This window comes from Prunus avium, chromosome 6 (assembly GCF_965620075.1).
Source record: "Prunus avium chromosome 6, drPruAviu1.hap1.1, whole genome shotgun sequence".
Classification (NCBI taxonomy): domain Eukaryota; kingdom Viridiplantae; phylum Streptophyta; class Magnoliopsida; order Rosales; family Rosaceae; genus Prunus; species Prunus avium.
Window position 1 is genome coordinate 22,406,635 of NC_142289.1, and position 120,647 is coordinate 22,527,281.

At 37.8% G+C, this 120,647-nt stretch overlaps 6 protein-coding genes, 3 long non-coding RNA genes and 2 pseudogenes across 18 annotated transcripts; 4 read left to right on the top strand and 7 right to left on the bottom strand.

Moving 5' to 3' along the window:
• Positions 1–12,794: 12,794 nt before the first annotated feature.
• On the top strand, positions 12,795–14,103 carry LOC148293838 (uncharacterized). The gene is made up of 5 exons (XM_088254618.1): positions 12,795–12,875; positions 12,958–13,176; positions 13,291–13,389; positions 13,486–13,566; positions 13,663–14,103. The coding sequence occupies exons 1-5, from the start codon at positions 12,810–12,812 to the stop codon at positions 14,101–14,103; spliced, it is 906 nt and encodes a 301-aa protein (XP_088110744.1). The 5' UTR covers positions 12,795–12,809.
• Positions 14,104–21,361: 7,258 nt separating this feature from the next.
• Positions 21,362–22,264, bottom strand: LOC110773912 (RING-H2 finger protein ATL78-like). Its single transcript, XM_021978421.2, has one exon. The coding sequence runs from the start codon at positions 22,230–22,232 to the stop codon at positions 21,573–21,575; it is 660 nt and encodes a 219-aa protein (XP_021834113.1). The 5' UTR covers positions 22,233–22,264; the 3' UTR covers positions 21,362–21,572.
• A 5,903-nt stretch (positions 22,265–28,167) lies between these two features.
• LOC110773913 (uncharacterized) lies at positions 28,168–34,881 on the bottom strand. Of its 10 annotated transcripts, none has more exons than XR_015836523.1 (5): positions 33,517–34,880; positions 32,628–32,847; positions 30,951–31,809; positions 30,755–30,852; positions 28,168–29,754 (listed from the first exon to the last, which is right to left on the bottom strand). It is a non-coding gene; the product is annotated as an uncharacterized LOC110773913 (long non-coding RNA). The 10 variants fall into 10 exon arrangements; XR_015836524.1 differs by having other exon boundaries at positions 31,707–31,809; positions 33,517–34,879; XR_015836521.1 differs by having other exon boundaries at positions 30,755–31,809; positions 33,517–34,881.
• A 5,653-nt stretch (positions 34,882–40,534) lies between these two features.
• On the top strand, positions 40,535–42,562 carry LOC148293839 (uncharacterized; annotated as a pseudogene).
• Positions 42,563–46,742: 4,180 nt separating this feature from the next.
• LOC148293840 (uncharacterized) lies at positions 46,743–47,549 on the top strand. The gene is made up of 2 exons (XR_015836446.1): positions 46,743–46,863; positions 47,153–47,549. It is a non-coding gene; the product is annotated as an uncharacterized LOC148293840 (long non-coding RNA).
• Positions 47,550–59,223: 11,674 nt separating this feature from the next.
• On the bottom strand, positions 59,224–75,295 carry LOC148293841 (uncharacterized; annotated as a pseudogene).
• A 313-nt stretch (positions 75,296–75,608) lies between these two features.
• ACT7 (actin 7) lies at positions 75,609–78,700 on the top strand. Its single transcript, XM_021976059.2, has 5 exons — positions 75,609–75,765; positions 76,746–76,816; positions 76,916–77,309; positions 77,393–78,006; positions 78,134–78,700. Exons 2-5 carry the CDS (start codon positions 76,757–76,759, stop codon positions 78,197–78,199), a joined length of 1,134 nt encoding a protein of 377 aa, XP_021831751.1. The 5' UTR covers positions 75,609–75,765; positions 76,746–76,756; the 3' UTR covers positions 78,200–78,700.
• A 606-nt stretch (positions 78,701–79,306) lies between these two features.
• On the bottom strand, positions 79,307–80,463 carry LOC148293842 (uncharacterized). The gene is made up of 2 exons (XR_015836442.1): positions 79,903–80,463; positions 79,307–79,613 (listed from the first exon to the last, which is right to left on the bottom strand). It is a non-coding gene; the product is annotated as an uncharacterized LOC148293842 (long non-coding RNA).
• A 3,246-nt stretch (positions 80,464–83,709) lies between these two features.
• On the bottom strand, positions 83,710–88,666 carry LOC110771713 (carbamoyl phosphate synthase small chain, chloroplastic). Its single transcript, XM_088255250.1, has 10 exons — positions 88,300–88,666; positions 87,599–87,731; positions 85,980–86,068; positions 85,840–85,900; positions 85,684–85,751; positions 85,445–85,573; positions 85,254–85,363; positions 84,795–85,142; positions 84,383–84,548; positions 83,710–84,094 (listed from the first exon to the last, which is right to left on the bottom strand). The coding sequence occupies exons 1-10, from the start codon at positions 88,427–88,429 to the stop codon at positions 84,045–84,047; spliced, it is 1,284 nt and encodes a 427-aa protein (XP_088111376.1). The 5' UTR covers positions 88,430–88,666; the 3' UTR covers positions 83,710–84,044.
• A 198-nt stretch (positions 88,667–88,864) lies between these two features.
• On the bottom strand, positions 88,865–89,425 carry LOC148293843 (uncharacterized). The gene has a single exon (XM_088254619.1). The coding sequence runs from the start codon at positions 89,423–89,425 to the stop codon at positions 88,865–88,867; it is 561 nt and encodes a 186-aa protein (XP_088110745.1).
• Positions 89,426–104,501: 15,076 nt separating this feature from the next.
• LOC148293844 (uncharacterized) lies at positions 104,502–105,836 on the bottom strand. The gene has a single exon (XM_088254620.1). It carries the CDS (start codon positions 105,834–105,836, stop codon positions 104,502–104,504), a length of 1,335 nt encoding a protein of 444 aa, XP_088110746.1.
• Between the last annotated feature and the right edge of the window lie 14,811 nt (positions 105,837–120,647).

Sequence of the window (120,647 nt, forward strand, 5' to 3'; positions counted from 1 at the left end):
TCAAACTCCTCAAATCTCATGCTCTATAAAAGAGTCATGCCTACGATAAAAAAAAGGGGGGAAAAGAAAAAGAAAACAGAGACGGAAGCAACAAAGAGGAGAACAGCCGCAGTAGGAAAAGAAAGGCAGCAAGCATACTAGAGAAAGCAAGAGCCATCTCAAGGTAAAATCTTAGTCCCATGGCCTAGTTTTCTTGTTTGCTCACATCTCCAGGTTTCGATGCTCTTGGCTGTGATGATTTCTATCATCATAAAAGGTCAGAGATCTCTCAAGGCATGGCTCACGCTCAAGTATACAATCTACACCCATCTTTTGATCAGTCCAAAGAGAGATTCTTGGCTATGATGATTTCAATCATCATAAACCAAGTCAAGAGTCTCTCCAAGGCTCGGCTCCGCTCAAGATCAGTCCAAAGAGAGATTCTTGGCTATGATGATTTGAATCATCATAAACCAAGTCAAGAATCTCTCCAAGGCTCGACTCGGCTCAAACGATTCCAACGATGTTTTCAAAGCGTCCAGTCCACAACCGACAGGAAAGATTGTCCTCTATGATGATTTCAATCATCATATATCAGGGGATAATCTATTCTAACGGGCAGCTCCGCTGCCAAATATCAAAATAAAAGGAAGAAAAAATGGGCTATGTCGCACAGCTAACTCATCTTTTGGCAGTTTGTCTTGGTTTACTTTGAAAGATGAAAAGAAAAGGGTACAGCAATAGCAAATAAAAAAAGAGTTGGCAAAGCAAGTACCACAAGTTTTCTCTTTGGTTTCTGAAGCAAAGGGACAGATGGTTTTCTCCAACAAATAAAGAAATCTCCAAAGCCTTCAATCTGGCAGCACAGTCTCTACATACAAATGAGAAGACAGGAGGTCAGAAGCATGGAAACAGACAAAAGAAAAAAAAAGCAAAAGAAAAAGGAGTTTATGGGGTGGGTTACCACGTGAAAGGCAGGAGGATCTCTTTTTCCTTTGTCTTGGGTTATTGACCTTGGGAAAGCTACAGCACACAAGGGACAATAAGAGAATTTGTCTCTTTTGGTTCCAAGTCACTTGTGAGATTGAAGCCCAGAAGCATCCAATTGATTGGAGGGTCTTCTATTGCTACTGTTGTTGTTGTCCATGCAAAAAAAATCTTAGTTAGTTCAATCGATAAATATGAAAAAAAAAAAAAAAAGGAACTAAAGAATGGCATGTGGGTTACCACGTGAAATCCCAGAGGAGAGGAAACAATTCGTTTCTTCTTTTTGATGATGCAACAGGTGGCTGGAGCAAAGCTATGTGCTGGTCTGGAGAAGCAAACGAAGAATAATATTAAGTCTTTCGTTTTGTTGCTGTTTGCTGGTGCTCATGTGTTTTTATAAGAAAAACACATATAGCCTAATCCTATATGGACAAGAAGTTTACTCTACAGGATGATCCAGGAGTTCCAAATCAACAAGGAGCTTAATTCAGGCTCTACTTGGACAAGGATTCTTATCCTGGGGTGTCTTAATCAAATTAAAAGACACTTGTTAATGGCACCAATCTGTGAGGTGTCCAGCTGGAGCAAAGCAAAGCCTTTGGTTTACTATGTTTTGCTGAATGTAAACAGAAGAAAATAGAAGCCCGTGGAGATGCCAAACGGGAGCCTTGATAACCGGTTGTACTCTCAAAATATTCTTTGAATATTTTACAGAGGCTGAACGTAGTGCAATACTAATTGTGCATGGTGGCATGAAGCCCAGCCATACATTACCAATCTCGCTGGTGGGCCATTATGGGAAATGACAAGTGATTGGCACACCTGTCTTCCTCTACCAAAAGGGTAATATGGCATTGTTTAGAGCCTCTCATCACGCTTTGTGTTCCCATGTGAAGAAAATATCCGCCATTCAATTAATTTCAAGATAGCCACATTATTTTGTTGTGGGAAGGTGATGGAACTTAGAGAGGCCCAATACGAGATTATAAGATTTGGTGGCCCAAGACTTAATGGTCTCATACGCACCAAGCTTGTCTCACATCTCAAGATCAGTCAATCTCAAGTCGACATTCCAAGACCCGACGGTCTCGAATACAATGGGCTCGTTCAGAACAAGTCTCAAGCCCAACGGATTGGCCCATTAAGCAAATCCAGTTGGTGAATAATTGGTACAAAGTCTCAAATTCACAAATTATGGATTAATGGGCTCAAATAAAAAGGGTCCCATTAATTCCCAAATCGCCAAGTGAAGACCCAAGTGGTACAAAACCACACCAAATCCCAAATGCAAACGTCAATTTTATGAAAAATCAATGGGATAATTAAAATTACTCATTATTTTTCTTGGATATTGACAATAAGAAAAATGGTACAAAACCATCAAATTTCCCTCATGGGTCATCTACTCATGAAAACTTTAATGAGATTAAATTCAAATCTCTCAAACAGAAATCCTCAATTAGTGGGTCAAACTTACCCATTAATTTCCAATTTTTCTCATGGGTCATCTACTCATGAAAATTCCAACGAGATCAAATTTAAATCTCTAAAACAGAAACTCTCAATTAGTGGGCCATACTTACCCATTAATTTCCAATTCTGTTCATAGGTCATCTATTTATGAAAATCTTCATATTGTCTCAAAGACACAAATTCTTAATTAGTGGGCCACACTTACCCATTAATTTCCAAATCATTTTGGAACTACGCCGGTTTGATCCCACCAAGGGTACGTAGGCAGTCTAGCATACCAATAGACGCAACCGCATCCACACCAAATCCCAAGTGGTACAAAACCACGCCAAATCCCAAGTGGTACAAAACCACGCCAAAATCCCAAGTGGTACAAAACCACGCAAATTAAACAATCTTTTTCGAACTACGTGTGGCTTGATTCCCGTGAGGGATACGTAGGCACCCTGAGGTTGGACTTGGGAGCAGCCGCAAAACCAAACACACACGTTCTGTTTCGTTATGGTGGAATCAAAGGGTTTTCCCTTGAAGCAAGGGATTGTAATTAAGAGACTTGTGTCTCGAATGGGTCGAACCTAAAATAATAAAATCCCATTATTTAATTAGTGGTGGTGAAATTGTGTTGGGAGGTTCACATTTATCCTCAACAAGTATATATCGTCGCGCAAAGATATTTTGAGCAACAATTGAAAGCATTCGTCGCTCAAAAAAAACGCGCGGAAAACGAACCACTGTCGGTAGTATTTGGCGCCAAAAAATTGCGCGACGGCATATTGCGCGACGACACTTCCGTCGCGCCTAGTTCATGGTGGCGAAGTCGTGGCATCGCGTAAGAAAAAAGTGCACAAAGATTTGCGCGACGATATTTCTCATCTTGCGCGACGGATACTACATTGGCGTCACGCAAAAAATCGATGTCGACAACACCTTGCGCGACCGGGAAATAACTTTTGTGCGACGATAATGTGGTATGCGCGACAGAATATTTACGACGGAACAAATTGTATTCGTCGCGCAAAGGGAGAAATCTTGCGCGACGAAAGAATATATTCGTCGCTCAAAAGCGTCGTTCTATACAAAGATCAAGCCGGCCATGGCAAAGGCAAACTGCAAAAAAAATTGCAGTTTGCCTCTGCCTGTTTCTCCGTCTGTCTCGAGCGGTATCGGCCCACAAAACTCGCCATTTTCATTTCGTTTATGAGTTGAGCTACTTCTGCCTCTGGTACGGTCTTTGGGTATGCATTTTTTGTCGTTAGTGTAAAAATTTTATTGTAAATTCATACTAACGCCATTAATTTCCTTGTATATAGGAATATTATATGTGATTAGCGATTGGTGGAGAACGATTTAGAAGGTATTTTCGTTGTTTTATAATATAAAATTTATTACATTATGTTTATATTGATTTATGAAATTATGTTTATAATATGTTGTTAAATTATGCATGTACGTTAATGTACGAAGTTAATTGAAATTAACTTCGTACATTTTTTTTTTTGTAAAACTTAGTTCCCGTTCGAGGTTAGTTGGACCGCGCATGGGTGGGTAAACCACAACTACGATCCAATTAATTCTTGAATTGTCCCATATTTTGGATAGTCTGGAAATGCATAGTCATGTCACGTAGTTTACAGCTACAGGATTAGGTTTCGATTGTGGAGATTTCGGGGTCATCTTGATACGTTCTTCGGGTGGTACGTAGGTATTTTATATCTACGATACACCTCAAGAACTGCACCGAGATGCTGCCGAAATTCATCCACGTCAAAATCTAATCTCATGTAGCTGTAAATTACATGACATGACTATGCATTTCCTAATGGGATAGGGCCGTTACCGGAGGCATAAGGAAAGATTTTGTACGAATACAACATGATTGTTGTATTGTGATTGTGGTTCCAGGAAAGATGAACAGGAGGTGGATACAGAACCCGAATAGGTGCGCAGACGAATACTTGGATGGAATCGAGGATTTTATTGACTTTGCACGGACACACAACCCGGGTGCAACTAGAATCCGGTGTCCTTGCAAGAGGTGTAACAACATGTTGTGGGAGACAATTGAACATGTTCGATTTCATTTAGTAAGGAATGGAATGATTGAGACATACAGCACTTGGAACCATCACGAAGAACAATTAGACACAGCTTCGTCTTCAAGGGCCACAAGAGTGAATATTGTTGAACCCATTGTGGATCCTAATGAACAAGTCAGGGATATTATAAATGATGCTTTTCCATTTGCATCGATCAGCAGCAATCAGGAAGGAGAAGATGACGTGCCTACACCAATGGATAGTGCAGAGTTCGAACAGTATGAAAACATGTTAAGAAATGCCAACCAAGAGTTATACTCGGGGTGCGAGAGCTTTTCCGTTCTAACGGCGATTGTGGAGCTAATGCACGGAAAAATAAAGTATCGTATGTCGAACCTGTGTTTCGATTACTTTTTGGGGGTTTTCAAGAAAATGCTTCCAACGGACAATTGTTTGCCGAAAGATCACAGACAGGCGCAGAAGATGTTGAGTGGTCTTGGATTGGGTTATGAAAAGATCCACGCTTGCAAAAATAATTGCATGTTATTCTACAAAGAGTATGAAACGTTGGATACATGCCCTATATACAATGAGTCGAGGTTCAAACAGATCTCTCAGAACAGAATGAGTAAGATTCCCCAAAAAGTCATGCGTTATCTGCCCCTGAAACCAAGGTTGCAGCGATTGTATATGTCGACGCATACTGCCACAGACATGAGATGACATAAGAAAAAACGGGTAGACGACGATGTGATGCGGCATCCTGCAGATGGGGAGGCATGGAAAGAGTTCGATCGAACGTTCCCCGAGTTTGCTGCTGATCCCCGAAATGTGAGGTTGGGACTTGCCACTGACGGATTCAATCCGTATGGGGTTCTAAACCAACACCACAGCACTTGGCCGATTTTCGTATTCCCATATAATTTGCCGCCTTGGAAATGCATGAGAAAAGAGTACATGATGATGACTATTTTGATAACTGAGGATCCTGGCAGGTCAATCGATGTGTACTTAAGGCCGTTGGTTGATGAGCTCAAATATTTATGGACAAAAGGGGTGCGCACGTACGATAAATCCACTGGGAAGATGTTCACTTTGCGGGCGGCAGTTATGTAGACTGTGAATGATTTTCCCGCATATGCAATGGTTTCGAGGTGGAGCACAAAAGGTTATATGGCATGCCCTGTATGCAAGGAAGATGTAACTTCTGGTTGGCACGCTGGAAAAGTGTGTTACCTTGGGCATCGAAGATGGTTGCCATGGGACCACGAGTGGCGGGAGAAGGATATAGAGTTCGATGGGAACAAAGAGCATCGCGCAAAACCTAGAGAATGGTCCGGTGATCAAATCTTGGAACAGCTTAACCGTTTGGATTTTGCTCAGTTCGGGAAAACAGTTAGTCGGACCAAACCTGCTACACATAGGAACTGGACGCACAAGTCAATGTTTTTTGAGCTCCCATATTGGTCGAAACTAAAATTGAGGCACAATCTCGACGTTATGCATGTTGAGAAAAATGTGTTTGACACATTGATGGGAACGATTCTAGATATCAAGGGCAAGACAAAGGACACGATAAAAGCTCGTCTTGATTTGGAAAGAATGGGCATACGAAAGTGTTTATGGCTGAAAAGGGGCAATGATAAAGCTATACGGGATCTTGCATTTTTTTCCATGAAACCGAATGACAACAAAGAGTTTCTACAGTTCGTATCGTCTGTAAAGTTTCCTGACGGGTATGCTTCTAATATCGCACGTTGCGTGAGGGTTGACGGGGGTAAATTTACTGGACTAAAGAGTTACGACTGCCATGTGTTTATGCAATGCCTACTGCCTGTTGGGATTCGACACCTATTGCCGAAAGATGTAGTCAAGTCAATCATATTGTTGTCCAGATTTTTTTCCCAACTGACGGCAAAAACATTGCGAAAGACAGACATTGATCAGTTGCGCCATGACATTGTCCAAGTCTTATGCAAGTTTGAGATGATATTCCCTCCGGCTTTCTTCACGAGTATGATTCACGTGATGGTTCACTTGCCAGAAGAGGCATTGCTTGCTGGTCCAGTCAACTATCGCTGGATGTATCCAATAGAAAGGTATATAATCATCATCATTTGTGTATGCATCATTATCTCAAGCTTCCTACTTGCTAATTTGCATCTTTTCGTTTTATTTTGGCAGGCTACTCGGAGAGCTGAAAAAAAGCGTACGCAACAGAGCGAAGCCCGAAGGATCAATTGTAGAGGCTTGGGTTCAATATGAGGCGTTTACTTTCTGTGGAATGTATTTAAAGGATGTGGACACGGCTTTCAATCGACCTCAGCGCAATAATGACGAAGGTTTGAGAAATGAGCAACTTTTTGTTTTTGCCCAAAGCGCATGACCCTTTGGAGATCCTGTACGAGGAGAATCGTTTTCCAGAAATGACATGGAGATAGCTCATTGGTTCGTATTGAACAATTTTGATGAGATATTGGCATACTTAGATGAGCATGAAGAGATGATGAAGCGAGAACATCCATCACATTTGTATTCCAAGAAACACCGTGAATTGTTTCCACAATGGTTTTTGGAATATGTAAGTTATAAGTGTTTTGTAATTGATATGTATATTGTTCTATTACATTTTTCCAAACTAACATATGAATTTTTTTTATATAATATTAGGTGAATAAGTTGAAATCAGAGAATTCCCCCACTTACAGTGAAGAGTTATATAACTGTTTGTGCCTAATAAATCACGGCCATGAGCTGGCCGAAGGAGCCCTTTCTCTCGGCCCTGGCACTTGTTCGCAGAGGCTGAAACGCAGCGTTTCGCCAGGGTTTTTCGCCTTCCTAAAAATAAAAGAAGAAATGCTAAGGCATGATCGTCTCGGCCTCAAGCGTAGGCCGAGGCCGAGGCCGAACAAAATTGCGGCCAAGGCATTAAAGGCAAATCATCACGTGACAGCAGGGTCCCAGGCTTCATTTAATGAAGTAGTGCCTGTTTAATGCAGCAAACCCATTGGCCACAAAGAAGCATTTAATGCATGAGGGAAGGTGGGAAGTGACTGAAGTCAGGATTTGGTGATGAAGATCAGAGTGATTAGACGTGGACATTCTCACAAGAATTCTGACAGCCTGAGATGTTGGTTCACCAGCTATCCAGGCCATAAATGCGTCTCCACGGCCAGAGGCTCAGAACCCACGATCAAGAGCGGCGGCCGAGATTTACCGGGATTTCTGGGGTCTTACCACCATACTTCACGATCCCAAATGTCGATTAGACTGCCCACTTGCGCTAATCAGACTCCACTACGCGTAAATTCAGCCTCGATTACTCATCCGGGGACTCTTCCTATAAATACAAGACTCAAGCTACATTCAAAGGGTTTAACACCAAAACAAGCCTCCCACGCAGCAACTTATTTTTTCCTGTAATGCACTTTCAATATCTTTACTTGCTTTCCTAGGAGTAGTGGTAGATTGTAAGCAAAATCCATTCATCAATATATCATACAACCCTTGATTTTCAAGGCGCCGGAGCACCATCCTTGTTGTTCGTTCACTCACCCCATATATCACACGACCGTCGCTCCCTGAGCAGTGCGCCGGAGCACCGCCCAAAACCCACCACCAACACCATCACTCAACGGTCTTGTAGTTCAGGCCGTGAACCTAACAGCCGAGACCAGTTCCGCTCTCGGCTACAATCGTTTGACTAGGAAGACAGATCAAACAGGCGCACCACTTATCCATCCAACACTCATCAACATATCAACGCACGGTAAACCGTGCTGGCACGCCCGCGCACAACCGCACCGCACCCAAAAGCAGGAAACCCCGTGTTAACGCACATCCCCTCGGCCTGGAACTCCAGGCCGTGAGATTTGCGCGGCATACAATAACTTGGCATTCGGCCCACTCCGAGCAGAATTGTTCTCAGGTTGCCATGTTAACGGCGTCAAGTTTTTAGGGACTGCACGAGATGACAAGTTGTGTATGTAAAACAGCGGTGCCCATGTTCCAGGTGGAGGCGAAAGTAAGGACATTGATTTCTATGGCAAACTCACAACTGTCGTGCAATTGCTTTACAAAGACCGATACCAAGTGATCATGTTTAAGTGTCGATGGTTTGATACGAACCCAAATAGGCAGGGAAGTATTAAAATCGATCATGGGTTACTATCTGTGAACATGAGCAGAACTTGGTATGATGACGACCCTTACATTTTGGCAAACATGGCAAAACAAGTTGTGTATCTAAATGACCCTAAAGCGGGGAACGATTGGAAAGTTGTTCAGCATATGGATCAGAGGAACGTGTATGCTATACCAGAACTAGACCCATCTGACAACGACGTCGACGTCGTTGACCAACGTTTAGACTCTTCCATGCAAAATGACGCACATACACTTCTAGATACAAATGTTGTTCAAGAACCATTTCAGCTTGACGGAGTGTCTTCAAGAGAAATACCGATTCAGTCAATTACAATTGACCTCGGTCATCTTCCGCGATACGATCCAACCATGGGCCCGAACAACGACGATGATGTACTTATGGAGGAGGAGGAGGAAGAGGATTGGGAGACGGATAATGATGATAGTGATGATAACGAAGGTTATTATAGTTCATCTGATGAATAATGTAATTTATTTGTAATTTAATAGGGTTAATGTAAAGATCTGAAATGTACTTGTTATATCAAAACCTTATAAATATATGTTGAAATGAAATGTACATGTTTCTCTTTGTGTGAGTGACTTCCCCTAATTAACGTCACATATATGCATGTAGTTTACTATAAAAAGACGAATGAAAGGTATGAAAAAATACAAATATAGTATGAAAAAATATAAATATAGTATGAAAAAATGACAATAATATGCTTTATCATATAAATATATGATATCCAAACCATATAAATATATGCTTTATCACGTCCCCTAAAACAAGTTGTGATCATCTTTTGCTTGTACACTAAATACAAATATAGTATGCAAAAATATTTACACTAAATATCAATGTGGTTTGAAAAAATAGAAACAACGCCTTGCGCGACGAATATATAGCTAGGCGTCGCCACAGGCCCATTTGCGCGACGATAGACTTCGTCTCGCAAGGTTAATTTTCCAAAAAATATACAAGTGGCCGGAAATAGTTTCGAAGTGCCCCTTGCGCGACGAAACAATGAACGCGTTGTCAAATTAACCCTTGCGCGACGATATCCTTCGTCTCGCAAGGTTAATTTTCCAAAAAATATACAAGTGTCCGGAAATAGTTTCGAAGTGCGCCTTGCGCGACGAAACATTGACGTCGTCGTCAAATGAAGCTTTGCGCGACGATATCTATCGTCTCGCAAGGTTAATTTTCCAAAAAAATATACAAGTGTCCGGAAATAGTTTCGAAGTGCCCCTTGCGCGACAAAGGAATGAAGACGTCGTCAAATTAACCTTTGCGCGACGATAGGTTTCGTCTCGCAAGGTTAATTTTCCAAAAAAATATACAAGTCTCCGAAAATAGTTTAGAAGTGCCCTTTGCGCGACGAAACATCGAAGACTCGACACATCAACTTTCGCGCGAACGAAGAGTATTTGTCGTGCAACCTATATACAGACGAAAAATTACCCTTCGTCGCTTAAACCAATTTAATTTTTTTTTAAATATTTCTATACATAACACTTAAGAATTTAAACTGAGTATTCACTAGTATAAATAGTTTGAAATGAAGATCAAATTCTGTCATTGGATTCATATAGGGTGAAGGAGTGTATCCGTAAAAAATCATTGAAATCGGAGTCAAATTGACCGTTAAATCATGATTTTTCCTTTATAACCGTTGAAAACTTTTGTCCCGTTACCTGATCTATATACGTTTTTTTTTTCGATTTTCGGCGTATACGATCTCTAAGTAGAAACAAATAAGTTTGATGGTTGGATCGATGAAAAACGTTTTGTAGAATGCGTATGTCATCCACACAATATAGTCACTAGCTATTAAGAGTTTATATATAATCTTGTTAAGTATAACATAAGATTTTGTGATATCCACTAGTGTAAATAGTTTGAAATGAAGATCAAATACTGTCATTGGATTCATATAGGGTGAAGGAGTGTATTCGTAAAAAATCATCGAAATCAGAGTAAAATTGACCATTAAATCGTGATTTTTCCTTTATAACCGTCGAAAACTTTTGTCCCGTTACTTGATCTCTATACGTTTTTTTTTCCCCATTTTTGGTGTATACGATCTCTAAGTATAAACAAATAAGTTTGACGGTTGGATCGTTGAAACTAGTTTCGTAGAATGTGTATGCCATCAAAACAATTTATTCAATATTATATACAACCAATTGCGCGACGAGTAACTGACGTCGCGCAAAACAACTTTTTGCAACGAACCGATCGTTGTTTTGTCGCGCAATGTGATGATGGGGTTCAGGGTTTTCGTGCTCAGGGTTTAGAGTTTAGGGTTTAGGGTTTAGGGTATAGTTTTAATGCGCAAGATCGTGAAATTTTGGCGGTTCAATTGCCGCTACTGCAACGTCTTTGCGCGACGATCCTTTATTTCTTTCGTGGCGCAAAGTTAATATTTTCAGCTTTGCGCAACAGTTAATATTTTCCGTCGCGCAAGTTCACGAAAATTTTAATCCAAAACGCGTCGTTTTTCCTTTTACTGCTTTGCGCGACGAAATAGTATTATTCATCGCGCAAAGGTATGATAATAACTCGATAGTTTCAGACCTTCTGGTTCATTCGCGCCGCCGCTCTCTCTCTCTCTCTCTCTCTCTCTCTCTCTCTCTCTCTCTCTCTCTCTCTCCTCCGGCCATCACCTCAACTCTCCACGTTAAAGAACGACCGGGCGGCCACTGCCAACGAACCCAGCCCTTTCCGAGCCGCCGCCATGACGATTGGCTTCGAAAAACCGGCGGGAATTTATCCGGTTTTGAGCGAAATTCTCCGGCTTCGTTCTCCCTCCTCCGGCCTCCAAATCTGACGAGTGAGGTATGCTTTTCCCCCTATTTTTCATTATCTAGCTGATGGTTGGGTAGGATTTGTTAAATTTGTAGCGTACGTTGTCTAATTTTGTAACTCAAATTTTGGCTGGATTTCGTGATGAAATTCCGGCCACTTCCGGCCATTTTTTGGCCTATGTCCAAGAACAAAAGTGCCTCTATTTGATGTCTTGAACCCAGGGTAGGAAGATTGGCCCTTGATTTTGAGATTTTTCCGGCGATCGTTATCGCTTTTTCACATCCATGCGCTGCTGCCGCGTGTGGTGGCGCGTGGGAACTCACGTATTTCGCTTTTTCACATCCATGCGATCCCCTAGTTGTCATGAACGCGTAGGTGTGTTCGGATTCCAATTTGGATACCGTTTCAGCCCCGAACGGATTTCGCCTATTTGCGATTTAACGGTTTGATATGTTCGGACCATTGGATCAAACTCAAACTCACGTATGATGTACCTTGTATGTCTAGGATCGTATAGGATTCAACGGATTGTGGATCGGAGTCCCGGATACTCCGAAATCGCAAACCGTACGCCAACATATATGCTTTAATTAATTTTTTAATATTGTTAAAATATGCTTAGTTTATATATTGGTAAATTTGATTTATTTTTATGTTTGTTAGCTTAGTTTATATAATGACCCTAAATTGGAATAATGTTTATGTTTTATAATTAATGAAGAATGTTTTATATTTTTGTTATATTTTATTTGTTTTATTTGTTTTATTTGTTATTAGACGTTGGCCCTATTTTAAATGAAATGAAATAAATGTTAGAAAATTAGCAAGATTGTTGTATTACAGTAACTATTTTTTTAAAACTTTGGTGCTTGTTTTTATTGCAAGATGTCAAACCTAATCAGCAGAAGTCATAAGACGGTGACGCCTTCACGTAGTTTGCCTTCCCCGATTATGACGTCACCTCCCTCTGCCCCACCACAGTTGCCCGACATGCCAGTGGGTCCCAGCGTCTCCCATGCACCGGCGTCATCAGAGTCATCAGTGGCGCAACCTATTAGCGCCAGGCAGCGTCATCGCCCTTCCAGCACCACCGACACCTCTTCGAGTGGACCAGGTAAAGATTTCCTTCAACTACAGATGTTTCGTACCAAGATTCTAGTCCAATTTGTTATTTAACATTAATTTCATATTTCTTTGTAGCCAAGAAGAACACCCGGGGACCGTGTCGCCAGTTGAACACGTCAAAGGTCACTCGGGTGACCAACTCTCGTATCAGCATCAGATACGACGATCGTCATCGGGCTGCCCCAACGGTGGACCAACATAGCTCATTGGCGCACGATGTTGGTTCAGTCGTTCGGACCCAATGTCCGATGAAATGGAAGTCTTGGAAGGCCATTCCTGATGAGGTGCAGATGGAGGTGCGCGGACACCTGTCGGTATGTATCCTACCTTTTAATTGTTTTCCCTTCAAATTTTATATATTTCTAATACTTAATGTATGTAATTACTTTATGGTAGATGAACTACAATTTAGAGAACATCGACGAAGAGTTGTTGATGTACATCAACAGACTCTTTGCTGACAAGTACAAGCAGTGGAAGAGCGACCTGCACCACCATTTTCAGGCATTTGATGATCCACAGGTCGCTCTTCAGGAGGGTTGCCCGAGGGAGCTTGAGGGGCGGGAGGATAGTTGGGAGTGGCTCTGCGGTCATTTTCAGGAGGCTGATTATGTGGTATTTTTTTATACTAAGTTTAAAATTATTACACGTTTCTTACTAATGTTTATTTAATTTTTTTATATGTATTATTTGAATTTCAAATAATACGTTTTATTTTTTGTATAACAGAAGATGGCCAAAGCAAATAAGGGCAATAGGGAGAAGAAGACTCTTCTCCACCATTCAGGTTCCAGGCCCTTCTCCTATAGGATGGAGGCGCGACGGTGGGTAATAATAAAGTCGTTTTTATTTAATATTTAATATGTCATTAATATTAATTTGTTTTTTTTCGTACTAACATTTTTCTTCTCTTGTTCAATTTAGGAGGGGTCCAAATTCCCTGAGATTGATGTCTTCGGCGACGTTTATGTTCGACCTGGGAATGAGTTGGCGGAGTCCCTTCATGTAAGTAGTCTTTAATTTTAATTATTATCTTACGTGTTCAGGTTTCATGGTTATTATATGAATGTTTTAATTAACATTTTATGTTATGTTAAACAGACGACCATGATGGAGAAGAGTCAGTTTGTTCTTCAGGAGTCCACCTCCCAGCTTCCTCCCGATACGCCGCTCGAGTCCGTGGCTCCTCCACAGGATGCGGGGTTTCAGATCTTGACGGACACCTTGGATCAGACTCTCGAGAGGCGGCCAGGGACATACTGTCGAGGGATGGGGAATGCCCGGCGGCGGGAACCTAGACCTCGTTCATCGTCGCAGTCAAATAGTTTTTTGACAGCAAAGGTGGCCCAGCTTGACACCCAAATGGCCCAGATGACTCAGATTATACAGTCCATGGCCCAGTCCGGCGTTCCCGTACCGTCTTTTATTCCCCCGTCCACCTCTGCGCATGGCCACCAAACCTTTGCCCCTGCCCACAATGTCCAGACCTCCGAGCCGCATTTGCCAGACGAGGAAGTAGATTTAGCTACATTGTTTAATTAGTTTTTTACTTTCTTAATTACATTTTAAATATTTCTCTTGTATTATACATTTATATTATGTTTTAAAAAAACTATTTCTCTTCATTACATTTTTTAATTGTAATTTGATTTAATTATAAAAATAAAATAAACCAAAATTATTTTTTTCACATAAAAAAATAAAAAAAATTAATTACTAATTTTTGCGCGACGAATAACATACCCGTTGCGCATAATCATGTTTTACAAAATAAAAAACTATAAAAATAAATTTTAAATGAATATATTTTAGGTTTGCGCGACGGAATATTTGTCCCCTAAAGAAAATGCGACTAATCAATCGTCGTCGCTCCAGAGTTTGCGCCACGATCAATTCATATTTGCGCGACGAACAAAAATCGTCGCACAAAGTTGTTGCAACGACGGATTCTTCGCCGCGCAAAAACTTTTGCGCGACGAGAATAAGTCGTCGCACTATGTTCTTGCAACGTCTGGTTGTTTGTCGCGCAAAATATTTGAGCGACGGATAATGGTCGTCACGCGAAGTTCTTGCAACGCCTGTATCCTCGTCGCGCAAAATATTGAGGGACGGAAGATTTGTCATCCCTGAACTGTTGGTGCAACTAAGGGTTTTGCGCGGCGATATTTATTAATTCTGTCGCGCAAAGTCTTTCTTGACGATTATTGCGCGACTGATTTTGCGTGACGATATGTCTGTCGCGCTGTTATTGGCGCGACACCTTTGTGATTTGCGCGACCATTTTGGGTTCGTCGCGCAAACTGTAAAATGTAGTAGTGGGCCCATGACCTCCGATTTTCGATCCGAAAATTCGTATGGCTTCAACAAATCCTACTCAACATGTCCTGTAAGTTCGATCTCAATCGAGCGATCCGATCTAAGCAAATCGCACAATCGGACGGCGATCGCTTCGCCTAATCCTGGAATCATTGATTTGGAGTGTATGGGACTTTGATTCTCGATCCGCGAGTTCCTACACAACCCTAGAGGTATAGAGAACGACATATTTGAAATTAGGATCAATCGAACGGTCCGAACCTATCAAAACCGGATATCACATATTATGTGCAATATCCGTTCGATTGTCAAACGGTAACCAAATACAAATCCGAGCATACCGTCGTGCTTAGAACAACAAAGGAAACATTTTAGAACATAATTGCAAATAGGGGAGTAACTTTTGGTCTTCAGAAATTTTCAGCGACGAAAAATTCTCGAACAGCCTACAAAAGTTATACCAAAATGTCAAGGGCAACTAGGGGAGTATGTCGTTGGAATCGCCGGAAATTGGCTGTGTTTAGAACACACTGAGAAGATGAAGATTCATACCTTGGTAGGTGGAGAATGTCGCTGGAATCGCCGGAAATGACGACGAAAAAATCTCGATATTTCTCCTCGTTCCAATCGCTAAACTGTGAGAAATCAATCGAAGAAAGCTAGTGGGCTAGGTAGAGGAGGAGGAGAAGAAGATTTTGGAGGTGATTTCGTCTAAAACGGTGGTTAGATGGCAACAGACTCGCCGTCTAAAAATCCGACGTTGCACAGAGAGAGTGAGAGAGAGAGAGACGCGCAGGGGAGAAGGAGAAGATAAAGAGAATTGGCCCGGTTATTGTAGCAACGGTACTGTAGCGGTACTGTTTGCTACAGTAACACATTTCAAAATTCCCCTTTTGTCCTTTTTGTTTCTAGACTTTTACACGGTCATTACAATTCAAAATTGAGCGTGCTGCATGTCCACGAACTTGTATCGGCAAGCTCTACACAACGGTGCCACTCATTTCCCCAAAATCATTCCAAAACAAAAAGTGACTAAAGTGCCCCTACCACCCAAGGGCAAAATTGTAATTTTACAAATAGATAAATTGAATAAAATGATTAAATTGGGTCGAGGGTGTTACAATTATGATAGTTTTGGGATCTATCTGGGTTTTGAAAACTAATGGTTCTTTGGTTTTTTTTGTCAAGAACAATTGAAGTTGAGGAAAAAACTGATGGTGTGTTTACTGATCAGGAATTGAATTCCACATATGGAGGATTCCTACACTTACTTCACATCAAGGAATTGAAAAGTAAGTGGGGCCTACACAAAATTAGGAATTGAATTCCTGATTTTGGAGGAATTCAATTCTTGGGTGGGAGGTGGTATTGTAATTCCTGGAGAATTAACCCATTAGGAATTCATCTTTTTTACCCATTATATCCTCACACAATTTTTAAAATTCCAAATATGCAATCTACTTTAACCCAACAATGAGGACATTTTAGTAATTAATACTACTCCTACCCCAATTCCATATGGTTTAGTAAATAACTTCAATACGAATCCGAAATCTAACTCTCTTGGTATTGATTTGGTGATTGGCATTCCCTAGATAACAAATAGACTAAGTATAGATGTTAAATTAGTTGTGATAGAAGAGCAATGGTGGTTGTCTAAATTCCAAGACATGCTCTGAAGGCTCATATGTCAACCGACGACGATCACTAAGGTAAATTCTTCATTCAATCATGCATCTTGGTTGTGGTATTTCAAGCATTATTTCAAAATCACAATCTGATCAATATTATGATTAAGAAGACTTTTTATTTTAAGAAAGATTGATTTATTTTATAAATTGCTTTCTAGTTTTGAACATTAAAAGTCCTCTTAGATTGGAAATCAATTAGTCTGATGTTGGAAAATTAATTAGTTGATTAGGAACTAATTGATCTTGTTTCCAGTTTTGAAAACCATTATAAAAAAGTAAGGCTTGGTTTCATTCGTTCAACAACTTTCTACTACTAAGAGTTTTTCTTAAGTCTTCATATACACAAAAGAAAGTTGTTGTGCTTTGTTGTTCATAAGGGTAAATAATCAAGAGTAAGATTATCTTGGTGATTTGACCTTGCACTCATTTGCATTCATTTGCATTCATTTGCATAAGTTACAAGGTTCTCGTACCTCCAGTGAGCTTGGATTGATCGCGTCAAGAATCGGATTCAACATAAGGAGAGAAGGAGAAATCCAGCGAGAAGTTGAGTTACGAAGTTGGTACGTTGTCTAGAGTGTCTAGGACAAGTTTGTATACTTCTTGTAATCATCGTTCTGTAGTGGATTTTCCTTGGACTATCAAGTCTCGTGGATTTTCCCCAGAGGTGGGGTTTTACCACGTAAAATACTTTTTGTGTTTTTCTCTGCCTTTACGTTCTGAACTGTATAGCATTGATACATCGTATCAATCCCCTTGGCGTGTTTTATTTGTATTATCGTAATATCTTAACTACTCAAAACATAGACTTTACGCTTTTGGGGTTTTAAGCCATCCTATAGGTATTTTCAAACTCTCCTCAATCCATATGGTTTAGTAAACAACTTTTTTAGGAATTCGGAATCTAATTCTCGTCAATCCAACTCCTCCTTAATTCAATTCATCCTCAAATCAATTCCTCCTAATCCAATTACAGATTAGTAAACATGCCATGAATTTGAAAGAAAGGTGGAACTCTATTCCCAACACCTGTGCTTTACTTGTCAGATTTTGTGATTTGTGTGTGTCTTGAAACTTTCTCTTCGTTGCTTATCTTTGTTTTTGGGCTTTCACTTATGGCTATTTTGGCTATTTTTTTTAAACTTTAAAGAGCTTAAACTCTAATGATCTGCCAAAAGAACAGAAATTTATCTTCGTTGCTGATTATTTTTTGGGCTTTCCGTTTTGGTTTTTTTATTTTTTATTTTTTATTTTTTATTTTTTTGCTTTAAAGGGCTTAAACTAAAGGGATTGGTTATGCAGCATATTCCAAGGGATTTTGTTTATAATTATCATATTGTATGTCATACGTCCTTTATACATCACTATTACTAGTCATAGTATATATTCTGTTGATTGAATAGCATTAATTGGATTAATAAGTCTGTGTTGATGTAATGCTTTCCAGAAAAAGAATAACATGTTTCACATGTTCAGGAAAACGCCAGATTCCATGGCACTAGTTAATGGACTTTTATTCATTTCCAGTTCCTGGTATATTGTTCTTCTTCAGATTGGTAATATTTTATGAGTCTCACTGTTTTGGTTTTGATTGTCAGTTTGTGATTTATTTGTGAAATATTGACTTATCAATCTATACTGAAGTCTGAAATATTGGTTCCGGAAGTATGCAAGGGAGGCCAAAGAGGAAATCGTTTTGATGAACTCAACTTATTGAGGCGGGTGGTTTTACTAATGTGTTATCCCTTGTTTTTTTTGTTCGTTCTTATTATTATGTTCTTTTTTGATTCATTTGAAGTCCTGTTTTGTGTTTGTTGAGTGATATAGAGTATGATTTCTTCATTCACTTAGCAAATGACCAATCGCATGCCACTGTTTAATAGAGAGAATTATGACTATTTGGAACTTAACCTGTAGTTTTTGTAAGCCTTTTGTTTTTTCCTTATCTTTTAGTTTTTTTTAAATATAATGCAGATCCTTATTATCAAAACTGTGTTGTATACACTTAATATTTGCAGATGGCATAACTTTTGTATCGGGAAAAATTTAATTGGTTGCCTGCTATGTTTGTAAGTTACGGGTGTAATTTACACTTGATATTTTTGCAGCTCAATCGCAAGTGGGAGAAACTGAACTAAATGATAAAAGCTCAATATCTCATCAGATAATCAGGGTAGTGCTCAATTTGAGTACTTGTTACAGGCATGTAGATAGCTTTATCACTTTTGCCCATTGTTCATATTGTTTAGTTTTTCCCCTTGTTCATAATATTGTTTCTATCATGTTCTTTACAGAAAATACCTTTTGTTTACAATACATTTGACTATATAATGAGGTGGTGAATATTTCTGGTGTTATTTGGTGGAGCAGGATATTAATAAGGTGGATGGTGATGTTGATTTGCCACAAGTGTGCTTTCTGTAGAACGAGAGGAGTGTATGGCTTGTGGAAGTTAAGTCCCCTATCTCCATGTCATCTCTTATTCTTCAATGTCTGAATCATGTCCTTCTTGACGAGAAGAGAGACGAATGGAGTTATGTACTTAGTTCATTTTAAAGCCAAGTTACTTTCATTAAACTTTTCATGATGTACTAGAACCATTTTGAGTAATAGAAATATAATTTGAACTATTCATTAACCTCTGTCTTCAATTTTGCACAATATTAATTGATGTATATATATATATATATTGATTTCTTCTTGCATAATTAAAATGATGGGCTATATATACAAATTAGTATTATTTTTTTTTTTAAGATTGAATGTCGTGTGAAGCACGTCATGAAAACTAATGACACTTAGTAAAAGTCGTGAAATTCAATGGCGCCCAGTTTGCGTCATGGAAAGTGCTAACGACAATGTACAATCAAACGTCATACAATTAATGATGGGCATTGTGCGTCATTGAAAACCTTTCCATGATGCATTTAAGATGTCATGGAAACTCCAATATAATGGCACACAACCCTTGTCATCGAGAGTCGTTTCCATGACGCATATCAGGTGTCATTATTTAGAAAAACTTTCCATGACCTCTGATCCGCATCATTAAAAGTCATTCATGATGCAGATCGCGTGTCATAGAATGGTTTTTGTGTCGTAGTGCAACAAAGTCCAGGTCCAGGCCTAGCACCCAATGACGTAAGCCCTTGAGTTCATCCATCACCTTCGACTGTTTTGTAGGTCACTCTTAGCCACTTTGCATATTGCTCTCAAGAGCAGGCTACGTGAAGGAATTCGCATCCACACATGTGTGTTGAAGATAAAACCTTGATGTCTTAGTGTTTTTATTATTGAATTTTAATCTGAATTTAATCTTGTTTAATTCTTGCTTTTACTACGGTTACTATTTAGAATTTTGTGCATATTTACACCGCTCTATGTGAACACGATACTCAACTTCTGAGTTATACTATTATGCGACACCCATAGTCTAAAATATCGATAATATCGATGAAATATCGAGGATATTATCGTTTTTTCGAGTCACGGATATTTTGGAACATATCCATACACATATCCATACATAGAGATTATGAAGATACTGAAATTTTTTGAACCTCATAGTCACTCATGTATCTTACCATGCAATGTATAAAGTGTAAAATATTGCAGTAAATCATTATATATAAATTATTATGGTGTGTTTAATCTTCTTTCATTAATTACTACATATTTTCTACACTCACAGTGTTTGTCAGCTCGCTATATAATCAACTTAAATCAGTTAAACCCATCATGCAATGAATTTCCTTCCAATTTTTTGTGATAAACTAATAGACAATTGACTAAATAAACATCCTCCAAAGTTTCAATAAAAATTTCCAAGTTTTTCTTACAATTTTCATAGTTTTTATTCAATTTTTATCGATATTGATAATATCCCGATATTTCCATCGAAATTTCTATATTTTTGGACTATCGATATTTCCGATATCATCGATATTTAAGACCTCGGCAACACCTACATATGGGTTTAGCAAGCAATAATATTTCTTCTTTTTTTTCTTTTCCAATATTTAATTAATATGTTGAAAACATATATAACACATTCTCAAGAGCCTTTTGGCAAATCAAATCTTAGCCGCCTGGCTAGCTAGTAGCGTTAGTTGTGAGTGCCTAGCTAGTGCCTATTAGAAAACACATCACGTGAGTACTATGATACAAAATCTCCCTTTTGGTACACTTGATTTGATTTGAAAGCACCTAGTGGTTTCACCCTCAGCTTCCAATATGGGCTCCATTAATATTTGTTCAAATTCTTGTTTATATATTTTGCATTTTGTTTTTGTCTCTATTTCAACGTAGGGCGCATTTGAATATGTCTCATAGCAATTAGTTTACTCCATTCTTTTTGGCATGGACTTTGAAGTTATTGTCCAATTTATTGGTTCTCGGATTTTGGAGATTATATTGATTTAGTTGTACCGCCTTGACCATGCTATAGGCTATAGGATTTTAATATGGCATTGGCAATGCCATTGTATTGTACACTAGCATATTATTGGTTCAAATTAAAATAATTGATTTTAAAATTTGGAAGTAAATAAATTTAAAAAAGAAAAGAAAAGAGAAATAGGTTAGTTGTCCCAGCTGATTGGGGGAATTTCCCTTCAAGACTTCAAGTCATGCTGGGTCTTGAGTGATTTTCCTCATCAGATATCCTATGTAGGCAGCCACTTTGGAGAAAGCTTCTTGCTATGTTGAGTCAGCACAAAGGTCTTGTACATGAAATAATTGAGTTTTTAAGTTCCAAAATTCTCTGATTTTCAAAAGTGTGCACTCAAATTCCACACAACTTTTGCACAATTATTAGGTGGAGAAAAAAAAAATTTTGAACAAATCAGAATTGGAAACGCTACACAATTTCACAACTAGAAGTAATTACACTTTGTATTGGGTGGCTAGTGGGGTTGGCTATAACCAGTGTGCTCAACCCCAGGAAAGCTAAGCATATAATTAACTAAATATTATACAATTAACAAAAGAATTATAAAAACTTAGCTAGCTAATTCCCCTATAATTGCGTACCAAACCTTCAGGCTCAAGTGGCACAATGCTTACAATGGTTTCTTGCACTGGTGGGACTGAGGAGCTAGCTTGGGTGAAACCCACAATTTTTTGACATGTCTCGATCAAGTTGTGCCTGCATTTAGGGCAAGATGAGTGTGAGCTCAGCCACTTATCAATGCAGCGGACATGGAAGCCATGGTTGCACTTGGGAAGAAGCCGAACACGCTCACCGGCTGTAAACTCCGAAAGACAGATCACACACTCTGTGTCCAGCCCAGGCAGATTTAGGTCAGCTGAGTAACTCACTGTTGGGAAAGTTTTTAGGGCTTTTTTCTTCACTCCTGTGTTGGCTAACCTAGCGGAGGTGTTGCTGCTGCTGCTGCCTCTGGACTCTACAAAGCTTGAGCATCTCAAAGCACACTTGATGATGGAGTTTAAGCCAAGTGAGCAAATTAGGGCACACAAGAGGACTGAGAGGACCATAACAACATTTGCATCAAAGCTGTTGTCACCAGGGTATTGATCTGTTGGGTCATGTGTGTTTGTGGAGGAGATTGGGGAGGAGGCTGCGTTTGGTGGTTGGTAAAGTGGGTTGTGTAAGAGAAGTCTTCTAGAGTAGAAGTTCACAAAGAAAGTAGTAGAAGCAGACATGTTTTGTTATGACAATGTTTTGAGTGAATTTGGATCCAAAGGATTGTGTATATATAATTAAAAGGTAAAGGCTTAAAGAGCCTAAATTTGCTTTTCTAGGGTTTTTTCTTTTTTTAATTGTATAATTGATCACTGTATCTTTCTTTGAGAATATTCCAAAGGCTTACAGGCCGCATTAGGATTTATATTTAACTTGGAGATAATAGATTTCAATCGTATGGATCCTCCACTCAGCCTCTTGTAGTTTAATGGGGCTTTCTAATCAAGGTGGGCCCCATCCCACTTTCTGCGCATTTGAGAATCCCACGTGGCACTTGGCCCTTGATGAATCATATCTTCCAAATTATTTTTTGGGACCCACTAGACCATGGATGGAAAAGGGATCACGAAGCTTCCTACTAAACTAAACTAGTTAATTAATCAACAATTCAGCTATATACTAAGAGAGGTTACCAGTTGTGAACTCATCCTAGTTCAAATTCTTATCATGCTAATCCTAAATTAGAAGAAAGTTATTGCAAACCAACTTCATTAAAGCTCATTAATGTCACAAGTCAAATATATCTTAATTGACGCGGCTAGATAGCCAAAGCTTTTTAGAGAGAAAGAGAGAGATTCATATTTGGGGGGTTTTTCTCCGGATTCTCGGTGTTCTTCGATTTTTGGCAAATCTATACTCATATGGTCTTCCTTTAGCATATCTATTATCTCTGCCACGAATCTTGATTTGCTTTGGATACGTGCCTCATCTTGCAAAGCTACTCTTTGAGGTGTTGCTGCTTGGTCATGGTAGATCTACTATCGCCCTTTTATCCTAGGCAAATGAGTAAGCAAACTATATGTTTGACATTTTCCTCTTACATAGACATACTCTCCCTAATGAGGCAATGCTACTTACTTCAAAATGGATAGGTATATTGGATCCCACATGTTTTTTGTGATAAAAAAAAAAATTCTCCTTTTGTTTTTATGTGGTAATAAAAGATAAAAGGTAAAAGATGAAAGTAAACAATATAATTATAGTTGGTACAATTGCATTGCTTAGTCCATTGAACTTTTTTCATCACAAAGGCAAATGAGTAGGCAACATACCACGTAGGTTCGTATAGTACATATTTGCCTATTTCTTCCGCATACTCTCTTGAAGATACTCAAGGAGGTATGTACATGCATTTTCTCGGTTTTCTTTTTGCCTTGAGCCTGATGAGTGTAAGAGTCCTAATTAACATTTAAGAGATCTTCGTACTTTAGATGAATATGTTCAAAATCTAAATGACTCCGTACTGATCTTATAGCATGAATACTTTTGGTTTCTTAATTGGAAAAATCACGGAAATGTAGAAATAGTCAATGACTACTTTATTAGCACCTTACTTTGGTTAATATTATTTTTATCACTTTGTCTTGCTGAGTCACTCATCATCAACAAACTCTATGAAATGAAATGCTGAGTTTTTTTTTGTTTTTTGTTCGCGTAGTTTGACTCATTTGCAACTTCGCTCTCTGATCATTTCGATTTGAGCATTTCTATTCCTATAGTTTAATTTAACTTGGAATCAAGTTCAAATCGTAAACTCCATCATATTAAAATTCGATGTGGTCATATACAACTACCAGATGTAACGCTATTTTAATTTCTTCAATTGTTAAAATTGAAACGACAAGAATTAAAATGAAAAATATGTCAAATTAGGACTAAAAAGTATAATTTGGAGCCAGCAGATTCCCACCACAGTAATGGTGGTCCCCAGTTCAAACCCTAGGATCGAGCTCTAATGTAACAAAAAGAAATTAATAATTTGGAAGGGAATGAATTCATTAGTTTAATAATCACAATAGAGAAAAGTGCACAAAAATTAAACACCCACTTGTGAGGAAAACGTGGTAGTCACTTGAAGCCCAAATCCCCCCAAAATCCATGATACTTATCACAAATCCCCCCAAATGCCGTGGTAGTCCTACGTGTCATTCATATTACTATATGTATTAACTGTAATCTATAATATTAACTATATGTTAATGCAATTCAGTGTTTGTCTGCGCCTGTCCATTTTTCGTTTACGGCTGTCCTTAATTAAGTATCAAGAGGCAGGTGAGTGCAATTAGATATTCAAAAGATGGTCCCCTCCAGATCAAGAATGATATTTTGGCCATGCAAGTAGCCGGATTGTAAATTAAAGGGACTGTCCTCACGTGGTGGCTCCAAACTAAAGCATCAGTTAAGAAAATTATCTGTCAAAATAATGTAAAAAATTAATCAATTTGCTGGGAGTTTAAAATTGTGATTAAGGTTATCTGGGAGCAGAAATCCTCTCGGCGATTCGGAGACAAAACATTTTTTAAGTTGAAAGTACAAGATAAGGGTACTATGATCGCAATCAAAGATTCTCTCACGCTTAATTTGAAGGAGATTTTTGTAAACAAGAAAAGAAAGGGTTTTGAGAATTAGGGTTTTACTCAATTGAGAAGACATAGGGTAGATGAGTGTCTGGTTTTGGCAATTAAGAGGTTAGCTTGAGCTATAGCTAGCCCTAATTGACCATGTTCAACCTGTAATTTTGTAGGGTAGATCTTTAGCTAAAGAACTTGTTATCAACTTCGGATTTATTTTTTTGAGGGATCGGTTATGAGCTTTTGAACGTCATGTACACAATTAATTTAATCTAGAATCTTCATGTAATCTAACATGAAAATACAAACAACAAAAAAACCATGAATTGATGCCATAAAACAGTTTTTATTTAGTCATCATCAATTAATATGCAAACGCGATCACAAATCAAATTCAAGGACGCCAATTGCGTTGATATATGATGAAGTTCATGAATTTCGACAACAACAACCAAAAAAAAAAAGATGAAGTTCATGGATGGTATGTTGTTGATGTGAAGGGAAACAGAGATCGTCGACAGATCATATCCAATACAGCTGCCCGATACAAGTAGGGGATACTTGCTGCTTTTAAATTATACTTAGAGTGGCAAGAGATCAAGGATAGGCTAAGCTTACAAGGAATGCTTTATGGTTTTGTTTGCTTCTACTACAAGTACCTCCACTTGGATCTATATCTTGGTGGGTTGGATTTCACGAGGTTGTTGTTGCTGCTGCTGCTCTTTGGGTGCCACGTTTTAAAGATTTGTATTTATCTCCTTGGTTTTAGATTTGTATTAAACAAATGCGATGCCACGTGGCGATTCACCATTGGGACGGTTCACAATTGAAGGTTATTGCTTTAAATGGAAAACATATTAGTACAAGTGAAGTTAATTATCAGAGAAATGTCACCCCACGATTTGGTGGTGCTCATAAACTAATTTAGCTACCACTCCTCTGCAATTTGTGGTTAACTAACCAACAAACTCTCATTGTCTCTTTCCAAGAAGCAAAGTTTCCTTAATTATGAGTGCTATTTAACTTTCTCTTATAAAATTAAATGATATTTTGTCATTTAGTTTGTATTTATTTTTTTATCAATTCAACATTACATAAGTAATTACCATAATTAGTATGTGTCCTAGTTTGTTCTGCACTCAATTTTATCATGAAATGGTCCTTCAATTTGTTGAAAATCTTCATTTCAGTCCCCAAACTTTGAAATCAATCAATATGGTCCTAAATCTTTAAATGGTAGTGCTAGCTGCTAGGAATCAAGCCTGGTGTATTTTGCCCCTCTTGGAAGAAATTCGGAGTTTCAGCCAAAACTTTCATGACGTCCGATGGAAATGGGTGTCTAGGTATGCAAATTGTGCTGCCCGCATGGTAGCGTCGATAGGATTTGGGTTTGTGGAACTGGAAAGTTGGGCCTACCGGCCACCGTAATCTCTGGTGCACGTTTTGGTCTCTGATGCCCTGTCGTGCCCTCCTAGTAACTCTTTGTAAGGTCGCAGCCTGAGTGGGGAAAAGCTTCATGCTCGTCTCTGTCGAGTCTTGTTTTACTTTTCTTTTTTCAGTCTATTCTTTGAGGCTTTGCCTCCTTTTGTGTGGTGGTCTGTAATTGGATTTCTGTTTCAATGAACAATCACCTTTGGCCAAAAAAATCTTTTGGTCCACACATCAATCTGCTCCTTGTCATTACAATCCATCAAAATCTTCAGTGAAATTGATCACACAACCAACTTTAAAGGGATAATATTTGTCAAAATACAAAATATACACCTATGAGACAAAATGAAGCTCATGTCTTATACTCAACAAGGTCATTTGCTTTCCTTGTTGGAACCCCAATGTGAAATCATAAATAAAAAGTAGATAGCCATATCCATATGTTGAGCAAAGGGTGTAAATCTATTTGTTGGGCGAATGAGCTATATTTTGATGGAAATACCCTTTAAAACTTGTCATGTGATGAGCTTGTAAATAAAGAGTAGATAACCATGTTCAGCAAAGGCCGTGAATATCTATATGTTGGGCAAATGAACTATATTTTAATGAAAATACTCTTTTAAATCTTGTTACGTCGTGACATGTAACCAATTTGAATGAAACTTTTTATTGAATGCCATTATAGGGACCAAATTGATTTATGAACTAAAAGTTCAAAGACTATATTGATTAAATTGAAAATTTGAGAATTAAAATTAGCACTAAATGAGTACATTTTATTTATGATTCTCTTGGCTAGAGTCTCACTCTAAAGTGGTTAATGTTTCAAAGCACACCTTGGTGCCAGAGTTATACCCGTTAGTTTTCACTCGTGAATTATTCCCAAGATATGGTAATTCGCGCATTGTTGTAGTGCTTTGGGGAGTTTCATCAACTTTGATTCCTTGTCATAGAGAAGAAGAAACTCATTCAAAACGAGTTAAATCTCTTCGATTAGGTTGAGGATAAAATCATTTTTCCTTGGATTAAAAGAGAGAAAAAAAATCAAAGGGATCTAGTTCAGTGAAAAATAGCCTTAATTTGCAGACCAACGGTCTCAGATTTGAGCTCACATGGCAACATGGTAGTGTGTGTGTGAAAAACTATCGCTTTTATTCAAAAAGAGGGAGAGAAAAAAAAAACATTTTCCGTAGCCACAAATCTTCTCGGGCTTTCACCATTTCCTTCACAAAAATATTTAACACATAATTTTTTTTTTTTTTTGGCAAATAAAGGAAAATGACCAAGCGATTAGCACTTTTTGCAATATACTCGAATAAATAAATGACGTTGATGAATTTACCTTGCCAAAAAGTTGAGGCATTTTGGGACCCCGTGGCCTTTCGGGTCCATTTTGTACCAATACTCACCCAAGTTTTTAATTCTGACTCTGCATAAAAATCCTGTGGCCATACTTTAATTGAAATTCTTTTATTGATCATTGGACATTCCAACGGCGTTGAACGGCGTCGTACGATTATTACATTGTGATTTTTATGATTGGATTCATAGGCATGATTGAGTTGACGAATCCAATTTTATTTTAGTGCTCCTGCTAAATTAGGTTTTTGGTGTAATTGAGTTTTAATTTAGAGGGCATTTTGGTCAATTTAAGTGAGTTTTTGGTTATATTTGAACATGTTTTTAAAAATTGATATTTATGAATTTGGGGGTTAAATTTTGGCTAAATTTGATCAAAACTCCTCACCATATAAGATTTCAATTTTAACAGATGGATCTTTTCCAAGTTTTGAATCTGTGATTTGTATTTCCCAAGTCTGATTTTTCAAGATTTCAACTGCTTGAGACTTTCAATAATAGCATTAAAAAGATGAAGTCGGATCAGATGAAGTTAAGGCCCTCATAGGTGATTTCATATGTGAAGTGATTTCATATCAATATTGCAGAACCACGTAGCGACGTGCCACGTAGCGATTTCATCACTTGAGGACGAAGAAACACAAACTGATTTAAACTTCACCTGGTTGTTAAGGCCCAAGCAGAAGTATTGCAGGTTCTGGCTTTTCCAAGCGGAAATATGCAGTCGGCCTTACAAATGGAAAAGTATAATCTCTTCTCAAGTCAAAAAGTGAATAAAGTTGCACTATTTTTTCAAACAATTGCATCCTTTTGTCATTCTTACAACAGACATGTATAGTTTTTCTAAGATCAAAATACATACGTTGCATGCATAACATACTAAGAAACATACAAGATTTATCATAACATGCTTATCTGGATAGCAAATCAACTTTCACAGAGTCATGTAGAAATTTAGTACTTCCTGGAACAAACCTTTGATGGTGTGCTTAACTAAGCCCATTCTGCAGTAATGCAGCCTCCAAAGGAAACGCAAGGCTGAATGAAGATCCTACGCAAGGCTTACACCGTTACACATAAGCTGCATGTACAGAGTACACACCTATTTACAACTCTCATATGCACACCAAGCATCCAATAGCTCCCAGCTCCACCTCCCGGTTTCCTTTACCAGTCTCTGTGTGAGATGCCCTGCAAACAAATAAAATTAAGAGGTGGTTAAGCGCACCTCTCTATTTATCTCACAAGAAGAAGAGCTAGTGAAATGGACCCTTTCTTCATGCCAGCGGGGGAAAGAAAAGGGGCCCGCTACGAGAGGAGAGAGTGATTCAGCTGCTAAGCCCTCTTTCTGCAATCTAATAAACTGATCAAGATCCACTACAGAAAGATCTGATTTAATGATGTCCTGCTGATCTGATTTCGCTGGATGCACTTCAGGACAATCAATAACCATTTTGAAGAGAATCAACCACCAGGATCCCCGAGGTGGAAACCATATCTCAGCCTCTGTCCCCACCATACAGCTGGGAAAGCGTTGGATCAAATGTGAGAAGCTACAAAATCAATGGTCGAAATAAAGGCAACAGCCTACCTGGTAGCCATCAATTCCATTTGCAGCTTAGACCCCTGGCCACGTCCTTAAATTCAACAAGTAGGGGAGTTGATCTTGTGCCAAATCAAACCTTGGATGAATAATACTTCACTTTGTCCCCTTAGTGCCCACAATAGGTTCAAAACACAAATCTGATTCCAGCGATCTCATACGCAGCATAAAGGGCAAAATTTTCAAAGGCAATTGGATGATATATCCTACCTAGACTTGCCTTCATGAGTTACAGGAGTCAATTGGTGCTGGGTTTGCCACTCAGCAAATGCTGTTGCAGATACTCAGGAATCTCTTGTCAAAAGGAGGATGAGCAACGATGTTTGGGTGAGCCGGTCCATCTTGGTGCACATCTTATCAAGAGACTCTCCTTGTCCTCCAAGAAATTGATCCCATGTGCGGTGTTGGGAGGGCGGTTTAGCTGTTAAAACTTCATCTCATCTTATCCATACCATCATCTCCTATCCTATGTTTAGTTGTACTCTTCTCTTTTTTCTGTTGTACCCATTGTAATGCCTCTCTGTTGCTTGTTTTTCTGATGAAGTATCTTTCATCCCCCCAAAAGAAAAAAAAAACACTACTCTTATACCACTTTACTGTATATCACTAGCACACTTGTGCATACCAAATACTTGCACACTTCCATAACTTGCACAAGACTGCCAAACACTTATTGGGCAAGAGGAGCACATCATCCCAATTAATATGTGTGAGTTCAAAATTCTGATGGTGCACCGCCTAGGACACTCAGTTGAAACAAATTAGGGTTGGCAATCATCTATGATGTGCAAGTGATAAATTATTTTCAAGATCAACCAAATCATAATGATTTTTATCTCTACTTTCATTCAACAAAGTTCATATCTCCCATAAAAAGGCACTACTCAATACTGGCTATCCAGCAGACCTTGCTAACCCAAGGATCCATTGGAAGAAAGGGATAAACTAGAAATTAAGAGTTGCAATATATTTATAACATATTATATATACATACGCTTTATGAAATGGTAAACTAATTTGTTATTCCTATTTTGCCATTTCTAATTTTCACAGTTATAACTTATAGCCCAATTACCAAAGGACCAGAAGAAATTTCGAGTTATGAATTGGGAATAGAACCAATGCTTAAGTATAGTTCTGAAACCCTGATGCAAGTTCATCCCTTCTCGGACAGAGTCATATCTGAAAGAGGTTCACAATATGTTCTTTAAAAATTGAATATTTGTCCTTCTGTTAGAAATGTCCCAGAAATGTCTGCAATTGAATAAATAGCTCTACAAACTCTTGGCTAGAAAACTCCACCGAAGAAGGATATTATTGCTGGAAAGCCAAAGAGGCAAAAAGAGAGATAAGGAATTGAAGAGAAATCTTAGAAAGGAAGAATAGATGGTGACTCTTTCATCGCGGTACCGCATGGGTACAAAGGCTGGTAGTATTATGCACACTAAGTTCAAATAAAGTTGTACCTGTTCTCCCATCCAAAAGTAAAATTTAATGCATGACATTTTCATTTCAAGCTCATATAAGAATCTACATGCAATGAAGAATCGTTCACTTGAAAGACATTTGGACCAGGCTAGGAATAACTAAATGATGGATCTATCAGTGACATGCAAAGATTCAAAGAGATAATGGTACATGTATAAATAAGCTACATCCATCCTTGATGGTCCAATTACTTAGGTATAGCTTGATGTATACCTGAACTATATTCATTTTACAGTTTTGACAAACCTACCAGGATACAGGAGAGTTCCTTCTGCTTCTGACTCTTCAAAAAGTCTTCTACCATTCACATAAAAGTCGTGCTCTTCTACTTGCTCAAAATATAATCTCCTGTATAAGCCAGAATAAAATCTTATGATTGCACACATCTGAGATGTAGTACTCTAGTATAAAACAATGGGATGGGAATAAATAGCAAAGTCCAGAACCTTCATTTCTCTCAGTTTTGCGATATGGTTGACTTATCAGTTCCAGCACCTTGAGTTAGAAATTCAACGTTTAAACTATTGATTTAATCTTTTTTAAGGAAACGCAAGCAGTTCCAAAACACCAAGCAATAGTGGGAAACAGAAGTGGTGAAGATACTATAAAGATGACACAGAAGCGCCTCCTTGACACTTAATTCCACATATAGTACTACCTATATATCAAACCAGATTTTTCAATGTATAGAAAAAATCAAATAAGTATGACCGATCATGATTTATATTGAAATATGTGTGGCAAAAAAGAGTAAATAAAAGTAGCAATGTACAGACATGAACATGATACAGGAACAGGTCACATGCAATAGAGTGGCATATGACTAAGATAAATCACAATGCCATTTTATTTAGCAAATACTAATTGTAACCAGCTCACCAATAGACTACCAGGTATGTCTTGTAATATACTGCTTGGCTGACCAGGGTCTTCTTACAACATGGGATGTTTTTGGGGAGGGAGATAAATACGCTCTTTTGCTAAAAGCACTTCAATATGAAATACATATAACCATAATTGCATTAGCTCTTATTTGTTGTGTATTTTACAATATTGATAATGTTTCCCTGCTACACTACAGATTATGGATTTGTGAAGCATTGATCTGAACAGTTTTTACTTCTTTTCTGCCCAAATGCATATGGAGCACTCCCTTGCTTATGGTAATAGCATATTAAATTATAATAACAAAGAAAGCTTACACAATGTCAATGCCAGACCCAATAATAGTACCGCCCAATGTTCCCATACATCTGTTGCGCCCAACGTCATCTCTTTGGACCCTCTTAACAAGTGCACACATGCCTGTAATCAATTGGACAATTGACTTCTGAGTATTGCATCGAATACTAAAAATGAAGAGGTATCAGTAGAATGAATATAAAGCAAAAAACTAAAAGAAATAAGTACGATGAGGACTTATTATGCAGTAATACAAACTATCAAGAACCCAGATTATAAATATTGAGTATTATTATGCAGTAGAGAGTTCAGAAAAGAATAATTTCACAACAGATAATCTATCATTTTATTAAGAGAAACTTCTTTCTCAATTATGAAATAACGAAAATAAAAATATATAAGACAGACTAAAACAGCTTTAAGAAATAGGGAAGATTATGGTAACGATGAACGAAAAAACACCGAATTTTTCCCTCACAGACTTCTCCTATGACGTTCAACTTTATTTACAGTTCAACCAACCCAACCCTTCTCCTAAGCACACATTCACATGTTCGTGGGCTACTAGTCTAAATAATGAAGAGTGATATAAAAAAGTATGTAGGAGAAAGTCAGAATAAAAAATAGATATGGCTAAATGTGAATTTGTATTGCAAAATTTGTGTGATTGCATAGCATCTTCTGATATGTTGAAATTTAAATGGGTAGGAAAACAGTATCCCTGCTCGAAACAAAGTTAACATATCTGCTGTGCCTATAATGTAGTATTGAGTGCAAACCAAAAACTGATAAGCAAACCTCAAGGCAAAGGAATTCCAATACTTCTTATAGATCATAAAACCATACAAAATTGGTCAAGATGCTGATGTCAATAGACTCAATGCCATAGTAGAAGTAGCAGAAATTGATAGGTGACTAGCACTGTAAAATGCTATTCTCACTTGGTAAAACTACGTAGAAGTGAGATCAGGATGAACCATCATGAACCCTCCACAATTTCAAGCAGAATGTAACTACCATTTCCTCCAGAATTTGGTGCCTATTGGCTTTATCAAGGCAGGCTTTTGTGCCTATTCTTCACCGCCCCATAAGTCGCTCTTTGTTGGGTAGCTTATTTAGCTACCCAACAACAAATTTAAAACCAACCTGCCAAATCCAAACCTGTTTCATCATAGGATTAAGAAACTAGATTTACTTCCTGGTTGAGCAATAAGCACACTTTAATGTGGACCGGTTTTTCTGTGATTAAGCACCGAAAAGGCGAAACCCAAATCAAAACCAAGACAATGCATAATTTCTTCCAATTTGAACATAAGTTGTATAAAACGAAGATGCCATAAGATGAAGTAATTTATGAAGTAGATTTGAATCTAGTTGTGAAATACGAATTAGACCACCTCATCACTCTCAAGTGGTGAAAAAAAGAACTCAACAGCAGGACTTACAAGGCATCACAAACGTTAAACCCTACTCTAATTACTACATATCATAGCACTTCAAAGGTAAAGGGGTCAATGCCCAATTGAGGCAAATTTACAACTAAAACATTCAATATAGAAATAATGGCAAATTTGGAAACCGTTTCCTGTATCTAATAGAAGCACAAACATGCCCATGCTCTGAAATTCATGAGGAAAAAAATGGAACTTTAGAAGTTCACTCTGAAATCCCAACAATCAAAATAAGAAAACACTTAAATGGAAGTGTTGTCTTGGAATTCTAAAAATAAGAAAAGCGAAGAATTCGTATAAGAAAGGAACAAAAGGATATGATAAACAATTAGACTTCTCTAAAGTGGGGAGGCCAGTAAAATTTGAGGATGGCCGTTACCGTCTTGATTGAGCGCCGGCCTTCGTTTGTTTTCTTCACTGTTGTGATCCCAGTGTCCCCCGTTTAAGGACTCCCGCGTGCTGCAACGATATGGCCTTCAATTTATTTGAGTATTTCTCCCGCACTTCTCTTTCTTTAACTCATATTCCCAAAGTTTGGAGTCCTAGCCGCCACCCCCTTTGGGGGAGGGTGACCTCCCTTTGCTCTCCCCCTCCCCTCCCACTCTCCCCTGCCTCTGCCTGGCCCCTCCCCTCTCCTCTCGCTCCGCTCCCCTTTTCTTTTCTTTTTTCCCGTCTTCTCTTTCCCTCCCTCCCTGAACTTTCCTACTCATCCCTTTCCTTTACTGTTACTGTGGCTTTTTCTTTTCTTTTTGCTGGAGGTGTGAGGTTGGGTGTGGGTGGCTGCTTTGTTCTGCTCCTTTTCTGGAGTTACTGTGAGTTTGCCTCTGTGTTTCAGTGGCTGGGGTGTGTTGCCCCCTGTGGTTGCCGGCGGTTTTGTTTTGCTCTATTTGTCTTCTTTTGCAGGTTTTAGTCCTGATTCAGGCTGTCTTGCTTTCAGCTCTGTAATCCGCTTCTATCTGTGATTTGGAGGCATAAGAGTGACCAAGTGTGCTGTGCGGTTCTCTTCAGCCTTTTGTGCTGCTTGTCTTCATTCCGTCTGGGGTGATCGATCAAGATTCTCTTCTAGTTTCGACTTGTAAGAGTTTGTCCTGCTTTTTCTCCTCCTCGGAGGCTGATCTTGGTGGGTTCGTGGTTCTCTGTTTGTTCCATCGGCAGTCTGCGCCGTGGTGGCTCATTTTTTGGTGCTCCTACCTAGATCTATTCTGATCTACTCGTCCCCGGGGGGCTGCCCTTCGGCCTGGTCGTTTTGGGGGATCTCTGCTCTACCTGGAGTTGCTTGAGCTTGCTGTGCGGATCTTTGGCTTTGCAATTTTCTTGTTGTGTTTTTGTGCTTCTACTCGTTTTGAGTGTGTTTCTTGTTGCAGTCTCTTACTTGCTTTTTAGGCGTTTAGTGTCCTATGCCGGATTTTTCCAGGCTCGCGGTCTTTTTACCGCTCTTTCTCTGGCTTTCTGTGGCCATGATTGGAGTTCCCGAAGTTACCGGTGTTCTCCCCCTCTGGACTACTGTCCACACTAGCTCTCTCTGGCCTCCTATGGCCATGACTGGAGTTCCCGAGTTTATCGGTGTCCTCCCCCTCTGGACTACTGTCCACTCTTGTATCAACCCTAAATGGGTATCTGTTTCTGTCATTGCTATGGCCTTTTTGGCTCTTGTACTGGTCTTTACGGTCTCTGTACTGGCCTTCTTGGCTAACGGCCTCTGTGCCTGATCAATGAATGCAATTTATCGCTAAGTTTCAAAAAAAAAAAGTATACCCAACTTCTAATTCAAATTTTTACAATTTTAAAAAAAAAAAAAAATCCCACATCTCTCCAAATTACCCTTAAATATACACCCAATAGAAAAAAAACAAAAAACAAAAAAAAAAAAAAACTCATCAACCCCACATGCCGCTATCTTGCACCTTACCACTCTACTTTGAAGCTTAGTGATTTAACAACTAATTTATCATTACTTATTGTAAAACAGAGAGACTCATAGTCTCTACCTTCTTTAAGAAGTTTGCTTTGGGGAAATTAGCAGGTGGTCTTCTAGCGACTTCTCACATTACATACCTTAATTGACGTCCCACACGCCACTATTTGCATACCGTATTTAGGTTTTCTGAAGAGAATATGAGAGTGTAGTAGGTTTCTTGGATTGAAAGAGATGAGTAATCTGGCAATAGGGTGTAGAGGAATTTGTGTTTTTCTAAAACTTAATATTTAGAGTGGTGACGTGTGTATAGATGTACTAGGATTAAGTATTAAGTCGAATGACCTTTTTTGTCATTTTACACAATAATAAAACTTAAGAGATTAATGATTTAAATATTGGAGTCAACAAAGAAAAGTGTGGGGTTTATAGAAAAACTCTTTATTTATTTATGACAAATTGCCCACAAAAATTTCTATTGTAAGAGACAAAAGATTAAAGTGGCTTGCAAGGTTAAATATTGTGGTTGATAGACTTTACTAGATTTGGTTTAGGTAGGGTGTGTGTACAATGTTTGGTTTTGTCATGAGTTATGTTTGTAGCTTATGGAGCGAGTGGCACTTTTTTTTCTTCGTCTAAGGTTTTATCCAATTGTGTAGGGTTCGTCATTATTCTTGGTCGGTCCAAAATTTTTGGGTTCGGATCGAACTCAGCTGTAATTCTTATTCACTTTACTCAAACTAAGGTTTGTGAATAGGTCGGGCCGAGCCAGACCAACAAGAAATTTTTGGGTTCAAGCCGCGCGGGCTTTTTTTTATTTTTCTAAATGGTTGGTGGCTGGGGGTGGTGTATTGTTTTGTGTCTTTCAAGGTTTGAGCAATATCCCCATGTGTAGGATGTTTTGAGCAACACTTCATGTAAGAATGGACAAATTTCTATCGGTTAATTAATGACCATACGTGGCACTCAGGCCGGGCCTCATAGTTTTTTTTTATAAAATTTTCAAGCACAGCCGATATGAGGTTTCAAATTTCAAGGACCTATCTCACCCATTGGGTCAAGCCTAGACAGGCTTGACGGGCCTGGCCGCCAATGTAGGAGGGTCAAGCCTTTTTTTTTTCATTACGTTTAGTTTTTTTTTTTTCTAAGTCTCCACTGTGGATAGTTTTCACCTAATTTCTAACCAAATATACCAAAATATGGCATGAAATTATCTATTTTTTCTTTCTAATAACTAAAATACCAACAAATGTCATGAACTTATCTATTTTTGCCTATCGCATTCTAGCGTAGAAATTCATGAACATATAATAGCATAGCACTAGACAAATAAAGAAAATAAACACAAGGCAGCCGAAGATAAGGTATATTGTAGACTATGTTGCTTCATGATAGTGGAGAGCATGACCAATATATGCCATGCAGTTGAGACATAGACTGTTGTTTTGCATAAAGGAGGATTCTGGGAAACCCTACAACTATTCATGCCCACACGTGACACTCGAACCGAGGCTCATGGGATTTTTTTAATTTTCAGGCCAGTCTGATCTGAGGTTTCAAATTTCAAGGCCATGGCCCGCCCATTGGGTCGGGCCTAGACAAGCTTGACGGGTCGAGCCACCCATGTGCCTAGATGGGCCCGGCCTTTTTTTCATTTTGTTTACTTTTTTTTCTTCTCAGTCTTCTATAACTTTTTATTACAAAGGAATGAGCAGCACTATGTAAGAATGGAAAACTTTCTATCGGTTAATTAGTGCACATATTGACGCTCGAGCCAAGCCTAATGGGCTTTTTTGAATTTTCGAGCCAGGCCAATCTGAGATTTCAAATTTCAAGGCTTGAGCCCAACCTACACGAGCTTGACGACTCGGGCCTTTTTTTCTCATTTTGTTTACTTCTTTTTTTCTAAGTCCTTTATAACTTTTTATTACAAAGTACTGAAAGTGCCACCACCATCAACGATGAGGAAATAGAGAGATTGAGAAAATTGGTGCTTGAAATTTGAGAAAATAAAAGAATGAGAGTAACACCACCAAAGGAATGAGGATTTAGAGAGATTGAGGAAATTCGAGCTTTAAATTCGAGAGAATAAACCTTGACAAGTATAGTATTTAATTGGTGATTATATTTTGTTGACACCATGTTGACTTCACCTCCCCCTTAAGCAAATCCCACCAATTAAAGGATACCTCTTGCTTGTCATACCTCACATCCCACCAAACAAGGATTAGCTAGCCATGCCCCCTCTCATGCCTTCTCAATGCCCAAGGCCCCAAATCAGGGGGAGGCCATGTAGAATCCCCAAACCAAGTAGAGCCATGCATTCTCTACCACAACTTGGACTACAAAAGGGAGCTCACCACCTCCAAGCAAAGGGACCAGTAGCTGTCACTTCTCCAAGAGCTCTCCCAAGCCCCCTATTTCTCTTCTACAAGAGCTCTTAAGCTTCTCACCCCATATCTCTCTCTCATGTACAATGTAATTTCCATATTCAAATACAAATACAAAGCTATAAACTATAGTGGATGTAGGCCCATTATGGGTGAACCACTCAAACACTTGTGTTATGTGTGTGATTATGTCTTAATCTGTTATGTACAAATTCACCCGTTAACATATTTATTATTTGTTATTTATTATATTTATGGTTGGGTCGGTCTGTGTCGGGCCTAGATAGGCTCAAAAGGGTCGTGTCGGGGGCTGACCCAAGGTTTCAAACCCTTTGCCCAAGCCCTATCCAAACTTAGAACTTGCCGAGATGAGTGGGCCTAAACAACAGGAGATAAGCATGTACAATTATTGTCCTCCACTGTGGATAGTTTTCACCTAATTTCTAACCAAAATACAAAAATATGGCATGAACAATTTTTTTTTCCTTTCTAATAACTAAAATACCAAAAGATGCCATGAACTTATGTTCTTGCCTACCGCATTCTAGCGTAGAAATTCCTGAACACATAGTAGTATAGCACTAGCCAAATAAAGAAAATCAACACAGGACAACTGAAGATAAGGGAGATCATAGGACCAATATATGCCATGTAGTTGAGACATAGACCGTTGTTTTGCGTGAAGGAGGATTCTAGGAAACCCGACAACAATTAATGCCCAAACGTGGCGCTCGAACAAGTCATTTAGGCTAAGTTTTATTGTTTGCAATTTACTATTTTACTTTGCTTTACAATTGTCATTATATATGATGACTAATCCTTTTGTAAGCATGAGCTGGTGAAACTTGGAGCAAAAGCCTTATATGTTAAGCCACATATCCCTTCACCAATTAAAATCAACTAGTTGCCGCCTTTTAGCTACTATAAATAGGAACCATTTCCTTTGATTGTTTTAATGACATGCATAGTAGTGTATGGAAGAACAAAGAAAGTTAGAGAGGAATAGAGGTAGAGAAAAGTAGAATTGTTAAGAAAAAGAGTGGGAGACTGAATTTGTGAATGCGGTGGAAAATTGGGAAACACTTTACATTTCTAGCAAAAGCTTTGGTGTCAAGGTAGGGGTTTCTTGGGGGTCTTTTCCAGAGATTGATTTAATTAAATTTTGTGAACACTATATTATGCGTGATATGATTATTTGATTAATATTCTTGTTACAATTGAATGTTTTTCCTGGAATGTTTATGTGTTCTTGACTAGTTGGACAATGTTGGTATAATTGTATATACATTGATGATGTTTTAAATGGTTACATTGTTGTGAGATACATGGGATATGTGAAAGGCATAATTATATCATGTCATGGAAATTGGTTGGAGTTGTTGGATTGAGAAAATAATGATGGAAAAAAGGGTAATTGAAATAGTCTTTTGTGTAGTTGAGTCTAACTCTTGGCAGGTACCAGGTCTCAAGGATCCCATAGTGTACATGGTTTTTATTGGGTGATTCGGGAATGGCGATAGGGAGTTAGACAAGATGACTAACAAAAGGGAAATTATGGGATGATTGAGATGGGTGTTAGTTCATATAAATGGGCATTCGGGATCAAGTGGTATAAGCATGGTATGGGACGTTCAGGTCTGCTTGTCCAGTTATATGAATTAACGGGAATAGATGAAGAGCATTCATGCATTGCTATTAATAATGTGACACTTGGCTGTGTGATTATATGTCAATTAATTTAATTATATCAATTTACCGTGAAAAGGTTTATATCCCTACTAAGTTGTTTCGCTCACCCCCTAATAGATTTTACAGGTACAGAACCTGAAATCTAGAGCTTGTGATGATTTTGGCATATCTATAGAGTGCATAGTGCACATAGCTTGTGGATGAATAATGAGCTACTCTTTTAGTGAACTCTGGAGTAGTTCTAATTTGTAAAATAATGTAAAAAATTTAAGATTTCAGTTGTTGTCGTTTCCGCTGAATATTCTATGTGAAATATTTATTTTATTTAAATGTTTCTTCACATTTTAGTTATAGTTTTTATTAAATTCTATAATTAAGGTGTGAATCACGTCTTAACCCAAGGTTACTTAAATCCGTGGTTGGTGTGTGACAAGTTGGTATCAGAGCATAGTTTTATGATTTCATTAAATTGTTTTGTTATTCATTGACCTGTTAAATTAATGTTTAGGATGCAACCCAATCAAAGTGATGATACATGGGGAGGTTTCCAAATGGACCCGATGGCCTCATCCCAGTAGACGAAGAAGTATACCACAGCCGTCTACACAACCAAGCTTATGTGGACGTAGTTAATGAAGTTATAGATACATGATATAGAATGATGTTTTATACACCAGAGATGCAGAGACTAGTTGTTAGACATCTGTTACAGGCCAACAATATTAGGAGTCAATATCAATTAAATATTGAAGCACATTCTTATGACCAGGTGTTAGAAGATGTTGCAGTTATAGCTGCTGATATTTGGCCACCCCCAGGGATAGACTTACCTTATGTTCCAGAACCACAGGGGTTAGACTTACCCCATGTCCCATACCCAGAAGATGAAGCGTATTTGGAACTTCTGGACCTTGATGCTCTATCTGCTGAGTTTGTTGCGTCAGCTGCTTCAGTGGTTATCACTGAACCACAAAAGTCTGATCCAATTGTCATCAATCTGAGTTTTGATGATGAAAATGAATATCCCGAGCCTGTTATCCCTCCCGTTGAAATTATAGATATTAGTTCTAATGGTGAATAGATTCTCTCAAAAGTTTGACTAAATAGATAGTGTGAACCTAACAGGTTGATTTTGGTATGGTGGATTTGTATAGTTTTTGTGGGTAGCCTTATGGAGGTCTTGGAGTAGAGAGTTCTTTGTAACATAGGTTTGTGACTATTTTGTTAAATTTTGTGAAATAGGTTTGTAACAACTTATAAATGTTCATTATGCATGTTTGATTTTATATAATAATTTTTTGAGTATAATTTATAAATGTTTAATATTATTTAATATAATTTTGTAGAATATATATATATATTTTAATCTCGTGGAATTATTTGGTAAAGGTTCAATTGTTAAGATGGCTGGAATAGAAGGACAAAATGAGAATGATGTGAGTGATAGTATGAGAATAATGTTAGCCATTTAGGATATGGCCTATGCTATTCGTGAGACAAATCAACATAACCACGAATCCCATCAGGAAACTCAAGATGATCAAATAATGAGGATTCAAGGAGAATTTCGTAAGACATGGCCACCTGTGTTAAAGGGTGATCCAAACCCTATGGTAGTAGAAGAGTGGTTAAGACAAATGAGGAGAAAGATGAATGAACAAATAGTTCCTGGAAACCTGAAAGTGACCATTGCTTCTACCTATTTGGAAGGACAAGCTTATCATTGGTGGGAATCTGTCTTGGCTATGCATGATGTTGAGATTGCAACTTGGGTTGCCTTTGAGACAATATTTCTGGAGAAATATTTTCCTGAAACTATGAAAACCATGAAGGTACGTGAGTTCACTAATCTTTATCAAGGTGATATGATTGTGGGACAATATCAAGCTAAGTTTGAAGAACTGATGCATTTTGCTCCTTACATGATTCCTGATGAGTCTGCAAAAGCAAAGAAATTTGAAGAAGGATTGAGACTAGAGGTCAAGGAGAAAGTGGAACTTTTTAAGTTAAAGAAATATGTTGAAGTTGTTGATCGTGCCTTAATGGCGGAACAAAGGATACTTAGTTCTAAGAGAGTTTTTGAACCTAAGAATCCAAACGAGGGACAAAGCAGTAAAGGCCAAAGATTTTTCCCCTCTCGTTCCTGGTATCAAAATCCAAGATCATTTGAGGCAACTCGAAACTCAGGATTTTGTTATCATTGTTGGCAGAGAGGACATTACCGGAGGGATTGTCCCCAGCTACAATCATATCAGATACCTGTTGTTCCACAACCACAACCATAGTTCCGTGCACAACAACAACAATTTCAAGCTCCACAAACACAGCACTGTGCTCCATACCAAGCTTCACAGAATCAGTTTAGAGGTCCTGTTAATCAACAGGCACAACGTCTAAGAGGACAACCTACACAACAAAGGCCTAGGACGCCAGGAGCAGCAAGGAGACTAGAACAACTTACGCAAGGACGAGTATATGCTGTTGGACAAGTGGCAGAGCAGAATGAACCTACTTTGGTGGAAGGTACATTTCTAGTTTTCAACTTGTGGGCTAGAATATTGTTTGACCCCGGTGCTAAATATTCATTCATTTCTGTGTCATTTGCATCTATTTTTGGATTAGAATATGAATTTATGAAATCCTCGTTGATGATTGGATCCCTATTGGGTAAATGTGTTGAAGTTAATAAGATGTGTAGATCATGCACAATAGAAATATCAGATCATAAACTTGTTGTTAACCTGATGATACTAGAATTCATGGTGTATGATGTAATATTGAGGATGGACTTGCTTACCAAATTTAAAACTATTCTTGATTGGGGTAGAAAGATGGTGACTATGACTCTCAATGAAGGGAAAACATTCAGTTTTTATGGAAATAAGAATAGGTGCAAGCCTGAATCAATCTTGGATAATAAAAATTGTAATTATTTGAGATTGATTGCTCATATGGCCAATAAGGATCTGGGTTATCCGAAACTTGAGCTTATTCCTATAGTGAAGAATTTCAGTGATGTTTTCCCAGAAGAGTTATTGAGATTACCCCCAGAACATGAAGTGGAATTTTCTATAGATATTTACTGTGGCACATCACCTATCTCTATACCTCCACATCGGATGGCACCAGCAGAGTTGAAAGAACTCAAAACACAACTTCAAGAACATGAAAGAAAAGGTTTCATTCGTCCTAGTACCTCACCATGGGGTTTTCCTGCACTCTTTGTGAAGAAAAGTGATCAAAGTCTAAGGATGTGTATTGACTATCATCAACTAAATAGAATCACCATCAAGAACAAGTACCCATTACCTAGGATTGATGACCTGTTTGATCAACTGCAAGGTTCCCGATACTTCTCAAAGATTGATCTTCGCTCTGGTTATCACCAATTACGAGTAAAAGCAGAAGATGTATCCAAAACTGCATTTTGAACGCGATACGGATATTATGAATTCCTAGTAATGCCTTTTGGATTGACAAATGCCCTGGCGGTTTTCATGGACTTAATGAATTGAGTTTTTCGGACTTATCTTGATCAATTTGTGATTGTGTTCATTGATGATATTCTCATTTATTCATCATCTCAAGAAGAACATGAACAATACATGTCAATTGTTCTACAGACATTGAGAGAACACAAGTTATTTGCCAAGCTAAGTAAGTATGAATTTTGGTTGACAGAAGTAAAGTTTTTAGGACATGTTATTTCAAAAGAAGGCATCGTTGTGGATCTTGCAAAAGTAGAAGCAGTGTTGAATTGGAAATAGCTGAAAAATGTTCATGAGATTCAAAGTTTTCTTAGTTTGGCTGGCTATTATAGGAAGTTTATCAGGGATTTTTCTTGGATAGCTAATCCAATGACCAAGTTGACACAAAAGGGAGTTAAGTTTATTTGGGATGATAAATGTGAGGAAGCATTTCACGAGTTAAAAACTCGATTGACATCAGCTCCTGTGTTAATTATACCAGAAAGAGGTATAAGTTATATAGTATATACTAATGCATCATTACTTGGTTTAGGATGTGTTTTGATGCAGTCTAACAGAGTTGTTGCTTATGCTTCTTGTCAATTGAAATCACATAAGAAGAATTACCCAACACATGATCTAGAACTGGCAGCCATTGTTCACGCATTGAAAGTGTGGAGACATTATTTATATGGGGAACATTTTAAACTCTACTCAGATCATAAGAGTTTGAAGTACTTATTCACTCAGAAGGAGTTAAATTTAAGACAAAGGCGTTGGATGGAATATCTAGAAGATTATGACTTTTATTTACATTATCATCTAGGAAAAACTAATGTAGTGGCAGATGCTTTAAGTCGAAATCCCCAAGAAGTCATAGCCAGTTTATATGATCAAAGATGGAAAATGGTAGAGTCTCTTTATGATTTTGACTTGTACGTAGATATGCACGAGGATTGTGCATATATATGTAATTTAGTAACTCACCCCACTTTGATTGGAAAGAAGTTGAGGCACAAGAATCTGATTCTGTGTCTAAAGACATTCGAACTAAGATTACAACTGGAGAGACACTAGATGGATATCCACGCAGACAATGGATTAAGATATTTGAATAGATTATATGTACCAGAAATGTTTGATCTAAGAAAGGAAGTTCTGAGAGGACATCATTCGTCCTATACAATTCATCCTGGAGGGACAAAAATGTATCATGACCTGAGACGTAACTTTTGGTGGAATGACATGAAGGGAGATATAGAAACATTTGTAGCAAAGTGTCTTACATGTCAGCAGGTGAAAGTTGAACATCAGAAACCATCAGGTCCATTACAACCATTACCAGTGGCAGAATAGAAATGGGATCATATAACCATGGATTTTGTTACATGTTTACCAAAATCTAGAAAGGGACGAGATGCAGTATGGGTTATAAGGGGCCGTTTGACCAAATCTGCACATTTCTTACCGGTCAAAACAACAGATTCTACTGAAAACCTTGGAAAACTTTATGTTCGGGAGATAATAAGATTATATGGGATTCCTATTTCAATTGTTTCAAATAGAGATTCCAAGTTTACTTCCAAATTTTGGGAAAGTTTACAAAAAGTGTTGGGTACGCAACTAAATTTAAGTACTGCTTTTCATCCCCAAACTGATGGACAGTCAGAGAGAACCATTCAAATTTTAGAGGACATGTTGAGAGCATGTATTCTAGATTTTGGGCGAAGTTGGGAAGATCATTTGGTGTTGGCAGAATTCAACTACAACAACAACTACCAATCTAGTATTCAAATGGCACCTTATGAAGCTTTATATGGAAGACCTTGTCAGTCACCTATATGTTGGACAGAAATAGGAGAAACTGTGTTGCTAGGACCTGATTTGGTACAAGAGACAATTGAAAAGGTTAAACTTATCAAGCAACGTCTTTTAACTGCTCAAAGTCGACAAAAGAACTACGCTGATCGAAGAAGGAAACCATTAAGTTTTAATGTGGGGGATTATGTATTTCTTAAAGTCTCACCACGAAGAGGAGTAAAAAGATTTGGAAAAACTGGAAAATTAGCACCAAGGTTTGTTGGACCATATGAAATCTTGGGAAAGATTGGTGAAATAGCTTATAAGCTAGCATTACCACCTCAACTTTCGCATATACATAATGTTTTACATGTTTCTATGCTTCGGAAATATGAGCCTGATCCAACCCATGTTCTAGATTGGGGAGAGCTCAATTTAGATGAAGAACTGTCATTTGAAAAAAAAAAACCTATACAAATTTTGGATCATAAAGAACAAGTGTTACGAACAAAAACAATACCATTGGTCCAAGTTCTTTGGTTACATGGAAATACACAAGAAGCTACATGGGAATTAGAGACGGAAATGCGTAAGAAGTACCCAGAGTTGTTAGGACGAAATTCCTTTTAAGGAAGGTAGATTGTGAAAACTCGTATTTTTATAAAATAATATATATAAATATATATATATAATTAAATAAATAAATAATAATAATAATAATAATAATAATAATAATAATAATAATAATAAACTTATTGCATATGCAACACCTCTTGCATGAGAATGTTTATTGGTAAAAATCTAAAAGACAAGGAGGAATGGATTTTAGGTAGAGTTAAATGTTTATTATATCTTTTAAATAACATGTGGCAGTTTTTCCTTATGTGGTATTTGACGTGCAAGTCATTTAGGCTAAGTTTTATTGTTTGCAATTTACTATTTTACTTTGCTTTACAAGTGTCATTATTTATGATGATTAATCCTTTTGTAAGCATGAGCTGGTGAAACTTGGAGCAAAAGCCTTATCTGTTAAGCCAGATATCCCTTCACCAATTAAAATCAACTAGTTGCCGCCTTTTAGCTACTATAAATAGGAACCATTTCCTTTTATTGTTTTAATGACATGCATAGTAGTGCATAGAAGAACAAAGAAAGTAAGAGAGGAATAGGGGTAGAGAAAAGTAGAATTGTTAAGAAAAAGAGTAGGTGACTGAATTTGTGAATGCGGTGGAAAATTGGGAAACACTTTACATTTCTAGCAAAAGCTTTGGTGTCAAGGTAGGGGTTTCTTGGGGGCCTTTTTCAGAGATTGAGATTTAATTAAATTTTGTGAACACTATATTATGCGTGATATGATTATTTGATTAATATTCTTGTTACAATTGAATGTTTTTCTTGTAAATGTTTATGTGTTCTTGACTAGTTGGACAATGTTGGTATAATTGTATATACATTGGTGATGTTTTAAATGGTTACATTGTTGTGAGATACATGGGATATGTAAAAGGCATAATTATATCATGTCATGGAAATTGGTTGGAGTTGTTGGATTGAGAAAATAATGATGGAAAAAAGGGTAATGGAAATAGTCTTTTGTGTAGTTGAGTCTAACTCTTGACAGGTACCAGGTCTCAGGGATCCCACAGTGTACATAGTTTTTATTAGGTGATTCGGGACTGGCGACAAGGAGTTAGACAAGATGACTAACAAAAAGGGAATTATGGGATGATTGAGATGGGTGTTAGTTCATATAAATGGGCATTCGGGACCAAGTGGTATAAGCATGGTATAGGACGTGCAGATATGCTTGTCTAGTTATATGAATTAACGGGAATAGATGAACAATATTCATGCATTGTTATTAATAATGTGATACTTGGCTGTAGGGGTGGGCATCAATCCGGCCGATCCGATTACACCGGCCGAACCGATTATATTGGTTTGGTTTGGTTTGGTTTTGACCAACGAAAAAGTCAACAGTTTGAAAAACCGATCCGAACCGGGTTGGTTTGGTTCGGCTGCGGTTTGAGTGTTTTTGAAACTGTCCTAAACCAAACCGAACCGATATAACTCCATTTAATATTAATTTTATTTAATATACATGTGTCAAACAACAATTGGTTAGTAGAAAGGCATATTATGTACCCTTTCACACCTAATTGGACCCCAAAAACATAACAAAACCAAGAAAACCCTCCACTACACTCACATTCGAAGCCTCTCTCTTCTCTTCTCTACAACTAAAACTCAAACCTAATCTGAAAAAAAAACCCAAGCGAAGCAGCCGCCAGATCTCATTATTAGCCTCAGCACCTCCAAGTTGTTGACCTCATTATTAGCCTCAGTGCCTCTTGGATCTTCCTCTTAATTCGCAGCTGCAAAACCATGTTTGAGATACTCAATGGGGCTTGGAGAAAATAGCTCATACCACTTCAATGATTCAATCCCACCCTCTTAGAACTAAGGTTTGTTTCAATTCTTGAATCATACCCAGTTTTTGTTTTTGTTTTGTTGTCTTACTCTGCTTTGTAAGATGTCAATTAATCAATTAGGTTTTGAAATTTCTAATTTGATTTGTATTAATCAATTATTTGTATTAATGAAAATATGGGATTGGGTCTGTCAGGGTGTGGGAAGAGCTGAGAGAATTGGGTTATGGAAGAATAAATGATTTGTCTTTTCATTGCACTAGTTTCCAAAAGGCTATTAATTTTTTATTATTAATACCTCACTTGCATGGTCCCTATGTTGTAGATTTTGTATTCAATCAGAGAGATGATTTCTGGAACGAGGCCATTAAACTTGCTGATTTGCACCACCTCAATGTGGTAGCTTCTATGGTGTTGTGCTTGATGGGCCGGGAGGTTCTGTGCCAACAGTGACAGAGTATATGGTTAATGGCTCTCTCAGAAATGCCTTGCAGAAGAATAAGAAGAAATGTGTTTGTTTGGCTTTTTGTTCTTTGCATTAATTTGATAAAATCAGAATGAATGTTGTATCTGACTAGTTGGTATGTAATTTCCAATTGTATTAATCAATTGGGTATTGAAATTTGTTTGTATATGTATGAAAATATGGGATTGTATGTTGAAGTTTGTTGCTGGAATTTTGGATGAACTTTGATGAAAATGTTTATGTTTGTTAGGAGCAAGTTCAGTTTTAGGATTATTTGATGGAATACAGATGTTAACAGGTTTTGTGTTATTGTAAACGTGTTTTCTTTTATGCCTAAACCGGCCGAACCAAACCGCACCAAACCGGATATGAATGGTTTGGTTTGGTTTGGTTTTCATTTTGATTTTAGCTCAAACCGAACCACACCGGACCGTAAAAGTTTAATTGGTTCAGCTGTGGTTTGAGGGTGAAACCGGACCAAACCAGACCGTGCCCACCCTACTTGGCTGTGTGATTATATGTCACTTAATTTAATTATATTTTATCATGAAAAGGTTTATGTCTCTACTAAGTTGTGGTTTCGCTCACCCCCAAATAGATTTTGCAAGTACAAAACCTAAAATATAGAGCTTATGATGATTTTGGCATACCTATAGAGTGCATAGTGCACATAGCTTGTGGATGAATAATGAGCTACTCTTTTAGTGAACTCTGGAGTAGTTCTAACTTGTAAAATAATGTAAAAATTTTAAGATTTCACTTGTTGTTGTTTCCGCTAAATATTCTATGTGAAATATTTATTTTATTTAAATGTTTCTTCACATTTTAGTTATAGTTTTTATATTAAAGTCTATAATTAAGGTGTAAATCACGTCTTAACCCAAGGTTACTTAAATCCATGGGTGGGGGTGTGACAACTATGTAATTGCTATCCTTAATTCCTATGAGCTAAATGAAGTATGCAACGTATTAAGTCTACACACAGCACACAAATGTCTAGACGCAAGTCCTAAAGGTCACGAATCAATAGAACTCAAACAACTAGAACCAAATAAACTAGAGATTAAGAATTCATCAATCAAATTTGAAACTGAAATTAACTTAGCATCCAAAACTATGATTAATAAAACTATGAAATCATCCTAGCTTGAGGTAAAAGTCTTAGCTAGATATAGTCATAAAGAACAAAACAATAACTTAAATGAAAATAAACGCAAAACTAACAAAAACGAAGAAGAATATAGGTGAAGCCCTCCTCTTGAAAATATGCTTGAAGCTCTGGAAGGGCTAGTCTTGAATATGTTGCAAAGGTTGGTATTTATAGAGAATAACCCTTGTTGGTATGGGAAAGTGGAGAAAACATATTAGGATTCCAATAACTAGTTGGATTGTAACTTTTCAAATAAGCAAGCATATTTTTTTGTATGAACATCCTGCACGAAAACCATCACAACTCCTTTTAGAAAATTCCAAATCACAAACCGTAAAATACTCCAGAAAGCTGACTTCCAGATCCTTCTAACCGTGGCTCATAATAATTTGGTTCATTTTGAGGAAGTACATGTGCGTCTACGAAGTTGGCTGATGTGCATAAGAAGTTTCTGTCACGCCCCAATCCAATCATTTATGTAACCTTGGGTTAAGACGTGATTCACATATTAATTATAGAATTTAATAAAAACTATAACTAAAATGTGAAGAAACATTTAAATAAATATTTCACATAGAATATTCAATGGAAACGACAACATCTGAAATCTTAAAATTTTTACATTATTTTACAAGTTAGAACTACTCGAGACTAAAAGAGTAGCTCATTATTCATCCACAAGCAATGTACACAACACACTCTATAGATATGCCAAAATCATCACAATCTCTAGATTTCAAGTTCGGTACCTGCAAAATTTGTTTGGAGGGTGAGCAAAACCACAACTTAGTAGAGACATAAATCTTTTTACAGGAAATTGATATAATTAAATTAAGTGACATACAATCACACAGCCAAATATCACATTAATAATAATAACTGGACAAGCAGACCTGCACATCCCATACCATGCTTATACCACTTGGTCTCGAATGCCCATTTATATGAACTAACGTCCATCTCAATCATCCCATAAATCTCCTTTTGTTAGTCATCTTGTCTAACTCCTTGTCGCCAGTCCCGTATCACCAAATAAAAACCATGTGCACTGTGGGATTCCTGAGATCTGGTACCTGCTAAGAGTTATACTCAACTACACAAAAGATCATTTCCATTACCCTCTTTTCCACCATTATTTTCTCAACCCAAGAATTCTAGCCAATTTCCATGACATGATATAATTATGCCCTTCACAACAATGTAGCTATTTAAAACATCACTAATGTATATATAATTATGCCAACATTGTTCAAATCGTTAAGAGTACATAAACACCCAATACAAGGAACGTCAACCAAACTGTACCACGCATAATATAATGCTCATGAAATTTAATTAAATCAATCTCTGTAAAAAAGCCCCCAAGAAACCCTACAAGGAATAAGTCGGCAATAACTCCTTCCCTATTGGATGGTGTTTTGACGGTTTATATGCTTACTATCCAAGTAATATATATGTCGTTATTAATGTAGTAGATAAGGAAGAATGTCTTACGTTGTGACTCTTCCAATTCCTACAATCCTATTCTATTCTTCTTAGTGAATTGACAAAGCTAATAGTCATAGCTATGCTTACTTAACACGTTGTTTTCTTTGACACGTAACCACATTAACAAGAACTATTTTACTAATATATATATATATATATATTAGTAACCTTTTGGGTACTTCTTATGCATTTTAGTTTCTAATTCTCATGTAACCTTCTCTGTATTCCCATGTAACCAAAGAACTTTGACCAATGGTATTGTTTTCGTGCGTAAGACTTGTTCCTTGTGATCCAAAATATGTATTGGTCTTTCCTCAAATGACAGTTCTTCATCTAAGTTGAGCTCTCCCTAATCTAGAACATGGGTTGGATCAGGCTCATATCTTCGATGCATAGAAACATGGAAAACATTATGTATATTCGGAAGTTGAGATGGTAATGCAAGCTTATAAGCTACTTCACCAATCCTTTCTAAGATTTCAAATGGTCCAATAAACCTTGGTACTAATTTTTCAATTTTTTGAAATCTTTTTACTCCTCTTTGCGGTGAGACTTTAAGAAACACATAATCCACCATATTAAAACTTAATGGTTTCCTTCTTCGGTCAGTGTAGTTCTTTTGTCAACTTTGAGCAGTTAAGAGACGTTGCTTGATAAGTTTAACCTTTTCAGTTGTCTCTTGTACCAAATCAAGTCCTAGCAATATAGTTTCTCCTACTTCAGTCCAAAATACAAGTGACCGACAAGGTCTTCCATATAAAGCTTCATAAGGTGCCATTTGAATACTAGATTGATAGCTGTTGTTGTAGACGAATTCTGCCAACACCAAATGATCTTCCCAACTTCCCCCAAAATCTAGAATACATGCTCTCAACATGTCCTCTAAAATTTGAATGGTTCTCTCTGACTGTCCATTAGTTTGGGGATGAAAAGTACTACTAAAGTTTAGTTGCGTACCCAACGCTTTCTGTAAACTTCCCCAAAATTTGGAAGAAAACTTGGGATCTCTATCTGAAACAATCGAAATAGGAATCCCATGTAATCTTACTATCTCCTAAAACATAAAGTTTTCCAAGGTTTTCAGTGGAATCTGTTGTTTTGATCCGTAAGAAATGTGCAGATTTGGTCAAACGATCCACTATAACCCATATTGCATCTCGTCCCTTTGGAGATTTAGGTAAACTTGTAACGAAATCCATGGTTATATGATCCCATTTTCATTTTGCTACTGGTAATAGCTATAATGGACCTGATAGTTTTTTATGTTCAGCTTTCACCTGCTAACATGTAAGACACTTTGCTACAATTTTTTCTATATCTCCCTTCATGCCGATCCACCAAAAGTTACGTATCAGGTCATGATACATCTTTGTCCCTCCAAGATGAATTGTGTAGGACGAATGATGTCCTTCTTTCATAACTTCCTTTCTCAGATCATAAATTTTTGGTGCATACAATCTATTCAGGTATCTTAATCCACTGTCTGCGTGGACATTCCATCCATCTGGTGTCTCTCTAGTTGTGCCTCAATTATCTTTCCAATCAAAGTGGGGTGAGTTACTAAATTGCATAGATATGCACAATCCTCGTCCATACCTACGTACAAGTCAAAATCATAAAGAGACTCTACCATCTTCCACCTTTGATCATATAAACTGGCTACGACTTCTTGGGGATTTTGACTTAAAGCATCTGCCACTACATTAGCTTTTCCAGGATGATAATGTAAATCAAAGTATAAGCAACAACTTTGTCTTAAATTCCATCTTCTAGATATTCCATCCAATGCCTTTGTCTTAAATTCAATTCCTTCTGAGTGAATAAGTACTTCAAACTCTTATGGTTCGAGTAGAGTTCAGAATGTTCCCCATATAAATAATGTATCCACATTAGGGGTGCAAGTTGGATTGGAAAATCCGATTCCAACCGATTCCGGTCCGAAAATTTCCAAAAAAATCTGACTCCGACAAATCCGAATTCCGTAAACGCCGAAATCCGAAATTTCCAAAAAAAATCGGATCGGATTCGGAATGTACATGGAACTTCCGATATTTCCGAAATTTCCAATCCGAAATGTTCCGAAATGTTCCGAACTCATTCCGATCCGATAATTCCGATATATTCCTAATATATTCCGATTTCAAAAATTCCAAATATTTGAAATGCATTCCGATCGGAAAATTCCGATTTAATCCGAAATATTTTGAATTAATCCTACAAAAGTTTATACAACAATCAATATATTTAATTTATACGCTCAACATTTAGTGAATTTCCACAATTTTTATATATGCACAACATTTAGAGAATTCCCACAATTTTTATATATGCACAACATTTAGTGAATTCCCACAATTTTTAATTGGTCCATAGTTTTGTCACAACCAACCAAAGACACAAGTTTTCTTTGATATTATTGGCAAACATTATATATACATATATAATGAAAATTTTAAAAGTACATTTAAAAATATTAGTAGAAGGAAAATTTTTTTTGTAATGCAACCAATTTTGATTTGATCTAAATTACGTAGTGTATTGATTTTTTTTCTTTTAATTCTAACTCAATTTCTTGAATAGGACTCATTGAGGTATGAGGTCATGCATTTAATTATAAACATATTTTCTTTATGATCAATTGTCATGGTGCTAATCTATTACTGTTTTCTTAATAATGTGAATATAAACATAGGGGGTTACAAAAAAGTTAGGTACATCGATGGGTAACTCACCCTTAAAAAAGGTAGGATATTGACATGTTGTATCAAATACAAATAGGTATCAAACTCTTATTCATGCATGAATCATGATTATGAAAATTAAAAAATAGGGATGATCATGGAAACACATTGGGATTGAACCCTAATAGTAAGTATGTAGTAGTATCCCTTGCAATTTTTCAAGATAAAGTTTATATAACATTATTTTTTATCAAATATATTCACATGATACATATACATTTGGACAAGGATTACTGGGTTTCCTACAAAGGGTAAGAAGAAAAGCTAATAATTCTATAACACGTTCAAGGGTTCCATATATATATATATATAATATAATATAAAATTATATTTGTACGATAACACTAATTTGTGACAGCCATATATATGTCTATTCCGGCCAGGAGAGGTTCACGAGATTTTTTGTTTTTTTTGTTGTTTAAAGAAAAGGTGAGAGAGTTACTTTAGATCCAAATCAGAGCCCCCTCATATTCTCCCCCAGCCCCAGCAAACAGCAAAGAGATTTCACTCCATCTCTTGGAAAACCAAACGACTCGTCTCTCTCTTCACTAGAGAAGAAAACAAGATGGAACTTCAAACGCTTTCATCAATCTCACTATTAACCTCCTTCCCTTTGCAATAGCATAGCCACTGCAAGTCTACACCAAAATCTCTATCATTATTCACTATTCAGTAAGTTTTCTTTTTTATTTTCTCTAGATCTTGTTCATGTATAATTGGGCAATTGAATTTGTTTACTTGTCTACCCAATTAGAAAGGAATATTGAATAATTTTATTTTAAGTCTTGCAGGGTTTGGTCTTCTAATTTTGTGTGTCATTCTCTTGTGCTTGTGTGCCATTTTAGGATTTTATTGCATAATTTGTGGTATTAAAATTTAAAGATGAACAATACATTTTCTTATAGCCACTGGAACCACAATAATACACAGGACGTGGATCATCTTTCTTTTCCTTATACACCTTATAGATTGCCTGATTATTTTATATGTTTATTGCAGATCTAAAAATGGCACAGGACGTGGATCATAGCCCTCAGGTTCCCAATGAAGTTCCCGACCAGGTTCCTGAGCAAGCTACCATTCGTGGCAATCCAAAGAAGCAAAAAATTACCAAGAAGTCTGGTTTTGCTGGAAACCATGGAAAATCTGAGGTATGGAATTTTTTAAAGAAAGTTTTGGAGGAGGAAACTGGAAAATACAAAGGAATTGCAATTTGTGTGTTTTGTGAAGCTAGAATTACTGCACCTTCTAGGATTGGCACTAATAAGCTATGGTCTCATACTAGGAGTTGTAAAAAGTTTCCTCGTGATGAACAAGATAATGCACAGACACTAATTTCTGTAATGGGAGGTCAAACTTGCAACTGGAAATTTGACCAGGAGCTATGTAGGAGTTTTCTTGCAAAAATGATTATCCTTTGTGAACTCCCATTTAGCTTTGTAGAAAAGGAATGCTTTAGGATGTTTTGTGAAGTTATACAGCCCAAATTTCATGTTGTTTCTAGAACCACAATCACAAAGGATTGTTTACAAATATATCATGAGGAAAAAACCAAGTTAAAAGATTATTTCAAAGAGATTTCTGCACGAATATGCATCACAACAGATTTGTGGACTTTGGTTCAAAATCTTGGGTATATGGCCTTGACAGCTCACTTTGTGGACAAAGATTGGGTCCTTAGAAAGAAAATCATAAATTTTCGAGTTCTTCCACATCCACACAAAGGAGAGGTTATTGCAAAGGCTATAGAAAATTGTCTCTTAGAGTGGGGAATAGAAAAGGTTATGACAATCACCCTTGATAATGCGAAGAATAATGATACATGTGTGATGGATTTAAAGAAAAGATTTAACAAGAGAAATATGATGTTATTAGGTGGAGAGTTCTTTCATGTAAGGTGTTTTGCACATGTCATCAATTTGGTTGTGAGGGATGGAATTGAAGAGGTGAAGACAACCATCAAGCGTCTTCGTCGAAGTGTTAAGTATGTGAGGAGTAGTTCATCACATTTGCAAATGTTTAAAAAATGTGCTTTGGAGGAGAGTGTAACTTGCAAGAAGGTTGTGTGTTTAGATGTTAAAACAAGATGGAATTCAACATATTTGATGATAAATGCAGTAATGGAGTTTGAGAAAGTATTTGATAGGCTTTTGGAGCATGATCCATTCTATAGAAGTGAATGTGAACTGAAAAAAAATAAAGAAGATGGAAGTGAGCTGGGTTTGAAGAAAAAAAAGGGTGGAAGTGACTGTGATGAGGGGGGTCCCATAAATGAAGTTGATTGGAGTAAATTGCGAAGTTTGCATACATTTTTGGAAGATTTTTATCTTCTAACAAAGCGTATATCTGGTTCTCATTACATCACCTCTAACACTTACTTTGATGAGGTGACACAAACCAAGGATATGCTCTTGCAACAAATGGGCAGCAATGATGTTTTTCTTAGTTCCATGGCTAAGAAAATGAATGAAAAATTTGAAAAATATTGTAACATTGATGCTTTGAATCCAGTTTTGATTGCTTCTATTGTGCTAGACCCTAGATATAAATTGGATTACGTGACGTTTTGGTATAGAAGTTACTTGGATAGTGATATTCTTCTAAGTGAGGATGAAAAAGATAAAAAAGTTGAGGATTGGGTTGAAAGATTCAAAAGTATGATGTCACGTCTTTATCTTCATTATAAGTCGGAAGCCACATTTTTAGATGATCAATCTGCAAATTCAGAGAGTGTTGTGGCTAATCAAGGTGGGAATTGATCCAAGAAGGAGATGTTTAGGAGTAAATTGAAAAGAAAGGAGCATGCAAATGCTAATAATGATCTAGACAAATACTTGAGTGATGGAATTGAGGATGAATCTCTAAACTTTGATGTATTGGCTTGGTGGAAAGGTAAGTATGCAACCTACCATGCACTTGCGATGATGGCACGAGATGTTTTATCAATTCCAGTGACATCTGTTGCTTCAGAATCTGCTTTTAGTATAGCTGGAAGAGTTCTTGACCCATTTCGAAGTTCCTTAACACCAAATATCGTGGAGGCTTTGGTGTGTACCCAAGATTGGTTAAGATATTCCAAACAAGAGTGTGGGAGTGTTGAAGAACAACTTGAAGAGCTTGAGGAAATTGAAATTGGTATGTAACATCTGACTTTAAATTATTTACAGCTCTTAAATTGCTTTTTTTAATTATAGTATTGATTTTATGCTTGTTGCAGTTGTAAGCCAAGAGTTGGAAAATCTATCACGTGAATGAATGGAACTAAATATGAAGGTATGGAGTTCTTTAGTTTAGTTTTGTATAAATATGTAGATTTTTTTTTCATATTTTTTTATGTTTTCTATTATCTTTAAAGGAAAATCACTATTCTCTTCATGTGCCCTTATTAATTCATATTTTTGTTGTTTATTTTGTTTTGCAGCTTCTTTTATTGAGAAATTATTTCAAGGAATTGAAGATGGTGTGCTTTTGAATTTGGAGAGGTGAGTGTTGATTTTTGTTCAAATAAATACTATTACTGTAACATTACCCCTCTTTAAATAACATCATAGAACTTCCCATCACACATGAATGTATGATACTTCTAGTTAATAATTACACCAATAGATCTATATGCTTTGAGATTCATCATTTTAGTTCATGACTTGCAGCTGATTTCTTCCTTCCTGACTTCTATTCCTTCCATTCCATATATATTTTTCATATCTTGTAGCAGATACAACTTGTATCACTCTTGTACAGTCAAAGGTTTAAGGAGAGGCATTTTCTGACTAGAACTAGCACTCTTATGTTCCTACCATTTTCTGCAGGTTGGCATATTCGTGATTTCAGCAATGGTGTTGCGAAACATGATGTATTGAGTAGCTTACTTCCAGTGATAAGTTGAATTTGAATGTATTATGGATCTATGTTAAATGTTGTAGTTTTCATTTTCTGTTTTTATTGTGGACTAGTTTAAATTTGAACATTATGTCATTTTGAACGTAAACATTGGAATTCTTATGGAATTTTTTTTCCTTTTTGGTTGGCTTAATCATGATTCACAAGAAAATTTCAAAAATTGATTTCCGAAATTTTTATCCGAAAATGCCGAAATTATTATCCGAAAATTCCGAAAATATTAACTTCCGAAAATTCCGATAATGCCGAAAATTCCACATCGGAATAGAGTTAGTATATTCCGAAATTTCGGAATCGGAATCGGAACTAAAAGATAATTCCGAAAAATTTCGGAACGGAATTCGGAACAATGGTTTCCGATCCGTTCCGGCCGAAAAACACCCCTAATCCACACTTTCAATGCGTGAACAATGGCTGCCAGTTCTAGATCGTGTGTCGAGTAATTCTTCTCATGTGATTTCAATTGATGCAAAGTTTAAGCAACAACTTTGTCAAATTGCATCAAAACACATCGTAAACCATGAAATGATGCGTCAGTATATACTATATAACTTATACCTCTTTTTGGTATAATTAACACATGAGCCGATGTCAATCAAGTTTTTAACTCTTGAAATGCTTCCTCACATTTATCATCCCAAATAAACTTAACTCCCTTTTGTGTCAACTTGGTCATTGGATTAGCTATCCGAGAAAAGTCCTTGATAAACTTCCTATAATAGCCAGCCAAACCAAGAAAACTTCGAATCTCATGAACATTTTTCAGTTGTTTCCAATTTAACACTGCTTCTACTTTTGCAGGATCCACGGTGATGCCTTCTTTTGAAATAACATGTCCTAAAAACTTTACTTATGTCAACCAAAATTCACACTTACTAAGCTTGGCAAATAACTTGTGTTCTCTCAATGTCTATAGAACAATTGACACGTGTTGTTCATGTTCTTCTTGAGATGATGAATAAATGAGAATATCATCAATGAACACAATCACAAATTGATCCAGATAAGGTCAAAAAACTCGATTCATTATGTCCATGAAAACCACCGGAGCATTTGTCAATCCAAAAGGCATTACTAGGAATTCATAATGTCCATATCGCGTTCGAAATGCAGTTTTTGATACATCTTCTGCCTTTACTCGTAATTGGTGATAACTAGAGCGAAGATCAATCTTTGAGAAGTATCAAGAATCTTATAGTTGATCAAACAAGTCATTAATCCTAGGTAATGGGTATTTGATCTTGATGGTTATTCTATTTAGTTGACAATAGTCAATACGCATCCTCAGACTTTGATTACTTTTCTTCAAAAAGAGTGCAGGAAAACCCCATGATGAGGTACTAGGACGAATGAAACCTTTTCTCTCAAGTTCTTGAAGTTGTGTTTTGAGTTCTTTTACCTCTGCTGGTGCCATCCGATATGGAGGTATAGAGATAGGTGATGTGCCATGGTAGATATCTATAGAAAACTCCACTTCATGTTCTGGGGGTAATCCAGATAACTCTTCTGGGAAAACATCACTAAAATTCTTCACTATAGGAATAAGCTCAAGTTTCGGATCACCCTGATCCTTATTGCCCATGTGAGCAATTAATATCAAATAATTACAATTTCTATTATCCAAGATTGATTCAAGCTTGCAAGTATTCCTATTTCCATAAAAATTGAATGTTTTCCCTTCGCTGAGAGTCATAGTCACCATCTTTTTACCACAATCAAGAATATCTTTAAATTGGGTAAGCAAGTCCATTCCCAATATTACAGCATACACTATGAATTTCAATATCATCAAGTAAAAAACAAGTTTATGATCTGATATCTCTTTTGTGCAGGATCTGTATACCTTATTAACTTCAACACATTTACCCAATGGAGATCCAACCATCAACGAAGATTTCATAAATTCATATTCTAGTCCAAGAATAGATGCAAATGACATAGATATGAATGAATTTGTAGCACCGGGGTCAAAAAATATTCTAGTCTACAAGTTGAAAACTAGAAATGTACTTTCCACCATAGTAGGTTCATTCTACTCTATCACTTGTCCAACAGCATATACTCGCCGCTGAGTGAGTTGTTCTAGTCTCCTTGTTGCTTCTGGCGCCCTAGGCCTTTGTTGTGTAAGTTGTCTTTTGGGACGTTGTACCTGTTGATTAACAGGACCTCTAAATTGATTTTGTGAAGCTTGGTATGGGGCTTGGTAAGGGGCACGGTATTGTGTTTGCGGAGCTTGAAATTGTTGTTGTGGTGCACGAAATTGTGGTTGTGGTTATGGAATAACAGGTATTTGAAACGATTGTAGCTGGGGACAATCCCATACAACTAGTACATCATTTATATCTTGGAATAAAATATAAGTATTCGAATTTTTATAACTAATTGGAAGGATTCATGGGTCATTACCCATGTTCAAATACTTGAAAAAATAAAATAAACAAACAAAATAAGAACAAAAATCTTCCCTCTTCTTCCTTAGAGGTAGTGGAGTTGGAGGTAGTGGAGTTGGAGGCAGTGGCGAAGCCATGAATCTTACCACATGGAGTCTTAGTGTAAAAGTGGGAAAAATATTGAAAATGAAATCATAGTAATTTCATTCATAATTCATAACGGAAACAACATTACAAGCTATAATTGTCCATGACAAGGTTTCATTTTTGAAAACGTAGCATTATAGCTTCATTTTCAATACAAGCAAAAATATCTCTCTCAATATAAACAATCAAGCTATCACTCAACCATTGATCTCCCATTTTGTTCCGAAGTGGACCCTTAACAATATTCATGACGGAAAATGCCCTCTCCATTGAAGCAGTTGCAATCGGTAAAACTAAAGACAATGTAATGAGTAAATACACATAATTGAATACTTGATGCATCATTGTCTCCACCATTTTTTTTGCAATATCACCAATCCCTTCCAATTGAGAGAAATCACTACTGGATCTTCAAGTGCCAAACAATCCTCATCCGAAAAGTCTTGAGGATAAAATTGAGCAAGACGAAGTAACTTTGGTTTACCAAAAGCTACAAATGAATCTTTCAGACTCAAACATGCCAAACAAATAGCAACTCGGTATTTACCTCATTAAAGCGATCTTCTAACTCCGTAATTTGCTCATCAATGACACAAATAAAGAGCTCCACACGATAATGATGACGATTTGTCTTTATTGGAGTATTACGCCTTGACCTCCCTAGAAGTATAAATGATTGTTAGGAACGTCAATATGATGTTTGTCACAAAAAGAAGATGCTTCATTAACCAATGTATCGAACCCATTATTCCACATCCAATGTAGTTTTTCCTTGCATGATTTCACTAAAGCCATTGCATTCACAATTTCTTGATCTTTCCTTTGCAATGCTTATGACACATCATTTGTGAGTCCCAATATGACAGGACCCGCCCCGGATTTTCTCGGAAACCGGGATGGATCCCGTCTATAAATCCGGCATCCTGCAGATGCCGGGCCCACTTACTAAAAACCGAGACTTCTACCAAAAATTGTGGCAGAGTCTCCCCTGTAAACAGGACAAATCCCAAAAATTTCAACATGTCAGAAGCACAGATAAATACAACCCAACAGCCAGCATGCATCACCTCAAGTATAGTGTTACAGAACATGGCCTCCGGCCTCAAAATACCAAATCCTAACAGGCGATAACAGAGCATCTAACAGAATTCAACACACTAGCAAAAATGAAGTTTTACGTATTTACATAGCACTGAGGCTCCGAGAAAGCTCAAGTACTGCGGCTCGTGATAGCAGGGTACAAAACACGGCACTGCAGCTCGTTCCAGTCAACTACTGGCTGTGGGGCGAAAAACAGAAAATTGTGAGTGGACAAAACAAAGTTTAGTTCAATTTAAACCAAAATAATATAACCCCACTGTTAGAAAACCATGCATGAAACAATGCATTAAATCCACCATATACATATATAAATAGTTTGCTCAAACCCGAGCTAAATCCGAAATCCAGTGAAACTTACAAATTAACTCACCCAAACTTTTCCTTACAAATCTCAAATCAAACTCTCGAAACCCGTGCCCACAGGCACGACGAGCGGGGAAGTATCCTCGCTAAAAAATAAGAACAATTGCATAGCTATATCATATAATAAACAGTCCTACGCGCGCAGACTACCCAATTAAGGGTCTACAGCGGCACCCCGTTAAGGTATGCCCCGGGTTCCGACATTTCCAAGTATCTCACAATTCCATATCCACAATCCAAATCAGGGGAGGTACACAGGGCAGTGTTTACAGCACTCCAAACTGACATTCTAAACTCATACTTTTCCTCATCTCACAACACCCCAAAGTACCTCACACAATTTCAACAAGCCAACACTTTCCCAATAATATACTTATATGCTTCAAGATACTTTATATGTCAAAACCCATATAAATTGCAAATAACTCTATAACATAACATATTCAACATATGAATAAATGGATACGAAAGGATGGGTTTGCATAAAACCATTTAAATCTTCATGCATAGAAATTTCATTATAAAACCATGCTATTTACTTGAAAACAAAATCCACTCACAAGTAGTCCCACGCTGCGTGACCCTGAGAGGGTCCTGCCTGCTGTGTAGGTGGAGTCGGAATACCTATTTCAGAATACGAACACGATATCAAAAATCCAACTCTTCAAAAATGAGACTTAAAGTAAAATCCTAATTTCCCGGGTTTCTCTTAATTACAAGGATCGAGACGTCCCTAAGATCCAATTAAAGGTTCCAAGCACTGTAAAAGTCTCGGAAGACACTCGGTCAACCGGACGGTCAAAACTTTAAGTTAATGAATCGGAACATCCGGGGCTCCGATTCACGATCCGCAAATTCCTATACAATCCTAGGAATACTAGGAATAACATACGTGAAATTGGGTTTGATCCAACGGTCCAAATACATCAAACCCAAAAATCACAGATTATGTCAAATTGGTTCGAGGCCCAAACGATATCCAAATTGAGATCCGTAAACTCCTTCGCGCTCGTGACAACGTAAGGATCATTCTAGGATAAAATGTGGCCTCTGCCGGACTGCCCACGCGCCGCCCCACGCGCCGGCAGCGCGTGGTGGCTTGGTTACTGTTCAGGTGACCGGAAAATCTCAGAATTTTGGTTCCAAACTCCTAACCTAGGTAAAACCCCTAATTTGGAGCCTCTTTTGTTCTTGGGTAATGGCCAAAAAGTGGTCGGAAGTGGCCGGAAATTCCAACTGAAAACCGGCAGCAACTTAGGGTTCGAATTCGAGTTTCCAAAACTAAAAATCAGCCAAAACCTACTGTTGTGTAGATACAGCTGCACCAAAATGGATTCAGTTGCATCCTCAACTTGTGATACTCGCAAGTGCACGAGCCGTTGGTAGTTTAGCATATGTAAGTGCGAGGTCGATTCCACAGGGATTGGTGATTGAATGATCCAATTTAGTTTCCCTACACAAAATAGAAACAAAAACAAAGAACATAAAACAAGGAAGAAAGAAATAAGTAACTCAAGCAAATAAGTTCCCAAGTTCAATTTAGATTAATGGATTGATTCTAGCTAAAGTATGATTAAGCCATGGTGTGTGGTCATAACCTTGTGTTCCTAATTCCCTAATTTGATCATTTGTTGTCTAACCTAAAATTAAGCATTAGGAACCCATTAAGCATAGAAGAACATTTTAAACAACCAAGCATGTATCTAATCCCTGTTGTCGAATGTCCATACATACTCTTCCTATTCATAGTTCAATTCGAATTAAAGCATGGTGTATACTCTTAATTCAAACCAAGATAGCTAACACGCAAGCCTAAATGGTGATCAATCATTCAAACTAGCATATTAACTTATAAGCATAATGAATAAGAACAAAAACCATAATTGAAACTTGGAAACTAATTAAACTTGAATACTTAAGAAAGAATTTACATAATGAAAAGTAAAGTGGAACTAAGAAAAACTTAAGGAAAATTTCAACACAAAAGATTTCATTACAACAATTGAAAACTAGAAAGAGAAACTAAGAGAATTTGAGGGAGAGAAGGGAAGGGAGCTCTAGAGAAGTGTTTGAGAGCTCCCCCCCTTGGGGTGTGTTTACAAGCTTGGGAAACCTCACTATATATAGGCCTAAGGAAGCTGAAAATCTGAATTAAGTATGGCTAATGCATACAACACTTGTTTTATAAAATCTGAAATGGTTGATGCACTTCACTAATGCATACAACACTTCCATTATAAAATCTGAAATGGTTGATGCACTTCACTAATAAATCCCACCAGCAGCCCTAGCTCATCTTCATGTCACCATGACCAAGCTTCCAACCAGAAATAATAGCTCATCCTGAGGTCAGCATGACCAGCAACTTCAAGGGCTTACGAATTGGGCTTCCCTTAAGCAAATTAAGACTTTAAGCACTCAAACTTGAAGTTCAGAATGTCTTCTTTCCAGCCATATATCATTTGGGCCAATCCAAGGTCGGAGGAGGAAGTTAAGGCCAAAACAAATTGCTAACTCATTTTGCGCGCTGATAAAATCCATCCTGAGCATGGCTCTGTGTTTGCTAGGTAACAGACTCCATATTTATCCAATGGGGCTGAAATTTGGATATGTTATAGTACACACCCATTGGAACAACTTTCATGAAGAAGGTGGCCTCATCCGAGCTATGTAGGTTGCTGAAACAAAGCTTGCAATATGACCTACGAAACTGAGCTGGCAGGGGACTGTAGCCAAAATTGAGTTTGTCTTTAAGCTCTTCATCCATTCATCCAAATTAGGCCCTAACATGCATGGATTGCATCATTTACTATCCAAAGCCCTCATTATTACCTAAAGCTCAATGAACTGAAAGATAAACACAAAAAGGATTAAAAGCACAAGTTTAACTCAAAAACATAACCAAATCATAAGCTAGAAGGGTACAAAATGATATGTAAATATGCACCGATCAAATACCCCCAAACCTAGATTTTGCTAGTCCTCGAGCAAAACAACACAAAACAAAGTTTAAAACAAAACAAGAAGTTAACTAGACCACTTTCGTAGGTAACTCGATTGCATTGAGCGAATGCAACAAGCCTTTAAACCTCTAGGCATCCCTAGTAGGAGGAGTTGTGTCTCCTGAGGGTTTAACAGATACGATACCCACAAACGTTTTTCTAACTCTACAAAACAAAATGGTTAGAAAACTTAATAGATTTGTTAGTCCTTAAGCAAAAACAAAAACAAAAACCAAAACAAAAATAATTACAAAAACAAAAACAAAAATAAAAGAAATAAAAATACAACTCAAAACAATCTTTCCGAACATTTTCTGAAGAGAAATGACTCATGCACATGACTCAAAAATTTTAACAATAAAAACTCAATTTTAGAAATTATTTACAAGGCGGCAAAGTTCAAAACACAACATGCTCAAAGTGTGGTAGTGTGATAGCCAAATGTAACAAATTCCCCAATCTTAGTTTTCACACAATTTCAAAAATCATACAAAGCACAAATTCAACTTCAAATCTCACCAAAGTTGTCCTCTCACAAATGAATCACTCAGAAGAAGGCTATAATGCAACACTCAGTTATAAACATGAGATTAGAGTTAAACCATAAAGACTTAACTCGAAATAGAAAGATGAAGAACTTGCATTAATATGATCTCAAGAAGGATGCCAAACACTTAAAAGTAAGAAAATGCATGCAATTCAACCATATGACATTTAAGATCAATTTAGGTCTTTAGCATAGGTTGTAATGGGGCCAAGGGTGTAAGGTGAGTAAGAAATGAAGGGTATGGATAAAACAAAGTCCAAGAAACTCAAAATATAAGAGCATAAAACAATTGTTTACAAGACTTCGAATCATCACGATTAGATTTTTTCTTTTACACGATCAAAACTCCTTATACCTTCATTTACAATTATTCATACTCCTTTCCTTGAATTGAACAAACACCAATTTATTTAGAAGGCCCAAAAATGAAACCCAAAAATGAAATTTCATTCAACCACGAGTTTATCACAATTTTTTCTCTTTTCTTTTCTTTTCTTTCACCAATTGAGTGAATTTTTTTTTTCTTTATGTAATATCCCTTCCCAAACTTAGCATGAAAAACACATCCGAATTAGAGCTCATGAGTTCCTTAGAAAGGTAAATTCTTGTTTTTCGGGCTAAGGTGAGGAAATATAATTGGTAAAATGAAAGAAAAGGTTTACATGTAGGCTCAAAATGGTTAACAATGGAAAATCATGCTTAAGCATGCATAAGGTTAGCTTGAAAGGCACAAACGATCCAAAGAGGGCCTTAATATCACTTCTTAAATGTCATGAAATCAAATTGCATAAGAATGAATGACTTTTAAGTGTTCAACCAAATCAATGAATAATGAGATCAACAACTTTGATGACAAGAAAATAAGAGTATGTATATAACACTCATGAATTGAAGTACAAGGCTCAAAAGCTCACTTTATATAGTTGGTTAAATAAGTCTAATTTATGATTCATACAATTCTTTAGATCATGCAAATCCTTTAATTGGAAAATTATGAAACAAATGGCAAGTGCAAAGAAGGTTTCGAACATGTCATGCTAGAACGATGCCAAATTAATTAATTAATTAATTATTATTTTTTTACAATAAAAATTTACAAGGAAAAAAAATAAATAAAAAATAAAATTCAATTTTTTATTTAAGTCATGCAACATTTATCACAATCTCATCAAATGTGTTCGGAAAGTGACTAAACAAAACAAGATTCAAAACAAGAAAGAAATTTAAAATTTTTTTATTTTTTATTTTTTTAAAATTTTAAGAAAAACCAAGTTTACTTGCTAAACTCCAATACCCCCAAACCTAGAAATGAGCATTGTCCTCAATGTTTAAAAATTAGCCACAAACAATGTCATAACAACAAATGAAAGGTATTAAAGCAAATAAAAAAAAATCACAAAATCACAAAAGAAAAGAAAAACAAAATAATTATAAAATAAAAATTACAACACAAACAAACAAACAAAAAAAAAAGAAACAGTAAACCCTAATCACACAATTCTGAAACCCAAAAAAATTTTGAAGCCCAAAGCCCACAATTTCGAAACACAAACCACGGTGAATTTAACCCACTTTGAAACCCAAACTAAAGTGAAACCCGACCCACAATTTGTTTACATTTCCGGCTTTTTATTATTATTTAGTTTTGTAAAAACAAACTATCGAACCGTGATTAGCAACACAAAGAGCGGGATTTTAACATGGGTCATGATGTCTCGGTTCAGTGTAAGGGACCAACAGACAGGGCGAGACACGTGTCGACACATAGAGGCGCCGCAGACTCCACAAGCAAAAATTACGGGCTCATGGAAAGGCGCGAAGACTTTACTGAACGCGTTCGTTCAGAAAAGACACGTCATGATAAATGAGTTGGGTATGGTTGGAAGGCGAGAAGGTTGTGGGACTCAAGGAATGCTTGGAGATTCAGAAAATGCTCAGATGCTGTAATGGCTAGGGTTTGTCAAAGACTAAGTCTATAAGAAAGGGTGAAAAAAACGCAAACTCAGAAACACACAAAAGAGAAAAGAAAGAAAGAAGAAAAGAGAGTGAGAAATCAAATGGCCTCTAACTACCCATTTTCGTTGGATCTCAACCTAGCTCCACCGACTCAGACACGAGGCCAAGCAGCGGCACCAGTATGGATGCCCTACTTTGCTTCCGCACGGGGGCCTGTGACAGTAACTGACTCAATACTCCTGGACAACGATGTTGCCATTGGAGTGGCTAGAAATTTAGTGACTCCTAAAGATATACGTGTTCTGGGGACAAGGGATGACAACCGGGTCGTGAGCGATGCCCTGGCACTGAGCGTGCAGAGTACAGCAACAGTCGCAAGTTTGGGTCATCGCCTACTTGCGAAGTCCCATGAGGTAGAGGTGCTCAAAGCTCAGTTGGCGGCGGAGCGAAGTATGGTTGAAGATTGTCAGAGTGCTATAAAAAGCTTGAAAAGGGAAAGGTCAAGGATAGTGGAGGTGAATCGACACCAGCTAGAAGTATTGCGGGACGAGAATAAAAACCTATCAAAGATGGTAGAGTTGTATTCTCGCGACATGCGAAAGCAGCTGGAGGACCTAGACAGACCGGGTAAACGCAAACAAGCAGATCGTGAGAGTAGTTACGCTCAAGCTAAGATTGCGATCTTTGGGAGCTCAAGTGATGAGCCCCAAGAAGCTGTGCGTGAAGCCCCGGAAGAGGACAGCCAGAGGGCCAAACTCAAAGCTCCAATGGTCGAGACACCAAGCACTGAGAAGAAATGACTTCTACTGCATTATTGATGTTTTTATTTTATTTTATTTTATTTTTTTTTGGTTGTTTTTGTCTTTATTTTGTTTTGGAAATAAAAGAGTAAATTTGCAAAAGGAAAAAGAAAACGGAAAAGAAAGCACACTTTCCAAACTTAAATCAAACGAAGACGACAAACGGAAATGGAAGCACAGTTCCCTAACTAAAATAAAATAAAGATGATAGCCGAAAGGGAAAGGCAAAAACACAAAGCTCTAGAAAATGAAAGTAACGGGCAAAAACATTAAACACCAGAAAACACGGAAAAAAGTAAAGTAAAAGTAAAGGTGCTCCCCCTTGAAGCGATTAGGTCGAGCATGCCCGGGAAATCTGAAATGGTGTTGGCTCTCTCTCATCAGCATATGTCTATTTAAACCACACCTCTGCAAGCGGATGATACCCAGCATTTCTTCCTGCAACTCAAGGAAAAACATCAAAAAATCCAGAAACAGAAAAAAAAATGGCATCCTCATGCACTCACCTTGATGATCTCAACCTTGAGCTCTCACTTGCACCACCGAATGCCCAGACAAGGGCTCCTCCAAACACTGTCTTTCCAAACTCTTCATATCATCACGGCACGGCCTCAAACTTTGCTGAGGTAATACCGAACTTTTCTGAGGCACTGTCGAACAGAGCAGTGCTGCTAGGAGGCATGATTAGCAGCAAGCTCACTCCGACAGATCATCTGCATGTGGCACAGAGGTCTGATAAGGCAGCGGTAGAGGAGTCCCACAATTTAACTGTGCTCCACGCGGTCTCCGCTACCAATTTGGGCATGCGATTACTGGCGAGGACAAGGGAGTGTGCCGCGATGAGCGAGGAAATAGCTTCCTTGAAGGCTATGGTGGCGGACTTGCAGAAGCGTCTCTACTGTGCCAATCAGCACGTGGAAGCACTGTAGAGGAAAAATGAGGACCATGTCGAGCTGCTGCAGATTCTGCAAGTAAGAGAAAATAGAGGCAAGCCATGATGATGATGAAGATGAAGAAGAAGAAGAAGAAGAAGAAGAAGTTTTTTTTTTTTTTTTTTTTTTGTTTTTGTTTTTGTTTTTGTTTTTGTTTTTGTTTTTGTTTTTGTGTTTTTTTTTTTTTTTGTTTTTTTTTGTTTTTTAATGCAGCGTTTGAAATAAAAATGTGTTTTAACACTCAGAAATAAACTAACTAACAATACCACGTAAATAAATAAATAAACTAACTTAACAAAACAAAAACAAAGACTATACAGAAAAGAAAACAAAGAAAATAAATAAATAAATAAAACTTAATTTAAAAACACACGAATATACAAGCAACTCACGGATGACCAATTAAGGGCCTCAGAAAACACAGCCAGGGGATCCGGGAAGGTTGGAGGGGTCACAATGGTCCCGCTTAAAACCCAAACTTCTTAGACACCGAAGGTGTCGCCTAAAGAACTCCTAGACACTGTATTGACGGAAGTGCTTACTGGAGTTACCATAAGTCGGCTCATATGAAAAATCTTTTTTTATTTATTTAATTTTTTAATTTTTAAGATAAGAAATAAAAACAAATTAAGATAAAATGAAACAACAAACCATAAACAAAAATGAACTAAGTACTGTAAACAAATTCAAACAAACAACATAAATTGTTGTACTAAAAGAAACAAACCAAGAAACCAAAGAAAAAAAAAAAAAAACAGCACTTTCTATCACCCGTTTATCACCATTTGGACAGATTCGTTTCTATGTTTTTCAGCTTCGACCTCTGTTCCGTTTTTAGGCTATAACTTTCCAACCGTAAGTCCAAATTTTACGTTCTTTATATGGTTGGATTCAGCATAGAAAAACAAAGAACTCAACGGGGACCAAAAGGCAAAAACAACTACGAAAATAAACAGAATTCAAAGAAGAGAAAGGATTGAAATGCTCCCCCTTGAAGCGATTAGGTCGAGTGTGATGCACTTGGAGGTCGCGACTTCTCTCATTGCTCCACACTTCCCATTCTTATGATTGAGGTTGCCATCTCTCTCCATTTATTGTTGAGCTATAATAAATTGCTAAAACAAACATAGAAAACTTGAAATAGAATTAAAAGGATGAGGAAATAAAAACTAAAATGAAAAGGAAAATCAACACACATCCAATTCCATGCTTCAAAGCAACAAGCACCAATGGGTTGTGTAAGCTGGGACTTAAACCCAGTTCTCTTGCTTGTTGGGCAATTGTCCTTTTCTGTTGGACTACAAACACAACTTGTCCATTAACGTCATTAACTTTAAAACAAGAAATTGTCTAGTTAAGAAAAAAAAAATAAAGTAGGAAAGCCAAATAGAATCAAACAATGTTACCGATCCCCGGCAACGGCGCCAAAAACTTGTTGTGTAGATACAGCTGCACCAAAATGGATTCAGTTGCATCCTCAACTTGTGATACTCGCAAGTGCACGAGCCGTTGGTAGTTTAGCATATGTAAGTGCGAGGTCGATTCCACAGGGATTGGTGATTGAATGATCCAATTTAGTTTCCCTACACAAAATAGAAACAAAAACAAAGAACATAAAACAAGGAAGAAAGAAATAAGTAACTCAAGCAAATAAGTTCCCAAGTTCAATTTAGATTAATGGATTGATTCTAGCTAAAGTATGATTAAGCCATGGTGTGTGGTCATAACCTTGTGTTCCTAATTCCCTAATTTGATCATTTGTTGTCTAACCTAAAATTAAGCATTAGGAACCCATTAAGCATAGAAGAACATTTTAAACAACCAAGCATGTATCTAATCCCTGTTGTCGAATGTCCATACATACTCTTCCTATTCATAGTTCAATTCGAATTAAAGCATGGTGTATACTCTTAATTCAAACCAAGATAGCTAACACGCAAGCCTAAATGGTGATCAATCATTCAAACTAGCATATTAACTTATAAGCATAATGAATAAGAACAAAAACCATAATTGAAACTTGGAAACTAATTAAACTTGAATACTTAAGAAAGAATTTACATAATGAAAAGTAAAGTGGAACTAAGAAAAACTTAAGGAAAATTTCAACACAAAAGATTTCATTACAACAATTGAAAACTAGAAAGAGAAACTAAGAGAATTTGAGGGAGAGAAGGGAAGGGAGCTCTAGAGAAGTGTTTGAGAGCTCCCCCCCTTGGGGTGTGTTTACAAGCTTGGGAAACCTCACTATATATAGGCCTAAGGAAGCTGAAAATCTGAATTAAGTATGGCTAATGCATACAACACTTGTTTTATAAAATCTGAAATGGTTGATGCACTTCACTAATGCATACAACACTTCCATTATAAAATCTGAAATGGTTGATGCACTTCACTAATAAATCCCACCAGCAGCCCTAGCTCATCTTCATGTCACCATGACCAAGCTTCCAACCAGAAATAATAGCTCATCCTGAGGTCAGCATGACCAGCAACTTCAAGGGCTTACGAATTGGGCTTCCCTTAAGCAAATTAAGACTTTAAGCACTCAAACTTGAAGTTCAGAATGTCTTCTTTCCAGCCATATATCATTTGGGCCAATCCAAGGTCGGAGGAGGAAGTTAAGGCCAAAACAAATTGCTAACTCATTTTGCGCGCTGATAAAATCCATCCTGAGCATGGCTCTGTGTTTGCTAGGTAACAGACTCCATATTTATCCAATGAGGCTGAATTTTGGATATGTTATAGTACACACCCATTGGAACAACTTTCATGAAGAAGGTGGCCTCATCCGAGCTATGTAGGTTGCTGAAACAAAGCTTGCAATATGACCTACGAAACTGAGCTGGCAGGGGACTGTAGCCAAAATTGAGTTTGTCTTTAAGCTCTTCATCCATTCATCCAAATTAGGCCCTAACATGCATGGATTGCATCATTTACTATCCAAAGCCCTCATTATTACCTAAAGCTCAATGAACTGAAAGATAAACACAAAAAAGATTAAAAGCACAAGTTTAACTCAAAAACATAACCAAATCATAAGCTAGAAGGGTACAAAATGATATGTAAATATGCACCGATCACCTACCCAACAGCTAGCTAGAGCACGAAGAGTAGATGAGAAACCGTACCTCGCTCGTCGAAAACGGTGGCCGGACGACGAAGAACGAGCGGCTGGAAGTTTCGCGATTTTCCGTCTGGTTTTCTGCAAAATCCGGCGATTGGACGACGGCTTCCGACGGGAGATGGGCTGGGGTTCGAAGGCGAGGTTAGCCCGGTCCTTTTGGCACCGGTCTCGTGCGCTGCCGTGGGCTGTGGCCGGAGATTCGAAAAGAGAGAGAGAGAGAGAGCGACGGAAACGGGGAGAGAGAGAGGAGAGAACGCTTGAGGGAGGAGAGAGAGAAATGAGAAATAAAATCTGAAAATCTGATTTTATTAAAATGAATTTCTGAAAATAATTCCAAATAGGCCCACGATGGTTTTTCGATCATAACTTATTCGTTTCAAATCCGAATTGGGCCTACCGCGTGTCTACGGACTCGGCTCAGTACCACCTATCTAAAAATACCACTTGCTGCCCCAAACTCACTCCGGATAAGAAATTGACCTTTTTGCCCCCACTTCAAGGGCAAAATTGGAAATTCCATTTTTAAATTAAATTTAATAGGGAATAGTCTTATTTTTGGGTCGGGATGTTACACAATATGACTTTCATCAAGAAAAGGTGAAACACAAACTCAAAAGTGCGTATTTCTCTCATTAACTTATTTGCTTCACCCGCACTATCATTGGGATTATCATCAATAACCATTTGAAGCACATGAACCACGGATAAAAACATAGATATGATGCTAATCAAGGTACCATAGTGTGAGTTTCATCGTGTGTCACTGGCACGTTTGAGACTTGTTTGTTGATTTAAGCCTCGCCCCATTATAAGACAATCATTTTCAAAAGCTATCACAAGCTCTTCTTGGAGTTGCCCTCTAAGTAAATCACGCCGCTTACAAGGTGCTCCAACATGATTAACCACACTATTAGCCGTTGCAAAAAAAGAGGCAATGTCTATATTTTTCTTTGCCATGGCAACAAGAGCTAGTTGAAGTTGATGAGCAAAGCAATGAACATAATATGCACAAGGTTGTTCTCTCAATATCTTTGTTTTAAGGCCATTCAACTCACCTCTCATATTGCTAGCACCATCATAACCTTGTCCCCGTAGCTTGGAAAGGCTCAAACCGTTGCGAGAAAAGAATGTATCAATAGCATCCTTTAGTGAACTTGAAGTAGTGTCGGTAACATGTTGGATGCCCACAAATCTTTCAATTACATGTCCTTTGTCATCCATATAACGCAACACCATAGCCATTTGCTCTTTCACCGACACATCATGTGCTTCATCCACCAATATTGAAAAGAATCTATCTTTTATACCATCCATGATAGAATCAAGTGTTTCAAGGGCACATGCACTCACAAGATCTTTTTGAATGCAAGGAGCTAGTAATTTGAGATTCCCCGAAGCATTTTCCATCACAACTTCTCTAACATTGTCATCATTATCTGCAAGGAATTGCAATAGCTCCAAGTAATTTCCCCTATTGCTTGAAGTGGCACTTTCATCATGGCCACGAAAAGCAAGACCTTGTCACAATAAAAACTTAGTGCACTTGATTGATGCAATCAAGCATGTGCGATAAGCCTTACGAGCTTGGTCGGAGTGTTTGCTCACTGTCGTCTCAATATGTATATTTTGATTCATCAAATTTGTAGCAGCTTCTCTAGCTTTATTATGAACACTCCCAACCGGCCCAACATGCATCTTAAATTTTTCTCTCCCTTTCTTCTAATTCTTAAATCCATCTCCAGTGAAAGCTTCACTACCCACTTGTTCAAAATTAGTTTTAAAGAGATAGCAATAGAGACAAAATGCCGCATCTTTAGATATACTATACTCCAACCAATAAAACTCATCAAACCATTGGGGAATGAATGGTCGATTTATTCCTGACATATTAGTTATTGGAAAATTATGACCTCTTGGTTGACAAGGTCCTTTTTGTAGATATGATCTTCGGACCTCATCCCTCATATTACCATCATAATCTATCATTCGAGTTCTTAATCCAGGGTCTGCTTGAAGATTACCCAGAACACCATCTAGCTGACTTTGTCTTGAACTCGAACCCAAAACACCATCTAACTGACTTTGTCTTGAACTTGGAGTTCTTGAACTACCAACATTATTTGAACTATCAACATTATCTGAACTACCCGAACCCGATGATGACTTTCTCTTAAAAAAACCGTTCCATAATAATTCTACATATACAAAATAATCAAAATAAATACTCACAATATAAACAAGGGGGTTTCACTAAAACACCCAAAATGGGGGCTGAAATTATAAAAAAACCCAACACCCAAAACACTTTATAAACACACCCAAAATCCATCATTACACACACTCAAAACCCATTTATAAACACACCCAAAAAATATACAATTGTTAATTTTGGGTGTGTTTCTATGTTTAAATAGTGTGTGGGTTTTTTTATAAATACATGCCTGGGATTGGGTATCAACATAATCAAAATAATTATGAATTGGATTTCAATTAAATGAAATATATTCTACATATACAAAATAATGAAAATAAAAACTCACAATATAAACAAAATATCAATATAATCAAAATAAATATGAATTGAATTTCAATTTAATTAAATATATTCTACATATACAAAATCATGAAAATAAAAACTCACAATATAATCAAACCACCAATATAATCAAAATAACTATGAATTGGGTTTCAATTAAATTAAATATATCATACATAGCAACATAGGGTTTAGAACTTACTTGAATTGTGAAATTTCACAATAAGCTTGAGCAAAAACAAAGAGAGTAGCTGGCGGCACCACCACACGACGAAGACGACGACGACAACACAGAGGCACCCCACTGGCGGCAGCAAGGGAGGAGATGGAGTTGAGGGTTTGAGGGAGGGGATTGAGTTGGGAACTTAGGATTGGAGGAGAAAACAAAAAAAAATTGGGGGTTTTAGAATGTAGGAATCGGGTCCCTGGGCCAAAACGACGTCGTTTTGCCCAGGTTGTTTAAAAATAAAAAAAAAGAGTTCCGCGCGCATCCTTCTTCTTCAGCTTGCAGACCCTTCTTCTTTTAGTCATTTCGTCGACCACTTGGTGTGCAGCTCCAAGAGGTCGCACCAGCAGCTCCAAGGGACCTCTAGGCTTATTTCCATGGCTTCCAAGAGGTCGCGCGACCCCACTGACCCCACTGTGGCTCCGTCTCTGATTGGAGGGATGTGTGGTAGTGATTTTCGTGTTTGCTGGTTCAGATTGAAAGAGAGAGATTAAATTTGGGAGTTTTCTTTGCTCTTCTCAATTGGGGTTTCTGATTCAGATTGAGAGAGAGATTAAATTTAGGGCATAAATTTAATCTCTAATATCGCTTGTATTTATCTACACAAGGTCCAGTGCTAGAATTGCTTTTCTAACAAAAGTTCCAGTGTCCGAATCCCCTCTCCTCTAATATAATTTTTAGATCCAATACTTCAAAATTTTTTTATAAAAAAATTCTTACAATTTCTTCTTCAATGAAAAGAAGAGGGAAGAGATGATCTGTTTGGAGGAAGTAGAGAGAAAGTCTAAGTAAACAATTATTATTATTATATATATATATATATATATCAATAGTAAAAAATTGAAGTTAAAAATTATATTTAAGAATAGTATTGTCAATCGAACTCGTCAGTAACAAGATTTGGCTTTCTGATGTCTAACAATTAAAGTGCTTAATAATTTCGCTTCTCGCGCTAGAAGGGATTGGCGCAGTGGCTTGCCAGTAAATTTATTAATGACAAAAGACTTTGTCAGTATTATTTAGTAGTGACAAATCACTTTACGTTGCCAGTAATATTGGGTCCCAGTACTGGCTGAACTGCTCTTTCGCCAATATTAGTTCGTCGGTATAAGCTAAAATTGTAGTAGTGTTTAAAATAATTTTGTTTTATTTTTGTAATTAGGAAATTCTGGTGGGGTAGTGTTGGGTTCTTCTAATTTTTTTGTTTGATTACAAACGATATTCCACTTTATTGTAATCTAAATGAGGGGGAGGGGGATTTGAACTCGGGTGTGTGTGTTTTTTTTTCTGAGCAAAATGATTTTGATAGAAGAAATTTTTTAAGAAAGTAGCAAAAGAAATAAAATTGGTGGATTTTTTTTTTCATTTTATTTAATTTTCGTTAAATTGGTTGGTTGGTTTGCATTGATTTTGAAATTTGAAGTGTTTTGGTGCGAAACTGGCCGGCGCGCGATTGAGTCGAAGCAAGGAAACCCACCAAACCCCCAAAAAGGCAACAGCCGAGCCTAGCCTAGCCGAGTCAAGCCAAACAGCACCTGTTGCAATGGATATTAATGTCAAGGACAGACCAATACAATCGCGGAGATTCTGAATCATGACGCGAACCATACGGACCGGAAGCTGACGTGGCAATCAAGAGGAGGAAGCAGCAGATCAAACGGCTGAGATTAAATAAAAAAACCAACATCCCCAATCGAACAGAACATGGGTTGAGTAGGAGGATTTGGAGAAAAGGCTGTCAGCCAGGTCACCCTATCTTTTCTCGTGGTCGAAATGATTCTTCACCCAGAAAATAAAATTCCAAAAAAATTAAAATTTAGAAAAAGTGGAAATAAAATAAAAATATGCAACATTTAATTTGGTCCAAATTTCATGTGCATTTCAAAACCCGGAGCTATATATATATGCCCCTCTCTCATTGCAGGCTCACCCTAATTCTGCTCTGTTTTCATTTCGACCATTTCTAGTCAGCCTTGAAGAAGAGAGAGAGACACAGCCAAGCCTTCGTCTGCAGAGGTTGGCTTGGTTATTCTTCATCTTCGTCTTCGATTGTCTTCGTCTTCAAGGTAATCTAAGTGGATCTCTGCAATTTCTGTGTGTTCGTAGTTTGAAATTCTCTGCGTGTTGTTTTTTTTGTTTGGTCTTGATTTGTAAGTGACGAGTAGATTGGACTTCATTTGTGTCTGATCTGGAAGATTTGCTGCCGATTCTTGTGTGTTTGTGATTGTTGGAGTTAAATCTTGGATGAGCTTAGTGATCTGTAGTCTCCTTGACCGATCGCTTTAGTAGATTGTCATTTTGAATATTTCTTTGTATTGAGGTGGTTTTGTAGTTTGATCTGGTGCTCTCTTCATTGGATCTAATGCTATTGATCTGCTTTGTTTTGCATATCTCTGTTTTTCTTTTCTTTTAGATCTGTATGTGTTAATTAGTTGGAATTTGATATGCTTTGATTTGTTCATATGTTCAGTGAAAGCATTGAATTTGAACTCTGATGGTTGAGATTTAAGTCTCATGCAAGCCTTTTTCATTGCCTGTGAAAAATAAAAACCCAGGATAAACAGTGTGCTTGAAGTAGGTATTAGAGTGAGCTGTTTTGAAAAAAAAAAAAAAAAAGATGTTCATTTTGCTGATTGAGCATTGTAGTAGCAATCTATCTAAGCCATCGGGATAATATTGAAAAAAAGTCTCTTTTATTTATGGTAGTGATGGTTTGATTTTGTCTTGTTTGCTTTTTCGCTGGTTATGATGAATGGGATCTAAAACTTTAGGCAGTATTCATCAGTGTGTGTTGTGTATTGAATTGAATAACATATTGTAGGAGTAGTGTGCATGAGGTTTTTTAAGGTGATTCTTTATGAATGACAATGTAAGGGACTTATAATGCACAAAGGAATAATGAGAATGATTACCTTTTTGTTATACACGAACTAAATTAACTGACAAGATATTGGACAGTAAACATGGCATGGCATTTTGAACACTGATATGGTTTCACTTATGTAGTATGTTTTTGTTGTATTAATTCTGTATGTCTTGGTTTCAGGTTTATAAAAGATGGCTGATGCTGAGGACATTCAACCCCTTGTCTGTGACAATGGAACTGGAATGGTGAAGGTAAGTGTCATTTATTTGCCTCTTTTGTGTTCTTTATGCATTGAAGTTTAATTGAAGCTTTAATTAAACCGTTGTCATATACTATGACTAATTATGCAGGCTGGATTTGCTGGTGACGATGCACCCAGGGCTGTGTTTCCTTCTATTGTTGGTCGACCACGACACACTGGTGTTATGGTTGGTATGGGTCAGAAGGATGCCTATGTAGGTGATGAAGCCCAATCTAAGAGAGGTATCCTTACCTTGAAATATCCCATTGAACATGGTATAGTAAGCAACTGGGATGACATGGAGAAGATCTGGCATCACACTTTCTACAATGAGCTTCGTGTTGCTCCTGAAGAGCACCCAGTTCTTCTTACTGAGGCTCCTCTCAACCCTAAGGCTAACAGAGAAAAGATGACGCAGATCATGTTTGAGACATTCAATGTGCCTGCCATGTATGTTGCCATCCAGGCCGTTCTCTCTCTGTATGCCAGTGGTCGTACAACTGGTTCGTATCACCTATTTGCTGAGTCTGAATCTTGATATCTTATTATTATTGTTCTGGCATTGAATGAGCTTCCCATTGTACAGGTATTGTGCTGGACTCTGGTGATGGTGTGAGTCACACTGTGCCAATCTATGAAGGTTATGCCCTCCCTCATGCCATTCTTCGTCTGGACCTTGCTGGTCGTGACCTCACAGATGCCTTGATGAAGATTCTCACTGAAAGAGGGTACATGTTCACCACCACTGCTGAGCGGGAAATTGTCCGTGATATGAAGGAGAAGCTCGCATATGTTGCCCTGGACTATGAGCAAGAACTTGAGACTGCTAAGAGCAGCTCTTCGGTAGAGAAGAACTATGAGCTTCCCGATGGCCAAGTAATCACAATTGGAGCTGAGAGATTCAGGTGCCCAGAAGTTCTCTTCCAACCATCACTCATTGGAATGGAAGCTGCTGGAATTCATGAGACTACCTACAACTCTATCATGAAGTGTGATGTGGATATTAGGAAAGACCTATATGGAAACATTGTGCTCAGTGGTGGGTCAACTATGTTCCCCGGTATTGCAGACAGGATGAGCAAGGAGATTACTGCTCTTGCTCCAAGCAGCATGAAGATTAAGGTTGTGGCTCCACCAGAGAGAAAGTACAGTGTCTGGATTGGAGGGTCCATCCTTGCATCCCTCAGTACCTTCCAGCAGGTGATTATCATCGTCGTATCTCTTATTTGTTTATGATTTCCTTTCCTTCATTGTTTTTATTCCTATGCTATTTATAGTTTTTGCTTGAGACTGATATGCTCTTTTTTCTTTTCTTGCGATGGATTAGATGTGGATTTCCAAGGGTGAGTACGATGAGTCTGGTCCATCCATTGTCCACAGGAAGTGCTTCTGAGTTCTACAAATGTTTTGATGGTGAGTTATTTTTCAATTTAGTTGGATTTTCGTGTCATGTCATGTGAAGTCAGTTTGGTTGGCAACGATATGCGTTGAGGTGGGGTCAGTGAAGGACGGAGTAGATTCTGATGTTGATGTATCATAGCTTTTCATCCATATGAGAGGCTTTGCTTGCAATGGCTATGGTGTTCTGTATATGTGGTGGGCAGAAAATCAGTCGAAATCCATCCTCGCCTTGCCTAATCTTTGGTTCAACCATCTCTTTCAGTAGGATGTTTGTAGCAGGAGAGTGATTGGGATGCTTCTTCTTTTTTCTTTTTTCTTTTTTCCTTTTTATTTCCCCTTTGTTCTATATTTGACGGTCTTTTTTCCTGAGAACATTGATATTAATAGTTTTATTGTATCTGAAATTTTATGGTAGTGTCAGTTTGTGGTCATAAACTGCTATGGAAATTATATTTAAATACTGGCTTGAAAGCTTGAGAGGAATCTTTGCTCATCTGTGCTTTGAATTGGTTCTTTTGAGGTGTGTTGGCGTTTTGTATTTGTTCTTGGTCAGGGTTTTATTTTGTCAAGAAATCCTTGGCCTCAAACGAATAGATGGCTTGCCATTTGCCAATTGTATGCGAGACCCGCCAAGGGTTTTATTTCGTAATTTTTTGTAATCTTGTCTTTATACGTGCTTCACTTTGAAACTACATGTGTACCTACCACTCAAATATTCTAGCAAATACAAAAGAAATTACGAAAAGAAGATGAGAGTTGGTACTAGGGGTGGGCACGGTCTGGTTTGGTCCGGTTTCACCCTCAAACCACAGCTGAACCAATTAAACTTTTACGGTCCGGTGTGGTTCGGTTTGAGCTAAAATCAAAATGAAAACCAAACCAAACCAAACCATTCATATCCGGTTTGGTGCGGTTTGGTTCGGCCGGTTTAGGCATAAAAGAAAACATGTTTACAATAACACAAAACCTGTTAACATCTGTATTCCATCAAATAATCCTAAAACTGAACTTGCTCCTAACAAACATAAACATTTTCATCAAAGTTCATTCAAAATTCCAGCAACAAACTTCAACATACAATCCTATATTTTCATACATATACAAACAAATTTCAATACCCAATTGATTAATACAATTGGAAATTACATACCAACTAGTCAGATACAACATTCATTCTGATTTTATCAAATTAATGCAAAGAACAAAAAGCCAAACAAACACATTTCTTCTTATTCTTCTGCAAGGCATTTCTGAGAGAGCCATTAACCATATACTCTGTCACTGTTGGCACAGAACCTCCCGGCCCATCAAGCACAACACCATAGAAGCTACCACATTGAGGTGGTGCAAATCAGCAAGTTTAATGGCCTCGTTCCAGAAATCATCTCTCTGATTGAATACAAAATCTACAACATAGGGACCATGCAAGTGAGGTATTAATAATAAAAAATTAATAGCCTTTTGGAAACTAGTGCAATGAAAAGACAAATCATTTATTCTTCCATAACCCAATTCTCTCAGCTCTTCCCACACCCTGACAGACCCAATCCCATATTTTCATTAATACAAATAATTGATTAATACAAATCAAATTAGAAATTTCAAAACCTAATTGATTAATTGACATCTTACAAAGCAGAGTAAGACAACAAAACAAAAACAAAAACTGGGTATGATTCAAGAATTGAAACAAACCTTAGTTCTAAGAGGGTGGGATTGAATCATTGAAGTGGTATGAGCTATTTTCTCCAAGCCCCATTGAGTATCTCAAACATGGTTTTGCAGCTGCGAATTAAGAGGAAGATCCAAGAGGCACAACTGGGTTTTCGAAGAAGGAAGAGATGAGGTCAACAACTTGGAGGTGCTGAGGCTAATAATGAGATCTGGCGGCTGCTTCGCTTGGGTTTTTTTTTCAGATTAGGTTTGAGTTTTAGTTGTAGAGAAGAGAAGAGAGAGGCTTCGAATGTGAGTGTAGTGGAGGGTTTTCTTGGTTTTGTTATGTTTTTGGGGTCCAATTAGGTGTGAAAGGGTACATAATATGCCTTTCTACTAACCAATTGTTGTTTGACACATGTATATTAAATAAAATTAATATTAAATGGAGTTATATCGGTTCGGTTTGGTTTAGGACAGTTTCAAAAACACTCAAACCGCAGCCGAACCAAACCAACCCGGTTCGGATCGGTTTTTCAAACTGTTGACTTTTTCGTTGGTCAAAACCAAACCAAACCAAACCAATATAATCGGTTCGGCCGGTGTAATCGGATCGGCCGGATTGATGCCCACCCCTAGTTGGTACTAGAGCATTTTACTAACTCTACTTCAACCCAAAGATCAGGCTTCCTTCGAGTATTTGGTAAATAAAGTAGAAAGATTGGAACCACAACGAGGCATTTATTCCGGGAACATGACCAGCTAGCTTCATAGTTCCCAAAAGGAACCTTCTTTTCACTTAAAAAGCTACTTTTGCTCTTTTCATCTTGTTTCAAGCTGTGAGAATGTGAAGGTGAAAATGTGCGTTTCGAGTTTGGTTTTAGAGTGAAAATGTGCGTTTCAAGCGAGTTTGGTTTTAGAGTGAAAATGTGCGTTTCAAGCGAGTGGAACATCATCTTTCTTCACAAGCTAACCCTAATGAAATTTGAATCCTTACTTCACTTCCTTTACAAGCTGGATGCGGAAATTTGAATCCTTCTTACTTCACTTCCTTTACAAGCTAGATGCATGATCTCGCGAATCAAAGAATCAGAGTATGGCGATCTGTACAATACCTACATTTTTTGGTATAAAATTTTTGTATCGGAGTTTATGCATGTGATGATAGGTATCAGAAACGGAATAATTTTTCTGTGTTGGGATTTAGATTTAGAGTTGATGAAGTGAAAAACTTGTTTTGGAGGAGGGCACGGTGTTGGCATCAAGATCCTAAATAAAAGTGAAGAAAATGTAAGGGCCGTTTGTATTTGGATTTGAATATCAAAATATTATGTCCTATTGTTTAGCTAAACAAATTAATTGTACGGATTTCAGTTGAGGATTTCAAATAAGAAATTGAGAAATTTTAATGCCACCTCTCCTTGAACTTTTACCGTGAGAAGTGTAGCATAACCTAACATGAACTGAATACTGTGAGGCCAAAGAATTTTTTAAATTAAAATTTATTTTCTGACTACACCCTCAGATTTTATGTTTCATAATCTACATCCCAATCATCAACTTCTTTGAGCTCTTAAACCTACTATCACTTTAACAAAGTGAACCTTAACCATTAAAGGCATAAAAAATCACACAAGTTGATGAAAAAGCTATTCGTAACTAATGGAACATATTATCGTCTTTTTGGAGCCTCCAAATGATATATGGTTCAATAATTTTTCATTCTCCACCCTGGTATAGTGTTTAGTTGAATTGGCTCTGATTTTTGGTGTGCTCTCCCAAGTGGTCATGGGATAAGCATCCATGGTACTTGTGTGTGTGAGCTTCCCCCTTCCCCCTTCTTAACTAAAAATCCTTAAAATTTTAGATAGCTTCGTGCTGAATACTGGAATTTGGTATTTTCTCTTGGCGGTATCTCTCAGGTGCGTGCCCTCTAAAATTTGTTGTGTGCTCTTGTTTGGCCTGGTTTTTACACCTTAGAGCAACTCCACCCATTTGCCCCTTGCCATGGCAAGGGGGGGCTAGGGCAGCCACTATTCACGTGAATAGTGGTTGCCCTTGCAAATAGTAAATTTTGTGTTTCCACCCATTGCCATGGCTAAGGGCAATTATTATTCATTTTTTTATTTTTTTCACAAATTTTTTTACCTCAATAATTAATTTGGATAATATTTTCGGATAAGATTTCCGGGTTCCTACGTGTCATGACTATTCATAATCGGATAAAATTTTTGGGTTCAATTTTCGGATGAATTTCAAAATTCAAATTTCAGATAAAAATTTGGGTTCAAATTTCGGATGAATTTCAAAATTCAAAATTCGAATAAATTTGGGTTCAAATTTCGGGTTGAACTGTTGAAAGTGAAGGGTATTAATAGTGAAGGGTATTAATAGGTATTTATAGAAAAAAAAAATTCAGAATTTTTTAGTATTTTTTTTAAAAAAATTCGAATTTTTTTCATAATTTTATTGCCAAAAAAATGCCAGCCGTTGGATTGGAGGAGAGAAGCAGATCGGAGCGCCCAGATAACGACACCTGTCTTCTAGCCGTTGGTGATCGCGCAGGGCTGACGTCAGCGCTAGCGAATTCAATTTTTTTTAACGTTGGCGCGTGCAATGCTAAAAAAAATTGAATGCGCTCGCTGACGTCATCCTGACGTCACCCCAAACCGAGTTTTGGACCTCGGGCTGAACTGGCCTTCGGGCCAGCCCGACTTGCTAGGACCTGCACCTTGCCCGGGCTTGGGCTCACCACTGGAAACTCCTCTTTTTGCTTTTCTCCCCCCAAACTTGGGCTAGGCTCATGGCTGCACTTGCTCTTAAATTAATGCCCATTGGGGCCAAGTCGTGGTTTGGGTTTGTTATTTGAAATGGATGGATTCCTTGGGCTATTTTAAATGGCTAAAAATGGAATTATCTATTAATTGATAATTACCTAAGAAATAATTCATGCTCATGCTCTTTTTTGGCGCAAATCAATTAGATAAATTTTAGAAGATTACGATATGATCTTCATAAAGTCGTGACCTAATAGACTATAATCTCTCCTGATTGGGTAAAAATCATATAAAAGGGAGGTGAGCCAAATCATATAAAAGGGAGGAGATAGCTCACAACAAAAAGACAACTTTTCAACAATCAACTCAATACAAATCCTAATCCCTTTCTCAAGGCTAGCCGGTTTATTGGTAATTGCTTTGCTAGATCTGTCTCTCGTATCGATTTCCAATTGATTTGCATCAATTGAAGGCATTGTCCTTGACCATAGTGTAAGTTGTGTCATCATTTCTCGACTGTTATCATTGCTTGACCATAGTGCAAGTTTTGACACCATAGTGCATCATTTGTCGAGTCATGAAAAAGAACTACATTGAACTAGTGTTCCTGTTCAATTTGAAATCGTTTGATCAAAGTCAATTTCTTGGTGCGCAAGTTAGATCTTATTCAAGTATATTAGGGTTTTACACTACTAATAGTGGCACGCTCGCAAATTCATACAATCTCAAGCCTACTCTTTCCGGTGCTTTCACAGTCCACAACCGGGGACTTGACGGGTTGGGAGAGGAGCTCATGTCTTGGGGAGACGTCCACAGTTTGGGGTTCTCTTTTTAGGTTGATGTAGTGTAATCATAATAGTATGGTGGATAGGCAATTACTGAAGGGCAATTCTGGTAAGGTGGATGGTTGCTTGCAGTCAATGCATGAACTTATATGTGGTGTTTGGTAGGTTGGGTGCTGTTAGTGAGTGCATCAACGTACACGAGAGGTATTTTCAATAAATTGGGAGGTGAAAATAAAAATCTCTAAACAATTAAAATAAAATTATTTTCATAGATGTGTGCGATCATCTATAGAATAACCATTATATTTAATCCCAATTAGCGTAAGAAAACAAACAAAACAAAACCAATTAGGTAATAATTATACAACTCCAAGACAGGAATGCTGTTTTATAAATTGCACTGGGTGTCTAAGCAACTTAAATCTTCTTTACTACTTCACAACCACTAGCAAAATCACGATGCTACAAAATGAAAAAGGGGGAAGCACACTCACTAGTTTTCTGCACCTGAAACCGCACCTGCTAATCAAATAGATACGAGCAGTAGATCGATTATTGTAGTACCATTCGAACCCTCGCTACCTTAGGCATGTCATCCATCAATAAAGTTGGGGCATAGCCTTCATGCATTTACTTTTACTTTCTTCATCAGCTTTATGAATTCCCCAAAAGCTGCAGTAAAAAATTTCCGTTACTCAATACTGGTTTCTTAATGTCATACAGTATGCATGCACCATCAGAAAGAAATGGAAAAGGATTCGTAGGGCAAGAAAATTAGCAACAAAGAAGACGAGGAAAAAAATCACATGCTATGAGCTCTACCTCCTCCCCATTGCATCTAGTGATTAAATTCCAAGATTAGTTAGGAAAATGCACATTTCTAGGAATGTTCTCAAGAATAGGTGCAAGGAAGCACCAGTGTATTTGATAATTGTAAAATAGAAACATAATTCACATTACCATAATCCGAATCACGAGGTCCCGGGGATGCTTCAGGGTGGTACTGAAGAGACATGATGTTTTGTGCAGGATAGGCAAGACCAGCACAGCTTCCATCATTGAGATTGACATGAGTGACTTCTACACCTTCTGGAAGTGATGCAGGGTCAACTGCATAGTTGTGGTTCTGCCACAAAAGAAAATGCAGAAAAAGTTTTTGAATTCATAGATGTGACTCATATGATTTAACTACAAAAAATAAAAAGGAAAACAAATTCTAGCACAACAAGCTTAAGACACAATATACAGTATTACCTATCACTTGGCATGCTTACTTCAAGATGCCAACTGAGTTCTTTCAAATTTATTCAAATATAACAGTACTCAAATATTGTCACATTCTATTTAAAAGAAACTTATGTGATTTAGTCACCTGAGCACTGATCTCAACATGTCCACTACGAAGGTTACGCACTGGATGATTTCCTCCATGGTGACCAAACTTCATTTTAAATGTTTTACCACCTAATGCCTGGCCAAGCAATTGATGACCCATGCAAATTCCAAAAACAGGAACCTTTCCAAGTATCTCCTTGACTGTTTCAACAGCATAAGGAACAGCAGACGGGTCTCCAGGACCATTGCTGAAAAGAACCCCATCTGGTTTCCTCTTAAGAATCTCTGATGCTGGCCATGTTGAAGGCACGACAGTAATTTTACAGCCATGGGAAGCCAAGCGCCTAAGTATGTTATGTTTGATTCCAAAATCATATGCAACAACCTTCAATCCATACATAGAAAAAGAGTAAATTAAGACCAAACTACTAATGTGGCAACATTGGGGCAATAATTTAGTAATTCAAAATTCAAATAGAACTTTATGAGAACTTACATGAAATGCCTCTCCATCTCTTCCACTGTAGTTAAATTCCCACTCTGAATTTGTTTTATCCACCCATTCATAAGGTTCCTTGCATGACACATCACTTATTAAATCGACCCCTGCAAAATTAAATTAAAACCATGGGCCTTTAGCTGTGCAATATTTACCAACTTCTTTAACTAACTCCATGAGATCCTTACCAACAATATCCCACGAACGAGACATTTCTAATAATTCCTCATCTGTTTTCGACTCTTCTGTGCTCAAAACACCAACAAGGCTTCCATCTTGTCTTAATCTGCGGGTGATAGCACGTGTGTCAACATCATCTGTTATATAATCAACCATCATCAAAAGAAAAAGTCAGAAGTTGCACAGATAGAGCATATCACACCATTTAACATGTTTCAGAAAAAGATTAGAGCCTGGTTTAACTTACAAATTCCCATGATATTCCTTTCGGCTAAATAATCACCAAGTGTTTCTGCACATCTCCAATTTGAAGTACTGCAAAACATGCAACACAATAAACAAAACCAATTTATTGAAAAAAGTGAGCAGAGCTAATCAGAAAAGTTAGCAAAAGGAAGCATACCTGATGCTTATACTTCTGATCACTAGACCACCAAGGAAGCATTGCTTTGATTCTTCATCATCTGATAGGAAACCCATCAATATGAGAATTCACATATCCAAGTCAACAAAAATTTTAAGACAGAGAGAAAACCAACCTACCAAAATTCACACCAGTATTTCCAATATGTGGGTTTGTCATCAGGACAAATTGACCAGCATAACTAGGGTCTGTAAGAATTTCCTGATACCTGCATATAAATGTAGAATGCCCATATATCAGACATGTTCTTATCAACTCTAGAAACATTCAACCCAACCAAAGCTGTGGTAACTACTTCCATTCATGCAAGCACTAGATCTTCTTTACCCAAAGTGTGATTATCTTCAAGCCCTTGGGGTTAGCCCAAGTGGTGACGGTGGGTGAGTAATGAGTTAGGATTTGGACAAGGCAAGGGTTTTATTCTCTCTAATGTAACAAAATAACAATATTTGTTATCTTCACTTTCAGATGGAAGAAAGACAGGAGATGTATAATATTTCAATATAGTTGGCCAGGTTGTACTTAGATGACTCAATAATTACTCAAACGTTTAGTGACGGACTTATGTAGTAATTTGACTAATAGACGGCATCCAAGCAAGTTAACATATTCACACATTTTGAGGTGGAGAAACCATGGCTTGTAGGAAAGAACATTTCACAACAATGTAATGTGCACGAAGGTACTTGGCACTTAGTTTGACTCATTTGAACGACAATTGCTAGCCAATGGTCTATGGGCATAACAACACCCTCCTTTCCCTTAACAACAAGTGTGGTGGGTGTGTTTCAGGATTGAGTGCCTGGTAGGTGCATGTAGTTTACCTATTAGGAAGTAGGAAGAAATAAAAAGACAATGCCATCCAGGTAAGAAGGCATGGAGGCTATATATCTCTTCTACCAATACGGGCAAATCATGCATGTTTGTTGGCCCATAGAATAGTTGGGAGTCAACTATTACTGTTGGTTGAAAAAATTTATACAAAAAATTCAAAATATATCTACATGTATAAACACAGAGGAAAACATAAGCTGCTCATTCAACCTCCCCAAACTCCTGTGGCCCAGGCCACATAAATATCAACACCAGCACCATAATAATCACTCAGATTCTGTCTATTTTGCACCTAGGAAGGAATAAATCAACTAGTCTGAGAAATCAAAACATGCCACGACATGTAAAACCAACCTCTCCATATTCCTATACCCTTGTGCACGCAAATATCTATTATTTATTTATATATACTCAGAAATCCCACCAACCCGCTTTGCTCATTTGAACTCAAAACTGGGGCCTCATGCATAACCCAACAATCGTTGGGAGGCAGGAAACTCTAGAAAATTGCTAGGCTATCTTGATGAATCAAACCCCAGACCACATGGGGGAAACCCACAGGCCTGACCACTCGACTATAAAAATATGAACATCGTCACCATGGTAATGACTCAAATTCCACCTTTTTTTTTGTCTTAGCAATGAATAAACTAAATCAGGAAAAGGAATTATACCATAGCAGGGAAGTAATTGCTGGAATAACTTAACATTGCAATAGTTTTCAAAAAGGCTAGGAAATACTCGTGCAAGTAAATATACTGCTCAAGTCAATATAGGAGGGTCCACGGTAAAAGGTTGAGAAACCCCTTGTATTATAGCAGCTAAATCCCACAAGAAAGAAAGTGACATGATAGTTGACATGTTAAGATAAATTCCTGGGAAATGCACCATTAAGTCATCTTACCCGGTCAAGGATGTGTTGAATACAACTTCACCAACTTGGGTTCCTGTAGCACCAAATGACTTTGCTCTCCAGATTGAACCATCTTCAAGCACAAGTCTAGCATCTGAAGTCTTCCAAGGTCTCTCTGACAAACCTAAATCATAAAAAATAATATGAAGTGTAGAGATCAAAGTATAAGGGTCTAGCGAGCTAAGATATTCTTGTGGAACAGCGATGAAAAATACAAATGGGAAGGGAGAAAGTTTCAGTATTAAAAAAAAAATTGCAATATTAACCCGGTATTAGTAAGGAACTAAACATCTAACATTATAAACTCTTGAAACTTCTACATAGAATGTAAAAAATCCTAATGTGCAACACATATGATACCGAAATTTGCAGTTCAACTGATTGTTTATTCATCCAAAACATGTTTGCTGAACATAAGAACAAGAATTACATAGCTGAATGACTTGTGGATTGTTTAACCAAACAAACCCATCATTTTGTATATTTATTTTCAATTAAAATTTCCATGGCACCCAATCTACTTGCCCTTCAATACAATTACCGAGAAATCAACTGTCAGTGCATTAAATATAATTTTTTTTAAAAAATCAGATAAAGAATATTTCAACCCTGAGGCACACTAGTGGGCTGGAACAGTTGGCATAACCAGGAACAACAATTGAAATGAGGGAATGAAAGAGTACTAGCAGTACCTGGGACCGCGTTTGTGGTGGCGGAGGAGCATCTGAGAGTGCAAACCCTAAGCTTTGTAGGGTTTGGAGACTTTGGAAGAATGAAAGTCGACGGGTTTATTAGAGCTAAGTTGAAAGCAGCTGTGGCCATTCTCTTCTTCTTCTTCTCTCTCTGTGCCTGTAGTGGTGGTGGTGTTTCAGAGAGTTCAGGACTGAAGTATTAGAGAGATTCGAGCAAAGAGAAAAAAGAAGTTTCTTCTGAGAGCCAAAAGATCGTAGAAACTTTTATGTCCAGGCCGCCGGCAGCTGGAGCAACGCTACGCTTTGCTTTTGGTTTTTTGGGGTATTTGCTTGCTCACTTTGTTTTGTTTTTTATGTTAACAAGGTCACTCAAGGATGACTTTTTTTTTTTTTTTGGATCAAATAGAAAGATTCATTCAACCTAGCACCAACCAATGATAACGTTTACAAATGAACGGAGAGCGTTAGTGTGGCCTCATTAAAACCTTGCCATCCAAAACCCCCAATGGGGGAAAATCTGGTCAAGGAAAAAGAGTACCACCGCATCTCAAAAACAAACAATGAATTACACCATAGCTATATCCTTATCTAAAAGAATGCTTAACCATGGAGGAGCACGGTCTTTCCAAAAAAGGCGAGATCTCACTCTCAACCCATGCTGAGCTAGACTATGTGCCACCCCATTACCCTGCCGGTGTTGGTAGAACACTCCAGCCCCCTCTCGATCAACCATTAACCGACGAACATCCTCCACCACATTACCAATATTACTCCACCAATCCAAACCATCTTTAAGCATAGAAACAGCTTCTTGAGAATCAAGACCAATGGTAAACCGAGTAAAACCCATGTATCCCATCATCAATAACCCTTCCCGGACAGCCACTAACTCTGTGCCCAAAACATCCAAACCAGGTGGACCAAACGATGCGAAACCACAGATAAAGTTTCCGGCGTGGTCACGACAAACTCCCCCCAAACCCCGATCACCTTGCTCACGTCCCACAGCCCCATCACAGTTAAGGAGAAGAGTATTGACCCGTGGTTTCAACCAATGGGCTTGCGGAGAGACGAGGGGGAGCTTGGACCGCTCCTCACAAGATTTAAACACTTCCAGCATTTCCATCGTGTTTTCCACCATATTATCCACCCGTGTAATCTATTTCCCATGCAAAGAATCATTACGTAGTTTCCACGCACTCCACGCACAACAAGCAAAGCGCTCTAAGTCAGCTTTCGACAGCATTGAAGCCACAGCCTCAAAAGCATCAGCGAAGGTGCCCCCCGCCATATTAATTCGCCGGATGAAATGGGTACACTTCCATAGCTTTTGACTCATTTTACACGACCACAAAGCGTGGAAAGCATCTTCAGGATAGTTCCCACACCTTGAGCACACATGAGACGGAAGCACCCTTTTCTTAAATAAATTGACTGCAGTTGGCAGAATTTCAGTACATGCCCGCCACAGCAGCATCTTAATTTTGTTGGGGACAGCTAGCTTCCAAATTCGCTTCCAGAAGCCTTCTTGAGCACTCTGATCCGATCCTCCCACTCCAAAATCATCATCGCACTGCCTTACCGCCACACGATACCCAGTTTTAACGGAATATTTCCCGTTCTTTGAGAAAAACCAATATTTGCTGTCACCCAGCTGTGAAACTGATCCCAAAGCGATGCCAGAAATGATATCCCGATCTTCCAAGCTAAAATGTTGCTCTAACAGTGGCAAATTCCAAGAGCCAGAAGCCGTTAGAAGGTCAGAGACCATAGACGTCTGCTCCAGCCCTCTAGTCATCAATGGTTTAAACGTAAAAGGTTTTGGAATCCACTTATCTTGGAGAACACGGATAGAAGCTCCATTGCCCACCCTCCAAAGCAAGCCATCCTCAATAACCTCACGTCCCCACAGAATAGATCTCCATATCAGTGACGGCGAACTCCCCAAACTAGCCTGCATAAAATCATCCTCTGGAAAATATCGGGCTTTAAGCATCTTAGCCACCAGAGAGGTGGGGTTCTCTAAAATTCGCCAAGCCTGTTTTGCGACCATGGCTTTATTAAAAGCTTCAAAGTGTCTGAAACCAAGGCCTCCCAGCCATTTTGGTTTACACAATTTTCTCCAACCCAACCAATGAATTCCTTTCCTACCACTCTTCCCCCACCAGTACCTTGCAATCATAGTAGATAATTCCTGACACAAAGATTTTGGCAGCTGAAATACTCCCATTGTATAAGTAGGTAGTGCCTGACCAACCGCCTTAATTAAGACCTCCTTGCCCGCCGCTGACAGCAACTTCGTATCCCAAGTATTAAGCTTGCGCCACACTTGTTCTCGCACATGATTAAACATCCGGGATTTGCTGCGTTGAGCTAAGGTGGGCAGCCCAAGGTAGCGTTCATGACATGTAACAATCGGCACTCCAAGCATTTCAGCAATCAGTTGCTTCATCACCGGATCAGTGTTGGGGCTAAAACAAACTGCAGACTTATCAAAATTTATTTTCTGACTAGATGCTCTCTCATACATGCTGAGAATTTGAAGCAAATAAGCACAATCAGCAAGATGGGCATTACAAAAAAATAGGCTATCATCTGCAAAAAATAAATGAGAAATAGTAGGTGCTCCCTGAGCCACGGAAATGCCGCTAATACGCTTGATTCTGAGTGCGTTAGAAAGCAAAGCAGACAGTCCCTCCGCACAAATTAAAAACAGATAAGGAGAGAGAGGATCTCCCTAACGCAGCCCCCTTGATGGCACAATTAGTCCCGACGCCACCCCCGAACTTGAACAGAGTATGTAACAGTGGATATACAATCCATGATTAGCTCCACCCACCTATCGGTAAAGCCCAAACGCTTAAGCATAGCCTCAATAAATGTCCATTCCACCCTGTCGTAAGCTTTAGACATATCCAGCTTTAGTACCATTTTCTTCAACTTACTCCCACCACGCCGTTTAATAGCATGGATGCTTTCAAAAGCAGCAAGAATGTTGTCCGTAATCAGCCGTGTAGGGACAAACGCGCTTTGAAACTCGGAGATGATAAGCGGCATAATAGGCTTCAACCTGTTAACTATAGTCTTGGAAATCATCTTATAGATTACTGTACACAAACTAATCGGCCGAAACTCCGTAACTTTTACCGGATTGTCAACCTTAGGAATGAGCGTCAAAAGTGTGTGATTAATTGCTTTCACACTGGCATCCCCATTCAATACATTAAGGCAGTACCCTACCACATCATTGCCTACCACCCCGCAATACTTCTGATAAAATAGTGCCGACATACCATCCACTCCTGGAGACTTAGTAGGAAACATTTGACCCAAAGAAGTTTCGATCTCCTCCCTTAAGAAAACTTGGTTGAGGCGCAAATTTTGAGATTGAGTGAGTATCGGTTTGACCACCTCAGTGACTGCTGATCGGTTCATAATTGTATATTATTTCTTACCCTTCTAGCTTATGATTTGGTTATGTTTTTGAGTTAAACTTGTGCTTTTAATCCTTTTTGTGTTTATCTTTCAGTTAATTGAGCTTTAGGTAACAATGATGGCTTTGGAGAACATAATTCATGCAATTCAAGCATGTTAAGGCCTAATTTGGATGAATTGATGAAGAGCTTAAAGACAAATTCATTATGGCTACAGCCCCCTGCCAGTCCAGTTCCGTAGGTCATATTGCAAGCTTTGTTTCAGCAACCTACATAGCTCGGATGAGGCCACATGCTTCATGAAAGTTGCTCCAATTGGTGTGTACTATAACATATCCAAAATTCAGCCCCATTGGATAAATCTGGAGTCCGTTACCTAGCAAACACAGAACCATGCTCAGGATGGATCTTATCAGCGCGGAAAATGAGTTAGCAATTTGTTTCGGCCTTAACTTCTTCCTCCGACCTTGGATTGGCCCAAATAACATATGGCTGGAAAGAAGACATTCTGAACTTCAATGTAGAGTGCTTAAAGTCCTAATTTGATTAAGAGAAGCCCAAGTTGTAAGCCCTTAAAGTTGCTGGTCATGCTGACCTCAGCATGTGCTGGTTGGATGCTTGGTCATGGTGAGCTAGGTATGAGCTATCATTTCTGGTTGGAAGCTTGGTGATCGGTGCATAAATTACATATCATTTTGTACCCTTTTAACTTATGATTTGGTTATGTTTTTGAGTTAAACTTGTGCTTTTAATCCTTTTTGTGTTTATCTTTCAGTTCATTGAGCTTTAGGTAATAATGATGGCTTTAGAGAGCATAATTCATGCAATTCAAGCATGTTAAGGCCTAATTTGGATGAATGGATGAAGAGCTTAAAGACAAACTCATTTTGGCTACAGCCCCCTGCCAGTCCAGTTCCGTAGGTCATATTGCAAGCTTTGTTTCAACAACCTACATAGCTCGAATGAGCCCACATTCTTCATGAACGTTGTTCCAATGGGTGTGTACTATAACATATCCAAAATTCAGCCCCATTGGATAAATCTGGAGTCCGTTACCTAGCAAACACAGAACCATGCTCATGATGGATCTTATCAGCGCGGAAAATGAGTTAGCAATTTGTTTCGTCCTTAACTTCTTCCTCCGACCTTGGATTGGCCCAAATAACATATGGCTGGAAAGAAGACATTCTGAACTTCAATTTCGAGTGCTTCAAGTCCTAATTTGATTAAGAGAAGCCCAAGTTGTAAGCCCTTGAAGTTGCTGGTCATGCTGACCTCAGCATGTGCTGGTTGGATGCTTGGTCATGGTGAGCTAGGTATGAGCTATCATTTCTGGTTGGAAGCTTGGTCATGGTGACATGAAGATGAGCTAGGGCTGCTGGTGGGATCTATTGGTGAAGTGCATCAACCAATTCAAGATTTTCTAATACAAGTGCATCACCCAATTTAGTTTTCTAATACAAGTGCATCAACCATTTCAGATTTTATAAAACAAGTGTTGTATGCATTAGCCATATTGAATTCAGATTTTCACTTCCCCTAGGCCTATAAATAGGGAAGTTCTCTAAGCTTGTAAACACACCCCAAGGGGGGGAGCTCTCAAGCACTTCTCTAGAGCTCCCTTCCCTTCTCTCCCTCAAATTCTCTTAGTTTTGCTTTCTAGTTCTCAATTCTAGCTTTCTTTAATGTTTTCTTAGTTGTAATTTATTTTTCTTGTAATGTACATTCTTTCTTAAGTATTCAAGTTTAATTAGTTTCCAAGTTTCAATTATGGTTTTTGTTCTTATTCATTATGCTTATAAGTTAATATGCTAGTTTGAATGATTGATCACCATTTAGGCTTGCATGTTAGCTATCTTGGTTTGAATTAAGAGTATACACCATGCTTTAATTCGAATTGAACTATGAATAGGAAGAGTATGTATGGACATTCGACAACAGGGATTAGATACATGCTTGGTTGTTTAAAATGTTCTTCTATGCTTAATGGGTTCCTAATGCTTAATTTTAGGTTAGACAACAAATGATCAAATTAGGGAATTAGGAACACAAGGTTATGACCACACACCATGGCTTAATCATACTTTAGCTAGAATCAATCCATTAATCTAATTGAACTTGGGAACTTATTTGCTTGAGTTACTTATTTCTTTCTTCCTTGTTTTATGTTCTTTGTTTTTGTTTCTATTTTGTGTAGGGAAACTAAATTGGATCATTCAATCACCAATCCCTGTGGAATCGACCTCGCACTTACATACGCTAAACTACCAACGGTTCGTGCACTTGCGAGTATCACAAGTTGAGGATGCAGCTTAATCCATTTTGGTGGAGCTAAATCTACACAACAAGTTTTTGGCGCCGTTGCCGGGGATCGGTAACATTGTTTGATTCTATTTGGCTTTCCTACTTTAATTTTTTTTTTTTTTCTTAACTGGACAATTTCAAGTTTAAAAGTTAATGACGTTAATGGACAAGTTGTGTTTGTAGTCCAACAGAAAAGGACAATTGCCCAACAAGCAAGAGAACTAGGTTTAAGTCCCAGCTTACACAACCCATTGGTGCTTGTTGCTTTGAAGCATGGAATTGGACGTGTGTTGATTTTTCCTTTTCATTTTTAGTTTTTTTTATATATTTCGTAATCCTTTAATTCTGTTTCAAGTTTTTTGTGTTCGTTTTAGCAATTTATGATAGCTTAATAAAAATGGAGAGAGATGGCAACCTCAATCATAAGAATTGGGAGTGTGGAGCAGTGGGAGAAGTCGCGACCTCCAAATGCATCCATGCTCGACCTAATCGCTTCAAGGGGGAGTATTCCAATCTTTTCTCTTTAGTTGTTTTGTTATTATTTTAGTAATTTTAATTTTCTATTTCTTTTATTAAAAAAAAATTAAAAAGATTTTTTATATTAGCTGACTCGTGGTAACTCCAATGAGCGTCTCCGTCAATACAGTGTCTAGGAGTTCTTTAGGCGACACCTTCGGTGTCTAAGAAGTTTGGGTTTTAAGTGGGACCTTTGTGACCCCTCCAACCTTCCCGGATCCCCTGGCTGTGTTTTCTGAGGCCCTTAACTAGTCATCCATGAGTTGCTTGTATATTTGTGTGTTTTATAAAAAAAAAAAAAACAAAAAAAAAAAAAACAAAAACAAAAAATTTAAAAAAATTGAAATTTGAGTTTTTATTTTTTTTATCCTTGTAAATTGAAATTTGGAACTTCTTTTTTTTTATTTTTTTTATTTTTCTTTGTGTGGTCAGTTAGTTGTAAATAATAATAAATTTAAAAAAAAAATCAATTTGGAACTTCTTTGTTTTCTTTTTTTTGTTTTGTTAAGTTAGTTTATGTATTTATTTACGTGGTGTGGTTAGTTAGTTTATTTCTGAGTGTTAAAAACATATTATTTTTATTTCACTCAAACACTGCATTACAAACAAAGAAAAAAAAAAGAAGTAAAAATTTAAAAACAAAAAACAAAAAAAACAAAAAAAAAAAAAAAAAAAAAAAAGAACATTCAAATAAATTAAAAATAAAAACAACTTCTTCTTCTTCTTCTTCGTCTTCATCTTCATCTTCATGGCATGCCTCTATTATCTCTTACTTGCAGAATCTGCAGCAGCTCCACATGGTCCTCATTTTTTCTCTGCAGTGCTTCCACGTGCTGATTGGCACAGTAGAGCCGCTTCTGCAAGTCCGCCACCATAGCCTTCAAGGAAGTTATTTCCTCGCTCATCGCAGCACACTCCCGTGTTCTCGCCAGCAATCGCATACCCAAATTGGTAGCCGAGACCGCATGGAGAACAGTTAAATTATTGGACTCCTCCACCGCTGCTTTGTCAGACCTCTGTGCCACATGCAGATGATCTGTCGGTGTGAGCTTGCTGCCAATCATGCCTCCAAGCAGCGCTGCTCTGTTCGGCATTGCCTCAGAAAAGTTCGGTATTACCTCAGCAAAGTTTGAGGCCGTACCGTGATGATATGTGGAGTTTGGGAAGACATGGTTTTGAGGAGCCCTTATCTGCGCATTCGGTGGCGCAAGGGACAATTCAAGGTTGAGATCATCAAGGTGAGTGCATGAGGATGCCATTGTTTTGTTTTTGGATTTTTTGATGTTTTTCTCTGAATTTGCAGGAAGAAATGCGGGGTACTCTTCTACTTCACCGAGATGAGTTTAAATAGACTTATACAGACGAGGGAGCCGAAAGCACTTCGGATCTCGAGGGTGCTATCCTGTGCTCTTTTCTCTCGGATCCCTTCATTTATGGCGCAAATTGCGAGCACGTTTTTTTTTAAAAGGGAGCATGTCTACACTTTCACTTACTTTTGCCTCCCTGTTTTCTGATGTTTGTGTTTTTGCTTTTTCAGTTTTTATTTTATTTTATTTTCAATTATTTTCTTCTTGTTTGACAGGTTTCTTAATAATGTAGTTGGAAGAAGAGACAAAATTAAAGATGCGTCTTGGACACCTGGTGCAAGAATCCCAACTCTTCTTTTAAATTCTTGTTTGAATTGCATGTTTATTTCAGTTTATTTATTTATTTATTTATTTTGTTTTTTATTTAATTAGGTAGTATAATTTAAAACTCATAGGATATTCTTTGAAGGAGCTAAATTTTTGGTAACTCCAGTGAGCAACCGCAGTCTATACAGTGTCTAGGAGTTCTTTAAGGCGACACCTTCGGTGTCTAAGAAGTTAGGGTTTTAAGCGGGACCATTGTGACCCCTCCAACCTTCCCGGAACCCCTGGCTGTGTTTTCTGAGGCCCTTAACTGGTCATCCTTAAGTTTTTCTCTTAAAAGAAGAAGCAGTTATTTGTGTATTTACTTAACTAAAAATAAAAAAATAAAAATAAAAAATCTTGTTTGGGTCTTCGTGTTTTTGTTTGATTGTCGTTCTTTAAATTTAGGGTCAATCGTTTCTTTGAGATAGCTAACGTTTTTATTTCCCAATTAAAGAAAAAAAAAACACACACACACATACACTTTAAAATTAAATAAAAACTGAAATCATTTCTTCTTGGCCTTCGGTGTCTCGACCATAGGAGCTTTGAGTTTGGCCCTCTGGCTGTCCTCTTCCGGGGCTTCACGCACAGCCTCTTGGGGCTCATCACTTGAGCTCCCAAAGATCGCAATCTTAGCTTGAGCGTAACTACTCTCGCGATCTGCTTGCTTGCGTTTACCCGGTCGGTCTAGGTCCTCCAGCTGCTTTCGCATGTCGCGAGAATACAACTCTACCATCTTTGATAGGTTTTTATTCTCGTCCCGCAATACTTCTAGCTGGTGTCGATTCACCTCCACTATCCTTGACCTCTCCCTTTTTAAGCTCTTTATAGCACTTTGACAATCTTCAACCATACTTCGCTCCGCCGCCAACTGAGCTTTCAGCACCTCTACCTCATGGGACTTCGCAAGTAGGCGATGACCCAAACTTGCGACACATGCTGTACTCTGCACGCTCAGTGCCAGGGCATCACTCGTGACCCGGTTGTCATCCCTTGTCCCGAACACACGTATATCTTTGGGAGTCACTAAATTTCTGCAAACTCCAATGGCAACATCGTTGTCCAGGAGTATTGAGTCATTGACAGTCACAGGCCCTCGTGCGGAGGCAAAGTAGGGCATCCATACTGGTGCTACTGCTTGGCCTCGTGTCTGAGTCGGTGGAGCTAGGTTGAGATCTAACGAAAATGGGTAGGAAGAGGCCATTTGATTTCTCACTTTTTTCTTCTTTTCTCTTTTGTGTTTCTGAGTTTGTGGTTTTGTTTTTATCCCCTTCTTTTTCCTTCTTATAGATATAGTCTTTGACAAACCCTAGCCATTGCAGCGTCTAAGCATTTCTGAATCTCCAGCATTCATCGAGTCCCACAACCTTCTCGCTTTCCAACCGTACCCAACACATTTATCTCGACGTGACCTTTCTGAACGGACGCGTTCAGTAAAGTCATCACGACTTTGTATGGCCCCGTAATTTCTGCTTGTGGAGTCTGCGGCGCCTCTATGCGTCGACACGTGGCTCCTGCTTTCTGCCCGTGACTATCCATGAGACGACATTAGGGACCACGTGCTTTCTTTTCAGAAATCCCGCTTTGCGCTCATAATTCACGTTTTATCTTTTTAAGAAAAAAATTAAATTTAAACGTGTGGGCTTCAGATTTCATGTTGGGTCGGGTTTTACCGTTGTTGGGTTAATTTCATTTTGGGTTGGGCTTTCAATTGTTTGGGTTTTGGTTTGCGTAAGACGGTCTGTTTAGGGCTTTCTGTTTCGAGTGTTTTACTGTTTCATTTTTTTTCTTTTTTGTTTATTTGTTTGTTTGTTTTGTAATTTTTTTTTTTGTAATTATTTTATTTGTGTTTTTTTTTTTTTTTTTTTTTTTTTTTTTTTTTTTTGTGTGGTTTATATTTACTTTAGTACCTTTCATTTCTTATTATGACATTGCTTGTTCCTAATTTTTAAAAATTGAGGACAATGTTCATTTCTAGGTTTGGGGGTATTGGAGTTTAGCATGTAAAATTGGTTTTTCCTTAATTTTATTTAATTTTTTTTTTATTTGCTTGTTTTTATTTTTATTTTATTTTGTTAAGTCTTGCTTTTATTTTGATTTTGATTTTATTCACTTTCCGAACACATTTGATGAGATTGTGATAAATGTTTGCATGACTTAAATGAAAATTGAATTTTATTTATTATTTATTTTTTTTCCTTGTAAATTTTTATTGTTAAAAAAAAAAATTAATTAATTGATTAATTTGGCATTGTTCTAGCATGATATGTTTGAAACCTTCTTTACACTTGCCATTTGTTTCATAATTTTCCAATTAAAGGATTTGCATGACCCAAAGAATTGTATCAAGCACAAATTAGACTTATATAACCATATAAAGTGAGCTTTTGAGCCTTGTACTTCAATTCATGAGTGTTATATACATACTCTTATTTTCTTGTCATCAAAGTTGTTGTTTGATCTCATTATTCATTGATTTGGTTGAACACTTAAAAGTCATTCATTCTTATGGAATTTGATTTCATGACATTTAAGAAGTGATATTAAGGCCCTCTTTGGATCGTTTGTGCCTTTCAAGCTAACCTTATGCATGCTTAAGCATGATTTTCCATTGTTAACCATTTTGAGCCTACATGTAAACCTTTTCTTTCATTTACCAATTTTATTTCCTCGCCTTAGCCCGAAAAACAAATATTTACCTTTCTAAGGAACTCATGAGCTTTAATTGGGATGTGTTTTTCATACTAAGTTTGGGAATGGGTGTTACATTTCGAAGAAAAAAAAAATCACACAATTGGTGAAAGAAAAGAGAAAATTTAAGTGGTGGTTGATTGAAATTTCATTTTTGGGCCTTCAAAATAAATTGGTGTTTGTTCAATTAAAGGAAAGGAGTATCAATCAATGTAAATGAAGGTATAAGGAGTTTTGATCATGTAAAAGAAAAAATCTAATCGTGATGATTCGAAGTCTTGTAAACAATTATTTTATGCTCTTACATTGCGAGTTCCTTGGACTTTGTATTATCCATACCTTTCATTTCTTACTCACCTTACTCCCTTGGCCCAATTACAACCTTTACTAAAGACCTAAATTGATCTTAAATGTCATGTGGTTGAATTGCATTCATTTTCTGCTTTTAAGTGTTTGGCATCCTTCTTGAGATCATATTAATGCAAGTTCTTCATCTTTCTATTTTGAGTTAAGTCTTTATGGTTTAACTCTAATCTCATGTTTATAACTGAGTGTTGCATTATAGCCCTCTTCTGAGTGATTCATTTGTGAGAGGACAACTTTGGTGAGATTTGAAGTTGAACTTGTGCTTTGTATGATTTTTGAAATTGTGTGAAAACTAAGATTGGGGAATTTGTTGCATTTGGCTATCACACTACTACACTTTGAGCATATTATGTTTTGAACTTTGCCGCTTTGTGAATAATGTCTAAAATTGAGTTTTTATTGTTAAAAACTTTTGAGTCATGTGCATGAGTCATTTCTCTTCAGAAAATGTTCAGGAAGATTGTTTTGAGTCTTACTTTTGTTTTGTTTTTATTTATTTATTTTATTTATTTATTTTTTGGTTTTTGGTTTTATTTTTGTTTGTATAATTATTTTTATTTTTATTTTGCTTAAAGACTAACAAATCTAATAAGTTTTCTAACCATTTTGTTTTGTAGAGTTAGAAAAACGTTTGTGGGTATCGTATCTGTTAAACCCTCAGGAGACACAACTCCTCCTACTAGGGATGCCTAAGAGGTTTAAAGGCTTGTTGCATACGCTAAATGCAATCGAGTTACCTACGAAAGTGGTTTAATTAACTTCTTGTTTGTTTTTATCTTTGTTTTCCTTTTGTTTTGCTCGAGGACTAGCAAAATCTAGGTTTGGGGGTATTTGATCGGTGCATAAATTACATATCATTTTGTACCCTTTTAACTTATGATTTGGTTATGTTTTTGAGTTAAACTTGTGCTTTTAATCCTTTTTGTGTTTATCTTTCAGTTCATTGAGCTTTAGGTAATAATGATGGCTTTAGAGAGCATAATTCATGCAATTCAAGCATGTTAAGGCCTAATTTGGATGAATGGATGAAGAGCTTAAAGACAAACTCATTTTGGCTACAGCCCCCTGCCAGTCCAGTTCCGTAGGTCATATTGCAAGCTTTGTTTCAACAACCTACATAGCTCGAATGAGCCCACATTCTTCATGAACGTTGTTCCAATGGGTGTGTACTATAACATATCCAAAATTCAGCCCCATTGGATAAATCTGGAGTCCGTTACCTAGCAAACACAGAACCATGCTCAGGATGGATCTTATCAGCGCGGAAAATGAGTTAGCAATTTGTTTCGTCCTTAACTTCTTCCTCCGACCTTGGATTGGCCCAAATAACATATGGCTGGAAAGAAGACATTCTGAACTTCAATTTCGAGTGCTTCAAGTCCTAATTTGATTAAGAGAAGCCCAAGTTGTAAGCCCTTGAAGTTGCTGGTCATGCTGACCTCAGCATGTGCTGGTTGGATGCTTGGTCATGGTGAGCTAGGTATGAGCTATCATTTCTGGTTGGAAGCTTGGTCATGGTGACATGAAGATGAGCTAGGGCTGCTGGTGGGATCTATTGGTGAAGTGCATCAACCAATTCAAGATTTTCTAATACAAGTGCATCACCCAATTTAGATTTTCTAATACAAGTGCATCAACCATTTCAGATTTTATAAAACAAGTGTTGTATGCATTAGCCATATTGAATTCAGATTTTCACTTCCCCTAGGCCTATAAATAGGGAAGTTCTCTAAGCTTGTAAACACACCCCAAGGGGGGGAGCTCTCAAGCACTTCTCTAGAGCTCCCTTCCCTTCTCTCCCTCAAATTCTCTTAGTTTTGCTTTCTAGTTCTCAATTCTAGCTTTCTTTAATGTTTTCTTAGTTGTAATTTATTTTTCTTGTAATGTACATTCTTTCTTAAGTATTCAAGTTTAATTAGTTTCCAAGTTTCAATTATGGTTTTTGTTCTTATTCATTATGCTTATAAGTTAATATGCTAGTTTGAATGATTGATCACCATTTAGGCTTGCATGTTAGCTATCTTGGTTTGAATTAAGAGTATACACCATGCTTTAATTCGAATTGAACTATGAATAGGAAGAGTATGTATGGACATTCGACAACAGGGATTAGATACATGCTTGGTTGTTTAAAATGTTCTTCTATGCTTAATGGGTTCCTAATGCTTAATTTTAGGTTAGACAACAAATGATCAAATTAGGGAATTAGGAACACAAGGTTATGACCACACACCATGGCTTAATCATACTTTAGCTAGAATCAATCCATTAATCTAATTGAACTTGGGAACTTATTTGCTTGAGTTACTTATTTCTTTCTTCCTTGTTTTATGTTCTTTGTTTTTGTTTCTATTTTGTGTAGGGAAACTAAATTGGATCATTCAATCACCAATCCCTGTGGAATCGACCTCGCACTTACATACGCTAAACTACCAACGGTTCGTGCACTTGCGAGTATCACAAGTTGAGGATGCAGCTTAATCCATTTTGGTGGAGCTAAATCTACACAACACTTGGTCATGGTGACATGAAGATGAGCTAGGGCTGCTGGTGGGATTTAGTGGTGAAGTGCATCACCCATTTCAGATTTTCTAATACAAGTACATCAACCATTTCAGATTTTATAATTCAAGTGTTGTATGCATTAGTCTTATTGAATTCTGATTTTCACTTCCCCTAGGCCTATAAATAGGGAAGTTCTCTAAGCTTGTAATAACACCCCAAGGGGGGGAGCTCTCAAGCACTTCTCTAGAGCTCCCTTCCCTTCTCTCCCTCAAATTCTCTTAGTTTCCCTTTGTAGTTCTCAATTGTTGTAATAAGATCATTCTATTAAATTTTCTTTGTACTAAATATCAAACACTTTTCCTTTCTCTTCTTCTAATTCTCTAAAGCTTTCAAACACATGTTCTTCCAAAATCCTCAAAGTTCTCAAACATCTCTCTACTTCCCTTCTCTTCCAAAAGTCTCCATGTCTCAAACACTTCACAAACACATTTCTCTTCCTTCCCTAAGTTCTCAAATTCTCCAAGTTCACAAACATCCTCCAAGTTCTCAACCACTCTCTTCCAAATTCTCAAAGTTCCTAAACACTCTCTTCCAAAATCCACAAAGCTCTCAAAACACCTCTCTACTTTCTTCTCCAAATCCTCCAAGTTCTCAAACACTCTCTTCCAAATTCCCCATGTCTTAAACACATTCCCTTCCAAAATCCTCAAAGCTCTCAAACACATGTTCTTCCAAAATTCTCTAAAGTTCCCAAACACTTTCTTCTCCCTCCTCAAAGTTCTCAAACACTTCCTTTCTTCCTCAAAGTTCTCTTAGTTTCCTTAATGTTTTCTTAGTTGTAATTTATTTTTCTTTGTTATGTAAATTCTTTTCTTAAGTTTTCAAGTTGAATTAGTTTCCAAGTTTCAATTATGGTTTTTGTTCTTATTCATTATGCTTATAAGTTAATATGCTAGTTTGAATGATTGATCACCATTTAGGCTTGCATGTTAGCTATCTTGGTTTGAATTAAGAGTATACACCATGCTTTAATTCGAATTGAACTATGAATAGGAAGAGTATGTATGGACATTCGACAACAGGGATTAGATACATACTTGGTTGTTTAAAATGTTCTTCTATGCTTAATGGGTTCCTAATGCTTAATTTTAGGTTAGACAACAAATGATCAAATTAGGGAATTAGGAACACAAGGTTATGACCACACACCATGGCTTAATCATACTTTAGCTAGAATCAATCCATTAATCTAAATTGAACTTGGGAACTTATTTGCTTGAGTTACTTATTTCTTTCTTCCTTGTTTTATGTTCTTTGTTTTTGTTTCTATTTTGTGTAGGGAAACTAAATTGGATCATTCAATCACCAATCCCTGTGGAATCGACCTCACACTTACATATGCTATACTACCAACGATTCGTGCACTTGCGAGTATCACAAGTTGAGGATGCAGCTTAATCCATTTTGGTGGAGCTAAATCTACGCAACAACTGCCCCTGCCTCATGAAGTCCATTTGAAGCAAACAAGCCTTGAAAATAATCACAAAAAACAATGCCAATACTTTCCGTAGATGTACGCCATATCCCCTGATCATCTGCAATAGTCTTAATTAGGTTACGTCGTCCCCGCATTTTTGCATGTTCATGGAAAAATCTAGTATTTTTGTCCCCATATTTCATCCATGAGACCCGCGATCTCTGCCTCCACAACATCTCTTCTCGTTCCAGTAACACATCCATTTCCCTACAAATATCTCTCTGTTGAGCCTCAACTATTGGAGAAGACCTTCTGCTTTGGGTGTCATCTAACTTCCGCTGCAGACTTCGGAGCTTTGTGGGTATTCGGCCTACATGGTCATTATTCCACGTCCGCAGAGGCCCTTGACATGCCTTCAATTTCTCTACGACAGTTCCAGTCTCAGACTCCCAAGCATGCGTAATGACATCTTGGCAACCCTCAACAGTAGTCCACATTTCCTCGAACAAAAACCGCTTATGCGTCCGTGCCCAAGTACTTGGTCTCAAATATGACAACAAAGGGAGATGGTCAGACACCATAGAATTCAGATGATGCGTTGTGACCTCAGGAAAGGTCCTAACAAAGTCACCATTAGCCCCACCATTCTATCCAGCCGAAGCTTTACATTCCCATCACCTTGCCACCGGTTAGACCATGTAAACTTATACCCCTGAAACCGAATAGTTGTCAAACCACACTCCTCCAAAGCTTCCCGAAAGGCCCTCATTTGTGACATTGGTCAGAAACGGCGACCCAAGTACTCATGAGCCTCAAGTATTTCATTGAAATCCCCACCTACAAGCCATGGCCCTTGAACAGTCCCTGCAATTCGTCGTAGCAAATCCCAAGAGTGCCGTCGTAACCTCGTTTCAGGATTACCATAAAACCCAGTAAAGCGGAAAGTCTCCATATCCACACCCTTTAAAATAGCGTCAATATGCCCTGGAGAAGAAGAAAGAATAGATACTTCCACTCCGTGTTGCCATAACAAAGCTAAACCCCCCGCCCTTCCTTCTCTTCCCACACTGAAGCACCTCATCATACCCAACTGCCGTTGCACACACTCCATCTGGCGCACCGTCTTTTTGGTCTCCGACAAAAAGATGATACTAGGCTTTTTATCTCTGAGAAGGAATCTCAGAGCTCGGAATGTTCGTGGGTTGCCCAGACCCCGAACATTCCAGCATAAGATTGTCATTGCTCGTGATGGGCCCGACCCCCGGGACCCATCACGGGTGTGCGCTTAGCACCAGATGTATTATCAGTCATCACCGGACTCCCCCGAGGCCTGGCACGGCCTCGCTGAAAGCCACGTCGTATACTACCTTTGCAGAATGAGGTTGGCGGCCCCAAGATAGCAGAAGCCGCAGTGATATCTTCCCCCAAAACTGTTTTGCCCTTGTCCAAACGCCTTGGAGCAGTATGAAGAATCTGTGAGATATCCTCATCCAGCCGCAGGGGACCCATATCCGACCTCGCAGCCTCAGTGACCCCTTGGTTCAGATGCACCCTACCTTCCCTGTGGCCAACCACATCACCATCGGCCCCTTGTGAGGAGACCGTGACCTCCTTTTCCTTGTGCACTCGACGCCTTTTAAAGACTTGCGCCAAGGGGCAATCCATCCCATTATCCATCTCCATCATTCCTTGCCCGTCAAAGGCCTCGTCGAAGGATCGAACCACCCCCGTACGCTTGGACGGCATCGAAGCCGTGTCATCCTTTTGAGGTTCGTCATCAAACAAACCTAGCCGCTGGCCTGTTAACTGATTCTCTGCCCGGATACTATACACATCCTTCATTATCATTTTCCACCGTCTGTATTGTTCAACTTCAATAGCCCCTGAGGCCTTGACACTGCATGCAGCACCCACGTGGTCCAGTCGCCCACAATATAAACAGAAATACGGGAGCCGCTCATATTCGATTTCATACTGTTTTGCCGGTTCATCTGCCGACAAACGCAGTGTGACACATCGTTTCAGCGGCTCATTGATTTTCAAACCCACCCTGATACGTAGAAAGCTCCCCAAGCAGTCTCCATTTAAGCCACGATCCACCATGTAGAACGTACCCAAAAAATTACCTAGTTTTTCTCCCCTGGCCGGGGTCAGAAAAATCGGCGGAATACGGCGCACATGCACCCAAAAACTTTGCGAATCCACCGAAACGGACATAGGATCCACTTCACCATCAGTGCTCGCCAGTAGCAACAGCGCCCTATCAAAAGTCCAAGGGGAGCCCCTCATCACCTTCTTCCTATCGAAATCTGTTTTGAAAAAGAACAAGAACCTCTTGGGGTCGTCCAGAGACACCGCAGTGAACTCCTCCCTGGTATGCCAAATCCTCTTCAACGTGCCAAATAAAGCCTCCTTATGAAACGCCTTTGAAGTGAGCAATTTCCCAACAAGCAAGAACCGTTCAGCCTTCAAGTTTCCCAGATCCTCTAACCCGACAACCTCCACTGATTCAGATTCTGAAATTGCCAAGGAAGAGGTGAGACCTGATACCAGTTCATCAACAGCCGCCATCATCCACTCAATGCTTCCCTGTGTAAGCCGAAGGCAACACCCAAACCCCGCTTGAACAAAAGTGCTTCCCTCTGTACGCCGAAGGCAACACCCAAAACCCGCTTGAACAATAGTTCTGCCGTATTCCACACTGTACATGTGATGAAACAGACACCGTTGAAAGCAGCCGTGAACCACAAGCAATCACTTAGAAACCCTAACCAACCTGTACTGGAGACTGGCGGCACTAAAACCCTCCACTCAAGGATGACTTGAAAACCCCTCGATTCGGTTTTATAATTTTGAGGTTTTTTTCTTTACAAATTTAGTTATATACCCAATCTTACACATAGTCTTATAAAGAAACTTATACTATTTAAAAACTATAAAAACACACCCAAAAAAAAAAACCCAAAAATCGACATTTGTCAATTTTTTTCAATTTAAAAGCTATTTTTTAGTTTTTTTGTGTGTGTAAAATATCTATATTGCCCTTGTATTATGAATTTGAGAAAGAAAAATCAGATCTGCCCAGATCTGCCAAAAAACTAAATCAGATTTATTTTCTCCTTTCTCGTTGGTGCTTTCTCGGTGTTGGAGCAAGATGAGCTTCCATTGAAGCTCAGTCTCAAGTCCAACTATATTCTTCATCTATGATTTACAATTTTCAATATTTCACATTTGATTTCTTGTTCTAAAATCGTGCTTCTATTGATTTTTTTTTTTCCGGATTGTTCAAAACCTTGAACGAACCTCGATCAGATGCTCTTAGCTCTACTCCTCTTCCGCCACGTTGTCGTCATCATCGTCATTGTTATCGTCGTCGTTTGGTTTGGACTTGAGATTTTTGATCTTTTGCTTCAATTATGTGTTTCTCTTCGGATTTTAGTTGATTTTCGAAATCTATTTTAAGCTTTGATGATCGATTTATCATTTGTTACTATTTCAGTTATGGATCTCATTTTTCTTTAACAATGTACTTCTATGACAGAGTATTAATAATGTACTTCTATGACATAATAGTATTAACAATCTAGGCTCGGCTTGTTTTGAGTTGATCTGGTTTGTTCTTTCTTCATCTTTTCTTTGGTGGACATGTATTAGAAATAGCAGCATGACAAGCATTAATAAACATGACAGTAAACTAGCAGTGTTATTACCATAGACTGGAACATTACAAGGGTAGATATGCATTAGAAACAGGATGTCATAGGAAACTAGAAGTGTTATTACCATAGACTGGGACATTACAGGGGTAGATATACATTAGAAATAGGATGTCATAGGAAACTAACAGTGTTATTACCCCATACTGGAACATTACAGGGGTAGACATGCATTAGAAATAGGATGTCATAGAAAACTAGTAGTGTTATTACCCTAGACTAGAACATTACAGGGGGTAGACATGCATTAAAAATAGGATGTCACAGTAAACTAGCAGTATTATTACCCTAGACTGGAACATTACAGCCATTAATCAACATGCCAGTAAACTAGCAATGTTATTACCCTAGACTGGAACATTACAACCATTAATCAACTACCCTAGACTGGAACATTACAACCATTAATCAACATGACAGTAAACTAGCAATGTTATTACTCTACACTGGAACATTACAGGGGTAGACATGCATTAGAAATAAGATGTCATAGAAAACTAGAAGTGTTATTACCATAGATTGGAACATTACAGGGGTAGACATGTATTAGAAATAGGATGTCATATGAAACTAGCAGTGTTATTACCATAGACTGGAACATTACAGGGGTAGACATGTATTAGAAATAGGATGTCATATGAAATTAGCAATGTTATTACCCTAGACTGGAACATTACAAGGGTAGACATGCATTAGAAATAGGATGTCATAGGAAACTAGTAGTGTTATTACCATACACTGGAACATTATAGGGGTAGACATGCATTAGAAATAGGATGACATAGGAGTAGACTGGAACATTACAGCCATTAATCAACATGACACGTGAATGAAGCTACGGTTTTCAAGACATTTTGTTTGTAATGAATTGTTTGGGGTTTTTATTATAAAATTGGGTTGGGCTTATTTTGGGTGCTATTTAAGTTTTTTGTGTTGGGCTTCTTTTAAGTTGATCAATGACAGTCACGTAATTTATAGGAACTTCAACACTAATTTCTTATGTAGTAAATGAGTTTTGGGTGTATTTCTAAAGTATATTACATGTGGGGTTTTTTTTTCTTAATTTCAGCCCCTATTTTGGGTATATTAGTGAAGCTCCCTTTTTTCTTCTTGTGAAATTGGCTAAATAGCTATTTTTTCACAAATTTTATTCTAAAATAGCCCTCTTGCATTAAAGAGGTAGGGATAATAAGGAGACACTATTTAAGACTTGTGTTGATTTTCCTATTTCTCTTTTGTCCATTTACACTCCATTTTATTTTTTGTTTTTAACTTTTTACTATAAAGGCATTTCCAACCATTTTCCATTGCAAAGGGCAAGAGGAGGCAAGAGATACTTTTCACGTGAATAGTGCCAACCCTTGCAAAAGGCTAGTTGGGTTTCCACCCATTGCTATGGCAAAGGGTAATTAGTATTCACTTTAAATTAATTTTATTTTTTATACTTAAACAATTAATTCGGATACGATTTTTGGTGCCACACGTCAATATTTATTATAAAATTCACATCTCATATTTCGGATAAAATTTTCGAATAAGATTTTCGATTGACACGTATCCATATTTATTATAAAATTCACATCTCATATTTCAGATAAGATTTTGGGTTGCCACATGTCCATATTTATTATAAAATTCACATCTTAGATTTCGAATAAGATTTTCAATTGCTACAATTGAGCCACATGTCATCTCTATCTTCTAAATCCCTCTATAAAACCATAGCCTCAACTCACAGCAATCATCCATATCCTCTCTATCCTTTCATTTCTCATATTTTACAAAACACATTCTATTTTCAATGTCTTACAGAAAAGGTTGTTGGAGATGACCGAGCGAGAAAATGAAGAAAGAATGTGCAAACATGTTGAAGAAGAAAGGGTGAGGGAAGTAGATGATGATCAAGTTGTCATGACAATGGGTATGCTTGATCAATCAAGCCAACACCACTATGGTTCACAACCCGGCCATGGCCCGAACATGGACACATGTAGGTGTCGTGTAGATACAGCTGCACCAAAATGGATTCAGTTGCATCCTCAACTTGTGATACTCGCAAGTGCACGAGCCGTTCGGTAGTATAGCATATGTAAGTGCGAGGTCGATCCCACGAGGATTGGTGATTGATTGATCCAATTCATTTTTCCTACACAAAACAGAAATGAAAAAGAAAGGAAATAAATAAAATAAGGAAGAAAGAAATAACTAACTCAAGCAAATAAGTTCCCAAGTTCAATTAGATTAATGGATTGGTTCTAGCTAAAGTATGATTAAGCCATGGTGTGTGGTCATAACCTTGTGTTCCTAATTCCCTAATTTGATCATTTGTTGTCTAACCTAAAATTAAGCATTAGGAACCCATTAAGCATAGAAGAACAATTTAAACAACCAAGCATGTATCTAATCCCTGTTGTCGAATGTCCATACATACTCTTCCTATTCATAGTTCAATTCGAATTAAAGCATGGTGTCTACTCTTAATTCAAACCAAGATAGCTAACATGCAAGCCTAAATGGTGATCAATCATTCAAACTAGCATATTAACTTATAAGCATAATGAATAAGAACAAAAATCATAATTGAAACTTGGAAACTAATCAAACTTGAAACTAAAGAAAAGAATTTACATAACAATGAAAATTAAGTAGAACTTGGAAAAACTTAAGGAGAATTTCAGCACAAAGATCTCATTATAACAATTGAAAACTAGAAAGAGAAACTAAGAGAATTTTGAGGGAGAGAAGGGAAGGGAGCTCTAGAGAAGTGTTTGAGAGCTCCCCCCCTTGGGGTGTGTTTACAAGCTTAGAGAACATCCCTATTTATAGGCCTAAGGGAAGAGAAAATCTGAATTCAATATGGCTAATGCATACAACACTTGTATTATAAAATCTTGAATTGGTTGATGCACTTGTATTAGAAAATTTGAATTGGTTGCTGCACTTCACCAATAAATCCCACCAGCAGCCCTAGCTCATCTTCATGTCACCATGACCAAGCTTCCAACCAGCTCATCCCGAGGTCAGCATGACCAGAAACTTCAAGGGCTTACAATTTGGGCTTCTCTTAAGCAAATGACGACTTTAAGTACTCCAAATTGAAGTTCAGAATGTGTCTGATCCAACCACACAAGTATTGGCCCAATCCAAGCTCGGATGAAGAAGTTAAGGCCAAAACAAATTGTTAACTCGTTTTGCTCGCTGACAAAAATCCATCCTGAGCATGGTTCTGTGTTTGCTAGGTGACAGACTCCATATTTATCCAATGGGGAGGAATTTTGGATATGTTATAGTATACACCCATTGGAACAACTTTCATGAAGAATGCTGCCTCATCCGAGCTGTGTAGGTTGCTGAAACAAAGCTTGCAATATGACCTACGGAACTGGACTAGCAGGGGGCTGTAGCCAAAATGAGTTTGTCTTTAAGCACTTCTTCCCTTTATCCAAATCAGGCTTTAACATGCATGGATTACATCATTTCATATCCAAAGCCATCATTGTTACCTAAAGCTGAAAGATAAACACAAAAAGGATTAAAAGCACAAGTTTAACTCAAAAACATAACCAAATCATAAGCTAGAAGGGTACAAAATGATATACAATTATGAACCGATCAGTAGGCACTCTCGGGGTAAGAATCTCTTGGAAGATTACGTGATCAGTTCATAATTGTATATCATTTTGAACCCTTCTAGTTTATGATTTGGTTATATTTTTTTAGTTAAACTTGTGCTTTTAATCTCTTTTGTGTTTATCATTCAATTATTTGAGCTTTAGGTAGCCATGGTGGCTTTGGATAGGAAAAGATGCAAAATGGTGCAAAAACGTGCATACTTAGTTAGCAATTCGTTTCGGCCTTAAGATCTTCATCCGACCTTAGATTGGCCCAAATGACATGTGGTTGGAAAGATGACATTCTAAGCTTCAACATGGATGGCTCAAAATCATCAATTGCTTAAGGGAAGCCCAATTTGTGAGCCCATGAAGTTGCTAGTCATGCTGACCTAAGGATGAGTTGATTGTTGCTTGGTCATGATGAGCTATGCATGAGCTATGGTTTCTGGTGGGATTTTTTGGTGAAGTGCAACAGCCAAATCAATTCAGAATTCTATTGCATTGGTGTGTTAGGTCAGTTTGGTGAAGTGAGTGTTGTTGGTGGTGGCATAAATCAATTCAGAATTCTCCTTTCATTCTCCCTATAAATACCACATCCAACCCACACCAAAGGAAGACACACATTGTGGGATTCACACTTCCATCCTTCACTTCATCTTCCACACTCCCATCATACCCCAAATACTCCAGCAATCAACCCAACACTCTAAACAGCCCCAAATCACCAAAACTGTCCCAGCAAGCCTCTCTTCCATTTCCCTATGAATTTCCTTTTTCTCAGCCATCACCACTCACCCAAACTCATCCCAAATCACCTCCTTAACCTTTATACATCCTTCTAGACGTGGGGAAGCTCTTGGAGAGGCATTAGACATGGAGAAGCATTGGATACCACAAGAACTTCATAAAAGGGGTTTTCTATTCTTATTGCATTCATTATGTTTTCTCATTTCTGTTGAAGTTTCTTCCCCATTTTGAGTAGCTAAATCCATTCTAGGGCTTCGATGTAACCTAACATGAATATTCTGGGTTTATAAATTTCAAGTTTGATTCATGATTCATGTTCTTATTCATTATGCCTACCTGCCTGTATGCTAATCGGAATGCCTAGCTACCATTCAATTTTTTGTGTATCTTGGTTGCAATTAAGAGTAGACACCATATGCTTTAATTCTAATTGAACTATGAATAGGAAGAGTATGTATGGACATTTGACAACAAGGATTAGATACATGCTTGGTTGTTTAAAATGTTCTTCTATGCTTAATGAATTTCTAATGCTTAATTTAAGTTCGACAAAAAGGATCTAATTAGGGAATTAGGAATACAAGGTTAGGACCAGACACCATGGCTTAATCATACTTTAGCTAGAATCAATCTTTGAATATGAATTAGACTTGTTACATCCTTATAACCTAGAATTAAATTGTTATGGTGAATCAAATGCCCTAGTCTCCAAATTTGTTTTTCAACCTTAAGACCACTCTTTGTTACACTTGTTTACTTACTTTCGTTTGCAATTTCATTTTGTTCATTTGCTTTCACAATCACAAGCATTCTCACTTCAAATTCCAATTTCATTTTGCTTCATTTGTTTCCAAACTCAATCTCACTTTAAAATATGTTTTAGACTTAACTTCCAATTTTCTAGAATCGGGTAATCTAAGTACATAACTAAGTTTAACTTCACAGTCGTCGTGGGTACGACCTCGTACTTGTCTTACTATACTACTAATTGGCCCGTACAATTGCGAGTTAACATAACAACATTACGTTATCCCAAATTCGTTATACTCTAGTTTTGATTTTCAAGGGAAATATAGAATGCAGCCCCATTTGTCCAATAAAATCATGCATGATGTTTGCAATTACGACGCATATTTCGTTCAGAAGTACGATGCTATTGGGATTTTGGGTCTTTTTCCGGAGCAAAAACTTACAGCTTCTTTATGGATGCTGGCATTTGGCACATCTGCAGACCATGTGGATGGGATTTCTAGGATGGAGAAATCCAATATCCAAGAAAGTTTGGTCAGATTCTGTGATGCAATCGAAACTATCTACACGAAGGATTACCTCCGCAAACCTACGCCTAGGGACCTCAAAAGGCTTCTACAAAAAGCCGAGGCTCGAGGTTTCCCATACATGACTGGAAGCATCGACTACATACACTGGCAGTGGAAGAAATGCCCAACTACCTGGCAAGGAGATTATGGGTATAGGAATGGCCAAAAAAGTATCATTCTGGAAGCTGTTGCATCATTTGATACATGGGTTTGGCATGCCTTTTTCGGAGTTGTGGGATCTCAAAACGACCTTAACATGCTCGGTCAATCCTTGGTGTTTAATGATTTGTTGAGAGGTCAATCTCCTCATATCACGTATAAAATCAACAATACTATCTACTCGGGTGGATACTACCTAGGAGACGAAATTTACCCAAGGTGGACAACATTCGTCAAAACAATTCCGCATCCCCAATTAGAGAATGAAAAATACTTTGATTCCTATCAAGAGGGTTATAGGAAAAATGTGGAAAGATGTTTTAGTATCCTCCAAAATCATTGGGCAATCATTAGGGGGGCTGCTCGTATGTTTGATGAAGAGGTGCTTCAGAGCATTATGATGACGTGCACCATCCTTCATAACATGATTGTGGAGGATGAGTATGATTATGAGGAACCAGAGATGTTCGAACCCGATCCCATGAATGGCATTGACAATAATTTATGAACGACCCATAAGAGCAAATGGACAACCACTAGAGCACGAACCGTTGATTAGGGACGGTCATTACAACAACCATATAATTGACTATTATACGGAAATGCAATCTTCTTATGTTAACGAAAGACGTCAAGTTGACTTGATGGAGCACTTATGGGCATTCAGACACAATCACGGCCAATAAAGTCAAGTTTAATGCTTAGTTTTGAATTATCTTTTGTTTGTCTTTTGTTTTGAATTATGTTTTCTTTGTGTTTTGTAATGAATATGTTTTAAATAAATAGCTATATTATTGAATGCTTTCTTTATTTAATAAAAGACAAGCAATACAACTAATTAAGAAATAGCAACTCTATCAATACAACCTAATGGTTTTCATCATTTAACCAATCCGTGTTGCTAGGTCCATCGTCATGGAAAAGCCTTCTTCTCATAACATTCCTTCGTCCTTGCACCCTTTCTCTTGAAAATGCTTCATCTCTTGCCTTGTCAGCCTCATCTCTTTTCATGTCTTTCTCAATTCTCAGTATGCCGTTGATAGCAATTTGCTCCAAAATTTTTGCACGATCATTGTTCGAAGTCACCTTATCTTGGTTTTTGCCGCCTTTCTCCCAATAAGCCTCGGCTCCCATTGGATTGGTGAGTCTTGATTCATCGGGGAATCCAATGGCGAATCTGATGCTAGTGAATCGTGGAGCGGCATCTCATTCAACACAATGGTCGGACTCGTGGGAATACTTTTGAATCTTGAACAATTCTTCATAACATCCCAACATTAGTGATTGTTGAAAGATTTTTTGCCTTGACCAATGGCACCGAACCACATTTGTGCTTGCATAATCTATAATAAAAAAACAAATTGGAAATGCAAGAAAATTTCTAAAAAATATGACATTAAATTTAATAAAAGGACAATTACAAAAAAGTACCTCATTGCCAAGATTTTCGCCGATTCGAACGTTGTCCCTCGCTTTTGCCAATGCATCTCTCCATTTCCCTAACTCTTTATTCAAAATTTTCCACCTACTAGTAAAGGTCATTTTCGTACGAGCCGAACCCAATCTTTTCATAGAATTCGGCATGAATTTTTCTCCACATATAAGAGAACTTCATCTCATTGCCCGTGATAAAGCAATAACCAACTTGGACCCAATACTCACACAACAAAACATCTTCCATGGTTGTCCACAACCCTCTAGCTTCGATGGGAGAGGCCATTTGTATTTTTACACAAATGAAATTTAGTAGGAGAAAATTTGGTGTGGAAAGTGAATAATATTTGAAATTCCCTAGAATGGCCAACCGATCTGTTTCTTAATACTCAAACACCACGACAGGATTGAAGTGTTGTAAACAATCATGCAAGCAAAATTCCAGAATACGCAGCAGCAATAAAATCAAACAAAAAACACAAACACTTGCACAAGGGACACATGATATGTTGACGCAGTAAAAAACCTCAGATAAGGAAAACAACTGCGGGCATTATGCTGGAAAACAAAGCACTATGAGAAAGAATACAAAAAGGTCTTAAAAGTCTCAACTCACAAGACTAACGCTCACAAGGCAGACTTGCCTACTTGCCTTTGCTACTCAACCCAATCAGCGATCTTGTCTTCCTTCGTCAACAAGAGATGGCACAACTCTGGTCTCGGCTGCTCACACCTCAAGGCACGATTGCTAATGACCAACATGCATAATGCTCATGAACTCACACATATATGAAAAGATGATGATTTAATCACTCATAGAGGCTCACAAGGAACAACCACATGAGTTTTCAATATAAACTCTCAAAAAACTCTCTACAAGAATATTTTGTCGTTCTTTGCTTTTCAAAGTTGCAGCAAAACAAAATGGCTAAGTTCCTTTCTTATTTTACACTCTTAAAACTAGGTCTAGCATTGAATTATGTAAGATTGAAACCTTATATCAGTCCTATACATCTGACAACCACTTTTGATGAACTTGCAAATATGCAAATATGAATGCATGGATGCAAAACATACCTTGGCATTGTCTCTGAGCCACACTGATCCAAGATAGCAGAACATTACTTAAAAACTATAGGTTACAATCAAAGACCTACTCTATGTTTTTGTAACAGGAAATTGCCAATATACCAAAATTGGTCCTAACAATATTGGTATGCATTTTTGGTATTTTTTTCCAATTATTTTTTCAATTTTTTTCAATTTTTTTACACAAAAATTGGCAGTTGTTGGATTGGAGCAGAAAGAATAAATCGGACACCATAGGAAGTGCAACGTGGCTTCTATCCGTTGAGAGAAAGCATAGCTAAAATCAGGCTAGCGTCAGCCACGAAAATTCAAATTTTTTTTACTATTGGCATGCATGACATACAAGGACTGTAAGTGGGACTAAAGAGGAGTGGGAACATACAATTTCCAACAAAATGAGTGTAAATGGACAAAAGAGAAGTGGGAAAATCAGCTCCCAATAAAAATTGTGAAAAATGGTTATTTTAGCACAACCCCCCCCCCCCCCCCCCCCTTTTTTTTTTTTTTTTTCTCTAGAATACTTAACAAGCGAGTTCTAATTTCTTTTTTGGATTAACTACAGTAAACCCCCAAACTATGGGGGAAATTTCAAATGCATACCCAACCTTCAAAGACCCGTTTGACCAATACTTGAACTTATGAAAACCTTTCATAAGACACCCTCTGTTACTCAGTCCATCATGAGCCTCGTTAAGTGATGATGTAGCGTTGTCTGACGTTGGTATTTTGTCTGACGTGGACCATTTTGAATGTTCACCATGGATGGCTCAAAACCCAACTTGCCACATCTGATTCGTGCCTAAATGTAAAAGGAGTCGATGCATTCCCCATGATGACAATGAAGCCCTTTTCCCCAATTTGAACCTAAATCTGAACAAAAAAACAAAACCCTTTTGTAGTGCAGAAAAAGAACTCTTTCTTCCAATGCCAAAAGCCTTTGATTCCTGTGGATTGCAGAGGTTAAGGGAATAAAATCTTGAAAGTCTTAGTTGTTATCGGTGATGGCTTGGTGTAGCAGACCTCGAAGAGAAATGAGACCAGAGTACGGTAAGTTTCGCACCATACTTTTGCAATTGGGGGTTCTATTTTGCCACTTTGTATAGTAAATGGAATGAGTTGTGTGGTCCCAATGAATACTATACTATATTTCCTATCTGATTACATGTGCATTTTAGTATTTTCAGATGATCCTGATAGGTTCACAGTCACCATATATCATGGGGGTAGATGGAGTGACAATTTTTATATTGGAGGTGATATTGCCTTTTTTGATTACGTTGTGTGGTTGAAATAGGTAATATGGTTAAGGAATTGGGTTATCTGGAGGGAATTATACTATACCATTATAAGTTACATGGGCCTTTCGACTCTCTCACCTTGCTTCAATATGATGAAAATGTTGTAGATATGTGTGCATTAGTTCCAGAATTTAAAGAATTTGAGATATATCTAGAGCATGTAGACTGTGACATTGAAGAGTTCCTTAAAAGTCAAGCATCCCAATCCAGTGTTTCAAAGGTAGATACAATTACAAAGTCTAAAGTGGTAATTGAGGAAATAAATTAGGACAATCCCCTAGCAATTATACCAAGTAGAGTTGAATCTGGGTTTGAGGTTGGAGTGGAGACTGGAGTTGAAACTGGCTTTGAGGCTAGAAATGTGATTGAGAATGAGGAGGCACTACTACAAAAATTGAAATAGACGACGGGGAAACGCCGTCGTCTTTTTCTTTTTCAAACCGTCGTTAAATCGACAGTCGTCTTTTTGAAAGTCAAACTATGACCGTAATTCACCGTCGTCTATTATATGTAAAAACGACGGTTTTTAAAAGAACCATCGTCTATTACATGTAAAGACGACACTTTTTCTGAAAAAACCGTCATTATTGAATGTAAAGACGACACTTTTTTTTATAGAACTGTCGTCTATTAAATATAAAGACGACACTTTTTTTTATAGAACTGTCGTCTATTAAATATAAAGACGACACTTTTTCTAAAAAAACCGTCGTCTATTTAATGTAAAGACGACACTTTTTCTGAAAAAACCGTCGTCTATTTAAATGTAAAGACGACACTTTTTCTGAAAAAACCGTCGTCTATTTAATGTAAAGACGACACTTTTTCTGAAAAACCGTCGTCTATTTAAATGTAAAGACGACACTTTTTCTGAAAAAACCGTCGTCTATTTAAATGTAAAGATGACACTTTTTCTGAAAAAACCGTCGTTTATTATATCCAAAGACGTCTATTAAATCTAAAAAAGACGGTTTTGTTCCAAAAAATCGCCGTTTATTATATGTAAAAATGATGTACTAATTTCATTTTAGATATCCTAAAAAATTATTTCTTTCATAAAACTTGAAGATTCAATTGTAATTACATTGTTTACCAATCTTGATTCCTACTATATCCATACAAAATACCATATTTATAACATTATAACCTATAATTACAAAATACCATATCCAAAGCATTAACCTATGGTTGTTGTATCTTCCACAATTTGTACTTGTTCTCCACATTCAACTATCATCTTGGAGTAGTGTTCTAAGTCATCTTGGTCAAATGGATCTTATATTCTTCTAAGTTGTCATCTTGGCCTTTGAGCTACACTTGATATAAGCTGCAGCACCTATTTGCCATGTCATCTTACCTGAGCAATCAAAAACCACAATAAGATTACATTATCTTGCTGTCATTTTAACTAACAAAAAATATGCATAAGCTTATGCAGGAAAAGTTCATTTGTAACACAATACAGAAGAACATTTTGACTAACTTAGAGTTTCTTTTGTGACGTGGATGGCGAGCTCACCAAGAAGGCGCGATGGAGATCTGTCATCGAACCTCAAGCGACATCGAAGACCAAATCTGATGTTCTAGGATTTTCCCATCTCGCAAGGTCTCTAGATCTGTTTTCAAGGTCATCTTAATGTCTGCCGCACAAATCTCACGGCCTGGAGTTCTGGGCCGAGGGGACGTGCGTTAACACGGGGTTTCCTGCTTTTGGGTGCGGTGCGGTTGTGCGCGGGCGTGCCAGCACGGTTTACCGTGCGTTGATGTTTTGGTGAGCGTTGGATGGGTGAATGGTGCGCCTGTTTGATCTGTCTTCTTGGTCAAACGATTGTAGCCGAGAGAGGAACTGGTCTCGGCTATTAGGTTCACGGCCTGAACTACAAGGCCATTGAGTGATGGTGTTGGTGGTGGGTTTTTGGGCGGTGCTCCGGCGCGCTGCTCAGGGAGCGACGGTCGTATGATATATGGGGTGAGTGAGCGAACAAACAGAGATGGTGCTCCGGCGCCTTGAAAATCAAGGGTCGTATGATATATTGATGAATGGATTCTGCTTACAACCTAACACTACTCCTAGGAAAGCAAGTAAAGATATTGAAAGTGCATTACAGAAGAAAATAAGTTGCTCCGTGGGAGGCTTGTTATGGTGTTTGAACCCTTTGAAAGTAGCTCGAGTCTTGTATTTATAGGAAGAGTCCCTGGATGAGTAATCGAGGCTGAATTTACGCATAGTGGAGTCTGATTAGCGCAAGTGGGCAATCCAATCGACATTTGGGATCGTGAAGTATGGTGATGAGACCCCAGAAATCCTGGTGAATCTCGGCCGCCGCGCTCAATCGTGGGTTTTGAACCTCTGGCCGTGGAGACGCATTTATTGCCTGGATAGCTGGTGAACCAACATCTCAAGCTGTCAGAAACTTTGTGAGAATGTCCATGTCTAATCACTCTGATCTTCATCACCAAATCCTGACTTCAGTCACTTCCCACCTTCCCTCATGCATTAAATGCTACTTTGTGGCCACTGGGTTTTGCTGCATTAAACAGGCACTACTTCATTAAATGAAGCCTGGGACCCTGCTGTCACGTGATGATTTGCCTTTAATGCCTTGGCCCCAAATTTGTTCGGCCTCGGCCTCGGTCTATGCTTGAGGCCGAGATGATCGTGCCTTAGCATTCCCTTCTTTTATTTTTAAGAAGGCGAAGTACCCTGGCGAAACGCTGCGTTTCAGCCTCTGCAAACAAGTGCCAGGGCCGAGATAAAGGGCTCCTTCGGCCTGCTCATGGCCGTGATTTATCAGGCACAAACACTTAACTAACAAAAAATATGCATCATCTATACAAGCATAAGCTTATGCAGGAAAAGTTCATTTGTAACACAATACAGAAGAACATTTTGACTAACTTAGAGTTGCTTCTGTGACGTGGATGGCGAGAGCTCACCAAGAAGGCGTGATGGAGATCTGTCATCGAACCTCAGGCGACATCGAAGACCAGATCTGATGTTCTAGGATTTTCCCATCTCGCAAGGTCTCTAGATATGTTTTCAAGGACATCGTCGTCGTTGACTGTGAATATGGCGTCGATGGTGGCTAGTGATGACTGATGCGAAGAACGATGGCGTTGATAGCGTCGCTACGTCGATGGCGTTGACGGCGTCGCTGCTTCGATGGCGTCGATGGCTGGTAGGTACGTATGAGGAGTAGAAAGGTGAGAGATGGAGTGTTTCAGATAGCTCAGGAGGGTTTCAAGAAGAGAGGAGCTCAGGAGGTTTCAAGGAGGGAGAGATAAAGTTTTCAGAGACGGGGGAAAATCTGAAAATTTGTCGAGCGCGAATTCACTTAAGTGGCCTTTTTTTAGCGTGTTTTAAAAGACGACGCTTGTTAATGAGAGATAAGGTTTTCAAAGACGGGGGAAAATTTGAAAATTTGTCGAGCGCGAATTCACTTAAGCGGCCTTTTTTTAGCGTGTTTTAAAAGATGACGCTTTTTATAAAAAAATCGTCATCTTTACATATAATAGACGACCCTTTTTAAAAAAAAAACTGTCATCTTTACATATAATAGACGACCCTTTTCATAAAAAATCGTCGTCTTTACATAATCCGTCATTCGTTTGTTTTAAAATTAAGTCGTTTATTATGATTTACAACGTCTTTAATTTCTTAATGCCGACGTGGTTTGTGGGTTTTATTAATAATATTTTATTCTATTTAATTCGAAATATTCATAATAAATTTAAAATAAATCCAAAAAATGCAACGTCAACTCCTATGAAGTCATTGAGATATTTTCTTCCCCCTTAAGCTTTAAAAAATTAAGTTTGAGTTATACAAATTTAAAATTACCACCAAAAAGAAAAATGTTTTCATGAGTCACAACATCACTTATACTTTAATGGTTTAGGGTTTAGGGTTTAGGGGGATAAAGGTTTATTTTTGGGGTTTAGGGTTTATGGTTAATATATATTAGGCCGTAAAACCATAATCCCTTTTCTAAAATTATTTAAACAT

Coding starts and splice junctions, on each gene's coding strand:
- LOC148293838 (XM_088254618.1), top strand. CDS start 12,810: ATGAAATGGAAGTCTTGGAAGGCCATTCCTGATGAGGTGCAGATGGAG. Junction 13,177..13,290: donor TTCAGGAGGCTGATTATGTG/GTATTTTTTTAT, acceptor TTTGTATAACAG/AAGATGGCCAAAGCAAATAA. Junction 13,390..13,485: donor GGATGGAGGCGCGACGGTGG/GTAATAATAAAG, acceptor TGTTCAATTTAG/GAGGGGTCCAAATTCCCTGA.
- LOC110773912 (XM_021978421.2), bottom strand. CDS start 22,232: ATGTCTGCTTCTACTACTTTCTTTGTGAACTTCTACTCTAGAAGACTT.
- ACT7 (XM_021976059.2), top strand. CDS start 76,757: ATGGCTGATGCTGAGGACATTCAACCCCTTGTCTGTGACAATGGAACT. Junction 76,817..76,915: donor ATGGAACTGGAATGGTGAAG/GTAAGTGTCATT, acceptor CTAATTATGCAG/GCTGGATTTGCTGGTGACGA. Junction 78,007..78,133: donor CCCTCAGTACCTTCCAGCAG/GTGATTATCATC, acceptor GCGATGGATTAG/ATGTGGATTTCCAAGGGTGA.
- LOC110771713 (XM_088255250.1), bottom strand. CDS start 88,429: ATGGCCACAGCTGCTTTCAACTTAGCTCTAATAAACCCGTCGACTTTC. Junction 85,752..85,839: donor ATCAGAAGTATAAGCATCAG/GTATGCTTCCTT, acceptor CATGTTTTGCAG/TACTTCAAATTGGAGATGTG. Junction 85,364..85,444: donor TCGTTCGTGGGATATTGTTG/GTAAGGATCTCA, acceptor TTAATTTTGCAG/GGGTCGATTTAATAAGTGAT.
- LOC148293843 (XM_088254619.1), bottom strand. CDS start 89,425: ATGGAAATGCTGGAAGTGTTTAAATCTTGTGAGGAGCGGTCCAAGCTC.
- LOC148293844 (XM_088254620.1), bottom strand. CDS start 105,836: ATGGCGGCTGTTGATGAACTGGTATCAGGTCTCACCTCTTCCTTGGCA.